This window comes from Cervus elaphus, chromosome 11, assembly GCF_910594005.1.
Source record: "Cervus elaphus chromosome 11, mCerEla1.1, whole genome shotgun sequence".
Classification (NCBI taxonomy): domain Eukaryota; kingdom Metazoa; phylum Chordata; class Mammalia; order Artiodactyla; family Cervidae; genus Cervus; species Cervus elaphus.
In genome coordinates, this window is record NC_057825.1 from 89,340,970 (window position 1) to 89,458,058 (window position 117,089).

At 49.5% G+C, this 117,089-nt stretch overlaps 5 protein-coding genes and 1 pseudogene across 7 annotated transcripts; 5 read left to right on the forward strand and 1 right to left on the reverse strand.

Moving 5' to 3' along the window:
* Positions 1-607: 607 nt before the first annotated feature.
* On the forward strand, positions 608-27,007 carry VAX2 (ventral anterior homeobox 2). Its single transcript, XM_043916635.1, has 3 exons — positions 608-931; positions 19,804-19,991; positions 26,349-27,007. The coding sequence occupies exons 1-3, from the start codon at positions 694-696 to the stop codon at positions 26,787-26,789; spliced, it is 867 nt and encodes a 288-aa protein (XP_043772570.1). The 5' UTR covers positions 608-693; the 3' UTR covers positions 26,790-27,007.
* Positions 27,008-28,864: 1,857 nt separating this feature from the next.
* Positions 28,865-56,824, forward strand: ATP6V1B1 (ATPase H+ transporting V1 subunit B1). Its single transcript, XM_043918328.1, has 14 exons — positions 28,865-29,096; positions 35,925-35,980; positions 48,723-48,821; positions 49,028-49,121; positions 49,699-49,776; positions 50,339-50,478; positions 51,409-51,510; positions 51,952-52,049; positions 53,034-53,157; positions 53,323-53,473; positions 53,697-53,779; positions 54,738-54,842; positions 55,046-55,175; positions 55,262-56,824. The coding sequence occupies exons 1-14, from the start codon at positions 28,979-28,981 to the stop codon at positions 55,423-55,425; spliced, it is 1,542 nt and encodes a 513-aa protein (XP_043774263.1). The 5' UTR covers positions 28,865-28,978; the 3' UTR covers positions 55,426-56,824.
* Positions 56,825-57,028: 204 nt separating this feature from the next.
* On the forward strand, positions 57,029-66,252 carry LOC122703139 (annotated as a pseudogene). The gene is made up of 2 exons (XR_006343407.1): positions 57,029-57,050; positions 65,869-66,252. The product of XR_006343407.1 is annotated as a selenoprotein W-like (transcript).
* Positions 66,253-70,492: 4,240 nt separating this feature from the next.
* On the forward strand, positions 70,493-75,648 carry ANKRD53 (ankyrin repeat domain 53). Its single transcript, XM_043917199.1, has 6 exons — positions 70,493-70,774; positions 70,883-71,059; positions 71,356-71,555; positions 72,765-72,929; positions 73,275-73,395; positions 74,929-75,648. Exons 1-6 carry the CDS (start codon positions 70,493-70,495, stop codon positions 75,646-75,648), a joined length of 1,665 nt encoding a protein of 554 aa, XP_043773134.1.
* A 2,687-nt stretch (positions 75,649-78,335) lies between these two features.
* On the reverse strand, positions 78,336-84,200 carry TEX261 (testis expressed 261). 2 transcript variants are annotated; one of them, XM_043918329.1, is made up of 6 exons: positions 84,020-84,200; positions 83,056-83,135; positions 81,758-81,911; positions 79,909-79,976; positions 79,147-79,249; positions 78,336-78,962 (listed from the first exon to the last, which is right to left on the reverse strand). In XM_043918329.1, exons 1-6 carry the CDS (start codon positions 84,087-84,089, stop codon positions 78,847-78,849), a joined length of 591 nt encoding a protein of 196 aa, XP_043774264.1. In that variant the 5' UTR covers positions 84,090-84,200; the 3' UTR covers positions 78,336-78,846. The 2 variants fall into 2 exon arrangements, with proteins under 2 accessions (XP_043774264.1, XP_043774265.1); XM_043918330.1 differs by lacking the exon at positions 84,020-84,200 and adding an exon at positions 83,779-83,932.
* Positions 84,201-105,841: 21,641 nt separating this feature from the next.
* On the forward strand, positions 105,842-115,072 carry NAGK (N-acetylglucosamine kinase). Its single transcript, XM_043918331.1, has 10 exons — positions 105,842-106,209; positions 108,220-108,304; positions 108,459-108,557; positions 109,324-109,465; positions 110,247-110,357; positions 111,041-111,153; positions 112,382-112,469; positions 113,420-113,517; positions 114,029-114,107; positions 114,742-115,072. Exons 1-10 carry the CDS (start codon positions 106,181-106,183, stop codon positions 114,930-114,932), a joined length of 1,035 nt encoding a protein of 344 aa, XP_043774266.1. The 5' UTR covers positions 105,842-106,180; the 3' UTR covers positions 114,933-115,072.
* Positions 115,073-117,089: the final 2,017 nt, after the last annotated feature.

Here is a 117,089-nt window from a genome sequence, read left to right on the forward strand (position 1 = left end):
CGGCGAGTGCAGACCGTCCCCTCGTCCCCTTGCCTTGCTGTCTCGGGTTCTTTTACCACACTCTTGGCCTTGCTCCTCCAGGAGCGCCGGGAGGGGGCTATGTTCCTGAGTGTGGGTGGAGGTATGAATCTGGGGGGTGGGGGCCACTGAATCCCAGGCCTGAGCCCCCAGTCCCAGCCCCCTACCCCGCCAAGTACTCGAGCAAGGCCAACCTCCTGTTTTCTGCTCGGTCTCGCCGGGGTCGCCTTCCTGGAACACTTTGGTTATTGATTCCGCTGAAAGAGCCGGAGTGCGGAGACTGCGCTTCCCTGGGGACGAAGGGAGTGGGGAGGGGAGCAGGCTGGTGGTTGGGGGAGGGAGTTGATAAACTTTAGGAGGGATGCAGGGCGTTCCTCGGTACCCCAGGGCCTCCTCGGCCTCCCTCTGCCGGGCTCCGAGTGCGGCTAGACTAGGGGTAGGAGGGCGGACGACCCCCCACCCCCAGCGCAGCTCCGTAGCGCCGCTGGGAGTCGGAGAACCCCGACTCGGGCCCAATCAGCAGAGAGGGGTGGGGCGGCCGGGCGGGGGCGGGGCCGGAGAGGGAGGAGTCGGGCGGGGGGCACGGGGGGCGCCGGGGGCGCGAGGGGCGGGGAGGCGCGGGCTTGGCCGGCCCAGGCTGGCCAGGCGGTGGCGAAGGCGGCGGTGGCGGCCGGCATGGGCGATGGGGGCGCTGAGCGCGACCGCGGCCCCGCACGCCGGGAGTCGCGGAGCGGGCGCGGCGGGGACGGCGGCGGAGCAGAAGACTCGAGCGCTGATGCGGGCGGCCGCAGCCCCAGGGAGATTGCCGGGACTTCCGACTCCAGCCCTGCGGGCTCCAGGGAGAGCGGCGCCGACAGCGACGGGCAGCCGGGGCTCGGCGAGGCAGACCACTGCCGCCGCATCCTGGTGCGAGGTAAGGGGACGGCTCGAAGCCCTGGCCCACTGAACTCCCCTCCCTTCCCTCTCCGGGGCCTCCGACCTTCCTGCAGCCTCCACCTCCCAAGTCCTATATTCATTCAGACGATCGTCGTCCAGTCATTCATTCAGCAAACATTATTTTGAGCGTCCATTGTGTGCTGGACATTGAGCTGAGTGCAGGGGACAAAGCGGCGAGCGGTACGTGAGAGATTCCCGTTTCAGTGCCTTGAGATGCTCAGCTCTCTAGTCTCACCCGCGCGGGTTACCGTGGCGGGGGGCGAGATGAGAGTGCGGGGATGCGGAGAGCCGAGTCCCCGCCCCGCGGCCCTCGCGGCGGGTGCGGAGAAAAGCGTCACGAGCGCTCCGCGGGGTCAGGGCGAGGAGGGACCAGCGCCCGGAACCGCGGGAGGAGAAGGCCCGGGCTCCGCTCAGCTGCCGGGCGCCTCCCCGCTCCCTGCCCAGCCCCGCTTCCCGGTCCCGGCCTCGCAGGCGCACGGGCTGCTCCCGGGAGACGGCACCGGAACGCAGAGGGCGGCGTGCGCCGCGCTCGTCGGCCGGGGCTTCGCTCTCGCGGTTCCCACTTCCTCGCGGCGCCTGGGCCCAGCCGGCCCTCGGCGCGGCCTTCTCACGGCCTGGCTTCTCGCGTCTCTCCGATTCTCCCTCGCCCTTCGCCCTCCTCTCTTCTTTCCCGGCCATTTCCATCCGCCGAGCTTGCCTTCCCCGCCTTCCCTCCCTGCAAGAGTCCGAGTGCCTGGCTCTGCCTGGTTTCCTCGCTGAGAGGCTGCGGCTTCCCCGGCCCCCAAAGCCAGCCTCACGCCCAGCTCTAGGCTCGCCTTTCGCCGGATCCCGGCCTCGCCCAGCAAGACAGGAGAAGAAAGGGGATTCCGAGGTCTTGCCTTAAGCCCGTCCCTAGGCCGCGGCGAAGCCCGAGGTCTGTTTCCCCCACCATCCCAGAGTCCCGGACTGGGAGACCCAGCGGAAAGAGGCCACTCGAGGGTAGCGGCTGTCCCCGGTTCCTCCCGCTGCCTTTTTCTTGCCCTTTCTTTTTGATCGCTTCTCTTGAGAGCCTGAAGGCCTAGAAGGAAATCAGCCGGAGCTGATTTCCTTTGCCACCGCCTAGGGAAGGGAAACCAGCTTCAGGACCCCCGAGTGTGATCCGGGCTGGGCTGTGTGTGAGCTACCCACACACAGACTGAGACACCTTGGCCTGGTCGCTCACGGCCTCCCCACAGCTGCTGAGTCTGGGTGACTCTGGGAATGGGGCTAAAGGCACAGCGTGGAGGCAGCCCAGTGTGAAGTTGCTTGATGACCATCCCGGACACAGACTCGGGGACCCTGGTCTTCAGGAAACACAGGAAGCTCCAGGCCAGGTAGAGTCACTCCGTGCCAGTCAGGGGCAGGCTTTGGGGGTCAAAGGAGGTGGTCCCCAACCAACAGGTGTGTGGACCTCTTGGGCACTTGGGATTAAATTAGATCCATTCCGTAGACTGTGGGGTGTCCTGTGTACAAGGCATTAGCAGCCAGTTTGGAATTCCGTTAAGGAAATCTGCAAGGCTTCCAGAAACAGAGAAATCAGCCTCCTAAGCCCACATTCCCAGATTAAGGACACTCACCACCTCACACTTCATCTGTGGGTTTTTCGTTTCCTTCTGCCTGAACAGTTGTAGTTTTGTACCCGCCTACCATCCCTTCTGCTCTAACTCCGTGCAGATGGAATAGATTTTGTGTCCGCATGCGATGACAGATAACTCCCAGGTGTTGACTCTTGGAAGGTAGGATCAAAAATGATGCCCTCCAAGAGACCACACACTCCAGGAGCAATCATGGACCCCTGCTGGATGTGGGGCAGCTAGTGTGCACCATCAGCTGTACTTTCCCAAATTCATGGAGGCGATACAGCAGCGCCACTGCGCTTAGACAACAGAATGGAGAGAGAGTACAGAGGAGGTATTTATTCACTTAAATAAAAGGTAAATGCAGGGCCCGCGTAAATCTCTCTGTCCTTTTCCATTTAGCGACAAGGAGGTTATTACAGGCCTCAGATACCAGGGACGTCATTTACCGCTAATCCCTCCTAGCCAGAGTCACCTGCGTCACTCCGGGCCCCACTGGGCCCAGGGCGGAGGCCCAGCACTGGTGAAAGGAAGTCCACAGCACCCTGGTCCCCCGCCCAACGCGCCCTTGACCTCCAAGGATCTATCCTCCCAAAGTACCCGTGGAGGAAACCACACAGTGGGGGAGAGTAGGCGGTTAGTGTGTCCGCTGTTAAGTTGCTGGCGGGGTGAAGGTTCTGGGAAAGAGCCCCACTCTCTGAGTCTGTTTTTCTGCCTCCTTCCCTTGCTCCCTTGAGGGCTCCACCCCAAGGTAGCAGACCTGTTGAGGGAGTCCCAAGACGCAGAGGAATAAGAGAAAGGCCTGGTGCTGGAATTACGTGAAGCCGATTTGGAATACAAGGCTCATAGCCCTTTGAACTTGAGCTAGTTTCTTTGCCTCTCTGTGACCCAGTTTCCTCATCTGAACGAAGAAAGCATAGCTCTTCCCTTGAGTGCCTGTGCTCAGGGCCAGAGATGTTGTCTATAAAACTGCAAACAAGCAGCAGGATCTCCATAAATATTCTGTGGAACGAGAAGGGTAGGAGCTCCAAGGAGACTAAAACTGCTTCAGGCCGTGGGCCTCCTCCCTCAGAGGCCTCCCCCACCGCAACCCCTGGCCCCAGAGGCTGTGTGAGCGTTCGGAGGTGAGCAGCCAAGGGGACCGGGACTGGATGATGGAAGGAGACCCAGTGCCACCTTGCAGACACACAGTGCGGCCTTCCCCAATCCCCTTCGAGGAACCCTCACACAGCCAATCACAGAAGTTTCCCTGCCCCTGCAAAATGTGGGTCAGGGAGCCAGGGAGGCCGACCTGCCATAGCCCCTGCCTCAAGATGGAGGCCGCTTCACACCACACAGGGGCACAAGCAAGGCTCCGCGATAACAGGGGTGTGCACGCAACAGGCACCCCAGACACTCCACTGAGGACACAGCTAGGCTTCCACAGGGGCATTTGGAAAAGACAAGCCGTGGGCAGGAAGCAGGTGGAAAGAAAGCTGCAGCTCCAAGTTCGCTGCGGTCTGAGTGGGACTGCCTTTTCGGTGGAGCCGGGATCCCTTCAGTCAAAAGAGGGGGGACAAGTCTCACCCCAAACTCCCAAACCTCACAATCCATGCTCTGATCTGCACACCCAGATGCACTTAGGTGATTTTCAAATGGACTCAGAGTCAATTCAGCTTCTGGACAGATCCGGGAATGGCGGTCCACCAGCCTCACCCACCCAGCAGATGTTATGAACAATGGCTAGCGCTGATCCCAGCGCACACAAAGCGTCCCTCTGACCTGCCAGTCTCAAAACCCCAGTCGGGCCTCCTCAACTCTGCACTGCCACCTGGGCCTGAGTCTACAGAGTTCAGAGGCGACCCCAGTGCACTCCCGCACCTTGAGAACTGTGACATCCTGGGCCTGACTCAGCACCCCTCTGTCTGGTAACAGGCGGACCGGAAAACTGCAGGAATCCTCGGACTGAGTGAATGACTGCTCCCCTCACCCCTGCAGCACCAACACCCACTAGCAGAAATGCTTTCGCCTGGGATCCCGATGGATGTGCCCAGGGCCTCTGGCTATGGCTGAACAATTCCTTCTGTGGATGTGAGTTTGGAGCAAGGGGTGATTGAATTTAGCGGGGTCTAGCCCCCTGAGAATTGAGGGCAGTACTGGACCCGCGCTGCAGAAATGTATTGGTGGAAATAGCACAATGGCATACACCAGGCAGAGCCTTGGATGCTGCGGACATGTTTGAGGATGCTGGGCAAGGGGCCAAGCCTTTTGGGGGGCTTGAGCTAGTAGCAACCCAGGGAACAGTCAAACCCCTTCTGCAGCTGGGTCTGGGCTCAGCGTTGAACGGCATCACCTATTTTCCAGTTGGATTTACAGCAGTCCCAATACCCAGGATGACTCGAACTGGACCTAGCGTCCTCAACCCCCACCCAAGTCATGGCAACTCCACGAGGGCACACCTGCCACCACCACCCCCCACCGTCCTAGATGGGGTGTCCTGGCAATGGAGTCGGTGACCCAGAGTATTTATTGGAAGGAGCCGCTGGATTGCAAGGCCCTGTGTCTGGGCCCTCCGAGCACCAGACTTTGGGACTGGAGCCTCAACATGTCTGTTAAGAGATAACCGGACCATACCTCCCAGGCAGTGGTTGAAAGCTTTAAATGATTCATGCAGGGGATTGTGCTTTGGGGATTTGGGTTTTGGTTTTGGTTTTATTTGGGGAGTTCGTGGGGAGTATTAGGTTTCTTTTTTATTTTCCTAGGATTGTTTTCGTTTTATGTTTGTTATGTTTTTCCTTTTGCTTTGTTTTTGGTGGAAGGACCCACATTCTCACGGTGGGTCTAGGTGTACCCTATCATTTTGGGTCTTTATTTTTTATCTGATATCCATGCTTCCACCCCACCCCCAAGACACACATACCCCCAGAAGCAGACCTGCAGACAAATGCGTCGTCGTGTTGGTGTGTCTTGCGTGCACACTTTCATTTTCTGGGAGCTGTGAAGGGCCTTCCGGGGCGCCTCCGGTGCTCAGCTAGCGCTGCCGCCCTGGCTGGTCTCTTGAACTCGGGTGCCTGTGGACCCGCCGCCAGCATCCCGCGCGCAGCAGACACGGACACGCGCGCGCGCGCGCGCCTGAAAGGTCGGAGCTTCTAGGCGGTCCCCGGGTGACCCGGCCGGGACAGTGGGTGGGTACTAGGAACTGGAGGGGAGGGAGCGGACTGCCGCAGCGTGCGTCCCTGGATCTTTGTTCGGCTGCACCAAACGCGTCGAGTCGCCGCACAAACTGCGCACCCCCTGGAGCTAGACAGGGCTTCTAAGGCTCGTGTTGGCTCGACGCCATTTCTTCAATTACCCCGACTCAAGTCTGGGGCCGAAGTAACCAACCCAAGCTCCCTCTCAGTTCGCTCTTTGATTTGTATTTTAAATGGGCGGCGAGGTGGGGGACGGTATAGGAAGCATATGAATTTTGTCTTTACTTCCTGTGTGCTTAGTATAAACTAAAGATCGGCCTGACCCTCCTCGGAAAGTCGGTAGCGGGTTACCGGCAGTACATCCCGCGGAGTTGCGTACCCCAGTGTGAAAACCTCTGATAGAGGACTCCGGGGCGAGTGGGCCGACCCAGGGGTCCCCGGGACCCGGGTGGTCTGTGCGCCTGTTTTGCCCCACTCCGTCCACATCCAGGAGGGAGGTTGGATGGTCTCGACTAGGGGTGCCAAGGTGGCAGCGGACACCGCAAAAAGGGGAGGCGGCGCCAGGACGAAATCTGGCCTGCAAAGCGGAAGAGTGGGCGGACCTGGAAAAGCCAGGGCTGCGAGCGCGGCGGGGCGGGGGCGCGACTGTGAGACGCTACTGCCACCCCCGACCCCACTCACCCACGTTTTCCCATGAGCTTGCCCTTCGCTTGCTAGTTGATTGATTCCACAAACATTAACGAGTACCTACTGTGTGCCAGTGGAGGAGGAAATGGCACCCCACTCCAGTATTCTTGCCTGGAAAACCCCATGGACAGAGGAGCCTGCTGGGCCACAGTCCACGGGGCCGCAAAGAGTCGGACACGACCGAGCGACTAAGCAACTCCGTGCCAGACCAGCACGGTGGGGCTGCTGCCGCTGACAACCAACCGAGAGACCATCTGGAAAGCGGGACATGCGAGGTTCCTGGCCCGCCGGGGCGGCGGCAGGGCCTGGGTGGCGAGGGAGCCATGTAGGCGAACAATTCAAGGAAGGAGGGTGCAAGCCGGGTCCCCTAGACACCACGCAGGGACCACGTAGGAGGTAGACACCGCACCCGCCAAACCCTATTGGTCTCCCCAGACGCATTACGCGTGCATACAGTCGGCACTCAGTAAATATCTGCCGAATGAATTAGAGGAAGCAAAACCAACCTCTGGTTTCACCAGGTAGGAGGCCTCCACGCCCCTCCCCGGGAAGAACGTCTGTCCTGCAGTCACCTCCTTATTCTTTGACGTTACAAAGGCGTTCCTAACATGAAACGGTGATGATGCCAGAGGACAGAATAATCGTTAAACTAGAAAGTTGACGGCGCCCTATTTTTGGAATTTTGTGCAATCGTCAACTTCGGGGGCCACTGAAATATAAAACCTGAAAAAGCTCAAATATGGTTCTTTTTACTCGTTCTTTGGATCCCCAGGGACACGGAGGCAGTCTGGAGGCAGGCAGAGTCTGGACGAGGAGGCCGGGCAAGAGCAGGGCCCGCAGGGCGGTAGTGAGTCTCCCGGTTCTCCGCAGTTGCTTGGGGGAGGTTCCGCTGCAGAGCCAACCAGGGAAATATTAATAATTAGGTAAATCTGCGCCCCTTCTCCCCGTCCAATTCACAGGCCTCCGTTCCTTGGTTGGAGCTTGAAATAACGGGATAATTAAAGTTAGGTTTGTTGTGTTTTGTTTGTCCCCCCGCCCACCGCAGAGCTGCTGGCAGCCAGGGCTCGGCGGGTGGAAGACACCCAGCGAAGAACACAAGACCACGCTCACAAAATAGATGGGAACAAAACAGGTAGAGCATTTGAATTCAAAAAGCAATATGGGGGCTTCCCTGGTGGTCCAGTGGTTAATGCAGGGGTGGGGGGATACGGGTTCCATCCCTGGTGGGGTAGTTAAGATCTCACAAGCCTGTGGAAAAAACAAACCCAAACGTTTACAGAAACATTGTAACAAATTCAACAAAGACTTTTTAAATGGTCCACATGGGAAAAAAAACTAAGAAAAAAAAAGCAATACGGTTTCAAGGTTTAAAAAAAAAAAAACGTGGTAGGAAGCTCCCAGAAATAGCCACCGATGTGCTTCCATAGATTTCTCCCCTCTTGTATACATAAGCTGTCTTGGAACTTAACATTAAAAAAATTTTTTTTTCAACCCCCTGGGGTCTTTTCCACCCAACCATTTCACACTGTTCCCCTTCTGCACAGTATTTCCCCTCCTCCAAAGGAGGAGGAAAGCGGATTTTCGTATCCTCTAGAAGGGTGTTCCTGTTGTTTTCCTCTGGTACATTGAAGTTTTGTAATTGTGAAAAAGTAAAACCAATCCAAATATCCAACAACAAGGGACTGGTTAAATAAAATTTTATTATAGCTGCATAATGTAGTACTATGCAGTTGTTAAAAATAATGAAGCACTTCTAGATGGAAAGATATTTATTGAATAAATTTTATCAAATGAAAAACAGCAATTTGCGGGAAATCTTACTTTTGTAATATATAACTTACCTATTAATTTTTTTCAGTTACTGGGGAAGTTTGAGAGCTTGAGAAATGAACTCCCAATGCCCAGGTCTTTGAGCCCTTGAGTGTTTCCTAAAGATAAATTCCTAGCAGTGGAATTGCTGCTTCAGGTCAGAGCCACAGGCGCATAGCCCTCGAGTGTCATAGTGAAGCTGGTCACTGATCTCTCCATTCAGAACCTGCAGCCTTAATGTACGGTGATGAGATGTTGTTATTTTATGATCTTTTCATTAAAAGCATGATTGAAAATTCATGTGGAAAAAAAAAGAGTTACACTCTAAAATTTTTTAATGTGTTTCCTTTAATTTTAAAATAGTAATTCATCTGATTCAAATATCAAAAAGTTGTTTTAAGTACACATGAGCAATCTCTTTCCCATCCTTCCCCATCCTCCAATTCCCACTGGGCTCAAAGGCAGCCATTATTTACTGCTTTCCAATATGTTATTCCAAATCATTTCTATGATTCTGTCAGCCAGTCCATTATTTTTTCTTCCTTTTGCTTGTTATGCATATGGTCGTATCTATATATATTTTCCTGCACCTTGCTAATTTCACTTACCAGTGTATCTTAGGGTATAAAGAACTCCTGTTAGTTTTTTACAAATGCATAGTATTCCATTTCTAGAGACTGGATAGACCATAATGTATGTTATACCACCTGTGCCCTAATGGTAGACATTTAGCTTTTTTCTTATCTTCTGTTATTATATACAATGCTATATTAAATATGCTTGTTCCTTGGTCATTTCCACATGTGTGGGTCTTATCTGTCAGAGAAGTTCCTGAAAGTAGGTTATGGGGTCAAAGAGTATCTGTGTTTGTGATTTGAAAGATAATGCCCAAGGGTCCTCAATAAGATGGTACCTACGCCCCTTAGCAATGCCTGAAAGTGCTTGTATCCCCAAGTCTTGCTATCACAGTTCACACTTTTTTTCTTGATAGATGTTAAATTGTTCTTTCAGGGGAAGAAAAGTTTAGCAATTTAGACCCCCACCTTTGCCCTCTCCCCATATTAGACATTATATATCTCACACATCTTTGCTAAGAAGTTCCTCACTGGCATTTTAATTTTTATTTCTTTGATTATCAGTGAAGTTGAGCATCTTTTCATGTTTATTGGCCAGTTGCACTTCTGCTATCTATTAATTCATTTCATGTGACCATTTTAATTTTCAAATATTCCTTTCCTTATTGATTTTTAGAAATTCTGTACTGTGGACAGTGGCTCATTGCTTTCAATATATGTTGCAATTTGGGGGGTTATAAATTGTCCTTTAATTTTTTTCTGATGTCTTTTGTTTTCTGAAGTATAAAATCTCTAATTACAAAATCAATCCATGCCGTTTTATTATATCATGTAAAAGTTGCAATTTCTTCATTTCCCCCACATAATACACTTCTACTCCCAAGATGCAACCTCCCAAACTTTCCCTAGACATTGAAAAACATAAATAAGTTATAGATTGCAAGAGTGAGGGTTTTTTTTTTGCAAACTTCTTTTCTTCATTTAATAGATACTTTTCAATCTAGAACTACCTTGTTATTTTTAACAGTTGCATAATACTATATTATGCAGATATAATAACATTTATTTAACCAGTCCCTTGGTGATGGATATTTAGGATGGTTCTACTTTTTCACAATTACAAACAATACTTCAATGTTTTGTATCCTAATTTGAAGAGATTTATTAAAAAGTCTCATTTATGAGACAATATGAAAACAAGTGAGACATTTTATTATATTAAGGAATGGTTGTTAATGTTTCTAATTGTGACAGTAGTATTGTGATTGCTTTTTAAAGATACTTATAAAATGATTTATAAAAACATTTATAAAAATGTTTCTGGATGAAATTACATGGTGACTGGGATTTGCTTAAAGTTATAGGGAGATAGAAGAGCTAGGATTGTTACTGAGTTTATAATTGTTGAAGCTGGAGGATAGGTATATCACAATTCATTATATTTTCTCTTTCTCTCTCTTTTGCTCTTGTTTTGTATGTTTGAAATTTCTCATGATAAAAATTTTAAAATAATAAACATCATTTCACATATATCTGGTATGCATATAATTACAGGGGAAGTTCCTAGAAGTTAAATTTTTAAATCCGAGTATATACACTTAAAATTATGATTGATATTTCTAAACACCAAAATGTACTAATTTATACCCCTGGAGTTTGTGTATAAATATACCATTTCTCCCCCACATCCTCCCAACCTAGGATGTACTTAGTCTTTTAGAGCAAAATCTTTTCAAGTGAAAAAAAAAATCTTGTTTTATTGGTGTTTTTGATTACTAGTCAGGTTAAGTGTATTTTCATATACTTATTTTTCATGTTTATTTCCTCTTCTGTGAATTTTTCATTCATATGCATAGCCATTTCTCTATTGGCTTACTCATTGTTTTTTTATAGTTGTAAACTATGTATAGACTACATAAATATATAACATATATGTAACATATTTAAACATACAAATATACACATATTTAGTGTGTTTATATAGAAAGAAAATGATCCCCTTTTCTGTGACATATGTTGCAAACATCCCCAGATCTATTTCATTTCTTTTTTCTTCTTTTTCTTTTTCAACCTTGCTGTGAGTTGGGTTGTTGTTGTTGTTGTTGTTTTTGACTCAAATTTTTTGGGCTTCTATGTTTTAGTTCTCAAGTAGAAAGTTCTTCTCCAGCCAAAGGTAACAATATTACATATATTACATATAATGTATATGTTATATAACTTAGAATACTCTTAAAATTTTTGTTACAAAAATTCAATATATGTTACAATTTTTGAGTTTATAATTTGTCTTTTGTTTTTCTTTCTCATGTCTTTTCATTTCTGAAGCATAAAATATTCTTTTAATTATAAAACCAATTCAAGCTGAAATGAAGTGTAAGTTGAAAACTCTTCCTTTACCCCACCCAAGGCACTTCACTCCCAAGATATACCCTCCTAGACTTGCTTTGGTAATTGAAAACATAAATATGTAAGTTATATATTACGAAAGTGGGTTGTTTTTTTTTTGCACACTGCTAAAATAGTCTGTCTGCAGACTGTGACAGTCTTCGCAACACACCAAATAGTAAAGAAATACATGAAGTAAAATGGGGGATATCTTTCCTTCCTTACCAGCTTCCACTCCACAGAGTGAACAGAAAAGAGAGGTGTCCATCCTGCCAGATTTAATTCTATATAGATATAAGCCCATGGGCACACACATACACACTTTACTTTTACCTGTTGTTCTTTATAAAACTGGGCTTGTACACATGAACTTGTTTTCATGTAGCAGTATATGGTGGACACCTATTCAGGTCAGTATATGAAGATGTACCTCATTCTTATTAATGTCTACACAACAACCAAAGGCATGACTCGACTGTGGCTTCATCAACAGTGTTGCTATTGATAAACATTCAGCTTTTCCTCTCTCCCACCCCTTCTTACAAACTGCTACAAACAGTGGCTCTTTATGAAATATACAATATTTCTCTGGGGTAGAAACCTCTGTAAAATTTCCGAAACAAAAGAACTATACATTTTTAAATTAGGTTAGGCACTGTGAAATTGTCCTTCAAGAAAAACCTTTCCTCTATTAACCTGTATTCTCACCAATAGAGCTTGAGAAAACCTATTTTCGCTCACCTTTGCCAGTACAATTTTCCCAGTCTGATAAAGTATCTGAAAAAAAAGTTATCTCTTTTCTATTCTAATTTTCATTTTCTCTAAGTCCCTCTGGGCGTATTTTTTCATATTTATTAGCCACTAGTATTTCTTCTTCTCTTAGTAACCCTTTCATATAATTTGTGCAGTTTCCTACTGGACTGCTTGACTTTACTCGTTAGGCTATAAAGGCTGTGTACTAGACATTAAGACTGTTATGCATGTATTATTAATAGTCTCCCAATCTGTCGCTTTTCTTTTAACTGTCTCTCATCCTGCAGCAGTTTTTTTCTCTAGGTACTCAAATCTGTTATTTATTTTTTAAAATTCATTAGTGTTTTTATTCCACTTCCAAAGATTTATTTATTACATCTAAAGTTTTTTTTTTCTTTTTTTTTTTTTTTACATCTAAAGTTTTAATCCATCTTGTATATAGTTTTGCATGCACTGTGAGATAAATGACTTTATTCCAGATGATGCACTAACTGTCCAAAAGCCAGGTCTTGAGTAATCTTGTCTTTCCTCCAACTAATTTGAACTTTCATCTTGATAATATCGCAGTTCCTCACATAGGCGTGGATTTGCTTCATAACTCGTGTGCCAGCATCACCAGTTTAGTTGCTGTAGATTTGTAGTATATTTTGCTGTGACGGTAATGCAAGAATTCTCTCCTTATTCTTGCACATTTTTTCTCAACTATTCTTCCATTTTCAATGTTTCCAGTATACTGGAGAATGAGGTTTTTTTTATAAGGAATTTTCATAGTGATTACATTTCATTTGTAGATTAAGGCAGAAAGGACATTGTTACATTTAAAAATGAGTGTGTTAACAGCTTATCATGTAAAGTAACTAGCTGGGTGCTACCTTGATGAAGTCTGGGTAAGACTTTGAGGGGGTCTACTGGGAGAGCTAGTGGGAGATGGTCATTTTTGGTGCTGGAGGTCAAGAGTGTTAGCTATCTGTAATCAGGCAGGAGTCACCACCTCTCCCATGGCAAAGGATCTTTGGTGGAATTCACTCTCCCTGGTACTCCTGAGGCTCACCCCTCTTTGAGGAGACCTGAAGGACAGCAAAACTCAGCCTTCATTCCACTTAGACTCATGCATTTCACCCTAACAAGACCCTACCCACCCAGAGGCTCTGGAACTAAGCTGTCCTTCCTTCCTGATGTCCCCCACACACATAACTCCACCTAGAAAAGCAACAATTCAGGAAAGAGGGCTCTGTCAGTAGGAGGGACTAAATTTTGCTGCAGGGACAACCTCAAATCTCAGAGGTTTAACAAAGAAATATATTTCTAAATCACTTGGTAAATCCATCACAAGTGGGAAGGGGCTTGTCTTGGTACTCAGAAACCCAGGCTGATGAAGCTCCGGCTTGGCTTCTGCCTCTGGACCATCCCAGTAGAGGGAAGGGGAGGTGAGAAATCCAGACCTGGCTTTTGACATGTTCCCTGAAAGTGACTGCATCCCTTCCTCTTGACTAAAACAAATCATGTGGCCATATCTGATTTCAAAGGGCAGAAAATGAATGCAATCCTACTGTGTGCCTGGAAGGAATTGGAAACACTGGCTAGCAGCATCCTTGGTTTATCCATTATCTTGACTTTGATGAGCGGTCTCCTCTGCTGGTCCTAGCTAAAAGAGCAAGCACAGAAGCACTGACTATTGGATGTTAGCTATTTGGAGAAGGTCAGAAACATGCCGTTGTTTTACTTTCTAGTGTTTATCATTACCTTACATATTAGATTTTTTGGTTTTGTTTTGTTTATCTGCATTGGGTCTTCCTTGGGATATGTGGGCTTCTGTGGTTGCAGTACTCAGGCTTAGTTGCTCTGTGGTACAGGAGATCTTAGTTCCCCAACCAAGGATCCAGCCCACATCCCCTGCACAGGAAGGCAGGATTCTTAGCCACTGGACCACCAGGGAAGCCTCTACATATTCATTTTTTAATTTATTATCTGTCTGTCTCCCCAGTACAAGGTCTACTGGAACAGGGACCTTGTCAAATTTGCTCATTTCTATATCCTCATATGCAAGAGTACTATTTGGCACATAGTAGGCATTTATTACAGCTTTCCTGGTGACTCAAAGACAGTAAATAATCTCTCTGCAATGCAAGAGACCGGGTTCAATCCCTGAGTCAGGAAGATCCCCTGTAGAAGGGAATGGCAACCTACTGCAGTATTCTTGCCTGGAGAATCCCACAGACAGAAGAGCCTGGCAGGCTACAGTCCATGAGGTTGCGGAGTGAGACCGACTGAGCAACTAACACATGCAGGCATTTTTTAAATTTATGTTGAATGGTTGAATATACACAGTTGTTTTATTTACATAAATGGGATAGTACTACTTACTTTCTTTCACTTAATGTCAGTTTATATGGATACTGCCTCATTCTTTTAGCTACATGGTATTTTATAAAATATGAACGGCATGAATGTATCATAATTTGTTCATCTGTGTCCCTTGCGGGGAACACTCAGGATGCTTTCACATTTTCAACATTTTGAACAATGCTGCTGCAAATATCTTTATGTATACCTTGGAGCACATGAGTCTGTGCTTAAAATAAAATTGCTGGGGCAATAATTACGTGCTTCTATAAACTTGACAAATGCAGCCTTGAAAGATTATGACAATTTATGGTCCTACCAGCAGTTAATGGGAGTGTGGAATCACCAACAGTGCATCTTTGCTTTATTAATCATCTACTAATGTCTCTCCAGTCTTATGGGAGGTAAAAAATGATCCACTGTTGCTTGGACTTGCATTATCCTGATTACTGTGAAGCTGTGTTCATCTTTTCACATATTTATTGGCCATTTGGATATGTTTTCTGTGAATGGCTCACAAAAATTACTTGACCATTTTTTCTATTAGACTGTTGCCCCTTTTTAAAATAATTACTCTTAATTGCATTTTATATATTCTGGATATTATTTCTCTGTCTTTTAAAAAAGACTTTCAATTGTGTACTTCGTATTTTATCTTGGTTTTGATGCTTTTGTCATATAAAGTTTTTAGATTTAATATAGTTGAATACATCATTTGTTTTTCCTTTACAGTCCAGGTTTGCATCTTGCTTGGAAAACTCTTCCCAAGCTTAGGAAAATAAAAATAGCTTTTCATATTTTCTTGTAATACCTTTATCATTTTACAGTCTACAATTTGCTCTCTATTCCATTTGAAGCATTATTCTTTATGGTGTGAGACATGAATTTAACCTAATTTTATTCCAAACCTGGATAATTTATGGTCCTCAATCTACTTAACTGCATTGAGAGCCTAGACATACAGAAGAATGTTCCCTTTATCATAGACTCTGTCAGTGTATATCCATGGCTCTCATTGTATACTCCTTATTTCATTTTTTCCCAATATTCAGTAATCTGAATCCCACCATTACCATTTCTATTATATCCATGTTTCATTTATTTACTTAATATTTTAGCAAACAACAACAAAACATGCCAAGAGGTTAGACTGATGTTTTGTCACAGAAACTGACAAATCTGTGGAAAGAATATTTTATATTTTCAAATGAAATGTCTACTTTAGCTTCATGCTGAGTATGTAAAATCATAGACTTAAATTTGTTCTAGTAAACACTAAAATAGCTGCATAACTTTTGAAATGACAAAGATTTATTTATGTATCATTTTAAATCATCTTACAAACTACGAGTGAAATGCAGAGGCACTTGGGGAGCTTCTATTGTATTCTTTACACGAACAGATTTGTCAGTTTCTGTGACAAAACATCATTCTAACCTGTTTTGTTGTTGTTGTTATTAATGTCTTATTTTGAAATAGTAAGAGAATCACAAGAAGTTGCAAAAATGGTAGAAAAGCCCCATGTATCTGCAACCTAGCTTCTCACAATGGTGACATCTTATATAACTGTAATACATGATCAACGTCCAGAAATTGACATTAATTCAATATAATTAACTAGACTAGTGACCTTCCTCAGATTTCACCCATTTTTTGCATACACTTTTTTCTTAGTATATAGTACTGTGACATTTTATTACACTTACAGATCCATGTAACCACCACCGAAATCAAGATTCAGAACTGTTTTGACACCACCAAGAAGCATCATCCTGCTACCTACCCCTTTGTAGTCACAGTCCCCCTTCCCCAGCCCCTTGGCAGCACACATCTGTTTGCTTCCTCTACAACTTTGTCATTTTGATAATGTAATATAAATGGAATCATACAGTACATAATCTGAAGGACTGCCTTGGGTTTTTTCACTGTGTCATTTGGAGATGTATCCAAATTGTTGTGTCTATCTATAGTCATTGTTGTACCACGGTTTGTTTATCCGTTTACCCATTGAGGAACACCTGGGTTGTTCCCATTTGGGAGTTATTACAGATAAAGCTGCTGTGAATATCCCCCTGTAGGTTTGATGTGAACCTAAGATTTTATTTCTCTGAGATAAATTGCCCAGGAATGAGGTTACGGGGTTCCATGGTTAATATAGGTTTAACCTTTTAGGAAACTGCCAGGTCAGTTTCCAGAGTGGCTGCACCATTTTACATTCCCAGCAGCAATGAACGAGGCATCTAGTTTTTAGGTATCCTCACTAGCCTTTGGAACTCTCACTCTTCATTTTCGCGCCTCTGATCATTTTTCTCCTGGTTTTCATTTGTTTTCTCCTGACGGCTAGTGGGGTTGAACCTCTTTTCCTTTGCTCATTTGCACGGCCTTTGGGGCTTCCCTGGTGGCTCAGAAGGTAAAGAATCTGTCCACAATGCGGGAGACCTGGGTTTGATCCCTGCGTTGGGAAGATCCCCTGGAGAAGGAAACTGCTACCCACTTCTGTATGTGGCCTGGACAATTCCATGGACAGAGGAGCCTGGTGGGCTATAGTCCAAGGGGACGAAAAGAGTCAAACATGACTGAGTGACTTTCACTTTCACTTTTGGGATATCCGGGGACAAGTCTAAGGTGCTTGTTCCATGCTCCTGCCTCTCCTGGCCCTGTGGAGGAGGGCTGTCCTCGGCTGTTCCCTGAGGCAGGAATACCCCTCTTAGCTCCTCTCCAAGGAGGAAAGGAGGAGAAGGGCTGTATGGTTTGACATCAGAGGTCAGGAGCAGGCTCAGGGCTTCAGGTGGGCTCCAAGAGGCTCACCCGGAAGCGGATGTGAAGCTTCCGGCACCATATATGACATCCATCACCCTTTCTCCTCTTCACACCCCCCAAGATACTTTTAATAAAATCAGTGCCTTTGGAGATGGGTTCGTTGGGTGTTGTGAGGAAAGTTCTGAGCCTGATTTCACAATTGGAAACAGTAGAACCTGAGCAAAGAGGACCCAGTCACAATGGGGTCACAAACATTAACCCACTGTTGTGAAATGTAGAAAGTATTGGAGGGGGGAAGCTTGAGTTGTTCAAAAAAGCCTGATTCTACCAACCTGCCAAGAGCAAGGCTCCCATCCGTGTGCTGTGTCCTGCCCAGCACCCCGGAAAGGCCAGCCCAGTGTGGGGGGTGACAGCCTCTGGGCCATGACTGCATCCCCAGGCTCACCCTCTCCCTGAGGGCTAACTGAGAACACGAAGGTGTTTGAACCTCTGAGATCAGGGGTATGACCTGTGAGCCGAGCCAGGAGCCTATGAAGAGCCAAAGTGCACCCTGGAGTGGGACTGCCCCGTGTGATCCCGTGCTTAAGAACTCACCCTGCAATGAAGGAGACTCGGGTTCAGTCCCTGGTCGGGGAACTAAGATCCCACAACCACAGCTAAGACCCAGTGCAGCCAAATAAATAGAGTACCTCCTGGAGTGGGGAACATTAACTGGCCCTAATAGGAGGTAAGCAGAGCCAGTCTCATAAAGTATACTACAGGACTTGGAGGGAGAGATCTCAGGTTCTAAAAGTAGGTTCTGCAGTCTTATGGCTCACAAGGAGCCTCTTGACAGACAGCACCTCCCAAATGCAATTCCTTTCCTGCGTCTTCCAGGGCAATGGTGAGCCTGTCAGAAGATTCCATTTTCTACCCATGATGTCTATAATCTATCTCTTCACTATAACCTATTAATGGAATCACTAAGAATTACTAAAGGAGGGTATTCGTTAAGTAAAATGACAGTGTTTCTAGAGTTTTTTAAACACTGTCAGTATGATCTTGGGTAGGTACTTATAATGTGTTCCTCCACTTCCTCATCTCTAAAATGGGGATAATCACAATTCCAACTTCACTGAGACATAGGGAGGGTTTAAGCACTTAAAACGGTGCCTGGCCCAGAGCACGCACTGCAGAGATGTCAGCTATTATTGCTAGTGGCCAAGGCTGCTAAAGCTTCTGATCACATTGGAAACTGTGCGTGCCCTCTGGAGCGGGGTGGAGTTCCTGCAACCTTGGAGGCTTGCTCTGTTACCTGTGCTTCATCAGGGCTGCCTTGAGTTGAGAAGTTTCCCATTGACATTAATGGCAAATTACTGTTAGTTTAGCTTTATTATTATCAACAGCATGTGTTGGGGGAGGTTTGGTAAATCCCAGGTGGCACAGTGGCAAAAAATCCGCCTGCCAAGGCAGGAGACACAGGAGATGTGGGTTTGATCCCTGGGTTGGGAAGATCCCCTGGAGTAGGAATTGACACCCCACTCCAGTGTTCTTGCCTGGAGAATCCCATGGACAAAGGAGCCTGGTGGGTTATGGTCCATGGGTTCGCAAAGAGTCGGACATGACTGAGCTCACACACGCATGCACAGAATACGATGCTACATATTTCCACACTCTAATTTTTGACATAAACTTTTCTAATAACTAGATTTGAAGCCATCAGTGTGTGTGATTCAAACATGGATCATCTTTGCCCCTATACTTAAGGCTAATGTATATAGTATAATCCACCTCCCCACCCCCCACCTCCAAGAAATTTTGCTTTAGCTGAGTTCTTTAAGTGGGACTATCGCAAATGTTAGCTGCAGGTTTTTCAACCTCTCTTAAGTAGGCTTCAAAATACTGGAGATGCCCTGCATGGGTGACGTTGGTCCAGGGACCAGGAGGGTGGCCCTGCTGTCCAGGACTCAGCACACAGGGAGTGGCAGAAATTCCCCCTCTGGAAGGCACCCCAGCCGCTTGACACAGTGGCAGTGGCACACACACACACACACACACACACACACACACACACACACACACACACACACACACACACAGCTTCAGACCTGGCTCTGGACATCTCCTCCAGTAAGCCTTATCTGATTGATCAAATCCAACTCTAAACCATCCTTTCCTCTGCACTTGAGGACTTGGTATTTTCTCTTTACATTTGTTTCTTATCCTGCCAAGGAAGAGAATCCTGGCTGGGGCAAAGTGAGTCCCTTCTGCCCAGGCTGGATGATAAACCTGACATTTGTACTGAGGCCCATTCACATACACAAGATACTGCATTGGGTGATTGAGGAGGCTAGGCCCAGAGAGAGTAAGCAACTTGTCAGAGGTCACACAGCCAGGCCCAGACCTGAGGAGCTTCCCATCAGATCATGCTACCTCTTTTTTTTAAATTTTTTTGTTTATTGTATTTTTGGCTGCACTGGGTCTTTGTTGCTATGTGCAGGAGGCTACTCTCTAGTTGCAGTGCTCAGGCTTTCATTGTGATGGCTTCTCTTGATCTGGGGCACAGGCTCTAGGTGGCCAGGCTTCAGTAGTTGTGGCCCACAGGCTTAGCTGCTCTGAGACATATGGGATCTTTGTGAACCAGGGATCAAACCTGTGTCCCCCGCATTGGCAGGCAGATTCTTAACCACTGGACCATCAGGGAAGTCCCACGCAGCCTCTAATTAAGATGTTCATTGGCGGCTTACATCCTTAACTAGTGAACTAACTTGCATCCTTTCACGACCCCTGCAGATGCCAAAGGAACCATCCGAGAAATTGTTCTGCCCAAGGGCCTGGACCTGGACCGGCCCAAACGGACCCGCACATCCTTCACGGCTGAGCAGCTCTACCGCCTGGAGATGGAGTTCCAGCGCTGCCAGTACGTGGTGGGCCGGGAGCGCACTGAGCTCGCCCGCCAGCTGAACCTCTCTGAGACGCAGGTAAAAGGGCAGGGCCAGGCCATTCCACGGCTACCCTGGCATCCAGGAGTGCCCTGGGTTATGAGGCCGGTGGGCTGCTGCCCGGAAACCCAGCTTTGGAGTTCAGACATCTATTAGGGAAAGGCTTAAAGTTACTGGTAAACCAGAGCAAATAAACACAGTGCTGACAAGAGAAAGTTGGCATTTGCCATTGGAGGTGGGGTAGTGGGGCACTTCTGGATCTATCAGGCCCTTTGGATGGAATTTGGGGAAAGGCCAGAGAGATAGGAGAGAGGGACATTCAAGATGAAGGCAGTGGCTTAAGGGGGTGTTTGTTGGTGCAGGAGGGAGCCTGCAGAAAGGCATGGGGCAGGGTTGGCTTGCTGGGAGCACAGGTTCAGGAAAGCGATGAGGCATTACAGATGTGGGTTGGGGACCTCTCATTTCCACTTTTGGGGCCTTTTCCCATCCTCCCTTCATCCCAGTGAGCCTCAGAACCTCCTGTTAGAGAGAAAAGGTCTGAACTCCCCCTTCACCCAGGTAGGGCTTAGCACTTAGCAGTGGTCTGCCCGACCCAAAGGAAAGACTTTTGTAAACTGAGCACCTACTCTGTGTGAATGGAGGCATTTCAGACTGGTCGTTATTGTTCAGTCACTAAGTTGTGTCTGACTCTTTCTGACCCCATGGACTGCAGCACGCCAGCTTTCCCTGTCCTCCACGGTCTCCCAGAGTTTGCTTAGACTCATGTCCATTGAGTTGGCAATGCTATTTAACCATCTCATCTTCTGTCACCCCCTTCTCCTGCCCTCAATCTCTCCCAGCATCAGGGTCTTTTCCAATGAGTCGGCTCTTTGCATCAGGTGGCCAAAGTATTGGAGCAGTATTATTCAAACTAATAGATCTAAATAATAATGATAGTAGTAGTGGGAAATTCCCTGGGGGTCAGTGGTTAGGACTCCATACTTTCATTGCCGTGACCTGGGTTCAGTCCCTGGTCTGGGAATTAAAATCCTGTAAGGGCGTGCAATGCAGTCAACAAAAAGGTGGTAGTAATAATAATAATGCTTCCCCAATATTTATTGTGCCAAGACACTGTTCCAAGTTAGTTATGTTAGTTTGCTAACCCCTACAACCCTGTGATTGTAGCAACCAGTAATATCCCATTTTACCCATCAGGAGAGGTTATGATGCCCAAGGTCATACAATGAATAAGTTCCAGAACTAGGATTTGGACAAGCAATCTGGCCCCTTTATGCTGCCTGTATACTGGGCAACCACGCTGGAGCTTGTCAAAAAAAGACTCAGAGACTCTAAGTCTAGCTACAAGTAAAGAGCTTGAGGTACCAATAAATGTATCAAAAGGGCCAAACCAGGAGGCATGAAGGGAAGAGGAGAGGAAGGAGAGAAGGAAGCAGAGAGGGAGGGGGAGGATTGGGGAGGCTCTCCTCACACCACCCTGCTGTCTTGCAAGCCGGGGCATCTCCCTCTGGCCTGTTTTCCTCCAGCCGCCCCTGTAGAGTCCCAAACAGCCCAGCAGATGGCCTGGGGCAGCTGGGCCCTCCTTCTAGCTGAGCTCAGCTGGGCTGGACAGCCAGGCTTTGTCCAGGAGGCCTGCAGTGGCCAGGCGGGGCAGAGCGCGTAGAGGGAGCCAGGGAGACCCCCTCAGACCAGGGTCTGAGGTGTAGGCACAGGGTCCCTCCTCCTGTTTGGCCTAATTTCCCTTTGTCTCACGTAGTTTACCCCCCCAACTCCCCCCTCTGAAACATTCTTCGCAAGGGCACCTCAGGTGCCCAGGCCAACAACTCCTCAGTCCTCATCCTTCCCTGCCCTGCCAGTACAGGCCACCTTTATCTGTTCTTTAAGGTCAAAGCCAAGTCCCTTCTCTTCCAGGAAGCCTTCCCTGAGGCTTCTTGACCTCACTGCAAGACCTGTTCCACATGGCTTGACCTGTAAAGTGTGGTGTGTATGTGGGTGGGTGTGTGTGGGGGCGATGGTGGGCACCAACCCGTGTGCATTTCCCCAAAACAAGAATGTATTTGAAGGGCACATCTGCTCTTCAGGCCTCCTTGGGGAGCCCAGCACACAACTGGGTACACAGTGGACCCTCAAAGAACCCTCAACTGACTGGTTACAACTTACCAGCCTCCTTCCCCTTCCCCTGGCCCTGGAGCTTGGCAGACAATATACAGCATTACTAACGCTGAGAGTTTCCTGTGTGCCAGGCATTGTTCTAAGTGCTAGACATGTTCTGACTCGTTTGGTCCTCACCACCAGCTCGTAGAACAGGTGTGAGGTTTTTCTTCTGACACTATGTGGTGTGTTCCCACACCAGCAGCAGCCAGTTCTCCAATACCAGCTGGGTGTCCAACAATACAACTCAATTCAGTTCTGACCTCAACTCCTGGAGGTAACACCCACGCCATAGGTTATGACCAGCTATACAAGGCAGGTTCCCACACCCTCTCCTTAGGTTTGATAATTTGCTAGAATGACTCACAGAACTCAGGAAAACTCTTTACACTGTATTTACTTCTACAAATGCATTTATTATATAGGATGCATGCATACATGCTGTGCTAGGTCATGTCCGACTCCTTGTGACCGCTTGGACTGTAGCCCAGCAGGCTCTTCTGTCCATTGGGATTATTCAGGCAAGAGTACTAGAGTGGATTGCCACTTCCTGCTCCAAGGGATCTTCCCAACCCGGGGATGGAACCCCCGTCTCTTGCATCTCCTGCATTGGCTAGGTGGATTCGTTACCCACTGAGCCATCAGAGAAACCCCATTATAAAGGATACAACTCAGAAATAGGCGTATAGAAGAGATGCATAGAACCAGATACAGAGGGGAGAGTTCACGGAGGAAACGTCATTGTTCAAGAGTCTTTATAACCCAGTCTCCAGACCCATTATGCTTCCTGGAGGGAAGGGAATGAAAGTTCCAACCCTCTAATTACAGGTTTGGTCTTTCTGCGACCAACCCCCATTCTAAAACTAGGGGTCCACCCTGCGTCACCTCATTAGCATAAACTCAGGTGTGCTCAGAGGGGGCTGGTTATGAACAACAAGGAGCTCTGAACCAAGACCCAGGGACAAAAGCTAAGTGTACTTTTTTTTAGTACAACACAATGGCTCCTTATTATTTTTATATTAAAGAGAAGGAAACAGAGGCACACAGAAATTAAATACCATGCTCAAAATGTAAAGCAGGCACATTCATTAGCTCATCTAATCTTAATAAAAAGTTAGCTTTCAGGACTTCCCTGGTGGTCCAATGGTTAAGACGCCAAGCTTCCAATGTAGGGGGCGTGGGTTTGATCCCTGCTCAGGGAACTAAGTTCCCATAGGTCACACGACGCAGTCAAAACACTGAAAAAAAAAAAAAGATGACTTTATGAATAATATTATTCCCATTTCACAAAGTTGAACTCAGAGAGACTAATTAACTTGCCAAGTTTACATGGCTAGAATTTTGTGGAGTTCTCAGCATATTCACCTGTGCATATGCATGCGTGCTTAGTCACTAGGTCGTTTCCAACTGTTTGTGCCCCCGTGAACTATAGCCTGCCAGGCTCCTCTGTCCATGGGATTTTCCTGGCAAGAATACTGGAGCAGGTTGCCGTTTCCTCCTCCAGGGGATCTTCCCTACTAGGCATTAAAGCCGAGTCTCCTAGGTCTCCTGCATTGGCAGGTGGATTCTTTACCACTGGGAAGATATATTCACCCGTACTTTTGGGCAAATATATCATTGACTGCCTGCTGCGTACCTGGAGCTGTTCCAGGAAGGCCCTCCCCTCCCTGTTACACCCAGGACAGGACAGGACAGGACAGGAGCCCCTGGAAAGCTCCCCTCCTGGTGGGTCGCACCTCGTTACTGCCGCTCCCTTTGTACCTACTTGCCCTGTGTTTGTGGGCAGCGGTCAGCCTCTCTCCTGCTCCATCCTCAGGGTCCAGAGGGAAGGAACCGTGACCTCTGAGTCTGTCCTCCCCCTCCAGGTCAGAGGAAGGAACAGGGAAGGTGAGCAGTACACCTCCCACGGACTGTGGGCCCCAAGGATTTCCTGTTTGATCTCTGCCACAACTCAGGTGTTTTTGTCCTTATCTTAAAGATGAGAACTGAAACTCAGGGGTCCCTGGGGGTGGTGCCTGGCCGAGAACCCAGAAGGCTTCCCAGCAGGGGAAAGGATTACAGGGACACACAGAGCCACGTCCCCAAGGATCTGGCAGGACCTCTTCCTGGAGCAATCAAGTTTCAGTGTGACTAACAGTCACATCTTTCAGCCAGACTTGGCCGAGTCATCCTTCCTCCTTGACTGCCCTTCATTGATATCAGCTTCAAATGTCACCTCTTTAGAGGGGCCGTGTTTGCCACCCCACTGATAAGACACTGCCTCCCTGACTCTCCTCTCCTTATTGTGCCCCCTTTCTCTCCACCGGGGTCCCCAAAGTGCCAATCCACAGCCGTTGTCTGTGCATACCAAGTTAATACAGAAATGGAGAGTACATGTTTAGAAATATACAGGGCAGTTTTTCTAACAATTCACTTTAATTGTATTTTACGAAAGTATTGGTCCACAACAGATTGGAAACATTAAAAAGTGACTCCTCACCACGAATCCTTTGAGAGATGCCGCTCAAAGCACTTACCGACACGGCGTCAAAGCCACCGACAGCCACACCTATTCGCTTGTATTTGTTGTTTATCATCTGTCTGCCCCGATACCCTGCCCACCCTACACGGCGAGGATCCTGCCGCCTAGAACAGTGCCTGGCACATGTTCTGTGCGTGCTAAGTAGCTTCAGTCCTGTCCAACTCTTTGCAACCCCATGGACCATGGTCCACCAGGCTTCTCTGTCCATGGGATTCTCCAGGCAAGAATACTGGAGTGGGCTGCCATGCCCTCCTCCAGGGGATCTTTCCAACCCAGGGATTGGATGCTCAGTCCACATCTGCTGAATGCATGAGCAAGTGAGTGAATGCAGGAATCAACCTCAGGTAGATCCCCTAGCTCCCTGGTCACTTTCATTTATCGAAAAGCAATCCAATCCTGTTGAAAACACCCAACTCATATGTATTTCAGATCTTTTCTTCTTCCCCCTCCTCCACTCAGAGCAGGAGGGACATGCAGGGGAAGAGCCCTCTAGAAAGCCTCTAGAAAGGAGGGGGGAGTGTGGTACCCCTCCCCCACAGTGACCACCAGGGTCAGGAGGGCAGGGAGGGTGGCACCTTCTGGCCTGAGGAGCCTCATGGCCAGAGGCCTTGGCTGGAGGGTCGGTTGCTCCCACAGGGGGCCTGGTAGGCATCGCCCCAAGCAGCCTCAGCTCTGCCCTCATTCTCTCCCGGGCCAGCCTCCCGGCCCTGCTCCTCCTCCCCACCTCTCCTTCCCCCCTTCTGTCCTCCCTGCTGTCCTCCCTTCTGTCCTCCCAAGCTGGAGGAAACCGGTGGGTCTCCCCATGCTTCTCTTTCCCAGCCCTCCACTCCACGGTCCCCGGCTGGCACACTGCTCAGCCAACTGCCAGCCTTCCGGCACCTCCCAGCCAGAGCAAGGGAGCTTAGGTCCTGGGGACGTGGACCTGGGTGCTGCAGCAGTTGACAGGGTTGCCAACTGGGGAGCAACTGTCGGTCCCTCCTCCTCAGACACTTCAGGACTCCCAACCTGCATCCTTGGGGGAGCACCCTGTCCTTCCCCAGAGAGGGGAGAAAATCCCATCACCGTGAGGGGCCCGCAGAACTGACCACTGAGCTCGCCTGCCTCCCAGCCTTCCTTTCCTTCTATGGGGGGGGGGGGGTTGGAATGCTGGGAATGCTGGGTGCCAGGTGCTTGGTGCTGGTAGAGGGCAACTTCTCATCTCATCAGCCTTGAGAACGGTCTCTGCTCTTTGGTGGCTCCATTTAGGATGTGGGGTACTTGGCACCTCTCTATCCCCAGTTTGGGGAATGTGGCCATTGGAGGTGTCCCGCACCATCCTGACACGTCCTCTTATAGTGGGTGTCATATTGAGAGGTGCTTTATAGGTGATGGGGTGGGAGGGGGATGCCAAGAGGTTCAAATAGGGGGATGGCCAGATGGGCTAGGGAGCCCCCTTCAGAGATGGGCTAGGGGTCGGGGGGAGGTGAGACAGGAGGAAGTGGGGGTGGCTAAGAGTGAAAGGCGTGTAGGCCAAGAGGGGGACCTCATCTGTGCCTCCCCCCATCCAGGAGTCAGGGTAGCAGTGGGTTTGGGGGGCCAGGGTCTCTTGTTCCCCTAGCCAGGCTGCTGGCGGGAAGATTCTGACGACAGTCTGACTGCTCTTCTTCCCTCTCTCACTGCACCCCCGCTCCCCCCTACTCCCTGTCCCCTCGCCCTCGCGGACTCCCCTCCCCTCGCTCTGCCCCAAGGTGAAGGTCTGGTTCCAGAACCGCCGCACCAAGCAGAAGAAAGACCAGAGCAGAGACCTGGAGAAGCGGGCGTCCTCCTCGGCGTCCAAGGCCTTCGCCACCTCCAACATCCTGCGGCTGCTGGAACACGGCCGGCTGCTGTCCATGCCCAGGGCCCCCAGCCTCCTGGCGCTGACCCCCGGCCCACCAGGCCTGCCTGCCGGCCACAGGGGCACCTCCTTGGGGGACCCCAGGAACTCCTCCCCACACCTCAACCCGCTGACCTCGGCCTCGGCCTCGCCCCCACTGCCGCCCCCTCCGCCAGCGCTCTGCTTTTCCACCACCCCGCTCCTGGACCTGCCTGCTGGCTACGAACTGGGCTCCTCGGCCTTCGAGCCCTACAGCCGGCTGGATCGGAGAGTGGGCAGCCCCGGCGGCGGTAGCAAGAAGGCCAACGCTTAAGTCTCGACCCCCCGCGTGACACTGAGTCCCCAAACACAGCACCACCCCTGCCTCCTGGGCCCAGAGGCAGAAGGGGCAGCCGCCCGCCCTGCCCCGTCCACCCCCAGCTCAGAGACTCTCCAGTGGCCGGCGCTGGTCCGCAGCGGGTGTGTGTGTGAGTGCAGTGTGTGTGTGTCTCACTGAAATAAAAGGAAAACAATGACAAGAAGGGAAATCGAGTCCCCACAGCACGCCACTGCCTCCGTCCCCTCTCTTGCCCCTCCAGGGGAGGGAATCAGGCTACTGGTCTCCCTGACAGGCATGTTCACAGCCGGGGAATCTGGTACCCACCTGACTCCTGCTCCCAATTCAAGCTCCCACCCAGGTGTTTCACCTCCCATGGTAGCACCATCCATGCCTTTTTTGGTACATGTTGCCCTTTGCAAGCTTCTCTTTCAAACGTGTACTCTAGAGGTGGAATGTCAAGTCCTTGGGGAGGGTGATCAGTGAAAGATCAGACGAGGATCCAGAAAGCCAGAGAGAGGGCATCACAGGTAAACCCAGGCAGGATCCCACATGCTTTAGAGGACCCATGCATCACAAACACCCCAACTTGAAGCACTTCAAACTTTTTTTCTTGCTTAAATAAGACACTTTTGTTTAACCTTTTAAATTTTGCAGTAATTGTAGACTTACAAGGAGTTGCAAAGATAGTCCAGAGAAATCTAGGTACCCTACACCCAGTTTCTCCCAGTGGTTGCATCTTCCATTCCTGCAGAATAGTATCAAAACTGGGAAATTGACATTGATTGTGTGTGTGTGTAGTTCCATGTCACTTTATCTGTGTAAGATTTGTGAAACTACCACCACAAATATGATATAGAGCTGTTGACCACCTCAGAGATCTACCCCGGTGCTGCCCGTCAAAGTCACACCCACCCCCCACCCCAACCCAAGAGAGTTCTTTGAAAGACTAGGAAGTATGAGAGGGACCAGGAACCTGAAATGCATTCCCCAGTCCTAGGATGCAGGGTGAGATGTTGCCTCTGAGGAAGAAAAGGCAAGCAAGCACAGTCAGCTCCAGTCTCTCTGGGAAGTGTATTTGGTTTCAGGTTGAGTGCCCTGAGTCACCCAGACAGGGATGCTGGGAGACTGGGAGTCCTAGCTGTGCTTCCCCATTCCCACGGTGGGGCAGTGTAGTTTGGGAAGGTGCTTAGAGATGCCAGGAAATCCTGAGTCTGGAAGGAGATATGCGGGTCATGGGAGCAGCTACCCCCTAGGGCCAGTGCTGCCTTGCCCAACAGACCTGTACTCGTTCTCCCAGCCGCAACCATCACCCCAGGGGACAATTTCTTTAGCCAGCATGAAGAGGGACCCTTCATTTGTACTTTCTGCCTTGGGCTGAAAAATTCAGGGCAGACCTGCTGCCTGGGCCCCTGGAGGTGAAATACAAGGTGAGACAGGGTGATCAGAGGGAGAGGTGAGCTGGTCCTCAGGGAACCCTCAGTATTATAAGACAGAAAGGCTTATGAAGACACAAGTCTGATGAGCAACACAGGCTGAGCTCCCAGGGGCTCACAGCCCCAGGTGGCAATGAGACAACTCCCCAAAACGGCATGACATAGGAAAGAGATCAGATGTGTGGTGAATCCACGGTGCTGGAGGATCCAGGGAAGGCTTCCTGTAGGAGGTGGCCCTGAAGCTGGCCCAAGAATGATCCTCTATAGATGTTCAAACAAAGATGATGGTGGAATTTTGCAGGAGGAAGAGGGACCCAGAAGTACTCAGGGCATGGGGCAGGGAGAGGTTATTTTGGGAAGTCAGAAGCCCTGAGGAGATGGCAGGCTGCCGGAAATGGGCTTTGGAGGTGGGGGGCGGGTTGGGGGTGAGCCCAGCAGGAGATGTGAGGGGCTTAGGCTGTAGCAGCACCTGAGGTTCCCTGGGGGAAGGCGTTGAGTTCCAACCAGCTGCAGGGCTGGGTCAGGAGTAGGCACCGACTGACGGAGGTGGGAGAGGCCCGCCCCCTGCCCCTCCCAGATCTGGAAGGGCTGCGAGCCGAAGGGCCAGGTTTCCCTGTTTACAGTCAACCCCGGGAGGGGAGGGTTGAAGGACGGGCGGTTGCCCGAGGAGGCCGGCCGGCTCTCTCCAGCTCCAGCTCGGCCCGAGTGGTGGGAGGCTCAGACACTCCGCTCCCAGCCCGCCACCTCGCCATGGCCGCGGAAGTAGACAGTAGGCCCAGGGGTCTCCCCCGCGGAGGCGCGAGCTTGGGCGCCGCCCGAGAGCACGTGCAGGCGGTCACCCGAAACTACATCACCCACCCCCGCGTCAGTGAGTATGACCCCCAGGCGGTGTGGTCGGGTGGACTGCTGCGTCCTCAGGCCCTGCTCCTTAGCCTCGGGGTCAGAGGAGGACCCAGACCTGGGGAGACCTTAGGGGCCTTGGGTCCTGCGGAGTGGCCCGGGGGGGGGGACGGAAGTCTCCAGCGCAAGGTACCCCAGAGGAGCGGCAGCGGAGGAGCTGCAGGAACCCTCCTGTGATCAGTGACCCTGCACTGAGACCCCAAGTCCACAGAGAGCTCCCAGCTGCCCCCAAGGGCATGCGTGTGCGCCCCTGTGTGAATGTGTTTGGGGTGTGCTCCTATGCACCCCCAGAATACTCAGCGTGAGGAATCGTGTAATCAAGTGCCCTGGGGTGTGTGTGCATTCTCGGGATGGGGAACATGGGAGCCGGTGTGTGTCCTGCCGTGGTGTCTGCCTTCTGGGGAAGGGGTGTGCCTGGGGGGGTGTGCTCCCATCTCCACTTGGGTGATGATGTATGTGTGTGAATACGAATGTGATAGCTTGAGAGTGTGTACCATCAGAAAGGAGATGTGTGAGACAGTGTGTGCATGCAATGTGTACACTCAGGTGAGGGTGTGTGAGCCAGCATGCGGGCTCACAGGGAGAACATGGATGACTGGTCAGATGACGTCACACGTCTGTGTATGAGCGGCTGGGAGAAGGGCCAGTGCCCGGCACCCAGGTGTCGGGTGTGGGGGCTGTGGGTGCTGGATAGACCCTTGTGAGCTTCTAAGGGGGGTTGGGGGTGGCTCGGGTGCCTGTCCTTCAGGCGTGGGCCAAGTCTGGATGTCTGGGGCCACAAACCTGGTGAGGCCCCAGGGCCAAAGCCCGCACCACCCCCGCCCGTCGTGTTTCCTTGTCCAAGGTCACGTTCCCTGGTCTGGTATGGCAAATTCCCAAATTCTCAAGACAGCCAGCTCACTGGAGTAAACCGGCCTGGCCGGCATCAGCTAAGCAGAGCCAGAGGCTCCCAAGAGGGTGTGTGTGGGGGGACTCTGGCCTGACGCTGCAGCCATCGGCCAGCCCCACCGGGGGCAGGCAGAGTGCACAGAGGGGCAGCTGAGAGTTTGGGGTGCAGCACGCCCCCACCATCGAGTGGAGAGTGGAGCAGAATGACCAGGCCCAGGGTTCAGGGGGCAGCTCCGGGTGGGGGCACTGGCTGAGGCCCTTGGTGTACACTGAGGGGCGCGGAGAACCCCAGCTAAGGAGAAACTGAGTGGGCTCAGATTTATCAAGGAGGTGCTATGGGGGACCGGGGAAGATGAAGGTCCAGATTCTCCCCTAGGGCAAAGCTAGGGTCACCAAGGCCCAGAAATGTGCAGTGACTAGGCCCCCCTTGGGTCCAGAGCCCAGACCTGGTGAGCAGAGTTGGTTGACCTTTGTCCAGGCCCTGTGACGGCCTCCCCCTCCCCCTGTGAGAATTCACGAGCTGCCTGGGTGCTGAGGTGGGGTGGGTCTGAGGTCTGGTTCCCTTTCCTCCTTCCTGGAATGTGCCCTCCCAGGGTGCAACCTTACCCCAGGATCCCCTCCCGCCAGTCCCCTCCCAGCCGGCTTCTGTAGTCAACAAGCTCTGGCGGGCAACACCCAGGGGGTTTGACCCCGGGCTGGAAGCCCGGGCCGCAGTGACCCCCCAGTCTGCGCCATGGGGCCCCTACCCAGGCGACTGTGTTCACACCCAACAGCCGACCCAGAGTCACGGGTCAGCGCGGGGTGAGCCCCTCGCTCCATGCCTGCGTTAAAGATGTTATTGCGATGACAAAGGCCATTCCTGTGCCTCTGCCGCACACCAGTGTCCTCCCAGCACCAACCCAGGGGCCCTGGCCGGCCGGCACCCCCACCCGAGGGAGGCTGGATTCCTCAGCGTGCCTCTGCAGTTTCCTCCAACTCGCCCCTCCTCCTTGGAAGCCTGGAGGGTTTGTTTCTCCCTGGGGGTTTGGACTCCTGTGTCCCTCTCTGCCCTCCTCCCCCTACCCGGGGACTCTAAGCACTTCTAGGCAAGAGAACTTCGTGTAGAGGCAGAATGAGCCCAGAAGGAGAGCTGGGGGACCAGAGGGCCAGGCGACAGGGCAGCTGGGTCCCCGCCCCCCAGCTCACTTGGCCATGGATGGGGATGAGTCCAGGGGAAGACTTCCTGGAGGAGGTGGTGGACTAAACAGGCCTGAGGCATCCAAAGTGATTTCTCTGCAGTGGCTGAGGGAGGGGAATGGGTCAGAAAGGAGAGTGGGGTGGAATCAGGATGGGGAGGGACCGCGGCAGTATCCACCCTGGGAAGGAAGGGACCCGTTTGCCTTCCTCGGAGCTAGAGCTGTTCTGCAGAGAGAGGTGACCTGGGGCTGTAGCTGGCTGTGTGGGGCAGAAGATGGTAAGGTGACGGGTCGGGGCTCACAGCCTGGGCAAAGGTTAGGATGAACCGGCTGGCAGGAGGGCGGGAGCCAGGTCAGATCGCCTAGGGACTTGAGTGCCAAACCGCTGGCTGCCTTGGTTTCCTCAACCGAAGGGCAGGGGAGGTGACAGAGTTCCACTGCTCAGGGTCTTGGGCTGATTCTAAAAACCCTCCTAACCCCTGCCCGCCCTCCCTTAATCCCTCCAGCGGGAATCAGGGAGGAGGTGCAGGACCTGCTGCCCTGGGCTTGCCCCCACCTTGGCCTCACGCATGGGCGCCCGCCTGAGCCCGCTCCCAGGACGCTGCAGGTGTGGCGGGCCAGCCCTAATTAGCGGAGCCCCGCTGAGCCTTTGACGGGGAAGGCGGTGGGGAGGTGGGGGCAGGCAGGGGCCCGCAGCCCGGAGAACAACCCGGAGTGTCAGCTAGGACAATGGAGAAGGGGTAGGCAGAGCAGCTGGAGGGAGTGTCTGCAAAGTCTCTGGAGGCCCGTGCCCCTCGGGGGTCTTCTGGTTCAACCCCTGCCTCCAGCAGCACCTCCGGGGTCAGGGGCATGCCCCGGGCCGGGGGTAGGAGCTCTAAGGCTTGAGCATCACCAGACACTTTCCTGATTTGTGGTGGGCCCTAGGAGAAATCAGTCGACTTCCTGGGCCTCAATTTGCCACTCCATGCAATGGACACAGTCAGAGTTGGGAGTGGCTGCAGACAAAAGGCCTGGCTTCCAAGCAAGGACACCTTTGTTGCACAAACCAGAAAGGGTCTAAGAAAAGACACTGTCTAGTCCGACAGAGGAGACACCCCTAGTTTGAGGGAAGAGACGTGATCTGCCTCAAGTAACAGACAAATTGGAAAGCAGGATACTCTCCTGAGTGCCAGCTCTGGGGTTTCAGAGGGAAACCCCTGGTCAGTCAAGGGGCCTTGAAGGAAGCCAGCAACCAGAGGCTGAATGAAAATGGCCATATAACTGGATTATCTGCAGTGAATAGTCCAGGCTATGCCATATGAAAGTCGCTCAGACGTGTCTGACTCTTTGTGACCCCATGGAATTTCCAGGCCAGAATTCTGGAGTAGGTAGCTGTTCCCTTCTCCAGGGGGTCTTCCCAACCCAGGAATCAAACCCAGGGCTCCCCCATTGCAGGCAGATTCTTTACCAGCTGAGCCACCTGGGAAGCCCAAGAATACTGGAGTGCGTAGCCTATCCCTTCTCCAGGGGATCTTCCCTAGCCCAAAAATTGAACTGTGGTCTCCTGCATTGCAAACAAATTCTTTACTAGCTGAGCTACTAGGGATGCCCCCAGTGCTGTATTCAGCCAGCAGTGAGAGCCCAGCTCCAGGCCTGCCAGAAGCCTGGGAAGGGAGCTTGTGGATGGGGCTGTGATGAGCTGAAACTTCGAGACGTGCTGCATGGAATTGAGAAGTGCGGATGGAGCTCCCAGCCCTGCTGCAGGCAAGCACTTTGCCTGGCTCCCCCAGACCCACACCCAGATCACTCCCTTCTTTGTGACCGTCACCTCAGCAGGTAGAGTTGTTGGGTATCACCAAGCTGTGAAATTGGGGGGACCCAGTTATGAACAAAGGGAGGAAGTTGAAAGACTTGTCTCCCCTCCCTCCTCCCCGGTGGAGTTAGAAATGATTCCCTGGGGATTTCTGGACCTGGTTGGGGGCACCCTACCTCTCCTGCACCCCCATCTCCCTGCACGCCCCCCACCCCCCGCGTCTTTCTTCTGGCTAGTCTTGGTATTTTCTCCACAGGCCAGTAAGATGCCAGTGCTTCCCTGGAAATGCAGGGAAGCATTCCCTGCATTCCCTGCCCCATGCTCCCTCCCCTGTCCTCAAAGTCCTCCACCTTCCCTCTGCTGGGCTCCCCAGCCCTCTCCACTCCACACAGTCCTGGTGATCCAGAGGATGTGGGCAAAATGCCACCCGGGCAGGAAGGGCGTGTGTGGCTGTTGGGTGAGTTTCTTGGTGGGGAGGCCGGGTCTTCCTGCGCCTTTGCAGGCACCCCTGCCATTTCCTCTCTCACAGGGAAGATGAGCCTGTGCTGGGCAGCCACGATGCCCTTCTTTGTTTCCCACAGGCCCTGAGTTCCTTCTCTGGGCCTCAGGACCGCCTCACTTGGGCCAGCTGTGCCCTTCGTCCAGCTATCTGGGGGCTGCCTGGATGACCCCATTTGACCTTGGGGCCTCAGCTCAAATGGCTCTTCTGCAAGCTGCCTCCTCCAGCCCATTCCCACCCACCCTGCTCTTTCCGTTTGTAGCAGTTGGCAATTATTTCCTCTTTGCGTTGTGCTTAGTTATGGGTCGTGTCGGACTCTTTGCAACCCGATGGACTCTAGCCTGTCAGGCTCCTCTGTCCATGGGATTCTCCAGACAAGAACACTGGAGTGGGTTGCCATACCCACTCGGGGAAGACCCCCAACCCAGGGATTGAACCCAGGTCTTCTGCATTGCAGGGGGATTCTTTACCATCTGAGCCACTTTGGCCCTGTTTAAATTGTAGGCTCCATGTTTTATTTGCCTCCTTTATTTGCATAGCCTGTTACTGAGAAGGCCTCTGATGGTCAGGCTTGAAGGGAGAGAGGGAGGGAAGCGGAGCTTGGAGGGCAGATGTGAGAGGTCAGAGCCAGGTAACCATCTTGAGGTCTCAGCATCCAAAGGTTTGAAAATAGGCTGAGGAGTAGCTGGAGGGGGTCGGAGGAGGTCGGAAAGGGGCAATTAAGGCAGGGCCTCCAGGGAGCTGCGGGGGGTGGGGGACACGTCCAGGCTGTCGTCCCTTCCAGGGCAGAGCCACACTGGAGCGTGAGGTACGGGGTGCCTCCCCAAGCCACATCCCATTCGTCCTCCCTGATGGCAGGCTTGTGGGAGGCTGGGCTGTGATCATCGCAGGATTGGGGCGGAGGGCATGGTTTTAAGAGGGAAGATACCAGAGCTTGCTTGACGGGAAGGCCACGGAGAGAGGGAGCGCTGGCTGGAGACCCCGGGCGCAGCCCTCTCTAGAGCCTGGTGCCACCAGGGTGGGCCTGGCTAAGATGGAAGATGGGAAAAGGAGAAGAGGATGGTTCAGGTGGGTGGTGGTTTGAGGGCAGGAAGGTGAGGAGTGCCCTGGCTCTGGGCCCAAATCCAAGAAGAACTTCTCTTTCTTGAGTTGTCCTAATTGCTCAAGAGAACCAGGCAAACATCTGTGCAGAGATCCCCTTGCCCACTTGGTCTTCCTAGCCCAAGTCCCCTGGGAAAGGAACTTAGATCCCACAGAAATAAGGGGTTGACCACTGAGTCTTAGACCATGGAGGGTGTGGGCCGGGGCAGTTAGCTTCACCTGGTGGGGCAGCTGGGCAGCCAGCTCGCTGGAACCATGAGAGCAGGTGGCTGGGAGCCACGTGGTCTGATGGGAAGCACGAGGTGTCCCAGCGCCTGCTCTGCCACAAAAGTCTGTGACCCTGGGCAGGCTTCCCACTCCTCTGGGCCCCATCCTCCTGGCCTGTTGAAAAGAGGGCTGGACCCCTTTCCCACTGGAGGCCCTTCCAGCCTGGAAGTGACCTAGCAACCTCGAAGATGTCCCTGACCATCCCGCCCTGACAGATTCCTTCCTCCCAGTTGTCTCATTGGCACTTTGAAAGGAGCCTGGGGAGAGGATACCATGTCCCCAGGTTATAGGCAAGGGAGGGACTCAAGGGCCCTCAGCTAGCCCCTCACAGAACCAAGCAAGCTTCCTGCCTGCCAGACCATGCTTCCCCAGTTGGGCTCCCCAGAACTGGAGCTAGGAAATATTTCGTGATGTCCTGCGCAATCCTTCCGTGTGAGCCAAGCTCACGTCCCCATTTCGGGTCTCACCAGCCACCAGCATGGGGAGAGTCTGCTTCCTCCTCCTCTGTAGTTCAGCTCTCTCCCCTCCCCCACAGGCACCCAATGAACCCGGCCTCATGGAGGGGCAGGGCCCTGCTGGCCTTTCTCACGGATGCCTGGACCCCCCCCACCCCACTCACACACACAGTGCGCAGTCAATGTGGGTGATGGAGAGGAGTGTGGTCCTGCCAGGGCTGGGGCAGGGGGTAGAGAGGGCAGCTCTTTTGGAATCTCCAGCTTTTGGAAATGCTGTGGGTCAGAGAGGAGGGAGTGGGCGAGTGGGGGCTGAGGCCAGAACAGCCTCAGGGATAAGAAAGACCTCTGGCTGGCTGCGGAGGGGAGGGGAGCCTCTGCCCTCGCCCTGGCCCTCCCCCAGCCTCCTGCAGGTGTCCGAGACAGCGGGGGCCGCGGACAGGGGCACGACCTTTACAGCAATGGTGGCTGGCCCTGTCACAGCTAATGATCCTGACGGCCTGGGTCCCGAGAGGAGCGGGGTGGTGCTTAGAGGGAGGGGAGGCGGAGGATGAGTCTGTGTGTGTGTGAGTCTGTCTGTCTGTCAGTATGAGACCCTCACCCACCTCCACCCTTCCCGCAGCCTACAGGACTGTGTGCAGTGTTAATGGGCCCCTGGTGGTGCTGGACCAGGTCAAGGTAAGATTTCCATCTCTTCCCAGGGACAATTAAATCTTAGCGCTCACTGCCCCTGCACTGATTTCTTCTAAATTGCCCTGTCCTTAGGGGTCTCCCAGCTCCCACCCCATTCTTCCTAATCCCCCCACCCTCAGTTACCCAAGGTTTTCCCCTCCCACCTTTTCTGTGGGCCCCACCCTGGCCTTTAAGAGAACTGCTCCTACCAGCCGTCAGCAGGGCCTCCTGGGCTATCGCACCTCTTTCTTCATCAGTAGAATGGCTGTATCTAACTTCTCCCGGGGCAGGAATCTCCCACCAGGCACTCAGGGATTTTTTTTAAAGGGAAGAGGAGGAGGTGGCAGGCAGATGGATAGCAGCTAACTTTTCTCCAGACCTGGAGGCTTTCAAAGGTCTTTGGAATACCTCAGCCTGGGAGCCAGCAGCTGGAGTGGGAAGTGAAGTATGCCTCACGGAGGAGGGTGTGGGCGATTTGGTGTCCCTGGGAACTGCAGAACCGTGGTAGACACTGGAAAGATTCTGAGTTCGAGGCTGGGGATTCTCGAGACACAAAGAGCCCTGCAAAGCTCCCAGGTCACTCTGCTTCCCCGCCCCCCCCCCAATGTTAGTTTCACCCCTGTCTCCCACCCCGTGTTACCCACACCCAAACTGGATCTGGGTGCCATCCTTGATCCCTCACTCCCTGGACCCCAGTCCATCAGTGCTCATGTTCCTCAGCAACCTCCCACCCACTGCTCCCTTCTCATAGCCGTGGCTTCTGGGTCCCCAGCCTGGAGCCCTCCCACCCTCTACCATGCAGTTCCAACCCCTTCCCTCCCCTAGTCCAAATTCACTAGGGCTCCCCCTGCCTTCACCATACAGACCCTCCATCTGGTAGGGTCCTGCACACCTCTCCACGTCTCATCACTCTCCCTTCCCCACTTAGAAACCCACACTGTCTCTGTGTGGCGCTCCCATTGATGTCTCCAGGCCTTTGCACATACTCTGCCTTCTCAACTACCTTTTCCTCATCGCTTCTTCTGACTCACCTTCTCCTGGAAGCCTCTCTTAGCCTTCTGGACAGTGAGCTTGTCCCTGTTCTTGACTTTGTGTGCTGTCTTGCCAGCAGCATCCATCAAGGCATTTGGTCACCAACTGGCCACATGTGGTGACCAAATCTTCTCCCTAACCCCCACAGTTGTACTTGGGTGGTGTTTATGAATCCCGAGCCGCACATTGCACTTTTACTGAACACCCAGCCCATCATGCATGCTCAGTTTGTTCAAAGGAAGGGTGAGTGAATGAATGAATGAATTTAAGAGCATGACTGATTATAGGCCTGTCAAAATCTGGCCTCAAAAAGATCAGACCCACTCATTTCTGGAAAACAGATTCTGAGCTCATATGGACATCACAGTTGGGCCCATTAGTGTCGGGGATGTCCTGGAATGAAGTAATGGAGTCAGACAGTGTGACTCAGACTTCTTGAATTTTAATCCCAGATCATCCCACCCTTTCTATTAACTACCTGTCAATTCTAGATCAGCAGCAGCACCACCACCTGGGACTTTGTTAGAAATGCAGATTCTAGAGCCCTACCCAAGACTGACAGAAACTCTGAGGGTGGGGCCCAGAAGCTTTTTTTCATTGCCATCCAGGTGATCTGATGTTCCCCGAAGTCTGAGAACCATCTGTCTAGGATTGTAAACCCATTTCCTCATCTATTAACTGACAATAGGACTGTTGTGGGGATCAAATCAGATAAATATATTGTTATTATTCCTCCTCAAGAACAGCTAGGATATGCTGATATGCCAGATTAAATAGTCAGTGAATCTCCTGCTCCTTTGCCCACCTCCATCACACTCCCTACCTCTCAGTCTCTATAGGACGCTGTGTGGTAAGGAGAGTCAGCGTCCATACAGACATCCAATTGTCAACTGTAAATTGGGGCTGGACTAGGAAACTGGAGATAGACCCCAGGCTATGATCCTGAGATTCCAGACGCATCTGTAACTCTTGCAGAACATAGTAACTGGGTGATGGAGAGACTCAGAGAACCCTGGGCTTGCAGAGGGAAGGAAAGGAACCAGCAGTTGATAACCTCATAAGTGCAGGAGATGGAGAAGACACGTTTATGCATCTCTCTCCACTATCTCACCCCTTGTTCTGGAGTTGCTTGGGCAAAAATGCCATAATTCTGTCTCTATAGCGCCACCTTCTGCCCAAATTGAATCACACAGGCAATAACGCTTTCTGCTTCCATCTTCCTCAAAAGGAAAAATAGCTGGTGGGAAGAATTGTGTAGGTCAGAAGTTCTTAGGAATTCCCTGGTGGTCCAGTGGTTAGGATACAGTGCTTTCACTGCAGGGATCCAGCTTCGACCCTTGGTCAGGGAACTAAGATTCCGCTTGGCCAAAAATAAATACGAAGTTCTTAGCCAGGTACTAAGAGCTTGGAGATTGTATGCAAACCTTTTTTTTTTTTTTTTTAAGAAAAAAAAAAACAGGAATTTTATTCAAGCCCAACTGAGGCTTATAGCCCGGGAAGCAGGTTTTCAGAAAGCTCTGAGAACTGGCCCACCTGTTAGAAGTCTAAGGCATAGTCACACACATTTTAAGACAAAAGATCGTACATCAAAATGACATCTTGGTATTTTACATAAAGGTCACCAAAGATACATAGTCCAGGTAAGCATACACAAAGTGAGCAGCAAGTCATCATGACCCCTTACAGAGCTGAGAAAGAACATTATTATTTTTTTTTTGTTGTAACACAATCATTCTAGTTTTTTAAAAATTAATTATTTATTTTACTTTACCACATTGTATTGGTTTTGCCATACATTGACTTGAATCCGCAATGGGTGTACATGTGTTCCCCATCCTGAACCCCCCTCCCACCTCCCTCCCCATCCCATCCCTCTGGGTCATCCCAGTGCACCAGCCCTGAGCACCCTGTCTCATGCATTGAACCTGGACTGGAGATTCGTTTCACATATGATAATTTACATGTTTCAATGCCATTCTCCCATATCATCCCACTCTCACCCTCTCCCACAGAGTCCAAACGACTGTTCAATACATCTGTGTCTCTCTTCCTGTCTCGCATACAGGGTTATCGTTACCATTTTTCTAAATTCCATATATATGTGTTAGTATACTGTATTGGTGTTTTTCTTTCTGACTTACTTCACTCTGTATAATAGGCTCCGGTTTCATCCACCTCATTAGAACTGGTTCAAATGTATTCTTTTTAATAGCTGAGTAATATTTCATTGTGTATATGTACCACAGCTTTCTTATCCATTCATCTGCTGATGGGCATCTAGGTTGCTTCCATGTCCTGGCTATTATAAACAGTGCTGCGATGAACATTGGGGTGCACGTGTCTCTTTCAATTCTGGTTTCCTCGGTGTGTATGCCCAGGAGTGGGATTGCTGGGTCATATGGCAGTTCTATTTCCAGTTTTTTAAGGAATCTCCACACTGTTCTCCATAGTGGCTGTACTAGTTTGCATTCCCACCAACAGTGTGAGAGGGTTCCGTTTTCTCCACACCCTCTCCAGCATTTATTGCTTGTAGACTTTTGGATAGCTGCCATTCTGACTGGCATGTAATGGTACCTCATTGTGGTTTTGATTTGTATGCAGACCTTTTAAGGAAGTAGTCATATGCCTGTGCATTGAAGGGGAGGGAGATAGTTTCCACAGTTTAATCTGATTTTCTAGGGTCTGTGACCCAGAAAAGGCTACACCTTTGCTTTGTCAAGTATAAAATGGACTCTTCTAGATTCTTGAATAGCCACACTCCAAGACCTGATCTCACAAAAGCACATTCATCTACTCACACACATACCTGCACACACAAGTACACAGGTTCTGCAAGCATTAAACAGGAGTCTGGATATCTCACGTCCTCCTGCCTGGGATACGTTAGCGAGATTTCACTAGAGCAGTGGTTTCTGAGTCAGCAGCCTGGATTGAGACTGAAGAATGTGCATTCCTGAGATGTTCCCAGTGGCTACTGCTGCCTGGAGACCCAGGCCACACTTAGAACCACTGCTCTGGAGGATCTTCAGCTCCAAATTTTGTGTTTCCAACTGGCTCTTATTTGAGACTCACCTTATCTACCAGACTTGGTTCCAGATGTCTGTGATGGCTCCCAAACTTCAGGGAAAAAGCTTGTGTGTATCAGCTCAGACAACAGTCTCCAAGAAGGAGTCCCCAGACTGCCCTGGGTGTTGTCAGGGGCAGAGGTCTGGGCAGCAGCACACCCTGTACACATCCTGCCAGGCTTGCTTAGAACTTTCCAGGCCCCTGTGCCTGCCCCCTGGCTGGCTGGGATCCAGGTTGAATCTGCAGCAAAGGAGGAGGGTTGCACTGAACTGTCCACATTCCCTGCAATCCTCTTAGTAAGGAACAATGAGAACTGAGAGAATCAGGCTGGGAATCAGGGTAGAAACACAAGCTCACTGCTGCACACCCTGCTCTAAGTGGCTAAGCCGACCCCTCCCCGCAAATAAATAACTGGCATTCTCTTCCTAAAGGATTCTGGACAGTACGCTCCATGCCCCCGCCCCGTGCTTCTGACCATTCTTCCTTCCGTCTGGCTGTAACCTTCCTGCTGTTTAAAGTTCCTTTTCTCTGATGTTTCATCTTTCAGGGACACTCCGTGTGCCAGCTCCTCTCCCCTCTCCCTCACCCACAAACACACCAAAAAACGGTGGGTTTTATCACCCAGCTGCCTGTCTTCTCTTGGGTCCACTGCCTGACTGCCTTGGGGCCCACTCGGGCCGGGGCTCCGTCCAGTAGTTTTCCCCCTGGGGTTGGCAGCCCACCATCCACGCCGCAGACGACGAGGCCAGTGGCCGTTTGCGAGAGCGACGCACAGGCCCGCGGAGAGCGGGAGAGGGGAAGGAGCCGGGACCGCACCTCACCGGTTTCCCGGCCCCCAGCCCGCTGCTCCTTGCTCTCGGGCTCCCCCTTGTGGCTGCGAGGCCAAAGCCGGTCCCCTGGCGGACCTCAGAGCGCTGCTCTTGGAATGCGGTCCCCCTCTCAGGGTCCCCACTCCGCGGGATCTGAGGGTGCCCGAGGGGAGAACAAGGTCGCCTTCCTGGCATACTCTTCACAGGACAAGGAGGGGCCCGAGCCAGGGCTACTGTCAGAGCTGGGAAGCCTCCGGTCTCAGTTTCCACCCCGGCAGAGGTGTCCTGGGAAAGGGGACCCCGTCTTGCTCACACCCCTTTGGGGGAACTGAGCCGTCCACCCCTCTTCCCTGGCCCTTATGGTCACTGGCTTGTGGACAGCAGGGAATATAACAATAGTTATGATGGTGACAACCACATCACTGTACTCGAATATGTCTCCTTTTTTTTTTTTTTTTTCTATTTTTTGGCCTCACGGGGCACCTCCCAGATCTTCGTTCCCTGTCTAGAGATGGAACCCCCCACCGCGTGCAGTGAAGGGACGTCCCCCCAACTTTTTTTTTTTTTAGATTTTAATTACGTGCACTCACAAAACATGCTTTTTGTAACTAGTGAAATTAAAAACACAAAGTTAACTATTTGCTCCTGACCTCTTTATTCCCAACCTCTTGATAACCAAGTAAAGATCCTGCTATATGTGGTCAAATACAAGCATGTTAGATGTTAATGTTGGTATTTGTTAGTCTTTTAAAATGTGTGGAGTATTTCCTCTTTGTGGTAGATTTTAGTTATCCTTTTTGATAGTGACTGTGGTTTGGATTTACTGTGGTATGAATGTACTGTGATGTACTTCCTTTTGGATAGACATTCAGGCTGTTTCCAGGTTTTGCTGTTACAAATAGTACAGCAATATATATCCCTTTTATAGGGATGCCTTTATTGCTGCAGGATAGATTCTCCCAAAATAGAACTGCTGGTTCAAAGTGTATATTTCTTTTTATATAGATATTGACAACTTGGAGCAAAATTGCTTGTCCAGCAAGGCAGTGATACATGAGAGGACCCACTTCCTAGCATCTTATGATCCCTGAATATGTGTTCACCTGTAATTCTGCCTAATAGCTAAGACTAGTTCTGTCTTGCTTCTAGGTGTGTTTCCCTGATGACTAGGGGGAGTTGAGTATCTTTCTCTGTTGAGGTCTCACTTCCTCCTCTGTGAACTCTTCCTGTGTATTGAGTTGTACATTTTGTTTTGTTTATTGTTCACCTTTGTTGATGGTATCTTTGTCATACAGAAATTTCAAATGTTTATATTATCAAAGATTTCTATTTTTTGTTTGTGGCTTCTGGATTTCCTATCTTGCTTAAAGATGTCTCTCTTATCCAGATTTTAGCTAAATTATTCCGTAAGAAGGGAAAGAAGAAAAGTTCTTCTGGTGTTTTGTTTGTTTTAGTTTTATATTTAAATTTTTATATGCCTGGGGTCTGTTTTGTGTTTACTATGGGAGTAGATACCCAGTTATCTTAGAACCATACAATAGATTCTTTTCTCCTGTGAACTCATATGCCACATTTGCTCTCTAATAATCTCCTAAAGTCTGGGCTCTGTCTCTGAACTGTAGCCTTCCCACGTCACTGTTTTCCTCACACCAACACTGACCACTTGACCTCAGTAGCTTTAGAGCTTGTTTTAATATCTGACAAGGCAAGTCCTCCACTCCTAATCTTTTCCGTAACTGCTTCTGGATATTCTCAGACATTTAAATGATTTTAAGATCATTTTTAAGTTCCAGGAGAAACAATCCATTGGGGAAACTTTGAATTTATATACATATGAAAAGGATTTGAATTTTTATAATAGTAAGTCATACTGTTTTGGAAAACACTATTGCTCTCCATTTGTTCAGGGCTTGTTTTCTGTCCTTTAGTAAGATTTTATTGTTTTCTTGTACTTTTCTTGTTAAATTTATTTCCAGACATTTTATGGGTTTTGACCCTATTGTGAATGAAATATTTCTCTCCACTTCCTCCTCTGTTTATTGCTGGAATAGAAAAGAGAGAGATTGATTTTTTTCCCTTTTTGCATAAATTTTGTTGAACCCTTTTAACATTCTGTGATTCTTTTGGGGAGAAACACAGTCTTTTTAAATTGCAGTATAGTTGATTTACAATATTATGTTAGTTTCAGATGTACAACAAAGTGATTCAGTTTTGTTTTAAGTTTAATTGAGGTATAGCAAACACACACAGAAGAAAAGTCATGACTATAAAACTTAATGAAGGGAACACAAACCAAGAGTGACTGTTTTATTTTATTTTTCGGATAATGAGATAAATTATGAGAATGGGATTAACAGGTACAAGCTACTTAAAATAGCTAAGCAACAAAGATTTACTGTATAACAGGGAACTATATTCAAATCTTATAATAACATATAATGGAAAATAATTTGAGAGTGATTGTTATATATTTATCTTATATATAGCCAAGTTTTCTTATTAATTCTGGGCGGGGTTGTTTTTATTTGTTTTCATTTTAAACTAGCTCTTCTGAAGGTTTTTTAGATATGCAACATCATCTGCAAATAAAGGGAATCATGTCTCTTTTTCCATTGGCATACTTTAATTTTACTTTTTATTAAAACAATTTCAAATTTATAAAAAGTTGCAAAAATAAAAATAGTACAAGGAACATCCATATACCTATTTGTTTTAGCATTTGCTCTGAGTGTATGTGTGTGTGTGTATGTGTTCTTGTTTTTATTTTCTTTAGAGCTTTTGAGGGTAACTTATATCCAAAACTCTAGCGTGTACTTCTGAAGAATAAGGATATACTCTTACATAACCACAGTAGTCATCAACACAAAATTGACACTGATACTTTAATCTACAATCTATATTCCAGTTTATAAGCTGACCTACTAAGTCTTTTATAGCATTTTTCTCCCTCTGGAATAGGATTCAGTCTAGGGCTGGATATCACATTTAACCATCATGCCTGTTTACCCTTCTTTAATCTGGAATGTTTCCACAGCCTTTCTTCAACATTTCTGAACCTTTCAAAAAACAATCTATGGCTGATTCATGTTGATATTTGGCAGAAAACAGTAAAAATCTGTAAAGCAATTATCCTTCAATTAAAAAATAACTTTAAAAAAAAAGAAAATTAAAAAAACAGAACATTATTTATGTTTAGTAGTATACTTTTCAACTTTTTTTCTGTCTTACTATATAAACTAAAATTTATATTTTATTATATTATGTAACAGTGGTGATATAAGCATCTCTCTCTGTGCATTACTGATTTTATTGGAAATGAAATGGGTTTAGCATTTTACCATTTACAAGGATATTGATGCATACTGATGTCTAGTATGCAAGGAGTTACCTTCCATTCCTGTTTTACATAGAACTACATTAGAAAACAGCTGCTGGATTATATCGAAAGCCTTTTGGCTTCTATTTACATAATCCTGTGCGATTTTTCTTTTAGGTTCACAAACTCCCTATTATTATGAACAATGTTGTGAAATGTTGACTGATTCCCAAAGGTTGATTGATCTAAGCTGGCATAGCTGGAATAAACCCTACTTGGTCATACTTGTTTATTTATTTAATATACTATTTGATTTGACTGACCAATGGTTAATTTATAATTTAAAATTTCTGCATCTATATTTATAAGAAAAATTAGTCTGAAGTTTTTTCGGGGATACTATCTATTAGATTTGGGGTTTGGAAGTTTTTCATTTTACAGTTTTATTTTCTTCTAATCTCTATTTTCTGTCCATCTTATTACTTTGGTTAGTTCCTCCAATAAAGCTGAATGGAATGATGATAGCAGGCAGTGCTGTTTTGCTTCTAGTTTTAAAGAGAATGTTTTATACATTATACTATTTTCTATAGGTTTTCTGAGCCTACTTTTTAAGGTTAAGGAATTCCCCTTTTATTCTGTTTTCAAAGAATAGTTTTGTTCTTTTTGTTTGTTTTTGTTTTCAATCATGGGTAGTTTAACTTTTTCTAAAACTTGTTGAAATAATGTGTTTTTTAATCTTCTAATTCATTAATAAGGTAAACATATTAGTAGATTTTCTAATATTAGACTAACTTTGAATTCCTGGAATAATCCTAGCTTAGTCTTTTTTATCTTTATTTGTGTGAGTGTGCATTTATCTTCATTTTTTGTTTTAAAAATTTTTCTTTGATTCTTTGCTTTGTTTGTAACTTCGTCTTTTTTGGTACATTGCTGGATTTTGTTTGCTAATATCTGCTTAGTATTTTTGCATCTATGTTCATGATTGAGATTGCCTATAATTTTCCCATTAATATCTTATTTTGTATCAAGGTTATCCTTGACTCATAAAATGAATTAAGACTGGAGTTTTTCTTTCAGTCTTTTGAAGAGCTTAAGTAAGTTTCAAATTATTTGTTTCTTGATTGTTAGAACTCACTAATTACCTGGGACTAGTGTTTTCTTCATGGAAATATTTTAAGTTATTTATCTGATATCTTGAAGATTATAGGTGTATCCTGGCTTTCTATTTTGTTTTTAATTGAATTTGATTTGTATTCTTCAAGAAATGTATTCATTTAATAAGATCTGAAATGCTGCATAAAGTTATTCCTGAGTTTAAAATTATTTTTTAACAGTATTAGTACAGCTAATTTTGACTTTTTTTATTGCAACAATTATTTACTCATGTCTTTTTTCTTAGTGTTGCCAGAGATTTGTCTATTTTATTAAGCTTTCAAAGAACCAGTTTGACTTTGATGATCTTCTCTATTATGTATCTGTTTCTTTTTCAATGATCTCTGCCCTTTTATTATTTCTTCAATTTTATTTGGAATTTTAATGCTGTTCTTTTTTCTAATTTTTCATGTTGCATACATTCAAAACTACCTCTACCTTATCTTTTTTCTAATATAAGCATTTAAAACTTTAAATGTGTCACATATATGCTGAAAAATAGTTTTTCATTTTTGTTTAGTGCTAAATGTTTTCTAATCTGATATTTAGAATGTTTCAAAATTTCCAAACATAGGAAGTTTTTCCTCACTGTCTTTTTGTTATCGGCTTCTACCTTACTTTGCTTATGGTCAGAAAACATTGTACAGCTTGCTATTAGTTGTGGCATGAAGTGCTATCCTTTTTATTATTTTTTGTTTCTCCTGTCATTTTACTTTTGATTTCCTCTAATGTCCAAGGAGTAATTTAAAGGAGTGCTTTAATTTCCCAGAATATTAGAAACACTTCATGGAGGGGTGCAGTCTTTTTATCATTTATTTTTATGGGATTATGATATGACTTATTCCCTGAAGTGAATCAAGGAAGCAAGATGGATGGGCAGCAAGCTGAGGGATGCCGGGCGATGCTATATAATCTCTTCGGTACCTCCCCTGGAAGAAGGAGCATGTAGAGGACTTTGCTCTCCTGGTGCTGACCAGAGCTGAGGCTCAGGGTTAGAGGGGAGGGGCTGCCCTCTCAGCCCAGCTTCTGTGGCTCAGCTCATCGCCTTCTCTAGGACTCGGGTCCTGAAGTACACGCAGACAGCAGAGCTAGGGGACTCCCACCGGCAGCCCCCCACCTGCCCATCGCTGATCCTGGAGGGACAGACTGATCGTTTTTTTTAGTTGAGTTATAATTTATATACTATAAAGTTCGCTCTTTTCAAGTGTATAGTTCAGTGCGTCTTAGTCTATACACAGACTTGTGTAACCGTCAGCACTACTTGATTCCAGAACAGTCTCATCACCTCCGAGAGAACCCCTGCACCTGTAAGTTGCCAGCCCCGATCCTTTCTCCGCCAGCCCCCAGCAATCTCTCATTTTTTGCTTTGTGGATTTGACTGGTCTGGACATTTCGTGTCAGTGGAACCATGTCCTCTGTGGCTTGCTGTGTCTGGGTTCTTTCACCTAGCATGATGTTTTCAAGGTTCATCCATGTTGTAGCCTGTGTCAGTACTTCATCCCTTTTTAAAGCTGACTGCATGGATATCCCACCTTTGTTTATCCAGTTATCAGTTTGTGGACTTTTTGGTTATTTTCACTTTTTGCCTATTGTAAATAATGCTACTGTGAACCTTCATATGCAAGTTTTTATGTGGATATGTGTTCCCATTTCTCTTGGGTGTACACCTGAGGATGGAATTGTTGGGTCATATTGTAACTCTGTGTTTAACCTTTTGAGAAACTACCAGGCTATTTTGTAAAGTGGCCACACAAATTTACCTTCACACCATCAGTGTCTGAGAGTTCCAGTTCCTCCACAACCTTAACACATGTTATTATCTGTCTTTATTACAGTCGTGAGCGTGAGTGTTATTATCTGTCTTTATTACAGTCGTGAGTGTGAGTGTTATTATGTGTCTTTATTACAGTCGTGAGTGTGAGTGTTATTATCTGTCTTTATTACAGTCGTGAGTGTGTGTTATTATGTGTCTTTATTACAGTCGTGAGTGTGAAGTGCCATCTCATTGTGTGCTTCCGTTTCTTTAATGACTAATTAGTTTGTGCTATTCACTTAGTTGCTCAGTCATGTCCAACTCTTTGTGACCCCAGGGACTGTAGCCAGCCAGGCTTCTCTGTCCATGGGGAGTATCCAGGCAAGAATACTGGAGTGAGTTACCATGCCCTTCTCAGGGGATCGTCCCACCCCAGGGATCGAACCCAGGTCTTCTGCATTGCAGAAGCTGCTGAAGCAGCTGCTGAAACAGAACCAGCTGAGCTACCAGGGAAGCTCAATGACTAATTAGTTGGGCATATGTATATCTTCTTTGGAGAAATGTTTATTTAGATCCTTTGCCATTTTAAAATAGCATATTCATCTTTTTTTAATTAACAAATTAGTTTTTGGCTGCAGTGGGTCTTCATCGCTGCACACGGGCTCTCTCTAGTTGTGGTGAACAGGAGCTAATTTCTGGTTGCGGTACTCTGGCTTCTCATTGCAGCGGCTTCTTTTGTTGCAGAACACAGGCTCTAGTGCACGGGCTTCAGTAGTTGTGGCTCATGGAGTTAGTTGCCCCACGGCTTGTAGAATCCTCCTGGGCCAAGGATCAAACCTGTGTCCCCTGCATTGGCAGGCAGATTCTTAACCATTGGACCACCAGGGAAGTTCAGTATTTGTCTTTTTATTGTTGAGTTGAAGATTTCTTTATATATTCCAGAGATCGGCCTGATTCTAACACTAAGAATGAATACCTCACTTGATCTTAACGAAAAGAGAAGTGATCGCCTGATTCTTTTTATTCCTGAAGACTGTGAGGACTACACATGAATTAATCCCAGCCCCATGACTAGGGAAAGATTGTCACTGGTAGATGGGGACAGGTGGGAGCCAAGGAGAGCACTTTGCCAGTGTGTTCATCATTAGTCCACAGGGGCAGAAACAATGGTCAGGAGACCTAAGCAGCCATAATAACTACTACATTTTATTGAGCTGTTACAAGGTCCCAGCACCAGATAATGACTTACCATATAGTATATATTCCTTCTCACAGCAGCCCTATGAAATAGGGGTTAGTATTATTCCCACTTTAAAGATGAGGAAAGTAAGGTTCAGAGACATTATGTAACTTCTACAAGGTCACACAGCTTCTAAGTGTCAGAGTTTCAGTTCTAACCCTGATCTTCCAACTCTAAAGTCAGTGATCCTACCCACCCAAGTATACTGCCTTGCAAACAGAATTCAAACTTTCCACTTAACCAGTCTCTCAAGTTCATTTCCAAGAGTGTCTGGGCACAAGATGGGAGAAAGGAGCTTGAGGCTGGGGAAGGCTGGGGAGGAGACGGGGAGGAGACCTCTGGACTCACTGTCACTCTGGGCTGTTCTCCCCTCCTACCAGTTTGCCCAGTATGCTGAGATCGTCAACTTCACCCTCCCCAACGGGACTCAGAGGAGTGGGCAAGTGCTCGAGGTGTCTGGGACCAAGGCAATTGTGCAGGTAAGTGGCGTCACTAAGATGTTTCTGGTTGAATAAATGAACAAACCCACAAAGTTTCCACGCTCTCATAGACTCCAAAGGCAGAAAATGGTCTGTTTTTCCTGAAAGCACCTTGCCCAGAGCTGGACACAAAGGGAGCCTAGAATGGGAGGCCCCATTCTCCCCAGCAAACCCCTTATTAAAGTAACTAACCTCTTATCCTGTAGGTGTTTGAAGGCACCTCTGGGATCGATGCCCAGAAGACCACCTGCGAATTCACAGGGGACATCCTGCGGACCCCAGTGTCGGAGGACATGCTGGGTGAGGGGTAGGGTTGGGCAGGGTGGAGCGCCCGTCTGTCCGTCCAGTACAGCGCCCCTGACCAAGGGCTTAACAGACCGCACTGCCGTTGCCTCCCTACCTGTCTGCCTCCCCTGGGAGCCCTGGGAGCTCAGAGGTTGTGCCTTCTCTTTGACCCCCAACCCACGCTCAGGGCCTGACTTACAGCAAGTGTTCAGTACATGAAGACGGCAACTTCAGTAAACTAGAGGACGAGGACATTTGGGGTCAAGCTGGAGTGAACCGCGCATCCCCTAGTTTTCTCCCAAGATCTGCCATCCGTGGCTCTCTCCTCTCTCCAGCTCTAACACGCCCCACTAGAGTCATTGTCCCGGCCAAGGTCTTGCCTATAAAGGTTTCCGGGAGAGGAGGGCAGGCCCCCAAGGAGACAGTCACTGTAGCCAGCTCCCTGGGGGTCACTGAGGGCTGAGGGCAGGGGGACATGGGGCATTGGGGCAGGAGGGACAGGTGGGAGCTGGTGGTGGGGTGGAGGGTGAGCAGCGGTGAGAGCCCCAGGGCTGGTCCTGAGCATGCTCCAACCCCCCTCACCCACCCCCAGGTCGGGTTTTCAACGGCTCAGGCAAACCCATTGACAAGGGGCCAGTGGTCATGGCCGAGGACTTCCTGGACATCAACGGTAAGTGAGGCTCTGGGCAGCTCTCAGGGCCCAGCTTCCAGCCACCTCTCCCCACCCCAGTCACAGCCTGTGTGACCTCACACTTGGAAGTTCTGCCCCAGATATTGCCCAGGGCCATTGCCCAGGGTTCACCCCCAGGACTGGTCAGACCAACAGGCGGACCCGGTGAGATACGACAGCGGCCAAGGCCTGCCTATCCAGGGCCAGCAGCACTTCACATCCCATTCCTATAAAATGCCATCATCATTGTGCAAATTCCCCACATGCCCAAGACCCTCTGCCACTTCTAACGTGCCTAGATGGCACCATCCAACAGAGCAATGGGCTGTGGTTTTTATTTAAATACACACTAATTCAAATGAAATAAAATTTCATGTCAAAACGCCACTGCACATGCTCAGTAGCTACACGTGGCCAGACCTGCATCCTGAGCAGCGCAGTCGGAGCAGGTTTCCATCATCAAAGAAAATTCTGTCCCGCAGTGCTACCGGGACAGGGCTGGGGGCGGTACTCGGGGAAGGGCCTGAACCCTCCAGCAGGGCCCATGACTGCCGTCTCCCAGGCCAGCCCATCAACCCCCACGACCGCATCTACCCCGAGGAGATGATCGAGACAGGCATCTCGCCCATCGACGTCATGAACAGCATTGCCCGTGGTCAGAAGATCCCCATCTTCTCAGCAGCCGGGCTCCCCCACAATGAGGTGAGGACTGCATGGGGGCCTGCAGGCATGACCAAGGGGAAGGGACAGCGCAGAGGCCAGAGCTCGTGGGCCGGCAAGGGCGCCTCCTGTGACCAGTGGGCAGGGGCCAGCGGAGCTGGGGTCACCGGCAGCTCTCATGTGGCAGCTCCGGGCCTCAGGGCTGCACAGGCCCCCTTGGTGCCCGCAGACAGATCTGCAAACCTCCTTCCTGAGTGAGTGGGGCCCCCACTGGTTCACGAGCAAGCCCACGTGTAGCCTCAGTGTGGAAAGTCCTGCTCAGCTGAGAAGACAGCTCTACCCACTGGTCGTCATAGTGGTCTTTACTCGCCTGCACTGAGCAAACCCCACCTCACGCCAGCCCAACTGTGTGAAACTTCTCTGGGCAAGTTTCCTACCCTACCCCCACCACCAAGAGCGAACAGCCCAGTTCTTCCCGGAGCAGCTGGTGTGACAAGGTTTCTAGATGGTCCCCACTGACCACCCACCCCCACTACTCCTGGATGCACCCCAGCTCACCTTCAAAATGCCTGCAGTGATTGGATGGTCTAAGTGACCCTGCCTTCTGCTTACATACATGCTCATCCTAGATCTGGTAACCCCACACCCCACTGGCCCCAGAGACATCCCAGCATGGGGCGAGGGGGACAGGGGATTCTGAAGGATCTAGTTGCCCCAAACTCGAGGTAGGTAGTTGTTCTTTGGACCTGTTTTTCTACCCTGCTCTTCATGACAGGCACCCTGGGCTGGGGCGGCCCCTCCCCTGGGAGCGGCTGGAGGACCCAGGGCAGCCCTTCCATGTGGGACCTTGGGTCCCTCCCACCTAAGGCCTCAGCAGGAGGATGGACGGAACATCGCCCTGTCCACAGTCCTCAGGGTGCCCAGAGGCGCCAGCTCAGGCTCCAGTTCTGACATCCTTCCTCCTGTCCCCAGATTGCCGCCCAGATCTGCCGCCAGGCTGGGCTGGTGAAGAAGTCCAAGGCCGTGCTGGACTATCATGATGACAACTTTGCCATCGTCTTTGCAGCCATGGGGGTAAGAGAGGTTGGGCAGATGGCAAATTCTGTAGGTGGCGGGCGGGCCCTTGGCCCCTTGGCCCCAGGCATACCCAGTCTAAGGGGGGAGGCGTTATCCTTCTCGTTGAGAACCTGGCCTTTGGCGTGTCTGTTGGGAGAGGCAAGAGTGTGAATGAGGGCTTGGCAGAATCCAAGATGATTCTGGGGCAGCTGGGAGAAGAGGAAATTAGGGGAGAAAAGATGGCTTCAGGATGGGGAACCCAGGGACCCTCAGAGGAACAAGAGGCTTAGCGGGTCAGGTGAGGAGCAGGGTGACAGTGGGCAGCTCAGCCTGACATCTGAACCTCTCTCTGGGGTTCTGATGAGACCCCACTGACTGATAGCTGGTCAGTAATAGGCTTTACTGGAAGAGATGGGAGGGGCCTGGCCCCGCCTCCAGCCCTCCCTGCTGTGTGTCCAGGTGAACATGGAGACAGCCAGGTTCTTCAAGTCGGACTTCGAGCAGAACGGAACCATGGGCAACGTCTGCCTCTTCCTGAACTTGGCCAACGACCCCACGTGAGCACCCACACTACCTGTAGGCAGCAGGCCCTGCACTTCCAAGGCCCGGAGCCCAGGTCTCAGGCTTCGCCAGAGCTGGGAGAACAACCCCTCATTGTGCAGATGGGGAAACTGAGGCTGGGGAAGAGGTGGGGACAGTGCATGAGGAGATAGCAAGAGGCAGACCACCGCCTGCTGGCCGTCTGCAGCCCATCCACCCTCCCTACAACCTGCATCCAGCCACTGCCCCAAGTCACAGCTCCTCATCTTAGACTTGCTTCCACAAGGTCACCACTAAAGAGATGTTTCCCTAAACCCTTTGCTTAGAAAAACTGCTATTTTAAAAGTCGAGAAAATGGGAATTTAAATCTGTAGGTCAGGTGATGGAAAAAAAACCGAAAAACCCAATAAACTGTCCTGGGAGCTGAAGGTACTCCAGAAACTAGGGAGCAGAGCTCAGGAGGCCCAGATGGTATCCTAAAGAAAAGTGCCATGAGCACAGGGCCCGGGGTCTGAGTGCCTGGAGTGGGAGGAACGGCTCCAGAGCGCTTACAGTGGAAGGCGCTGCAAGGCAGGCAAGCGTATGGCCCGCGTGTGTGATCAGGAACAGTGAGGGGGACAGGAAGGAAGGAACCCTGAGGACACAGAGAGTGGGAGCCTTCTGGCTGACCCAGCCCAGGTGCCCTGGGGGAGGCATACTGCTGAGCTCTGACATGCCATCTGCCCTGGGGACAGACCCTCCGGGCCCCGCCTGGCCTTCACCCAGCTCCCTGCCCGTCTGCCCCAGCCTCTGTCCCTGTTCCCGCCTTGAACAGCAGGATGTGGTTGAGGGCCCAGTCTCCCAGGAGCCATGGCCTGGGCCTGGGGGCTAGGGGCTGGGGCTCATCTTCCCCGGTCCCCTATAGCTGTGCACTGTACCAGCTTCCGTGCTCCACGCAGCACGGGGGTAAACGGAGCACAGGCCTGGCCTCCGGGTGCTCTGACCATTGGCCATACCTGCAGGATCGAGCGGATCATCACCCCACGCCTGGCACTGACCACGGCAGAGTTCCTCGCCTACCAGTGTGAGAAGCATGTGCTGGTCATACTGACGGACATGAGTTCCTATGCGGAGGCCTTGCGGGAGGTGAGTTGGCTGGCGAGGGGGGTCGGGCTCAGCACCCCCAGTCATGAGCCCGGAGCTGGCCCACTCAGGCCCACCCCCACCCTCACCCCATTCCTGGTGGTCACTGAGCCCCCCATGCCCCTTCCTTGTATCATCCTTTTACTCCAAGGCCCATGGGTATTGCAGGTCTCAGCTGCCAGAGAGGAGGTTCCCGGGCGCCGAGGCTTCCCTGGGTACATGTACACTGACTTGGCCACCATCTACGAGCGGGCGGGCCGCGTGGAGGGCCGGGGTGGATCCATCACTCAGATCCCCATCCTCACCATGCCCAATGACGGTGAGCCACCTCCCTGCCCACTGCCCCCTGCAGTCCCCTGCCCTCCCATCCCACCCAGACACTGACAGGACCCATGCTTCTTCCGCACCTCCAGCAGGGTAGGCACTGTCCCTTCCTCGCCTCCACCTGTCACCCTCTCCTGTGAGGGAACAGAACCTACATGGCCCTGAGGGGGTGGAGACCTGAGCACCATCTATACTGACATCAAAGCGTCTCCTTGCAGATATCACCCACCCAATCCCAGACTTGACGGGCTTCATCACAGAGGGACAGATCTACGTGGACAGACAGCTTCATAACAGACAGGTACCGTCCCCTCTCTACCCACTTCCAACTCTCTCCACCATCTCCAAAGACAGTGACTAATAACCAGTGTGCACTTCCCACTGCACTTCACCTCTAGTGAATGAGGCGGGGCCGGGCAAGGCTAACCCCAAACAGGAGATAATCCCCAGGAAGACAGTTTGGTCCCCAGACAGAAGACAAGTCTGGGTGGAGTCCAGCCTCCTTGGCTGTGGGATCTTTGGAAAATCATTTCATCTCTCTAATCCTCAGTTTCCACATCTGTAAAATGGGAATGATAATACTTATCACACAGTTGCATTGTGGAGAACAAAATAAATTGGTGGGAATTTCCTGGTGGTCCCGTGGTTAGGACTCCATGCTTCCATTGCTAGGGGACACGGTTTCAATGCTTGGTTACATGTCACCTAGTACAGCCAAAAAAAAAAGCAAAACAACAAAAAAGTATACCGTATGAAAGTATATATAGATCTAGAAAGCATCTAGCGGATCATAGATACAATATAAATGCCAATTCTCTTTTCTTTCCAGTAGTTTGCTTTACTGAACAGAAACAATAGGTAACTGACACAAGTGGGTGGTGAATAATATGCCTGTCCCATTGGAGGTTAAAGGTCACCTCCATGACTGTTTCCTCTTTGTTTGGCAGCTTCTTTCCTTGCAGCTAAGAACTATTAAGTTTCACTCGTTTTCATCTCAGTAATAATTAAAAATTTTGAAATAGCTAGACTTTCATGAACTCCCCCCTCCATTCTAGGCGCACACATCTAGACACCTGTATACCCAAGCCCCAGGATTTGTGGGAGATAAAGGGCGAGGGGTGTGACCAGCCCATCTTCCTGTGGGATGAATAAGGACCAGTCCCGAGAGAACCACAGAGGGAGGGAAGACAAGTAGAGGTGGGAAGGAGGGGAAAGTTCGGACCCTGCCTTCTGCCACTCCCCGTTTCGGCTCCCCCCAGATCTACCCCCCCATCAACGTCCTCCCTTCCCTGTCGCGGCTGATGAAGTCCGCCATTGGGGAGGGAATGACCAGAAAGGACCATGGAGATGTCTCCAACCAGCTGGTAAGGAGTGGGCCCAAGGGCTGGTGGGGAAGCTAGTTTCAGAAGCCGGAGGCTGGAGCCTTAGCTGGATCACGAGCTTTTCTGGCAAACAACCCCTCCCCTTTCGGGGTCCCCGCACGCACAGTCAGATGGGGGAACACGGGACTCCTGCGGTAAGCCTGCCATGACTGCCGATGCCGATCCCCTCCCCCGCCCTCACCCAGTACGCCTGCTACGCCATCGGGAAGGACGTGCAGGCCATGAAGGCAGTGGTGGGGGAGGAGGCGCTCACGTCCGAGGATCTGCTCTACCTGGAATTCCTGCAGAAGTTTGAGAAGAGCTTCATCAACCAGGGTGAGGCGCGTTGGGGGCATTCAGGCAGCAACCGCCTTACTCCAACACACACACACACACCCTTAACACTCGTGTTCTGTCCTTAGGGCCCTACGAGAAACGCTCGGTTTTCGAGTCTTTGGACCTGGGCTGGAAGCTGCTGCGCATCTTCCCCAAGGAAATGCTGAAGCGCATTCCGCAGAACATCATCGATGAATTCTACTCCCGTGAGGGGGCGCCGCCGGACCCCGAACCCGACACTGCGCTGTAGCCCCGCCCGCAATCTGGCCCCGGAGCAGGGTCCAGGGACCGCCTTCGTCCGTCCCATCCTCGTGGTCCTTAACCAACTCCCTGCCCACCCTCAGCCCGCGGGCTATGAGGAGAGAGGAGGCCGCTCCTACGTTCCAGTCCTCTCCCTGGATTCCCCGAATTGAGAACCAGAAGGTGGTTAAGCCTATATTCTCTGTCTCGTTCTGATAGGAGCATTTGTATTTTAAAAGTAGCCCCCATCCCATAAGAATTTATCTCATGTAAAAACAAGATTGGCAAAACATTGATAATTGTTGGAGCTGAGGGTGATGGATTCGTGAGGTTCATTAAACTATTCTCTCCACCTTGAAAAAACACATTAGTGCCTTAACCAATCACAACATAATTCTTCTTAGGGAAATATTTATCTTCCCTAAAAAGTATCTTGATATGTATCTTAGGAATGTGAGGTCATGGGCCATAGAAAGCACAGTCTCAAGGCCATGAAAGATGTCTGCCTAGGAGACACCAGAAAGGAATTTGGTTTGCTCTGGGGGAGTTTCTGGGGAGATAGCCTGAAGAAAAGCGCCCCCAGTTAAGAAATGGGTGAAGAGCATCCTAAAAACCAGGATACAGATGTTCCTTTGAAAACTGCTCACTCTTTTGTAATACCCTCCCCTCCTGCCTCCTCTGTCCCATCTACAGTGAAGTCATGAATGCTTCCTAAGAGGCAGAGAAGGTTGGGAAGGTCGATCTTCAGCAAAAGGCTGTGCCCCATTTCTGGGTCAGTGTGTTATGGAACCAGGCCAGAATTCTTGGATCAAGAGCTGACACCTGGGACTTCCCTGGCAGCCCAGTCAGTGCTTAGGACTTCAGCTTCCAATGCAGGGGATGCAGGTTCAATCCCTGGTTGGGAAGCTAAGATTCTGCATGCTTTTCAGCCAAAAAAACAAAACAGAAGCAATATCATAACAAATTAAAAAAAAAACTTTAAAAATGATCCACATTAAAAAAAAAAAAAAAAGAACTGACACCAAAGGAGGCCCTGAGAATGAAATTGCCATCCCTAAGACAATTTATAGCCATTTTAGGGAAAGCTTTTGGGTGTCCACAGGGCATAGGGTTGTTTTTACTTACTTATAGCTTTATTGAGATATGATTCACATACCATACAATTTACCTATTTACAATTGTACAATTCAACAACTTTTAGTGTATTCAGAGAGGTGAGCAATCATCACAGCAACCAATTTTAGAACACCTCCATCACCTTCATCACCTCAAGTAGAAACCCTATAGCCTGAGTTATCATTTCTCAAACCCCTCTTCTACCCCTTCCCCAATCCAAGGTAATCGTTAATCTTTCTATTTCTGTAGCTTTGCCTATGCTGGTCAACTCATATAAATGGAATCATACAATATGTGGTCTTTTGTGTCTGACTGATTTCTCTTAGCATGATATTTTCAAGGCTCATCCATGTAGTAGTATGCCTCAGTACTTCATTCCTTTTTATTGCTAAGTAATATTCCACAGTATGGATACAACTTTTATCTGTTTATCCGTATATGGACATGTGATTGCTTCCACTTTTTCACAATCATAAATGATGTTGCTATGAACAATCATGTACAAGTTTTTGTGTGGACGTATGTTTTTATAAGTGGGTGTCAGATAGTGACTCTGACACTATCTGTGTCAGAGTGTCACATAAATAGTGTATCCATCTGGTAGTGGAACTACCAGATTGCAAAGCTAATTCCAAAAGTGGCTTACATCCCCCAGCAATGTAAAAGGGTTCCAATTTCTTTACATCCTCAAGTTATTTTTTTTAGAAATTTTTTAAAATTTTTATTTATTTGTTAATTATTTCTGGCTATGCTGGGTCTTCATTGCTTTGTGTGGGCTTTCTTTAGTTGCAGCGAATGGGGGCTACTCTTCATTGCACTGCTCAGGCTTCTCATTGGGGTGGCTTCTCTTGTGTGGGCTTCTCTGGCAGCCAGATGATAAAGAATCCGCCTGCAGTGTGGGTTCCATCCCTGGATTGGGAAGATCCCCTGGAGAAGGGAATGGTTACCTGCCGGGGTCCAGCCCCAGCAGGATCCAGGGGAACCCTCAGGATGAACGGCGTCGGCGAAAGACAGAGAGAGTGAGCCAAAGCTCGGGGCTAAGTCTGAAGTTTATTTTTGCACTGCCCCTTTATACCCTTAACAACATCTTTGGGGGAAGTGCATATTGCTTACACACAGGTCATCTCAAAACATTTCCAGCAACTTGACCTTCAACAGAAACAGGACGTCACCCACATACTTTTTCGTTCACAAGAGTCTTTCTTATCATTTGGCCTTCAGGCCTGCTAACATTTTATGGCTTGCACCTGGTGTGGCTTAAGCAACTTCAGTAGCCGACCCTGTTTTTCTTATAATTAATCTATTTCCTTTCTAATAAGCGTCATCTTTATGGGAACTAGATAGGATTACATTTTTACAGAACAGAAATGCGAAGGACTGCAGAAACAGCAGATATGGCACAAAACAGGCTCTTAGTCTAAAAGTTAACCACCTGCAAGAAGTCGCCAGCTAATCTCTATCTAAAGTATTTTCTATTAGGCACATTCGTGGCTATCGTATTTGTGGAGCTCTTCTCACCCCGTGAAGGGGCCTATGCTTAATAGTTTTTGCTAGCGTACTGTGCTTAGGATGTTTAGAACAATCATGAGCATTTTGTGCAATGAGATCACACATTTATCAAACAAGCCAGAATGCCAGCAAAATGTTTGAATGGAAGCATTTCCTTCATCCCTGGCCCCTTCATTGGGTACCAGCGTCCAGGAGATTTATTAATTAGGGTTTTAAGTTGGTCCTTATTCAGTGAAAGAGGAGCAGGAGAGCTCTCGGCAGGCAACACAAGAATCTGCAACAGGGCAAAACAAGAACAACAGCAGAAAAGGGGGGAGGATACAGGGTGGGGTAGAGGCTGAGGCCAACCTGGAGGGTCCCTCATCCTAGACGGCCTTGCCTGTCAGGTTTTTTCCTCATGACCTCGTCATGGATGGGGTCCCGGACGGCCTTGCCTGCCCGGTATTTTCTTCATGACCTCGTCACGGGCGGGACCCCCCATAACGGCTCCCGACAGTTACCCACTCCAGTATTCTGGCCTGGAGGACCCACGGTCAGAGGAGCATGCAGGCTACAGTCCTTGGGGTCACAAAGACTTGGACGTGACTGAGTGACTTGCACTTCACTTCTCTTGTAGGGGAGCACAGGCTCTAGGTTTGAGGGCTTGTGTAGTTGCAGCACGCGGCCTTGGCAGCTGCAGCTCGTGGGCTCCGGAGCGCGGGCTCGGCAGCCGCAGTGCACAGGCTTAGTTGCACCACGGCATGTGAGATCCTCCCAGACTAGGGACCGAACCCATGTCCCCGTGCACTGGCAGGTAGATTTGTATCCACTGGACCACCAGGGAAGTCCTCAACAGTTTTTGCTTTTCTCTTTTTTAAATTGAAGTTTGATTAACTTCAAATATTATATTAGGTTCAAATGTACAATCTAATGGCTCAATATCTTTATACATTACAAAATAATCACCATGAAGGTCTAGCTACCATCTGTCACCATATACAGTTATGACAATAGTATTGACTATATGTCTTATGCTGTACATTACATCTCTATGACTTGTTTATTTTATCTGGAAGCTTGTACCTCTTAATCTCCCTCATTTATTTCACTCATCTTCCCCCACTCCCCCCTGGCAACCACCCATTTGTTTTCTGTATCTGTTAATCTGTTTCTGTTTTCCTGTTTGTTTTGTTTTTTTTAGATTTCATATATAAGGGAAATCATGCAGTGTTTGTCTTTCCCTGACAGTTCACTTAGCATAATACCTTCTAGATCCATCCATGTTGTGTCAAGATTTATTTTTTATAGCTGAGTAATATTCCATTGTGTGTATATGTGTATATACCATATCCGTATCCATCTATCAATGGACACTTAGGTTACTTTCATATCTTGGCAACTGTAAATAATGAACACAAGGTTGCACATATCTTTTTGAATTAGTGTTTTTGTCTTCTTCAGAAAAATACCCAGAAGTAGGAATTGTTGGATTGTATGGTAGTTCTGAAACAGTGGAAACAGTGTCAGACTTTATTTTGGGGGGGCTTCAAAATCACTGCAGATGGTGATTACAGCCATGAAATTAAAAGACGCTTACTCCTTGGAAGGAAAGTTATGACCAACCTAAATAGCATATTAAAAAGCAGAGACATTACATTGCCACAAAGGTCCGTCTAGTCAAGGCTATGGTTTTTCCAGTGGTCATGTATGGATGTGAGAGTTGGACTGTGAAGAAAGCTGAGTGCCAAAGAATTGATGCTTTTGAACTGTGGTGTTGGAGAAGACTCTTGAGAGTCCCTTGGACTGCAAGGAGATCCAACCAGTCCATCCTAAAGGAGATCAGTCCTGGGTGTTCATTGGAAGGACTGATGCTGAAGCTGAAACTCCAATACTTTGGCCACCTCATGTGAAGAGTTGACTCATTGGAAAAGACCCCGATGCTGGGAGGGATTGGGGGCAGGAGGAGAAGGGGATGACAGAGGATGAGATGGCTGGATGGCATCACCGACATGACGGACATGAGTTTGAGTAAGCTCCGGGAGTTGGTGATAGACAGGGAGACCTGGCGTGCTGCGATTCATGGGGTCGCAAAGAGTCGGACACGACTGAGTGACTGAACTGAACTGGTGGTAGTTCTGTTTTTAATGTTCAGAGGAATCTCTGTACCGTTTCTCATGTTGACTGTACCAATTTACATTCCCACCAATAGTACATGATGGTTCCCTTTTCTCCACATCCTCACCAGTAGTTGTTATTTTTAGTCTTTTTGAAATTAGTCATTCTGACAGTTGTGGGTGAGCTCTCACTGTGGATTTGATTTACATTTCCCTGATATCTAGTGATGTGAACATCTTTTCATGTGTCCATTGCCCATCTGTCATCTTTGCAAAAATATCTATTCAGGTCCTCTATGCAGCATTTTTTATTCAGGGAAAAATGTCTTTTTTTTTTAAATGTTGAGTTGTATGAGTTTTTATATATTTTTCATATTAACTCCTAATCAGATTTATCATTTTCAAATATTTTCTCCCATTCAAGGCAGTCTTTTGTGTTAAGCTCTTTAGATTCATGCAGACCCAACTTGTTTATTTTTGATTTTGTGTCCCTTGCCCGAGAAGAATATTGCTAAAATTGATGTCATAGAGCATTCTGCCTGTTTTCTTCCAGGCGTTTAATAGTTTCAGGTCTTAAATTTAAGTCTTTAACCCACCTAAAGTTTATTATTTTATGTGGTATGAGTCCAGTTTGATTCTTTTGTATGTAGCTGTGCAGTTATTGTCTTTTTGACACGACAGCTATCCTAGTAGGCATGAAATGACATCTCATTTTTTATTTTGATTTGCATTTCCCTGATGGCCAATGATACTGAGCATATTATTTTTTCATGTGCTGTTGGCCATTTGTATATTTTCTCTCGAGAAATGTGTGTTCAGATGTTTTGCCCATTTTAAAATGAGGGTTCCTTTTTTTTGTCTTTTTATTGTTGAATTCTAAGAGTTTTTTATACTTTCTGGACGCAAGTCTTTAATAATTTGTAAATATTTTCTCTCATTCTGTAGATTGGCTTTCACTTTTTTGATGGCATCTTTTGAAGCACAAAGGATTTTAATTTATAATATCCAATTTGTTTCTTTTGATGTCATATCTAAGAACCTATTGTCTAATCTAAGGGCACAAAGCTTTACATTTACAATTTTTTTCTAAGAGTTTTTGGTTTTAGCTCTTACATTTATATCTTCCTTCACTTTGAGTTAGTTTTTGTTATGGTACAAAGAGGGTACCAGGGGTCACGTTTTACCCTTTTGCATGTGGATATTCAGTTGTCCCAGCACCACTGGTTGAAAAGAGTATTCTTGCCTCCATTGAATTATCTTGGCACTTTCTTAAAAAATCAATTGACAGTGTTAAGGTTTTTTTTTTCCCCTGGATTCCAGATCTATCCCATAGATCTGTATGTCCATCCTTTTGCCAGGACCATGTTCCTTAAGATTTTCAATATGCAAGATCATATAATCTTAGTAGAGATAGTTTTACTTCTTTCTTTTGAATGGATGTCTTTTATTTCATTTCCTTGCCTCGTTTCCCTGGCTATAATACTTCAATACAATGTTGAATAGAATAGGCAAGAGCAGACATCACTGTCTTGTTCCAGATCTTAAAGAGAAATCAGTCTTTCACCATTAAGTATAAAGTTAGCTGTGGATTTTACACAGATACTCTGTCAGGTTGAGGGATTTCTTTCCGTTCCAAGTTTGTTGAGTACTTTATCTAGAAGAGGTGTGGAATTTTGTTAAAAGTCCTGTTACGCTCTTTAAAGGTTTATCTGTTGATTATGGCTGTGCTGGGCCTTCTCTGGCTGCGGTGCACAGCTTTCTCACTGTGGTCGCTTCCGTTGTGGAGGACGGTGGGCTTCCTTCCTTGTGGTTCACAGGCTCCGAGTGCAGGCTCAGTAGTTAGCCTAGTTGCCCCAAGGCATGTGGGATCTTCTCAGACCAAGGACTGAACCCTTGTCCCTTACCCACTGACAGGCAGATTCTTAATCACTGGGCCACCGGGGAAGCAGTGTTAAATGTTCTTTCTGGTCTGTTGAGATGATCATGGGTTTTGTCTTTTATTCGATTGATATGATAAATTACATTAATTGATTTTCAGATGTTAAACCAATGTTGCTTTCCTAGGATCAATTCCACTTTGTCATAGTGTATAGTCTTTTTTACATATTCCTAGATTCTCTTTGGTAGTGTTTTGTAGAGAATTTTTGCATATTCACAAGAGCTATTGGCCCGAAGGATTTTTTTTTTCTTGTGATGTTTTGTCTGATTTTGGTATAAGGGTAATACTAACCGCATGGTGCGGCAGTAAAGAATCCTCCTACCAATGCAGGTCATACAAGAGACTCAGATTTGATCCCTGGATCCGGAAGATACCCTGGAGTAGGAGATGGCAACCCACTCCAGTATTCTTGCCTGGGAATTCCCGTGGTAAGAGGAACCTATTGTCATAGTCCATGGGGTCGACAGAATGAGACACAATTAAGTGACTGAGTGCACACACACACACACACAACCTCATAGAATGAGTTGGAATTCCTTGATCTTTTATTTTTTACTTTTGGAAGAGTTTGTAAGTAATTGGTAATAATTCATCTTTAAAGTTTGGTAGATTCACCGAAAGTCTAAACTAGGAATTTTGTTTTTAAGGTTTTTTTTTTTAAAGTTTTTTAAAGTTTGTTATTCCTAACTGAATTGCTTTACTTCTTATAGTTCTATTTATATTTTTCATTTCTTCCTGAGTCCATTTTGGTACTTTTTGTCCTAAGAAATTGTCCACTTCATGGAATTTCCTGGCTGGCCAGTGGTCAGGACTCCATGCTCTCACTGCAAAGGGCCTGGGTTCAGTCTCTGGTCAGGGAACTAAGATCCCACAAGCTGTATGGTACAGCCAAAAAGAAATTTTTTTTTTTAATTTAAAAAATTTTTTACAAAGAAGAATTTGCCCATTTCATCTAAGCTATATAAATTGTTGGGAAATGACTGGTCATAGTATTCCCTTGTAATCCTTTTCATTTCTGTTAGGCTTGTAATAATGCCCCCTCTTTAATTCCTGTTTTAGTAATTTAATTCTTCACTCTTTTTCTCTTGGTCAGTCTAGCTAAAGATTTGCCAGTCTTATTGATCTTTTCAAAGAATCATCTTTTAGTTTTTTTTATTTTATCTATTGTTTTCTATTCTCTATTCTATTAATTTCTGCTCTAATCTTTCTTTCCTCTACTTGCTCTGGGTTTAGTTTGCTCTTTTATTTTCACCGTTAAGGTGGAATTTTAGATTTATCTGAGATCTTTCTCCTTTTTTAACCTAGGCATTTACAGCTATAAACAATCCAGGTAGCACTGCTTTAGCTGCATCCAATAAGTTTTGGTATGCTGTGCCTTTGTCCTTATTCACGCAAAGTAATTTCCCTTCTGATTTATTCTTTGACTCATTTGTTATTTGGAAGTTTGTTCATTAATTTTCATATATTTGTGACTTTCTTAACTTTCTGTTATTAATGGCTAATTTCATTTCTGTGTGTCAGAGAACACACAATTGTATAATTTAAATTTATTTAAGTTTATTGAGGCTTATTTTATGGTCTAATTTATAGACAAAATTTGTTTATTTTGCAGAATATTCCGTGTACACTTGAGAAGCATGTGTATTCTGCTGTTTTTGGATGGAGAGTGCTATTGATGTCTGTTAAGTCATTGGTTTAGTTTTGTTCAGGTCTTCTTGTTTCCTTGTTGTACTGTCTCTTTGTTCTATCCATTGTTGAAAGTGGGGTGTTGAAGCTTCCAACTATTATTGTTACACTGTATATTTCTTCTTTCAGTTCTGGCAGTTGTTGCTTCCTATTTTGGGGGCTGTGTTGCTAATTGCATATCTGCAGATCTGGTCTATCTTTCTGATGGATCGACCCTGTTATCATTATGAATTGTCCCTCTTTAGTGCTAGTTTTTTGTGTGAAAGTCTATTTTGTCTGATACTAGTAGAACCACTCCAGCTTTCTTATGGTTGCTGCTTGCAAAATACAACTTTTTCTTTCCTTTTCTCCTTTTACTTTCAACCTATTTGTATCTTTGAATCCAAAGTATACTTCCTGTAGGAGGTATATAGTTGGATCTTGATGTTTATTCAGTTTGATCATTTCTGTCTTTTGACTGGACTATTAAATCCTTTCACATTGAATATTATTTCTGATATGTTAGGATGTACATTTGCCATTTTATTTTTGTATGTGTCAAGTCTTTTTTGTTGTTATTGTTTCCCTATTCCTCCTTTAATGTTTCCTTTTACAATAAGTGAATTTTTTGTAGTGTAGCATTTTAATTCTGTTGATGTTTTAAACTTTTGTTTTTTATTTTCTTAGTGTTTTCTCTAGGACTTATCATATACATCTTGCCTTAGCAATATCTAAGACTTAATTTAATTTCAAGGAGATACTGGATATCCTCTATATCCTGTATATCCTATATATCTCTATTTTTCTTCCACTTTCTTGTAATATTATTATACATATTATAATTTGTATATATATTATATATGCAACAATACATTGTTAATTATTGCTTTATGTAACTTTATGTCCTTTAAAGAAGCTGAGAACAGTATATATTTACAGATTTTGTTATACTTGTTTTCTAATTTACCATTTCTGGTTCTCTTCATTCAAGATTCTCTTGAATCTCTGTGGATTCAAGTTAAAAATCTTACTTACTTATTTTCTTACTCCATACAGCTTTGTTCCCATCCACCTACTTTGTGTTATTATTGTTATTGTTCTATATGTTATAGGCCAACAATACAATTATATATTGTTTTATACAATTCCTTTTTTAAAAATATTAATTTATTTATTTATCTTCGACTGGACTGGGTCTTTGTTGCTGCTCTAGGCTTTCTCTAGTTGCAGCAAGCAGGGTAAGCAATGTCTTTATTTTGTCATCATTTTAAAAGATGGTTTTGCTGGATATAGATTCTTGGTTGATAGTTTTTCTCTTTCAGTATTTGCATGTGTCATCTCACTGCATTTTGGCCTTATTATTTCTGATGGGAAGTGAGTTGCTTATCTTTGTGGGCTCCCCTTGTATGTGGTGAGTCACTTTTCTCTTTGTTGCTTTCAAAATTTTCTTCACATCTTCAGAATTTTTAGTATGATTGCCTGGGTGTGAATCTCTTTATGTTTTCCTACTTTCAATTTGTTGACCTTCTTAAATGTGTAGATTAATCTTTTTCAACCACTACTTCTTCAAGTATTTTTTCTGCTCTTTTCTCTCACTTCTCATCCTGATACTCCTATTATGTGTATGTTAGTGTGCATAATGATGTCCCTTATATATTTTTTTTGAGGATTTTTCTTCACTCTTTTTTATTTCTGTTCTTTGAACTGCATAATCTTTACTGCTTTTCTTCAAGTTTGCTGATTATTTCTTCTGTGAGTTCAGATCTACTCTTGAGAATTTCAAGTAAGTTTTTCTTTTCAGTTATTGTATTTTTCAATTTCAGGATTTTCATTTCTTTTTAATAATTGCTCTTTTTTGATATTCCTTTTTTGATGAAACATTGGCATACTTACTTTCACTTTTTAGTATGGCTTCCTTTAGTTCTTTGAAGATACTGATAACTGCTTTGAAATCTTGGTTTGTTCTATCTGATATGTGTCCTTTCACAGACAATTTCTGTTGTATGCTTTTTTACCCTACTTTTTGTTTCTTTGTACGTCTCATAATTTTTTGTTGAGAACTGGACTTCTAAAGTAATATATTGTAGCAACTCTGGATACTGATTTTCTCACCCCTTCCCTGGTGGCTCAGATGGTAAAGAATCTGCCTGCAGGGGTTTGGATCCCGAGTCTGCGGTGCGGTCCCGAGCGGTGGCGGTCGGCGTCCAAGTGGTTTATTGTGGCGCTTGAGGCTACAAGCCCAAGTATCTTCAGCTCAAGAAGTTAGAAGATGAGTTCCCTAGCCGTCTGGACATCTGCGGCGAGGGGACTCCCCAGGTCACTGGCTTCTTTGAAGTGTTCATAGCAGGAAAGCTGGTTCACTCCAAGAAGGGAGGCGATGGCTATGTGGACACAGAGAGCAAGTTTCTGAAGCTGGTGGCCGCCATCAAAGCTGCTTTGGCTCAGGCCTGATGTGCCCTGAAGGCAAAGACCAGTAACTGTGGCCCAGCCCCTCCCAACTTTTAGGCTCCATTAATTGTCAGCTTATTGCTCTATTTGTTGCTCTAGGACATACATTACTCTAGGGTCTGATTCAATTAAACCTGGGTGCCTTTGTGGAGGTAGTTTTTAAAAGCTAGTCTTTGAGGTTTGTTCTGACCCCATGAGGGCTCTTCTCGGCTTTCTTTTTCCCTGGTTCTCTCTGGTAAACTAGGTGGCCTACAGCTTGTTTTAAATTGCTTACCACCCAAATCTCCATTGCATTCAGAGCACTCTTAAGTTTGAATGTCCCCATGTTCTGTTTCAAATAAAGTTCGTGATTTTTTTTTTTTTTTTTTGGCTGCACTGTGCCACTTGCCAGATCTTAGTTCCAACCAGGGATGGAACTCATGCCCCCTGCTGTGGAAGCACGGAGCCCTAACCACTGGACAGCCAGGGAAGTCAATGACTTAAGGGAAGAGCTTCAGAGTTCTCAGTTTTTGTGGATTGACTGGGCATAATCTCTGAGTCTCTGTTGTAGAACTGAGGGCAAGGACAGTGGTTCATCTCCTAGAATAACATCTGGCTTCATGTGCAGGATTCTGGGCAGTGGTGGTAGCCTTTCATTCTGTCGATGGACATTTAGGTTACCTGCAATTCTCTCCCAACACAGAACATCTGCCCCCATGAGCATGCAGGCTGGAACAAAGAGATCAATATTCTTAGCCTGCCACGCCTGAAGTCAAGCCTTTGTCCCATCAGTGAGAGCCGGGTGGAGGAAGGGTGCCCCAATCTCTTGGCTACACTCACCAGGAATTTAGCCTCCACCACTTCAAGCAGAGAAAGGAAGCACTGGTGAGATGCTGGCAGCCTGCTTCTTTCAGTGAGATATCTTATATCTCAACTGGGAACTGAGAGGAAAAGGAGACTCATTCTCTTGGCCTTGCCCACCTGGATCAGAGCTTCAGGCATTGCTCTGAGATGGGTAGAGAGGAGAGAATGAGCAGGTTGCTGCTTAAGTGCCACAGACTCTCACTGTTCTTGCTGAGATTGAGTAGATTTTCTTGAATAAGTTTCTTCATTTGCTGTATGCCCTTAGGAAAATGTCAGAGACTTTGACAATTGGTTTGTAAAGTAATCTTCACCGATTATGTAGGACAGTGGGTCAACAGAATGCCCCACTCCAGGAGTGACAGCCAGGCACAGAGACTGGAGATAAACTCATTCCAGCTCTCAGCAGTCCAAGAGGCACTGGAATTCTATTTTAGATCCCTTCTGGGATCATTCAAATTAAGCAGGATACTCAGGTGCTAGCCTGATGAAATCATCTCCCTGGTACTGAAAGCTTCATGTAACCTCCAGTCTCTGAGACATGCAGTGGATAGGTGATGACACCAAATCAGCTACAGTTTTGCTGATTCTTTGGAACTGCTTTGAGACTGAAGCAAAGGATTCATTCAGATTTGGCCCATTCCTTGAGAGTACTTGGGAGAACAGATAAGACAGTGGCTACACAACTTGGAAATCTGGTGAAGAGACATGACCTGCTCTCTGGAGTTCCTGTCCTGCATAGACTCCATCTCCACCCCACAATGTGATAGGCACTCAGATTCCTGCTTTTCTCTAAATCTGGTCTCAAGATGCAGGCATTCTCTCTCCTGCCTCTAAGGACATGTCTGTCAGGCTTCCTTTCTCCCCCTGATGGGAGTGTTTACCCCCACAAGTACAACTGGATACTCAGGGTGCGTGCTAAGTCGCTTCAGTCATGTCCGGCTCTTTGCGACTTCATGCGCTGTAGCCCGCCAGGCTCCTCCGTCCATGGAATTATTCAGGCAAGAATACTGGAGTGGGTTTCCATGCCCTCCTCCAGGGGATCTTCCTGATCCAGGGATCGAACTTGCATCTCTTACGTCTCCTGCATTGCAGGCAGATTCTTTACCGCTGGGCCACGGGGAAGCCCAGATATCCAGGGTGCTGATCTCAAGGTCGGTCAGTCCTCTTTCCTATGCCATTACCACCACAGCCAGAAACCAGACCTGCCACTTGAGGACTTCCGCTCCTTGCAGCCACGATCCCCTGTCCTACCACTATCCTCAGATGATGCACTAGCTCAGCCAGATCACAGTGACAGCGTCAGCCTCCCCTGCCCTTGCCCACGTGAGTGTGCCCCCACTCGAACCAGCCCGTCCTGGCTCTCAGAGCACACCCACCCCTCAGGAACTGGTCCCAATGTCCTCTGGGGCTTCACAGTGCCCAGCCCACACAGCTCCTTTCAGGGACAACCCCCACTGCTCTCAATTATTTGTTCCTATGGAGAATTTAACCTCGGGAACTTTTTAGTAGTCAGGCTTCAGTTTAAAGGGACAGAAACAGTCTGAAATAGCCTAAGCTTCAAAAGGATCCTGGAGTGGCTTAGAGAACAACGAGGAGCAGGCCTTGGGGATGGGACCAGGGTGTGGAGACAACAGGCTCTGAGGTCCTGCCTCCATTTCTATCTGGGTTTGCCTCCTCGCTCAGCCTTCCATCTCTCTTACCTAGGGCTGTAAAAACCAGCTGTTCAGGAGCCATACCCCTTACCAGCCCCTTCCAGAGAGAAGTCAACTCTCCCTGGGCATATTCTGCCATCTGCCCTCCCCGTGGTCTGCCCAGCCGTATGACTCTAGCTCTGGCCAAGGGGTCTTTAGGTGGAAAGATCCTCTTCTCCCATCTCCCTGACTACCTCTGTGATCTTCTTTCCTTAGGGTCACCTGCAGCCTCTTGCCTCCTAAGGAAGAGGACTGAGGCTGGAATGCCTCAAAGTCCTTCTCACCCCTGGCTGCATGTGATGACTGCCTAGAGAATTTCACAAGATACCCACCGCTCAGGCTAGAAACCCAATCAATCAGTTGACTGTTGAACAATGTGGGGCTCAATCCTCACACAACATAGTTGGCCTTGCATGAAAGTGGTTCTTTTGTATCTGTATCTCGTTTACAAATTCAACCAACCAGGGACTATGTAACATTTAGTATTGAAAAATATGTGAGTAATGAAACCGCACAGCTCAAACTCGTGTTGTTCAAGGGTCAACCTGTAATTTGAATCACTAGGTGTAAGTCCTCTGCACTGGTGTTTCCCCCCAGGTGATTCTAATGTACAGTCAGGGTTGCAGCTACTGTATAGAGGCCGAAGGTGAAGATAAAGAGGATTTACTTGAAGAGGTCTTGAGATACACCCTCCGACCCCCCACACACATAAGGTCCTACTGCCATTGTTAGAATCCTGATACTCCAAAAGCAACAGTTCCAAAGAATCCTTCAGTTTCCAGGAAATCCTCAAAATTTGTCCTTGCAAAGCATTGTCACTTTAATCTTAATTTGAAGTCAGTTGCTAAGGCCCCACCAGAGGCAAATTTCCAGTAGGATTTGCTGGTTTTTAAGGTGCTCTGGAGGGGTGCTAACTCCTTCCAGCCACTGGGATTGGAAGGCAAGTGGGTTACCAAAGGAGGTTTCCCCGGAAAGGGGGAGAGGTGCTTCTGGGTGGAGAATTGCATTTTTGCTGCTCCCTGCTCTTAAGACTGTGGTCTTAAGAGACCCTCCTTTGTCCATCATAGACTTTTCCAGGGGCAACACTAAAAAGTCAGGCACAGAGGGGAGACAGCCGTTAGAAGTGGGCAGTGTGGTCAGATAAGCGTAGAGTTGACTCTGGGGTCTCAGGCACCCTCTGATAGGCCTGGGGTGTTTCCCCTGAGAAAGGGTGAGAATGTGGTTGAATCAGTAACATGCAACACTGTTTCAAGCAACATTTGTTGCTTGGCTACTTGGCCAAAGTCATGAGACTGATTTACAGTGTACCTGTTTCACTGCAGGTGGAAGTAGAAAGGAATATAAAACGTTACTGGAGGGCATTTTGGAAATATCTATCAACGGCTTAAAAATGTTCATTTCCTTTCACCTAGTAATTCTACTTCTGGGAATCCATCCTGAGAAAACAACCAGAGAGGAGCCGTTTTGTTTTCTGCATCGCAAGTGAAACGGCAGCGCATCCATTATGATGCTGGGCTATGGTTGCGTCATAATTCACGTTGAGTATGTGGACTGACAACGGAAGCTAGCTCATTGTATAAGGCTGAATGAAAAGAGGCAGCAACACGTATAGGATATGCATACACATAGCGAAATAGATCATGATTTCTGTAGGTAATGGGGTTTTATTTTTAATATCTTCATTGCCCTTCTGTTTTGTTTTGTTACAATCAGCACTTATTAATTTTATAATCAGAAACAAAAGCTACTCGTCTTTCCGTGTGGGGTCTTGAGATGACGAGTCTCCGAGATGCGTGGGCCGTGGGGTGGGGTAACCGACTGGTCGGTGACCCGGCTAGGGAGGCGCCCCGGTCCGGCCCCTCCACCACGACCCTAATCCGGGAGCGCCCGCCGGCCTCCGCCCGTAGCGCCAGCTGGCACTTCAGCAAGTGGGCGGCGGCGCCCATCAGCAAGCGGCGGTACCTCTCCGGGGACGTACACCTGCAGCTGGTGAAGGCGGGCTCAACCACCCGCAAAGAGTCGGCGGTCCGGCGTCACAGGTGGGCCCGGGCGTGGGTGTGCGGGCTCGGGGCGGGGCGGTGAGGGCTCAGGCCGGGCCGGGCTGACCTCCCAAGAGGTGCCCGGGGGGCCCTGCCGCCCGTCGCGCCCTGGGCCGGCCTCTAGGCTCACGCGCACCTTCCTTCCCGCGCCGGCTCCAGTTCCAAGAGTCTAGCGGAGGAGTGGGACCAGAGGGCGATGGGAGAAAGCTACTACGAGCTGTTCGCGGCCTCATTGGGCAACCTGGAATGGTTGCGGTTCTGTCTAAATCAGCACCCTGGCGAAATCGTGGCCGATGACAAGGTAAGGCCTTGGAGCGCAGGGGCAGGAACCGGAGTCCTCTCCACCCTACAGAGAGCTCTGCACCCAGTGGTTACCTGGCAAGTCCAGCTTCTGGGTGGACGGTTCTAATTCAGCTTCCTACCGTCTGGAGGGCAATTTTGGGGGAGCGAGTTAAGGGAATGGGAAAGGGGAACGTGAGATTCCAGGGGGCACAGAGGAGAGGCGAGGGTAACCCCAAGAAACCCTCTCTAGGTTAGGTTGTGGGACCCGGGGCCCAGTCCTGTTCAGCCACTTCCTGTCTTCTCTGGCCCCCGCAGGGTTTCACTGCCATCCACTTTGCAGCCCAGAGCGGCAAGCTTGCATGCCTGCAGGTCTTGGTGGAGGAGTACAAGTTCCCCGTAAACCTGCCCACTAACAACGGCCAGACACCTCTGCACCTTGTCATCCATGCTGACAACAAGACCGTGGCCCTCCCCTGCATTCACTATCTGATTAAGCAAGGGGCGGCCCTCAACATGTGAGTCCAGCCTGTGTGGGGAGAGGGGCTGGCAGGCTGGGCAGATAAGTGCCCCACTTCCAGGCAGGGAGATTCAAAGAGGAGAGGGAGAGGAGCTGTGGGGTGCCAGGACTCAGTTCCCACATGAAGCAGTCACGTGGTAGTGGCTGAGAGGCTTTGAAAGAGGGCAGACCTACTTCATGTCCCCATTTTGCTACCTGCCATGAGACAGAAAAACCTCAGGCAAGTCACTCAATCCTAAGTCTCAGTGCTCTGGTTCCCAAGCCTGTCTGTATACTGGAATCACCTGGGGAGCTTCAAAAATACCAATGCCTGTGTTTCAATCCAAAGGAGTCTGTCATTTAATTGGCCTGGGATGTGGCCCGGGCTTTGAAGGCGCAAAAGAGTCCCAGCTGTTTCTCATTTGCAGCACAGTTTAGGAACTACTGCCTCAGTGTCTTCAACTGAAATTTGGGTGGATGACAATGCCTATCACATGAGACTACTGTGATAATTGAGAAAGTGAATGGACAGCTTAGAGGACACTGCATTCATTCAAAATACTTATCCAGCATCTAACGTGCTGAGCACTGGGTCAGACTTGAGGAATATGGTGAATATAACAACCATGGTCCTTGCCCTCCTAAAGCTGACATACTAATGTAGGAGTGGCCAGTCAACTAGCAAACCAATGAACAAAATGACAGTCTGGTAAGCAGTTATGAAGGGTAATGCAGCTGTGAGTAAAGGGGACAAGGAGAAGACCTATTTGGGAATGGGCAGTTACCTCTAAGGAGAAGATTGAGAGGAGCCGGCCAGGTGAAGAGCCAGGGAAAATTATTCCAGGCAGAGGTGCAAAGGCCATGTTGGGAGAGAATGGGGCAAGGTCAGAAGACAAAGTTGGGGAGGAAGAGGGCCCATGGCCAGGCGTGGGGAAGGGGGAGGAGGCCTGGGTGGTTAAAGAGATGAGATTCATGGTCTCTGCACTCCAGCCAACCCAGCTCTCCTTTTGGTAGGTCCTCATGGTCACATACTCCATAATCAGACTTTTGGTGTTCATTTAGTCCAAACCCTCCTTCAACAGTTGAAACTGAGGTACAGAGGGAAGGGACGTGCCAGGGTCACCCAGTGGACTTGTGGCACAGCAGGCCTGGGAGCTGGTTTGCCCACCTCTCTGATGCCCTTCATCCTTCCTTTCTCCCCTCTTCTCCCTGGCGGGGTCCTCCACAGTCAGACGTGCAATGGCTCCACACCTCTGCATCTGGCAGCCCGCGAGGGCCTGCTGAGCTGTGTCAAAGTCCTGGTGCAGAAAGGTGCCAACGTCCATGCACAAGATGCCACCGGCTGCAAGCCCATTGACTACTGCAAAATATGGAACCACCGAGTCTGTGCCCGGTGAGGGTGTGAGAACCACCCCCATCTGCCACCCTTCCCCAGGGCCCTCACCCAAGGATGAGTCTGCAGGGGGGATCCCCTCTCCAAGATGCTATTCCTGGGGTTCTCCACAGGGCCTCACCCCTGGGGTTTAGCATTACCTTGAGGTCCTAGCCCTTCAGCAGGAAGGTGGTGATCACTTTCGTCTCTCACCACCAGGGAAGTAGTTAACCAGACGGGGGATGGCCCATCTTGCTCACCTCATCTCCAGCAGCTCCCCCTACCCTCACCAGGCCCTCAGCAGCAGCCAGTGTTCCCAGCCCAGGGTGAAGCTGAAGGGATGACACACCCCCGCCTTGGCACCAGGTTCTTGAAAGATGCCATGTGGAAACGGGACAAGAAGGACTTTGCCCATGAGATGACGAAACTGAAGAGGCTCAGGGACCAGTTGGCCCTCATGGAGGAGGACTACCTCGCTGAGTACCAAGTAAGGGGTAGGGCGGGCAGGGGTGCTGGGCATCAGCTGTGATCCAGGTGTGTGAGCATGACTCCCGTGTGTGGTTAGTTAGAAGAGTGGCTAGAAGTGGTCCCATCCAGAAAGAGCCTCCCCGCCGTCTGAGGAGGGAGCTCCAGGAGGGTGCCAGAGGGATAATGCTGAAGAGTCTATAGAGGTGGGCAGCAGTTGGCTATATGAACCATCAGGGAAGAGCTGACCTGGGAGAAGGAACAGACAGCCCTGTGGAGAGGCATGGGGGACCATGAGAGCATGGTATATGTCAAGAAATACAAATTCAGAACAGACACGGAATCAGATATGAGCTGGAGACTGACAAGCTAGAGACTCGGCAGGGCCCCAGATCAATGTCAGACCTTGACTGGGGCAGAAAAGGAGAGTAAAGGATTTTAATGCGAGGTATAGCTGCATAGAATGCAAGAACCAGGAAACTCCAAAAGAAGATGCTGGGACTCCTAAGTGGATCCAGGGGTGGGGAGGGCTTTGGGGCTGGCAAAATCTGGTATTTCAGCTCTGTTCCAGCTGCATTCCTCTCATTTTCCCTGTCATACCCCCTGTTGGTCCACCCAGCTCTCAGTCACGTGTGTATCCAGAGGAGGCAAAGCCCATCTGTTCCTGTGTCTCTAAGATTTCCCCTCATCTCTTATTGGCCTCAATTGGATCACCTGTGCATTCTTGTTCCAATCCCTAGAGCTCAAGGAAAGCCATGTGCTGACCGACTGAAGTCTGGGGCAAGGCTGATGGAATTATGATTGGCTTAGCCTAATCAGGGGGGCCTACCTCTGGAGCTGGGTCAGTCTCCAAACCACCTGACCGCTTAGCAACAGTCTGGGAACTGAGACGGGGATGGAGGAAGGGGTGGTTCTGTGACAAGCTGAAGGTTCAGCTCTAGTGGAAGGAAGGACAGACATCATCACCATCCAGTCTGGAGCACCAGCCAACTGTCTCCCTCCCTACCCTGACTGCTCAAGGCCTCCACTTCCAAGAAGCCTGCTCAGATTCGCTCCATCCAGTTGCTGGCCTTCCAGACTTCTCTGTTCTCTCCTTCCAGGGTCAAGGATAAGTTTGCACCACTCATTTGCCTTCCCCCCCCCCCCCCCATCAAACCAGAAACTTTTAAGGCAGGCTGGGAACTCCTTTATGGGGGGTGCAGGAGTTTCCCCCATTAAGACTCAAGCTTTTCCATAGGGCAGGGATCGGGTCTCCCCTCTCAAGCTGGAGACCTCACCTAGGGCAGAGGCCGAGTCTCCATCTGACTGGAGGTCTCCCCTGTGGGAAAGGCTCTGTCGCACAAGCCAGGGGCCCCTCCAGGCAGTGTTTTCCTCATCAGAACAAGGCTTCCACAGGGCAGGGGTTTCTCTCATCAGACTCTGGGCTCGCAAAGGGCAGGAAGGTATCTGCTCAACTAGACCTGGGGTTTCCAGGGCTACAGCCACAGGGCCTGCTTTCACAGAAGCACAGGGGGAGCAGCTGTCCAGATGTATCTTGTGCCTTCTGATGTTGCAGAAGGAGCACCAAATTCTGAGAGAAGCTGACTTCAAGAAGTGGCTCCATCGCAAGTTGCTACTCCAAGACCAGTCCCTAATACCCAGCGTTCAGCGAGAGCCCCGTGCTCCGCCCCGGGCCACGGCCCTCTCCAAGACCTGCAAGGATGGGGTACTGTGGCCTCCCACGACCTTCCACCCCTCCCCGGAGGCGCGCCTGCAACAGATACAGCAGCCCAATCTGCCCTTGCTGATGCCTGTGCCCACCTATAAGCCGCCCACCATCAGGCGGCCCAAGGTGTGGAATCTTAGCAGCAACCCCGCCAGGTCCCCCACCGCCCAGATCAGCTACCCACAGGGCGTCCGCCTGGGTGTGCATCCCGACCCCCGGCCAGAGCGTGACTTCCGCTGCTTCGTGGAGGTGAGGTCCGACGGGCACGGTGGCGCGCACCTGCGCACGGTGGCCGGACGCCATGTGGAGCCTGTGCCCCGGCTGCCTTTTGAAGTGGTAATCCGCGAGCTGTACCCTTCGGTGCGGCCCTACAGAATGAAGGTGCCCCAGGGCTTCTGCTCTGTCACTATGGGAGAGGTGCCCCGGAAGCGGCACTTGGGCGACAGCAGCTTCTGGACCGACACGCTGAGCATGAACCTGCGAGAGACATTCGACGAAGCCTTCCTGGCGGCTGTTCGAGCCCATCAAGGACTCCCCGCTCTGCCTTCCCCTAAATCACCCGTCCCTTAAACTTACTTTGGTAGCCTCTCCACTGGAGACTGCTCAGTGAAGGCTGAGGTATGGTGATTCTGTGTGGATGGGGAGGAAGGGGGAATGCCCACAGGCTGCCCACCCTCAAGCTCAAGGATGGCAGCCCCCTCCCCACAAGCCCAGGTCCCCTTCTCTCCACTAAGGAATCTCCCCCAGGAGATCCAAGTTAGGGCAGTATCCCAAGGCTCAGAGTGGGGATCCCTCTGTTCTGGCCCCTAGCACTGGAAAAGTGACACCTTGGCATCCCCATCTCCCCCTCCTACCCCAAACAGCTCACCAGAGGTGAGGATTCCAGGATGAGGGACCACTTTGAAATTCTGCCTCTTGTTCATATTAAGTCCTTCCTGCTGCAGGTTCTGAGCCTCATTCTGCATTTCCAGATCCAGAACAGGGAGGAGGAAGGCTAGTGTTGCCCTGCCGTTGGCTTTCCCGCCACTCTGGTCTTCCTTCACCCCAGTTGCCAGTGGGGTCTCTACAGTTCAGAGCAGCACAGGCGGTCTCTATATAGAGGACGGAGGTTGAGGCTGAAAGCACTCCTCCTTCCTCCAGGAAGCTCACCTGGATCCCCTGCTAGCCCCTGTATACATCACTGCAAATCATTCATTAAACAAACATTTATTGAGTACTTTCTATGTGCCAGGTGCCAAGCTAGGCGCTGTTGATACAAAAACTGGACACTCCCTGCCCTCAAGGAGCTTACAGTCTAGTGGGGAGACAGACCAGTCAGCGGGCAGGTAAGACCAAAGTGATCTGTGTGGTGTGCTGGAGGGAGACGGGACATCGAGTTCCTTGGAGGAAGTGAAGTCTAAGTTGAGAACTGACAGAGAAGGTAACCAGGTGAGTAGAATGAAAGAGAAGCAACGGGGCATTTCTGGATACAGGAGGCTGAAATTCAGAGTGCAAAGTGGCCAGTGACGAGGCCAGACAGGCAAGCAGGAACCAAGCCACCACGAGTCTCACGAGCCATGCTTAGGGGTCTGGACTTTATCCTGAGGGCAGTGGAGAGCCAGGAAAGGTTGCAAGCCAGAGAGAGACTGAATCAACTATGCATTAGAAAGACAACTCCAGCTGTGGGATAGAGAAGCCAGAGGCTGCCACAATAATCCAGGTGAAAGCTGATGACAGTGGAAGTGGCTCAAATAAAGAGATGTTAAGAAGGTAAACTTGACAGTTGTTAGAGATTGGATGTCCAGGCAGAAAGAGAAACCAGGTGTCTGGTTGGGCTCCTGAGTGATCTTCGGGCCAAAGCAGGTACCCAAAAAAGGCAGGTTTGCAGAGGACAGCAACAAGTGCTATCTGGGCCACAAGATTTGTCTGCGTGCCCAAAGGTAGCAGAACGGTGGTTCAGAGGACCAAAAGGGATGCTGGGGTTGGAGGTCAGCTCTCAATTCCTTGAAGCCATCAGCAAGGGACAGGCTCCTCCAAGGAACCCATGACAGAACCCTGTACACAGGGTGAGGGGAGGGGCCCGCGCTGGCCTGGAAGGAGCAGAGAGGGAGAAGCAGCCACAAAAGGGCTTGGGAAGCCAGAAGTGATGAAACCTGCCCGACGCTGCAGAGACGTAGAAAGAGATGTGAAAAGGGTCCGCTGGACTTAGCACAAGGCCACTGGCAGCTGCTGGAACACGAGCAGTGGAGTGAATGGAGGGGCAAAGCTGCCACTGGGGTGAGAAAGAAAGAGACTGCAAGAGACAGCAAGGCCAGCTGCCGGCCAGCAGTCAGGAGGACACTGGCCTCCAGCGTCCTGGACCTTGTCCTGCCTTGTCTGCATAGGACAGAAGGGCCTGGCACTGAGAGGAGGCCAAAATGGCTGCTCCTCCCCAGGAAAGGGGAGGGCTGGTTATTTTTAAGAGAAAGGGAATACTAAAGCCAAGGGAATGAAGGGCTACGGTGGGACTGGAGGCAGGAGGTAGAAATAAGGTTTGCAAGCACAGAGGTCTTCCCCGTGGCTGAAAGGTACCGTATGTGTGCTGTCCATCTCTGCACCTGCCTGCTTTGCTGTGAGGTATCAGACATGCTGCTAATGGCTCCCTTGGGGACTTCATTCCCATACATACTGCTGAGTACTTGGAAGGCACTATAGTTGGAGTGCAAGGTCGACAAATGCTGCCCTATGCCCAGGACCTGGACTGTCTTCTTAGAAGACAACCACCTCCCAGGAGCCGTGACCACTCAGAAGAGAGGGCCAGCCCTGTGTGCTTAGAGTAACACACAGCTTCTCCCACCACCCGTTTCTTACAAAGCAGGCTGTAGTCCAGGCTGCCTGGAAGCCAATTTTTATTGTTTCTCCTCAAGCCCGAGATAGAAATCAGGCAGAAACCACTCCTCTTCCCTAGGACAAGACTTACAAATAGGATATCATACATGTTCTCCTGAAAAATCTAACCCAGTCCCACACTATCCCCTCTCTGCCCTCAGCCTGGCAGTCACAGAGCCCCAGGGAAAGAAGAGACGGAAGAAGAGAGACAGGGATTAAGGAAGGTTGCCTCCATTTCCACTCCCCATCCCCCCGGCAGGTTCGGCTCCTCATCTCTGTCCCCTTCCCACTATGGGCCACAAGAATGGTCCCTTCGGAAGGGCAAGACCCAAACGTGGAGAAAGAGCCCTGGTGCAGCAAAGCCAGTCCAGGCGGAAAGTCTGCAGGAAGAAAGATGAACTTTCAGGGTATTAAGGCAAACAGTGCCACCTAGAATCTTTATTCAAATGGGAATCAGCACTTGGACAGAAATCACAGTTCAACAGCAAAAACTTTTTCTTGCAAGTGCTAAGTCACAGCCCCTCCCATGGCCGTCTGCCCACTGGCAGTTATCACTGTCTGCTCTTCAGCTTCATGGCCCTGGCCCTACCTTCCCAGGCTGAGCCAGAACTCCTGACCCATCACAGGAGGGAGCAGGAGGGCCACGGGCTCAGCTTCTGTGCACCCAGGTGGGTGGTGGCCTCCTGGCTAAGCAGGCCCCGACTCCTCCCTGGCAGCCTCTGAGGTCTCAGCCTCCAGCAGTATCAGATCTGACCTGAGCTGAGCCTCCTGAGGAGGGTGGGGATGAGGGCTTCCAGGGGAGTGGAGGGAAGGAGGGCCAGGGCTGGGGGAAGGTGCCTTCCAACTCTCGGCCCCCACCCAGTGCAGAGGCCCAGGGGCCTGACTCTCCAGCTCCTGCGCCAGCATCCCCTCCCCAGGGGGTCAGTATATCTTCTGCCGACTGGGTAGAATGGCCTCTTTGATGAATGAGAAGACAACCAGGATCCCTAAGCGTTTGCCCCGCTTGCCTTTGGTGAAGTAATTGGAGACCACGTCATCTGTGGAGACACAGGCAGGGAGGTGAGAGTGTGTGTGTGTCTGTGTGTGTGTGTCTGTGTGTGTGAGTACAGTGCTGCCCACCCAGAATTCAAGTGTCTCTCTCTCAGGGTGCGCTCTGCTCCCTCGGCAGCTCAGGCCTTGCCGGTGTCCTCCCACCGCGACCCCTTCCCGCCCGCTTCTCACCTCCTGGCTGCATGGTGGAGGGCAGGACGTTCTCCCCAGCCGAGAGTGACACGAAGAACGCAAACGGGATTATCCACAGACAGAAGGTGAAATAGGCCAGGACCTGGCAACAGAGACACTGAGAAGATGGTGCCTGGGTGGCGAGGCTGGCCCAGGAGTGGCCACCGTGTATCTCAGAAGGGTGGCCGAGGGCACACCAACGGCCCCACGTGGGCTCTCTGAAGGGGACCGGGGCCCGTGAAGCAGAGACAGGACAGCCCCAGACATGGAGACTCAGTGGGGAAAGGTGGAGACTGAAGATGATCACGATTCAGGCCAAAATCCCTGAATCCTGGTCACCAGGACAAGCAACTCCTCAACCGAAGGATGTAGATGGAAGGCAAAACCATGACCAACCCCTATCTCCTGGAAAAGTGACCTTGTTCTTCTCCAGGGTTCAAACTAGAGCAGCAGGGTTCAAGGTTGTGGCCCAGCCCTGCCCTGTGAGGTTGGCATCAGACCAGGTCACCCCTCGCCCCTTCCTGACCTTAGGATGTCAGGCTGGGATCCTGGGAGACCCAGTGGCCTTCTTCCTCAGCCAAAGGGTCCCTGCTCCTCACACTCACAGCCTTCTAAAATCATCAATATTATTATTTTTTTAATGTGTTATTCCTGAATAGTCTCAGTTTCAAATCACAGCCAAATTCACAAAGAAATCACACAAGTCCCCTTTACCCCTGCTGTCTCTGTTAGTAGTCTGAGGACATACTGAAGACTTCTTACCTCTGAGAAAGGATAATATTCCTCTGCAAAAAACTGAAACGCTAGGTAATGATTCACCACCACTAGCCCTGTTGAGGGAATGAAGAGTCAGTCAGTCTCAGGGACGACATAAAATAGACTTTCTGCCTTCACAAGGCCCCGGAGGTCGGACGCCAAGTCTTGGTGCTGACTTTACACACGACCCAGAGTGCAGCTTGGGCCAAGCACGCTGCTCTCCAGCAGTCTCCCATCTGTTAAAATGAGAGAACGAGCCCCCCTCTGCCCGCTGCCGAGTGCATGTGTGAGTTACATTAGAAGTGGATAAAACACTCCTTGAATGTCACAGAAATGAGACTTCAATGCTACACAGCCCAAAGCACCGCGCCAAATGACTTGGTCTAGAGCGGCCATAAGTCCTGAAGAGAGCTCTGCACGGGCGGTGGGGGAGGAGGAAGGGGCTCCTGGGTCCAGGAGGAGGCGCCACAGACAGAGGCTCTCACTCCTCAGGAATAAAGGGCACCATCTGCTGGATGCTTTGCGGTGCAGTCTCAGGGTTCCTCAAAGTTCCGGGTCTTTCCTCATCCTGCCCCAGGGTAAAGCTGGCTGATCTGAACTGGTACGTTCTGCATCCCCACACACCACCTTCATGTGCAGCCAGATTCAGACAGATCCTGGGGGGACCCGCTGCTCAGACATAGGCATTCCTGTTGTGGTGAAGTGAAGGGTAGCCATCCCCTCAAACCCAACACCCCTCACATATACCTTGCCGGCAACAGCACGGGTCCATCCTCTTTTCTCCTCTCTTGCCACTCCCCTTCTACAGCAGGGACAACATCTCTGCCATGCCTAGCCATGCTCTAGGGCAAGGGCTTGCTGGAAGACAGCATGGTGCCCCATGCCCACAGACTTTCAGAAAAACTCTCCTGGGCAAGTTGAGGAAGTGACAATGGGAAGCCAAGGGAGCGTGCTACTGTAGGTGGGGCTGGGGGGAGTGGAGAGCACCCTCCCACCCAGGAAGATTCAAGAGGGGCATAGGATCCAAGGAAGGACACCTCACACCAACCCCCACAGAACAAATCTTTCAGCGGAATCAAACCAAGGCACTCAGTCCTGGCCTGAACACCATGCCCTCCTGTGAATGACGGTTTCTTTCCAGGTTCTCTCACAGAAATAGAAAAGTAACTCTAAGCAACCCCAATTCCATCTGACATCTTGACAAAAGGCTATGACGACCAGTAACAACTGAAGGGAGAAAAGGCAATCCTGGTAACCAGATTCTGTCTAGAACCTTTTCCAGAAATAACTAGAGCATCTATGTGCCGAATGACTTTCCCAAATATCACTGAAGAGATGAAGACACTAAGGTCAGAAAGGGGAACTGACTCCCCGGGGCCAGAGACTGGTGGCAGAGCAAAGGCAGGAAGGCCAGGGTCCTCCGAACACATTTGTCAGCCCCAAGGCAGCTGTCTGCAGGGAGACCCGCAGCCCCGTGAAGCGCACCTTAATCAGAACTCATGGCCAGACGACTGGATGGGGTGCTGCCTGCAGGCCAGGGAAAGGCTTTGGGCTTTTCCTGGCCAAGTGGTTTCTTAAGGGCTGTAACTACTCAGCCAACCCACTTCTTTTCCCTTCTCGAATCTTTCAAACCCCACCTGCCCCAGGAAAGCCGTCCCTCTCTGAGCATCCCAGTCCTCCAAATTCTAGTCACTAGAGCCAGTGTGGGCTCCCGGGTCCTCACGTGAGAGCCCCAACCTCCAACCGGCCTGGCCTCCTGGAGGACCTCAGTGGTCTGCCTCCCCCTTCGGTGCCGTAGACGGAGCAGGGCACATCCCACCGCCTCAGCTGGCCCTCCCACTCTGTCCCCGCTCACCGCACGACAGGATGAAGTTAGGTGAGGTCAGCATGATGAAGGGGAAGGTCTGGAGGAGGCCAAAGTAGACAAGGTTGGTGAAGAGGCCCACGCCAATCATGTAGGTGGGGAAGCGCTCAAAAACGTAGAGGCCAACCAGCACAGCTGTGGAGAACTGAAACAGAGGCACACGGTGCGGGGAGCGTCTTCCAGGCAGCCTTCCTGGACTCACTAACCCCTAGCCTACGCAGGGCAACACTGTATTCATGCTTGTCTTTCCTTGTTTCATAGCCACAGTTCTGACCTCCCCGACTAGCCTCTTGGCTCCCAAAGGGCAGCTCTTTTTAATCCCAAAGTTTGCTTGACAGCACGCCACAGTAAGAAAAACAGCTTACACTGTGACCCCAACACACATACATACATGTGATCAAAGTTCAGATTTCAATTCTAGTTTTTTCCATCCCCCCTTTTTTTTTAACGCTGATAATAACCTGCTGAATTGATTGCACAACCCAATAATGAATCACACCTGCAGTTTGAAAAACACAGTTCTGAAAGACTTATACTTGTCAGGGCATAACACATGGCAGGCAGTTAGCTAAATGAAGGACTGACTCCTGTATCAACACCTACGAGCTGGGTCCCTGAACCCAGGGCTGAGCACTATGGTCTTGTTTCCACCATTGACTCCCTACCCCAGGTCATGCCCAGAGAGAAAGTGGCTGCTGACAGCAGGTGATTTGAGAGGCGGTGGACCCCTCCTGTTCAAATATGCCTCCAGCCCCTTCCCAGCCTCTCCTGCAGCTGCAGAAACCACCAGCAGTCTCTCCTGTGGCTTTGACATCGACGGCAAGGATTGTATCTTCAGGAAGAGAAGCCTTCCATGAGCCCTGAGCAGGGCAGGGCCTGGGCCAGGGACGGTGTCTCCCTCTTAGAACAAGTCACTTTGTCCAACAACTACTCAAAACTGTCCTTAAGGTTCCTCTCAGTTCTAAATGCTGTGAACAGAGCAAGGGGCCAAGACCACTGAAGACAATCAAAGGCAAAGCCATGGTCCTGTCAACACAGAACAGGCACTTGGCTCTCACCGTAAGGAACCGAAAACAAGGCCTGCAGTGAAGCAATGCCACTGGGGAAGGAAGCTCCCTAAGCCCAGGCGAGCAGACCCAGGGGACCAGGTACAGGGGAGGGAGGTGGGGGATGGTACCCTCAGAAAACAGCAAGGTCAGAGGTCTCATCACCCACGCCAAACTTTCCCTACTTTCTCCTTTTGAGGCAGGTCAAGAGTGAGGGGGATCCTGGGGAAAGCTGTCACTTACCCAGATCATGTATTTTATGATCCTGCTGGTTGCAACTGTGTATTCTTCTATCAATTCGGCCAGGTAATAAAGTCCGGCGGCTGGAGGCGGGGAGGAGAGCAAGGCAAGCAGGGAGAACATTAGCCAGGGTCACTCCCACCATCCTGACCAGCCCGCTATCTGCAGCTGGGTCCCACCCAACCTTTCATGAGTCCATGAGGCAAGGAACAAACCAAACAACCCGTGCGTTACCCTCCCAGGTCATGAGTAAAACTGTCAAGGCAACTAAGGAGAGATTTCACAAAAGTGAATGGAAACCCGTATTTGATGCCTCAGCACAAAACCTAACCTCTGGCCCATAGAAGGGAATTTCTTTCACAGGTGCTGGGCTGAGAGCTGAGCACACTACAAGACAGACAACGTCCCTTCCCTGATCCAACTTTGAGGGGGAGCGGTTGAGTAGTAATGGAATCAGACGATCCCAGTGTGACAGGTGCTACTTTAGAGGAAGTACAGGGCGCGGCTGGACCATCAGACCTCATAAGGAGGGCTTCTCGGAGGAGGTGAGATCTCAGCTGGGATCAACAGGAGGAACTAGCCAGGAGGGGAAAGCGTGTCAGAGAGAGTAGGAAGCACGAAGGGCCAGAGGCGAAAGGGCGGCGGTAGGGGTAGGGGAAAGTTCGGCGCGGCCGGCTCTGCGAGGACGGGCGCGACAGCGGTTGGCGGTGCGCGGGCAAGGGGCACCTGAGGCAGCCTCTCCCGGGCACCGCTGGGGTGGACTCTGTGACTCCTGGATGGACCCGCGGTCAGCTAGGCTGCTGGGGCCAAGAGGAGAAGCAGGACCAGGAGGGACAGGAGGGGGCTGCGAAGGCGGGAGGGCCGGGCGGGGGTCTCGCCGGTCGCCCCGGCGCCCTCGTGATGCGACCCCCGGCGGGCACAGATGCGGGAGCGGGAGCCCGCGCGGGGCCGGGTCGCGCACTCTCACCGACGGCCAGCGTGATGAAGGCCACCTGGATGAAGAGCGACAGCCAGCTCAGCACGTACATGAACCACATGGCGCCCCAGCCCCGCCCGCCCCCGACCACCGGGACGGGCCTGCGCGCTCCGGTTCGGGCGACAAGGGGCCGCCGCCACCGTCGCCGCGTCCCCGCCCCGCGGACGGTCGTGCGCCGCCGCCGAGAGCAGCCCGGCCCGAGAGCCGCCCTCGGCCGGGACAAGACTAGCGCCGCCTGCCGACGCGGAGGGCCAACCGCTGCTGCCCCCAGCGGCGCGCGCCCGCGGACCGCCGGGCTCCTAGGGCTGCACCAAGAAGAAGATCCGCTATGCAACCCGGGACGCAGCGCTAGTACCGGAGCTTGAAAAGTAACCTCCGGCCCCGCCCTGTGCACTCCTGCGTCAGCCTGGAGCGTGATCTCGGGCCTCCCAACCCCTCCCCAGCAGCTTCGGACCAGAAGCCTCCAGGCAGGTTGCCCAGGGCTTTCTTTTGCTCCTGCAGGTAAAAGGAACAAAATTCTCGAGTGCCAAGCACTGTGCTAAAGGCTAGGCTGTAGGTTCAGGGTAGAAATTAATCTGATCCCAGGAAAGTTACTTTGCCTCAGGTTGTACCTCTACAAGTGGCACAGGTAGAAACTGGGGCATCTTTGATTAGCCATCCTGAAGCCTAACTCTCCCTCTCTGTTGATTTCGTCCGTTAGGTGCTGAATGCATTTACTCCACCTCTGGAAGGGCTAACTGAGGGGCCGCAGAGAGCAGGGCAGCCCATCAAGAAGTCCCCCATCTAGTGGCGGAGGCAGGCATGCAAAGATAAGGAATGTATACGGGGCCTCTGGTATGTTTCTTATCAGAACATTTTTCATGCATAAAAATAAATACATATTCCTCAAAAAATTAAACAGAATTACCATATTATCAAGAAATTCCACTCCAGGGTATATACCCAGAAGTATTGAAAGTACTCTTGAGAGTACCTTGGACTAGGAGGAGATCAAACCAGTCAATCCTAAAGAAAACCAGTCCTGAATATTCATTGGAAGGACTGATACTGAAGCTGAAGCTCCAATACTTTGGCCACCTGATGCGAAGAACTGACTCCTTAGAAAAGACCCTGATGCTGGGAAAGACTGAAGGCAGGAGGAGAAGGGGACAACAGAGGATGAGATGGTTGGACTTGATGGACATGAGTTTAAGCAAGCTCTGGGAGTTAGTGATGAACAGGGAATCCTGGTATGCTGCAGTCCATGGGGTCACAAAGAGTCGGACACTACTGGGTGACTGAACTGAACTGAACTGATTCAAGGTAGAGATCCAAAGAAATATTTGCACACTCATGTTCATAACATTATTCACTATAGCCGAAAGAGGGAAAGAAAATAATTCAACAGATGAATGGATAAACAAACTGGTACATGCATACAATGGAGTATTATTCAGCCTTAAAGAACAGGGAATTCTGACACATGCTACAATATGAGTGAATCTTGAGGACATTATGCTAAGTGAAATAAGCCAGCCACAAAAGGACAAATATTGTATGATTCCACTTACCTGAGGTATCTAAAGTAATCAAATTCATAGGGACAGAAAGTAGAATGGTGGTTGGTTGGAGGGGGAAGGGACAGTGGGTGATAGGGAGTTACCGTTTGATGGTATAGAACTTCTGTTTGGGAAGATGAGAAAGTTCTGGAAATGACTGGTAGTGATGCTTGCATGACACTGTGAATATACGTAATGCCACTGATCCGTACCCTTAACAAGGTTCAAATGGTAAATTTTGTGTTATGTATAGTTTACCATGAATAAAAAATACATAAGATTACAAAGCAAAAAAATTCACTGAAATACAGATATCAAAAAAATTTTAGATACCTGTGTGATATAGTCATATATATGTGACTTCCCTGATGGCTCAGTGGTAAAGAATCTGCCTGTAATGCAGGAGCCACAGGAGATGCAGGTTTGATCCCTGGGTTAGGAAGATCCCTGGAGAAGGGAATGGTAGCCCACTCCAGTATTCTTCCCTAGAGAATCCCATGGACAGAGGAGCCTGGTGGGTTACAGTTCATAGGGTCACAAAGAGTCAGACACAACTGAAGTGACTTAGCACACAGCACACACACACACACACACTTCTTTATGAATGCCTAACATAACCTGTTCTAACAGAAAGTCTAGTAACTACCTGCCTGTGACATAATATATATATATATATATATATATATATATATATATTCAGTCTCTGCCCACAGTTCCTGACACAGAACTCCTAAGTTCCTTGGAATTTCCTGAGTGATAGAAGCATCTTTTGTTCCAATGAGGGACTCTTGGTGAGCTCCTGGTTAGCTTCAGGATGGGGGCTGGTCACCAGATTAGAAGTTTGGAACTTTTTTTCTTTTTTTGACCACGCTGCTTGACTTGGTGGGATTTTAGTTCCCCAACTGAAAGGATCGAACCAGGGGCCTCTGCAGTGAGAGCTCGGACCTCCAGGGAATTCCCTAGAAGCTTGGAACTTTGAATCCTATCCTCTGTCTGGTAGGAAGGGGAGCAGGGCTGGAGATTGAGTTAATAATCATGAGGAAGCCTCCACAAAAATCTCTAAAGTATAGGGCTCAGAATAGTGAGCACATCCACCTGAGGGGAGGGTGATGCACCCCAACGCCCTGAGGACAAGTTCCTGGACTCAATCCCTTCAGACCTCACCTCTTCATATGGCTGTTCATCTCTGTCCTTTATAATGTCCTTTATGATAAACTGGTAGACATAAGTAAATGTTTCTGGGTTTGGTGGGCCATTGTAGGAAATTATCCAATCTGAGGTGGGGTATGTGGGACCCTTAGTTTTGCAGCCAAGTTGAACAGAAGTGTGCTGCCACAGGGACCCATGACTGTGACTGAATCTGAACTGAAGGAAGGGCTGTGGGACCAAGGTCTTAAAGCTGTGGAGTCTGACAATAACTCCAGGTAGACAGTCTCAGAATTGAATGCAATTGTAGGCACCCAGTTTGTGTCCAGAGAGTCACAAAATTGATGTGCAGAAAAAACCCACATGTTCGGTGTCAGAGTGTGGTGAGTAAAGAAACCGTTTTCCTTTACTACCACAATGACAGAGAAGGGATGAGTGTAAATATTTTCAAAATATCTTCAACCAGGTAAGATGAGAAAGTCACAGATATTGTCAATTCTTGTGAATGTGTTGGCTGCATTCATAATGGAAGGAAATGTTAAATTTCTGTTGACCTTAGTGTAAATAAAGGGAGTTTTTTCCCATCCAGGTTGCTGGAGTCCTTCAGTTCTGTCTCCCTGAATTTTATATCTGCTGACTTCTAAGGAGTCCCCACGCCCCTGGTTAAGAATTTCTGAGGGCTGTGTATAAGAAGTGTGACCTGTGTGCTTATTTACAAGGTTCTTCACTGCAGCACTGGGAGAGACTGAGAACAACCTAAATGTTCATTAATAGGAAACTGGACAAGTACGTTTTGGTACATTCTAAAGAACAGCCATAGAAACAATCGAGACTGTTCTCTATGTACCCGTATAGGAGGATCCCCTTTTGAAAAAAGCCAAAGAATAAGGAGAAAGAATCTGCATAGGTATTTCTTTATATGGACTATCTCTGGAAGAGTCCATTTGAAAATGGTCACTTTGCTTGCTTCCTAGACAGAGAGAGGAGCTGGGTTCAAGAGTAAGAGAGGGCGTTTCCTGCATGTCTTTTTATATGCTTAAAGTACTGAACTATGTAAATATATGTAAATGTATCACCTATTATAAATTAAATGTAAAATGTAAATGAATGTAGTATGCTGGACCTGCTGGGATGCCTCGAGTTGTCTGTCCTTACTCAGTTTCTCTGTGAGAAAAGCATATGGTGCCTTACAAGTCAGTCACATGACCTTCCTCCTGATGGGCCCAATAGGGGAGCTTCCTGGTCAAGTCTTTTCTGTTGGATACCTTGTATTTGAGACACAGAAGTATCAGTGAGTAGAAGTACAATAAAATCTCAAGTGATCTTAGTTTTTATTTTCCTGAGCATTATCCTCCCAAGGAAGGAGGAAAATATAATAAAAGTATCCCCCCATCCCTCCCCAGAATTGTAGATAAGGGAAACATGAAGCTGAAAAAGGTTAAGGGCATTCTGATGACTGATCCAGGACTGTTATTCCACAGCTGGGCCTTTTTACTTCCCTACAGTCTTAAAGCCAAAACTGGCACCTGGTGAGGACTCACGTTTCCTCTGGATAACAGGAAGAAACTAGAATTTCCCAACAACGCAGAGCAGGGCTCAAGGAGGCTCTTTGGGACCTGTGCTTAGGCAGGAGGTCACCAGAATGTTAAAAAAAAAAAAAAAAACCAGCCGCTCTTGAAATAGAAATTCGAGGAAGCAGAAGGGCTCTCATGCTCAATTCAGGGAACCCAAGAGTGAAAAGATTTGTAGAGTCAAAGGTTTATCGATTTACATATTGACAGACCTTGGTAACTTCATACATTTTTACCAATGTTACACAGGCTCCTTTAACTTTTACTGATTCACTAACTCATATTATTACTATTTGATGCCTGGGAGTATGGGAATCCATTCCCATATATCTCATGAGGCTCTCCTAGGGGAACTAGACAGCAGGTGGATCTATTCTCAGAAAACCATCCCTGATTTTTGTTTCTTTTTATAGTTTCTATAAATGTACTCTAGTGCATATATAGTGTTCTTACTCTGTGCCAGACACTGTTCTAGGTGATTTGTATGTTTTAACCCATTTAACACTCACATCTACCCATCTCCATTTTACAGATAAGAAAGCGAGGGAGGAGGTTCAGAGCCTCACCTAACGTCTCAGGGCTAGTACTTGAGGAGCTGGTGTTTGAATCTGGACAGTCTGGCTCCAGAGCCACGTGGTTTTGTCTGGCCTCTTAAAGTAACCTGCCTTTGCTGTCAGGGTGATTCTGCCCGCCTGGTCGTGGGCTGGCCACTGCCTGTCTCCCTGGAGGCTGCCTGGTCCCCTGGCCCCGCCTCTTGTCCTTCTACCTTGATCCTAGTAGGAGGTAATGAATACAAAGGGCGGTTCTGACTTTGACCACCTCTGTTCACCTCTGGTCCCCTCCAGCGTCTTCACTGACTAACCTCCCACTCTCGTACCATTACACCTGCACAGCACCCGAGGCTAGGGACTGGCTTTAGTGGGTTCTGCGGTCCTCGTGGCTGTGTGGCTGGGGCCTGATCACCCCTCCGCGCTGGGAAGGGCCAGGAAACGCGGAGTGGAAAGGCTGGGGGGGGCAGCCCGAGTTCCCCTGGCCCGGCTATGCTCACTGCCGCCCTCTAGTGGCAGCTGGAGGAGCTGAGCGGACCAAAGCCAGGGCTAGTTCGATCGAGAGCCAGCTCACAAACACACTACACACACTCACACACACACACACACACTACACACAGTTGGAAACAGGGTCTACATCAGCATCCGGGCCTCTGCTGCCCCTGCCTGGCTTGGCTACAATGGTTGTCGTGTGAGGGACACGATGAAGTCGGAGATAGGCAGGGACAGGCTGGAGACCCAGGCCCCTCTTCCCTGCTCGTCCTGTCATCCTGCTGTGAGCTCTTGTCTCTCTCCTGGCCAGTTCCCCCACCCCAGAGAAGCACAGAGTCAGGGGTGGAACGATTTAAGAGCATGTGCTACCCCATCCCCACTCCATGTGTTACATACAGGGTCTTCACGTGATGGCCCCTCTTTAAGGGGCCCACACCCAAGAGGAAAACTTTTCCTGGGATGGTCCTTGTAGTCAGGAGGCTTATTCTTTGGCACCTCACCTCTCAGGCCTTGGTTCTGCAGCAGATCAGCCAGAGCAAAATTCTAGGAAGAAAGAAAACCACAAACAGTGAAAAACAATGGCCAGTCCTACCTCCGCTTATCTGCAGGCTCATACAATCTAGGCCTCCCGATCCTGTTTCTCTGCTATGTGTCTGCCCCATCCCCCACCCCCACCGCTGCACCCCCCAACCCTTTCCCCACCCAAGCAGCTGCCCTGGTGTTCCTGGAACTCCTCCCCCATCCCTGTCACCTGCCTGGGGCCCCAACTCAGTGGCTGAGTTAAGGAGCTTTCTAGTGACAAGTCTTCAATAGGCTCTATTATTTGCCTCAGGCTTGTCTTCAGCTTCCAGACCTGAGAGGGCCTGGTTGGGGGTGAGGGAGGGAGATGTGTAAGGGTGTGAGGCTGGGGAATGGCAGAAAAGAACAAGGCAGGGAGAAGAAAGCACTCTAGGACTTGGCAAACATCACCGGATACCCTTACGGATGTCTCTGTCTCTCTCTGTCACACACACACACACACACACACACACACACACACACACACACAAGAGCTCCTGAGCAGGGTTGTGGGGAAGCAGCTGGCTGATGGAGGTCCAGTCAGGGCTGGGAGCTCTCTCCAAGGAGAGGAGGCCGCCGCATGAGCCCAGACAGCAGACAGCCCTTCACGCTTGCTTGGCCCTTACTCATCACAAAGCCCTGGAGTTGCAGGCAGAGTGTTTTCCTCTTGTGACTCAAGCAGCTCCAAGTGGTATCCCATGACAGAGAGTCCTGACCAGAAGAAAAGGGACTCTCTGATGAGCCAGCTCTCCTCCCCTCCCAGTCACAGGCAAACTGGGCTGAGTTGGTCTCCCTAGTCTTCCTGGCACCACACGCTTCACCACAGAACATCCTGTGGTGGTAACCAGTGCCAGGAAAAGTGAAAGTGTTAGTCACTCAGTTGAGTCTGACTGTTTGCAACATGGCTCCTCTGTCCATGGGATTCTCTAGGCAAGAATACTGGAGTGGGTTGCCATTCCCTTCTCCCGGGCATCTTCCCCACCCGGGGATCGAACTTGAGTCTCCTTGCATTGCAGACAGGTTCTTTTTACTGTCTGAGCCACTAGGGAAACCCAGTTAGTGCCAGGGAGAACTCCAATTAAGAGGAGGATAGCAACGATCATCACAGCGTCAGCCACCAGAACAGAAGTCTAAACACTTCTGTCCCCTGAATCTTGGTGCTGGAGTCGTCAAGGAAAACACGACACAGTCCAGCCCTGAGTGGCCTTTACTCAGGTGGAGAAAGAGCAAGGGCAGCTTCCGCAGTGGGCCTTGGCCCCTCGTGGACCGCAGGTGGCCCTCATGGCGGTGCAGCTGATGCGGGCCGGTTGGCCTGTGTGTGCCCCTCTTGTGTGGAAGCAGAAGGACCCCAGCCCTTCCTTCCTGTTTGAAATAATGAAAGCTGGGGGTTTGCGAGAGGGCCATGGATGTAAATAAACGCAGACAAAAGGAGCACAAACTGAGCTGCAAACAGGAAAAGATGTGCCCACGTGAGGCGATAAGCCCGGCACAGGCTGCGTGGGCTTTTTCTCTCTTGGGGCGAAAATGTTCTGGGCCCAAGGCCTGTTCTCCAGCCCAGTGAGGGTAGAAAGACTGCACAAGAGAATGCCTTTCCCACCAGATACACTGCCTCCGGATATCTACTCTTCAGATATTTCTCTCTCTCACACACACACATGCCCCACTACCACCACCAAGCCCTCTCCTTCCCGTTGTTCTCATACGGAACACTTTTACCTCCTATGCCGGCCTCCTCCGCATCTGCACACTTCTTGTGGTCTGCATATCGTCACCTCCTGCCATGGGCAGAGTCAGGTGCTTCCAGCACAAGGAAATGGAGATCTGGAGGCTGAGGGTCTGCTGCCAATCGCCCCTGTTCCTTCCTAACAGACCTTCTGTTTTGCTTAGAGCCGCGATGTGCCCTGATTTTCAAATAAAACAGGAGGTATGGTCAGCAGGGCGTGACTTAGTGTTTCCAGATCCCAGAACCCTTCCCATCCCTGCTTCCTCCCCACCTTTTAGTTGTAGGAGGCACCACAGAGTTTGTTTCTGGCAACTCAAGAGTCCTAACTGCCCCCGGGGAGAAGGTTACCAGGGCCCCAGCTTCCCCAGCAGCAGCTGCGTCCACGTCCCCCTGGTTGCTTACTCTCTCTGAACGGAGAGTCAGGGACGTCTCCATTTCACTTGCACAGCCTAACAACTCCTCAGACCACTGGGATTAGACTCCGGGCTGGGGCCCAGGCTGCGGCAGTTTCTCAAGCGCTCTCATGGTGCAGGACACCCCCCTGTTTGCACAAGGCTTCCGCAGGGCAAAGCCATGATGGGAACCGCTGCCCCGGTGGGGCGAAGTGCCCAGGAGAGCCCAGGGCACTGCAGTCCTGAGACCCCACCCGCTCAGGTAGTCAGGGGCCATGGTGGCTGAGGAGGGGCCGGCATGTAAGGTGAGCCTTACAGTCCTCCTTCTTCTTCCTCCCCTTCCTTCCAGCTCCTCCTCAGCAGAGGGCTTCTCCCCTAAGTTTTCTTGGCCCTACTCCCAGTCCCAGTCCTTCATGGCCCTGGAACCCTACTTCTCCCGGCCCCCTGCCCTGCACAGACCCTTCTCTCTCAACTCACAGTGTTCTTCCTGCCCCCCTCTCTGCCCATCCAGCTTCTACCAGTCTTTCAAGACCCTTTGAATACTCCTCCTCCAGGAAGCCTTCCTGAGTGCTCCAGCCCATTCTAGCTCCCATCTTCTCTGGCCTCCTGTCCGCACCTGGAGTCTGTGGTCCACACCAGGCTCATTTACTGCCTCCTGGTGACTTTTCAAGAGTTGACGCCTTGCCTCCCTAGCCAGTCTGTGAAACCCATGCCTGCCTCTCCCCACCTCGCCCCCTGACCCCCTGCCCCGACCCAGTCTGGTCAAAACCTGGGCGAGGCACTTAGAGAGGCTCTGAATCCAGGGCCCTCGTTGCCCCTCCCAGCTCCACCTTCTCCCCTCCCCACTCCCAAGTTTCAGTGAGGGTCCACTCCTAGGAGGGTCCAGAGGGAGTCAGGTTCAATGGGAACACACAAAGATGCAGCTGCGGCCACTGGGATGGATACCCTGGGCAGAGGGCTAGATTACTTCTTAATTTCCTCCCAAATTTAAGTCTCTGAGCCCCCCACACAGCTGAGCTGCCATCCAGCCAACCCGCCTCCTTGCCCCGCCACCACGCGCCATGCCCCTTCAGGGTAGGCAGCAGCCGGGACGGGAGTCTGAGACCACAGCCAGAGGTCAGTAAGAGGCCAGGATGAGTGTCGGCCTGGTTTGGGGGCTGCCGGTCTGGCCAGCCATGCAGCAGCGGTTGACATTGACAGCAACGGCAAAGGCAGAGCTACAGTGCAGGTCTCTGCCGGCCAGCCCCGCAATCCCGCGGCCCCCAGAGCTGTTGTCTCCACCGCCTTGACAAGAGTGGAGGAGGCAGCTTCTCCCCGAGAGCCTCGGGGTCACGCTAGGGAACAGGGTGTTACTGTTTCAGAGGCTGACAGGCGACAAACTGCAAGACACCTCACGCACTCACACCCAGAAAGGCACGTACCCAGAGAGGCTGCAGGATCCCCAGAGGCGCCCAGCTGCAGACATACAGGCATGGGGGGCTCACTCACAGACACACAAACAACCAGGAAGGACCCAGTCTGACACAGACACCGGATACACACAAGTATACACGCTCACACAGGCCCGCAGACAAAGCTGCACGGGGAGACAGACACAGGCCCCATGCCTGCCGTCACCCTGAGACACCGCAGTCCGCCCCAGCAGAAGGAAGCCTTTGGCTGGGTTGGTGTGGTGACAACGGTTTTGCTCCCCTACCACCTCCCTTCCTCTCGTCCACCCAACCTCTCCCAGAGGCCACCTGTGGCAGAGCCCACTAAGCTTCCCCTCCTGGGCCTGCGAGGCTCCCTGTCCAGGGCTTCTGGGTTTGGGAAATGAAAGACAAGGTCTGAAGCCTGCTCTGGCACATTTGCTGGGGTCTGGAGCCTGCCCTTCCCACAGAGAGGCGGTGCGCAGAGCGGGGAGGCCTCCAGCTCTCCCCAGGCCCAGCCCTGCCAGGCCTCCCGAGTCTGGGCTGAGAGAGCATGGTCCAGGGTATCCATCGTCCCCACCAGCCTCTTTGCAGTCCCATCACACCATCTGCCAGTGGCTCCTCGCGTCAGAGCACCCACAGGCAGCCTCGCCTCTGGCCTCTAGGATGCAGCTTCCAGGCCAGTTCTCTGAGAGAGAAAAGGAGCCTGGCAGTGGCTTCTCTGGTTTCTGGCCACCCCGTGGACACGTCGGCCGAGCTGAGGGGCCCACATGGGGAGGCCCGGCCGTGCTGGACAGTGGGGGTGGATTTAGCAAGCTGAGTTGGACAAGGAGGTTCTCACTGAGGGCTGTTCCCAGGTCTGGCCTGTCAGATATCCCCTCAGCTGTGGGGTCTCCCTTTTCCTCCCATCCACATCACACACGGACAGCACAGTGGAACCCTAGCTGGGTACTCTGGCCCTGCTTTCCGCACCCTTGTCTACAGCGCTCTGCTCGGGGTAGTCATGAGCTGCCTCCTGCTCATGTAGATCAAGATCACCTCCTCCGAGGGGCCCTCCCTGATCACAGACTGAAACAGGAACCCCAGCCTTTTCCTGTTTGCCTTTCCTCTTAGCACTTTCCTCTACCGCGTCGGCAGAGTAGTTGTTTACTGGCTGCTTTTTGGTCTCTCCCACTAGAACAGAAGCCCCTGGAGGGCAGGGACTTCAGCCTGCTCAGTCCTAGAAGCCTCACCTCTCACTAAGTAAGCACACAAAGCACGTAGTAAACATGCTGAAGGGACGTGAGCAGGTGTGTGCACGCACACTGACACACAAGTCCTGGATGACGAACTGGTAACACACCACACACATTTACACACACTACACATGTGCATGCACACACCACACGTGTATGCACACACCACACACGTGTATACACACCACATGTGTATGTACACATCACGTGTGCACACACACTACACGTGTGCACATACCACACATGTACGCACACACCACACATGTATGCACACAGTACACGTGTTCACACACCACACATGTGTACACAGGCACCACACACACTAACTCTCAGGCAGAGGCATGCGTACTCCCGCGTCTCACTTGGTCCAGCTGCCCTGAGCCCAGGGGAAGTGTTATCACCCACACTCCGCAGCGCAGGCAGCCTCCAGCCAGACTCCACTCAGCCCTCCTGCTGCTAACTCAGGCTGACATGCCGGTGGCACGTGGGGCTTCTCGTGGAAGCCGCGGCAAGCCCACTGCCACTGTGGTGGCTGCTAATTGGCTCTGTGTTGAGCCCTGGGTCACCGCTCGGTCAGCCATGGCTGATACCTTCTTCCCACTTGTCTCAGGAAAGGCGCTGCTGTCCCCTCTGCTTAGGCCTCAGACAGCCGCTGAACCACACATGCCCGGCCACGGGGGACCGGCTGGACCAGTGAGTCCTGCTGATGGTGGCTCCTGCCCCTCACCCTCCTGAGAGATTGCAGAGATGGCTCAGCGCACAGGACTGGCCTGGGGGGATATGGTGTGATGACAAGGGTGTGAGGAGGGCTCCAAGCCCAAACATCTATGCAGGATGACCTGTTCAGTATCTGAAAAGCCACTGTTAGAGGGACAGACCTCTAGGTCCATCTTTGCTCTCCCTCATCTGTTCAGTTCAGTCACTCAGTCGTGTCCGACTCTGCGACCCCATGGACAGCAGCATGCCAGGATTCCCTGTCCATCACCAAATCTCAGAGCTTGCTCAAACTCATGTCGAGTTGGTGATGCCATCCAACCATCTCATCCTCTGTCATCTCCTCTCCTCCCACCTTTGATCTTTCCCAGCATCAGGGTCTTTCCAAATGAGTCAGTTCTTCGCATCAGGTGGCCAAAGTATTGGAGTTTCAGCTTCAGCATCAGTCCTTTCAATGAATATTCAGGACTCATCTCCTTTAGGATGGACTGGTTGAATCTCCTTGCAGTTCAAGGGTCTCTCAAGAGTCTCCTCCAGCACCACAGTTCAAAAGCATCAGTTCTTCTGTGCCCAGTGAGGCACTCCCTCATGATTTCTCTTAAAGTGCACACCCCCTAATGGGAGTGGGTGAGGAGAGGAAGCCCCACAAACTGGAGTACTACAGTCGATCCCTGCTGACATGCATCTGTCAGGGTTGGTACAGATGCTCCTGGCACCCCACTTCCAGGGATTTTCCAGGGGTTTTCCAGGGATTGAGTAGAAGCAGTTGCCCAGCCTCTCGCCATCCCCAGCATTAGGGTTCTGGGGACGATGAAGTGGCTTTTTCTCAGCCAAGGCTGGAATCCTCAGTGGGAGCTAGTTTACGATGCTCCTCTCAATGAGGCAGTGCCCAGGCCATGAGAAAACTTAAAACTTGGCCTCCTCAAAGGGGTACCTACCTCATGCCCACCTTTCATGCCTCCAGAGCCCAGCTTGGACCCCTTCACACTTTCACCAGGACCCAAAGTCTCCCATCAGTTTGGGATTAGAATACCTCTCACTCTGTAACCCATCCCCAAATCCTGCCTCCTCCAAGAAGGACCCTCCTACTACTCTGGCCAGATCTTGTAACCTTTGTCTACATCCTTGCCCCATCTATCCTACTCGAGGGATTGCAGAACTCTGGGCATATTTGGGTGATAGCATGCCTCTCCTGCCTTTCACCCCCTCAATGCCCCAGCTCAGGGGTTCAAGACTGAAAAAAAAAATCCCATCTGGTCATCCACTCCAATGGCCTCCTTTGATATACTCCATCACTCAGAGAGAGGCAAGATGCTGGGGAGGGACAAAAAGAGGCTCTGGGCAACACTTCCTAGGCCGGTCACGCCCTTGCTCTATGTCTAGAGAGCTGAAAGCCACACTGCCCCTCCTCCTTAGGAGTCAGAAAAGGCTGGAGCCAGCCAAGGTCTGCCTGAGCCAGTGTTTGGGGAAAGATTCTGGGCTGCCGCAGAGAAGGAGGTAAGAGGCAGGGAAGGAGTGGAGGAGGGCAAACCCCACTTGGCTAGGCCATGGCTTTGTCCATCTCCTCCAGGCCCTGGGCCTCCAGCAGAGATGACCAGGCTCTGGGAAATGGTCCAGGGCTGCTGGTGGTTCCAGCCCAGAGGGAAGCAAAGTACACCCGGGACTCTAGGGTGAGGCGGCTTGGAGAGTTGAAAAGCCCGACTTTTAAATGCCAGTGGATGATTAGAGAGAAAAAGAAAGTGAATAGAATAGAAATTACACTTCCAGCTGGATTACCCTCTGAGATTACTGAGCTGGAAAAGGACCATAACATTACTGAGCTCCAGGACCATAAGATAGATGACCCTGTAGATCAATATTCTTTTCCAGAGTTTCAAACTGGAATTAAGAGAAAGTGTGTGTGTGTGTGCATGTGTGTGTCTATGTGTGTTGGAAGGGCAGAGATATTAGGCACCTAATACCTCTTGTGAGGTAACACTTCCTTGGTACAAGTGTCAACTACAAATTGGCATTTGCCATGGGTGCTTGCCATCTACCTCTATAAGGGTTAAATCGTGTGTTGCTGCTGACCTTCAACACCCCCTGAAAGGAGTTCATGGTGGAGAGCTGAAATGAGGCACTCTGTTCTCCAGGAAAACCTGCAGAACAGATCTTTGGATAGATATTCTCAGGACTGATTTTATGAGCCCAACTCGTGTGTCTTCTCATATCTCGATGAGCTCTAAAATCGGTCATGGTGACACTGTTCTTCGTGGCTAGCGAAGGCTTCATGAGACTACAGAAATCTTCTGGAAAAATACATGCTTGATTGCATGTATTCCACCTTTGCCAAAAATCATATATATATATACTGACTTTCCCCCCACCCCCTGCCTCTTTGGAGCAGTTTCCCAGATCTATCTAAGGTGCTATCTCCTGGACTGCAGTCCTTATTTTGCCTGAAATAAAGAAACTCTTAACTCTCACTTTAAGCTTTTTTTTTTTTTTTAAGTCAGCACAAGTATCCTTGCTTATTGAGCCATTAAATAGGATGAAACTGGTTGTTCTCCTTTGGGGCTTTTCTGAGCCTTAATGTATTGATGGGCAGCAGGACTCCCCAGGATAAGGGTGGGGCAGGAAGACTAAAGAGGACTCTCTTCTGAGGGACCACAGGAACTCTTTGTTCTGGAAGTACCAATGAACATCTCTCGAGGAAACATCATTTGGGAAACAATGCTGAATTGATCTGTGGAACAAATACCTCATTCTCTTATTCCCAGTGACATGTAAATCCTGCTCTCTTAAATTTTGGAAGACAATTTTATTGAACTGAAAACTCAACATTTCTCCTCCTAAAGACTCCTGAGCCATATAATCTGTCATGGGTCATTGGGGCAACTGACAGAGTTGCCCTCTCCAGGAGTGATTTTTTTTCATAGAGTGACCAACTCATCCTATTTTTAAATGAAATCCCTCAGTCCTGAGCAAACCAGACCATTGATCTCCCAATTTCTTAACAGGTATTGAAATATCAGGGATTGGCTCCAAGGAGATTGGCAGGCAGGGCATCATGAAAGGTATTGTTTTAACTGATTAAGCTGTTGCAAGAAAGCGTGTGGGGCATGAGAGGATGGTCACTTCCCAGGTCTCAGATGAGTCCCTGGGACTAGGTTCTTGGCTTTGCACAGGAAAGAATTCAAGAACAAGCCATAGTAAAGAGAAAGAAGGTTTATTTGGGGGAGATACACATTCTGCAGACAGAATGTGGGCCATCTCAGAAGATGAAAGAGGCCTGGAAACATGAGGTGGTTAGTTTTTATAGGCTGGGTGATTTCATAGGCTAATGAGTGAGATGATTTGTCGTTGCTGTGGTTTGGTCACTCAGTGGTGTCTGACTCTTTGAAACCCCATGGATTGCAACACACCAGACTCCCCTTGAAGATCACATCCAGGTTACTCATCACCTAAGAGAAAACAGACACTAATCACCCCTGCCTCCGGACAGTATCTATCAGAAGGTAAGCACAGGCTTATCGGTTATTGACTGGTTGGAATGTAACCGTGGGCTTATTGATTATTAACTGTTTGAACACATAACACGTGAATGATGGGGTTATTGTGATTGTATTTACCCTTCCTTTGTAAGCATCAAGGGATTGGGGAGGTGGGTTTGGACACGTACACATGGGGTATAAAAGATTTTCACAAATGCTGGTTGGGGTCCTTGGCTAAGAGGAGACTCTGCCTTGGGCCTGCCGGTGTAATAAACTGCACTCCACTATCTGTATTGTCCTTCTGAGTGAGTTTGTTTCCCAGAAAGCATGGCTATAACAGGACCTTCATCAGCAAAGTGATGTCTCTGCATTTTAATATGCTGTCTAGATTGTTCATAGCTTTTCTTCCAAGAAGCAAGCATCTTTTAATTTCATGGCTGCAGTCAATGTCTGCAGTGATTTTGGAGCCCAAGACAATGAAATCTGTCACTGCTTCTGTTGCCCACCAAAATCTTGGCTTTCTCTGCCCACAGAAGCTGAATAAAAAGACAAAGAAAGTTTGAAGGAAATAGAAAGGTGCCTTTAATCCTCAGCCGGTGGAGGAGGGGAACACAGTAGGCTCATGCCTCAAGGACTGTGGGCCCCCTTTCCATAAGGAGTATAGGAGCTTCATATAAGATGAGGGCTTGCAGTCCGGGGTCTAATGAGGAACAGAGGTGTAAGGATCTTGTATTCTTCCTATTGCATTGTTTCCAACACAGTCATAGGCTGGAGTCAGTAACTCAGTAATTGAGTCTGGCAGTCTGGTGGCCCTGCAGCCTTCTCTTTATAATTCAAACAGAAAAACTAAGAGTGGTGGTCTGTGAAAAGACTGCTATAAAGGAAAGCACCAGATACAGGGTGTGATTAGCATAGAGTCAAAGGATAATAGGTGCAAAAGGTAGTTCGTTCAGAGTTAGGGGCAGAAAAGCAAATTTAGTAACAGACTAGAGATTAGGAACAAGTGAAAACTAGGAATCTTCAGGAAGAACAAACCCTGATAAAAGACTGGGACAAACTGGGAAGTAGGAGTTGGTGAAACGTTTACCACTGAAAAAAACAAAAAACATTTACCACTGGCTTTACATGTGACAGACTTCCTAGAAGAAATTCAGCTCACAGCCCTCCTTCCACATACACTTATTTCTGGGGTTCCTGTTGTACCACAGTGTCAGGAGAGGTATCAGCTGCTGCAAAGTTGAATGATGAAACTGGGAATTCTATAATTATTTGAGCAGCTATCATGACCCATGTTTGATCCCTGGGTTGGGAAGATCCCCTGGGGAAGGAAATAGCAACCCACTCCAGTATTCTTGCCTGGGAAATCCCATGGACAGAGGCGCCTGGCAGGCTGCAGTCCAGGGCATCACAAAGAGTTGGACACGACTGAGTGACTAACACTTCACTTCACTTCATGACCGAAAGCATGTATCAAGTGCTCCTAATCCACAGAGAATCTGGCCCGTCTGGTAGAATGGAAAAGGCTTGGAGTCAGAGAGGACTGGTTTAAACCCCATCTTGGCCCCTGACCTCTGGAGTTTCAGCCTCTGTAAAATTTTTCTTATCAGGGACTTTGTGGTCAGGGGATGCGATGCTGCTGCTCTTCTCCTGTGATTCCTGTATGCAGCAGACTGTAGGGGGAGTCCAGGTGCCAGGAGAAGGGAACCAACCTGCCCTGACACCTGCCAAGAGGATAGGTTTCAAAACGGGCAGTGTGCTCTGGGAAACTGGATGCTTCATGGGCTGAGGGAATCTCAGGAGCTGTTAGGAGACTGGTTGCAAATGAGCAAAGACCCTGATGGGAAAACCTCAGCTCTCAGCAGATGCCTGGAGCTGCCCTTACCCACAGCCCCCTGGCCCTCAGACACAAGTGTGGGAAAACAAGAGGAGGAAGGACAAGAGGTCAGTCTAAACCCAAACCTGAAATCACTTTCTCCTGTAAGCGGCTAGATTAAAAGTGGAGGGTTGAGACAGAAATTATGCTTAGTTGTAGGAAAATAGGTGCATTTTGAACCCCTGAGTCTGTAGTCTATAAAAAATGGACCCATTACGCAGGACATGCTTTCACGTATGTCCTTCTACACTGGTGTACACAGACCAGAGACCACCGTTGCTCTCACACACGGCAAACATCTATCCAGTGTGTGCTGCTAAAGGTCTACCAGCCAGCTTTCTGGGAAATACAAATAACAACAATGTGATTGGCACCAGTTGCTGATTTCTGTGCTGTAAATACTCCCACCATGGTAATTTAGAGCTACCAATGCCGTATCACTGAACAGTTAGAAAAATATGAACAATTAGCTCTTTGTGAGCTAGTGCGGGCCAGCTCCAGCACAACGGGCAAAGTTACATTTGTACACCTATGCACCCACTCAGAGGTACCTAGATGTGCAGGATTGCTTAGGTTCCTTTGAGAAGTGAAATGCTAATTCTGTACATACACTAATACAGAAACATGCATAAAGATAAAATCTCAAATACATGCCCTTGTAGATGAATTTAGTCACTTAGAACATATACAAATATGTAAATATATACAAATCTACATATAGATCAATACAAGCCAAAACATGCATATAAACACATATATAAACACACTCGTGCCTAGGAAGAGGGAGTAAACCAACCTGATTTTCTGGGGTAGTTGGCTTGACCTAAGGCCCCCCTTTCATTTTTTTTTTTTAAGGCCCCCCTTTCAGAACCACATCAGATCAAGGCAGAAGAGGCTTGAAAGGCAGACTGTGTACAATCATCCACACTTGCTTCTTTGGACACCTCACCCCTTTTGAATTGTTTCTGGTGGACCTACAGGTGTGGAAGAGCTCTTGCCTTCCAGCTACCAGCCTCAGAGTCCCACCTCCGCCCTTAGTAAGGCAGCCCCTCACCCCTCTCTCTTCCCCTGTAAGAAGCCAACTCCAGCCTGTCTCTGCTCTCATCGTAGAACAACAAAGGACAAGGTCAGCATTATCCCCACCCTAACTTCAATCCCTCCCCATGACTTCTGCCCTGCTCCTCATCACTTCTTGTTCATCTCTTGCTTGGGTCATTGCCCCAGCTTTCTGAGTATCTTCCTGCTCCAGGCTCTTCCCTCCCATTTATCCTGCTATAAGGAACCTGCCAGATTAATTATCCTAAAGCACAGTGCTGAGGTCACACGTGCCGTGGTAACTTCCCAATGCAGGACACATCAGGGCTCGATCCCTCTGAGGCCCCCTGACCACTTGTCCAGCACCCACTTCCCCAGTTCACAATTTCACTTCTATTTTCTCCAAACGTCTTCCTCTCCCCAGTTTGTTCTGCAAAACGTCTCTGCTGTAGAATCTGCTCGCTTCCGTCTTTAGTTCACAGTAGTATTTACTACCTCTCATATTTGTGGTAGAGTGCTTTATAGTTTATAAGTACTCTTAAAACCATTCATGGACCTCCCGTTATATGCCTGATACTGAGGTTAGCCCAAGAAATACAGTGCTGAGTGAAAACAGATGTGGTTGTGCTTTCATGAACCAGGTCAACATACCCTTTTGAGTATCTTGGATCCTCAAACCCCCTGCTCCAAAATCATAAGCGGATTTGGGAGGGAGGATATTTTTCCACTATTTTACCTGACCCCTCCCCCACTCCTCAGGAAATATGGCCTCCCTGGAGTCATGGGGATTAAGTAGAGAAGACAGAATGAAACTGGCTTGCAGATTCTTAGAGGACTTTACCAATCTTGTGAGCGTCACAGGAGCAGCTGCTAGGGCATTGCAAGGCCAGTACAAGGGGCACTAAACCTTTACAAAGCTATATAGTCATTAACACTTGTCTGCATTGCAACATCTTTATTTCCTTCCCATTATAGTAACTACCCACACCCATTTTAAGCAACATCTTTTATTTGTGTGAGCCTAGGCTAATTACTTTGATTTCACAGTTTCCTCACTTGTAATATGTGGTTAGAAATCTGATATTTTCATGGGGTTGTTGGAATGATCAAATGAGATAAAGATACATAAAATAACTTTATAGAACTTTAATGTACAACACAAATGGATAGCCATTTATTCAACACAGTTTTCTTCTTTAAATCAATCATATTTCATAAATAGGTACTTAACAACTTTGAAATGTTCTGGCCCGGATGGCTAGGAGACAGGATATAGAATAGCACAGTGCTAGCGGTAAAGAATCTGCCAACACAGGAGATGTAAGAGATGCAGGTTCAATCCCCGGGCCCCCTGGAGGAGGGCATGGCAACCCACTCCAGTATTCTTGCCTGGAGAATCCCATGGGCAGAGGAGTCTGGTGGCTACAGTTCATCAGGTTGCAAAGAGTTGGACAGGACTGAAGCAACTTAACATTGATGCACATGCAGTAGAAATGTGAGTCACATATGTAATATTTAAAATTTCTAGTAACTATATTTTAAAAAGATAACAGACTGGCAGAATTTATTTTAATAACATATCATTTTAATTCACTATCTCCAAATAATATCTACATGTCACTTGTGTAAAAATTACAGGAGATACTTTTATACTCTGTCTTGGTACTAAATCTTAGCTGTCCTGTATTTTACACTCAGTGCATCTCATTTGGACTAGCCACATTTCAAGTGCTCAACAGTCACATGTGGCTACTCTGTTGGGACAGCAGACACTAATTAGCAAGGCCAATAAAAATTAGTTAAGATCTATGCAGTACTTTATGATTTCCACAACCCTTTTGATACATAAGTCCCGTGTAAGTCTGAGTAGGTGGCTGTTTAACATCTCCATTTCATAGAGGAAAAGAATCAGCAATTCTGTGTACTTTGCTCGAGGTCATCCACTAGCAAATGGTGAACTCAACTCTTATCTTCAAACCTTTCTTGTGCTTCCTTTTCTAACAAGAAATACAAAGGGAAACTTTAATATTATCATATACATAGATCCAAAGGCTCATTGTACCAAGGCATGAAAAGGAACAGTTCTTTTAAAATCTATCTACAATTTCCTCTTCAAAAATCCTGCCAGTTTAATCTCACCAGAATATTTTACTTCCATTATCCTAAAAATGTGTGCTTTGGATAAACACTTTCCAGGTCTGAAGTACTATGGATGTAAATGATACAGGTGGGCTTAAAAAAATCCTACCTGTCTCTCAGATACTCTCTATGATGTAGGGGTCTACTTTTAATTACTCTTAGGGGTTAAACTGAAGTGTTTCAGAGTCCCAGATAGGTAAGAAGTGAAAAGACTCCTCTTTTCTAGTTTTTTTTTTTTTTTTTTTGACTGTTTAATGGATTTATTTTTTCCATTTATTTTTATTAGTTGGAGGCTAATTACTTTACATGGTAGTAAAGTAGTGGTTTGTAGTGGTTTTTGCCATACATTGACATGAATCAGCCATGGATTTACATGTATTCCTCATCCTGAACCCCCCTCCCACCTCCCTCTCCATCCCATCCCTCTGGGTCGTCCCAGTGCACCAGCCCGGAGCACTTGTCTCATGCATCCAACCTGGGCTGGTGATCTGTTTCACCCTTGATAATATACATGTTTCGATGCTGTTCTCTCTAAACATCTTTTCTAGTTTAAAAAGCACATATGCCCCAAATGTTCAAAGCATAAACAGATCCAGTTGGCTGTCAGGGGAAGAGGCGCCTAGTGCTGGGTTTCTTTTATAAGATCGGCAGGCATGTCCGGGAGATGGGGGTGGGGAATTTGGGATAGGTTAGCTTGAGAATTGCCCTGCGAAGTCCCTCTCCCTAGACTGATGTTCCTGAAGAGATGTCAATGGCAGCTGACTGCCCTCCTAGCCCAGGTTGCTGCCCAGAACCGCCTGGAGATGCCCACGGAGGCGCGCAGGTGCCCCGGCTTGACTCCCAGACCGGACTAGTATTGTCCCCCTTCCGACATCCCTTTCCCTGTCCCCATCCCTATAAAGAATGAGAGCTCAGTGGTGGCTGGAAGGTAACAAAAGGCTTATAAAACCTGTCAACAACAAATAATCAGTCGATCTAAGAAAGAAATGGAAAATTTTATTCGAGCCAAATTTGCCGATTATAACTCAAGAAGAGCATCTCAGAAAGCTCTAAGAATTGTTTCACCTGTTAGAAGTTTAAGCACAGGGATTTACCTGGTGGCCCAGTGGCAAAGACTCCATGCTCTCAGTTCAGGAGTCCTGGGTTCGATCCCTGGTCAGGGAACTAGTTCCCACATGCCGCAGTTAAGACCCGGCAGAGGCAAATACATAAATAAATGTTTAAAAGGAAAAAAAAAAAAGAAGTCGAAGCACAGTAATACAAATTTTTTGAAAGACAGCTGTACATTAAATATTATTGACAGTTTACAGAATCCAGATCTAAGTGCCATGTGACCCTCTATCAAGAATGAGTGTTATCTTTAAGTCGTCGTCTTACTGATGCCAGAATTTTGCTCTTTATGGTTAAGCAGGTATTTCTGCCGAAAGGGAGGTTCACAGAGGCTTGGTCCATGCCTAACGCAGATACGCAATGCACAATAGGTGGGGGAAGAGGAGGCCAAAGGGCAGATAAAACCTTGAGTTTACATTTTTCTTGCCAAAAAAAAATACGAGTTTTATTTTACAAACCAAATCTGCTAGTTTGCCTGGCATACTACAGCCTCCAAATAGCCTCCACAAAGAACCCAACTTTCTCTGTAAGACAGTAAAAACTGAACGCTCCCTTCTCGGCTTACAAGGACAACCTGGAGAGCTTTCTCGGTTTCCAGCCCGCTTCTAGTTACTCTTCGTTACGAATATTCACACAAGCGAAGTGTAAAGTGTGCGTGGGTACTCATGGGCGCATGGTGTGACTCTGCCATCGCCGGGCTTGTGTTGGGTTGACCAGTGCGATAATTCTTTAAGACCTCCAGGGATCCCCGGTCCCATATCGCGAGGCTCTGCCCGCGACCTGCGTCACGGTCTGTTTCACCTGCAGTCTACGTGGCGCCCAAGCTTTGCGCATGCGCGAGGCGGAGCTGCCACCAACTTCCGGGCAGAGAGGGGCGAGCGAGGCAGTGATGGGTCTGGCCTGAACGCCCCGGGCTTTCGGGCTCCTCCACTTGGGATCCCGTATCCGTCTCCAGAAGCAGGGCCCAGGAGGTGGGGAGGAGGCCTGCAGGAGCCGCCGCGGACTGCACTTACCCAGCCGGGCGCACCAGCCAGACGGGCCGCTCCGGGGCTGGGGGCGGGCCGCGGCGCCACGCCCCACGCACGCGCACGGGGAGTCAGCTAGACCGCACCGGTGTTCACGTGACGCGGGGCGGTGCCCTGCGGACTGGAGGGAGGGAAGCGAGCGGCGGGATCCGCGGTGGCGGTAGCAGCAGCATGGTTACGCTGTACGGGGGCGTAGAGGGGTGAGTGCGGTCCGGAGCGGGGAGGCCGGGAGGGGCGTCCTGGGCCACTCTCTGGCACCACGAGAGGGGGTGAAAGGAAGGCCGTAGCCGGGCCGGCAGGCTGGTGACCTCCCTCCTCAGTGAGGGTTCGGCCACCTGGGCTTTGGGGCCTTGAGGAGGAGTGTGTGCAGGCGCAGCGGTGCCCTTGGGTGCGCGGTCGAGTACTTTGCAGGCACTGTTTGCCACGGCCACACCCCGGGGTCCCTCCTTTGTGTTTTGTGGCGGAAACACGCCCCTTTCTCCCACGAAAGACCCACTCCATCGGAGTTCTGCTGGAGCAGCTCTTTTTTTCTTTTTCCCCATTCCTGCTCCCGAGAGTTTTGCAGAACAGGTGTCAGGTGTGAAGTTGCTGGACTGGGGGTGGGGAGCGGGAGTGTGGTGGAATCCGGAACAGTGAGCTTTGCCAGAAGGTATCTGGGATTTAAGGGACATCACAGGTGGTGCAGTAGTGAATCCGCTTGCTGCTGCAGAAGACGCATTGGATCCCTGAGTTGGGAAGATCCCCTGAAGGAGGAAATGGTAGTCCACTCCAGAATTCTTGCTTGGAGAATCCCATGGACAGAGGAGCCTGGTGGGCTACAGTCCCTAGGGTTGCAACGAGTCAGAAGCGACTGAGCGCGGGGACACACAGACAGACACACGACCTAAAACTGGGGTGGTGGGAGTGCTAGCCTGTCCTGATGTCTGAAACCCCTCCATTTTTTTTTTTTTAAGCTTCTCCGTTCTTATTGGCACTTAAGGCTCCTCACCCTAGATCCAGCCCTCTTGTTCTTGCATATTTCCTGCTGGGAAGCTTGTCTGCCAGACTTTTTGTAATAACTTTTTTCCTCCGTATCACCATGGGCAAGACTCTTGCCCTATCTGGGCTTCAGTTACCACATGTGTGAAGTGAGAAGAGCGATGAACAGAATGATCACCAAAGTTCCCTGCCAGTGACAACATTCTATGAATCTGGGTGTGTCAGATCAGAGTAGAGAGTGGCTTTTGTCTGAGCTAGAGCATTTTTTAATCTGAGCTTGGACGACGACTACAGCAGTCACATCTCACTGCAGACACATACATGGACCCCAGAGTCTTTTCTTTCACATGCATGGTTAATGATCCGTCTCTCCTGCCCTGTATCTGTTGCAGTTTTTTTAACTAAGTACAGAAGTTTGTGTTCATCCTGGTCATATTCATGTGTACATATAAGCTTTTTTTCCAGTTTGTTCTTTGGGGACAGTGTGCCACCTCATGCATTAACTACCCCTTGAAACTTCTTGTCATCTTTGAGTTTGATAAGCAGGTCTTCAGTGTCCTCTTCTGATAGTCCTAAAAGAACTGATCAATAAAGAAACATACATCACACCACCACAGACCTCCTTCCAAACTACCATGTCCCAGCATTTGACCATTTAGTTGCTTAAGCAGGTATTAACTCTCCCTCCCATCTGGTCAGTGTCTCTCACAAGGGTGTCTTAAAGACCTTGGCAGCTGAAGCTGCTAAAGGCAACTTGTAGCTATTGTGAGAGAAGTAGAGACATGCAGTTCCTTTTATCTACCTGTGCCAGGTGTGAGGGTAAATAAATGATCCAGAGCTTGACCCCATGGAACTTAGAGTCTAGTGAGAGGCAGACAGGAAAACAGCTTAACACACTTTTAATACAGAGGAGTCCGGGGTGAGTGGGGTGGGGAACAGTGACACGGCTGAACTAATGGCGCTGTGGTGGCTGGCCACACATCAGAGGTTTCAAGGGCAAAGGGTCTTGGAGGATAAGTAGGATGCCTCCTAGGGAAGCTGAATGGGAACTGCATTTCGGAAGTCCAAGAGAATAGCAATCACCCAGCCACAGAGGAAGGTTTGGGAGTGGTAACTGGGTTTGCTAAAACTATCTCCCTCGCACTGGGCTCTGCCTGTGACAAGGACTGCACAGGTTTAGCTGTATCTGCAGGTTTTTGAGTTAAGACTGAGTGCCCCCTTGTGTTCTGTAGGGGAGGCACACGATCCAAGGTCCTTTTACTCTCAGAGGATGGGAAGATCCTGGCAGAAGCGGATGGACTCAGCACAAACCACTGGGTAAAGGCCACACTGAGGGGACGAGTAGGCTTGATTGTGGTTTTATCCTCTGTAACTCCTGTTAAGGTGGTGGCTGGGGGCTCACTTAGCAGCCTTTGGGGCAACACAGGTCATGCACGCCTTTGTAACTCCTCCTTCCCTTGATTGGGGCCAGCTGATCGGGACAGACAAGTGCGTGGAGAGGATCAACGAGATGGTGAACAGGGCCAAACGGAAAGCAGGGGTGGATCCTCTGGTTCCTCTCCGAAGCTTGGTGAGTCTGGGTAGTGCTTGGGAATTAGGTCACAGCAACGCTGAGACAGTGAGTTTGAACTGGAGGAGCCTGGTGACTGCAGAGGGAAAGACACATACATTCTTGTGGCTGCGTTGTCACCTACAAGCCACAGGATTGGAAGAGCAGAGGGATTTGGAGAGCCTTGAGGCCTTGGTTTGAATCCCAGCTTTGTCACTCAACATCTGGGTGACCCTCGGCACGTCACTTATCTTGTCTAAGCCTCAGTTTCCTCATTTGGGAATGCAGATAACAGTAGCTACCTCAGTTGCTGGGAAAGTAAAATGACATGATACATCCTAAAGTGGTTCGCACAGAGCCTGACGCATGAGCGCTGGTTAAATGTTAGCTAGTATTCCTGGCTCAGAGCTTACTCTCAGGTCACTGAAGTTCTGGCTTCTCCCTGGACGTGTTCGTGAGATGTCCTGCAGGCATGGCCAAACCCCATGCATTCCAAACCAAGCTCCTCTCTCCTCCGCTTGCTCCTCTGCCTGGTTTTTCTAAGGGCACTGTGTCCTTCCCAGCTCCAAACCTGGCAGTGTCGACTCCCTTGTCTTGTCCATGCTCCGTCCCGGTTCTTGCAGCCTCAGCCTTCTGCTGAGGCTCTGTGGGGTGGAAGGAGGACTGGGCTGCATGAACAGGGAAGGCCCAGCTGTAGAAAGCAGGGGCAGTCATCAGGAGGGGAGGGGGTTGAGAAAGGAGCTGGGTCTGGGCCTCTGCTTGCTCGCTCACCTCCCGCGTGGCCTAGGGCCTATCCCTGAGCGGTGGGGATCAGGAGGATGCGGTGAGAATGCTGATGGAGGAGCTGAGGGACCGATTTCCCTACCTGAGTGAAAGCTACTTAATCACCACCGATGCCGCCGGCTCCATCGCCACAGCTACGCCGGATGGTGAGGAGGTGGAGGGAGGGGTGAGGTTGAGAACCGGTTTTCTTGGGGAAGCCCCTCAGGTTTAGCTGGCAGAACTTGACTTGCAAATGTCTGGGGAGCAGCCTCCACCATGGCCCCCACTCCTTTCATTAGCAGAAGCTTGCTAGAGCAAGGACTAGACAGAGGAGGGAGGGCAAGAAGGGTGTCTTCATAGGAAGTGAGAAAGGAGTCAAACACGGGAGTCCACTGCAGAGGAGGATTGGGCTGTGCAGTGATGAAGCTGGCTGGGGGCAGCGACCAGTGTTGAAAAGACACTGGGAGGAGCTCTGTATTGGGAATGTAAAAGCTATGGGCATCATGAGATGGCCTGTTTTGCCAGCTGTACCATCTTGGAGAAGTTACGGAACTCTCTGAATTTAAATTTCCTCATCTGAAAAATGGGGATGATTGTCTTCTTGAGGTGGTTTAGGGTCTTGAATGAGTAGCACCGTGTGAACGGGGTCTCACACAACCCCTGGCACACGGCAGGGACTTGGTAAAGCAGGTAGTCACTTGAAGGCTGGCTGGGCAAGGAGACACAGACTCGGGTTCCTCTTTGGAGAAGGGCTCTATGTGACTGGAGTTCTTTTGAGACCCAGGCCCTCCACCTTGAGGCAGGAAACTAGCTTGGCTGGGTTTTCTCTACAAAGCTGGGTGGTGATCCCTTGGCTTGGGGCTGGTTTCTGTCCTTTCTTTCCTCAGTCGGAAGCTGGGAGCTCTGTGCAGAGCCTCGGCCACGCTGAGCCTCCCGTGCCCTTTCCAGGTGGGATCGTGCTCATCTCTGGGACGGGCTCCAACTGCAGGCTCATCAACCCCGACGGCTCTGAGAGCGGCTGTGGCGGCTGGGGCCACATGATGGGAGATGAGGGCTCAGGTGAGCTCACGCCGACTGGGCCTGTCCCAGGGTCCTGGACCTTCCCTCCCTGCAGCTCTCCATCTTCCTCTCCCCTCAGCCTGAAGACCCCTGGGGACTCTTGGGGGGACAGCACCTGAATCTGAGCTCAGGGTAATGACTAAGAGATCGTAGAGATGCAGTTGCTGGGTGAGTGGCAGGCCCTGCTCTTCAGCAGTAACTTGCACCCTGGACTCAGATTCATGCCTCAGCATCACAGCTGTTGCTTACCTCTGTTGACCTTTGGAGGGAACTGACACTATGAAGGTTAAGGTCATGGATGTCAGGAGCTGCATGCTAGTCTGCTAGTGGGAAAAGGGTATAGAAACTCCTCCCACCATCACTTCTTTATAGGTAGCAGGTGTAATGTTTTCATGAAGGCCGTTATGGTCTGGTTCCTGGCAGTGATGACAGTGGTTTGAGGGGCAGCTGGCTGACCCAGCCTTTATTTGGGGATGGGAGCGGAAGTGACACAGCTTCACTTGTTCTGTCTCCTCCTCCAGCTTTCCCTTATGTGGATCAGGTACAGTTTAATTAAAGGACCCCAGACTGGGAATCGGGGCACCTAATTCTCTGTAATACCCAACCCCGTCTAGGTCTGAGTTTCCTTCCCTGTGAATTTGGGGAGATTGCCCTATCTTCTTAGTCCTCTCTGCTCTCTGCAGCCTACTGGATTGCACACCAAGCAGTGAAAATAGTGTTTGACTCCATCGACAACCTAGAGGCGGCTCCTCATGACATTGGCTATGTCAAACAGGCCATGTTCAACTATTTCCAGGTACTTGCACCCAGTAAACATGCCCGTGTGGATAGGACAGCGGGAGACTGAGCAGGAGTGGGTTCGAGAGAGGGACTGGGTGGGCCAGGGGAAGTCAGGGTGAATTGTGGGTCAGAGCTGGAGGATGGAGAAGTCGTCAGTGGGGACAGGATTCAGAATGAGGTGGGTGCTGCTTTCCCCGAGTGTCAGGCATGAGAAGTGGGGCCAAACTAGACTTCATCCTTGGGCAGCTAGACTCTGCGGGGAGGTGAAGGCAGATGCCATTTTAGGCTGGAAGGAGAGGTGCAGGGTGAGATTGGGAGCCAGTGCACACAGACCCAGGGGCAGCAGATTCGGTCTTCCCAGGTACGCTGGACTGTGAGCCACCTCTGGCCTGTATGGTCAGGGAGGAGAGCGGTTAAAGAGGTGGGCAGGGAGAGCTCTTGGGAAGGTACAGCCTCCCACCCAGGGCGGCAGGGATTGACTGTCCTAGTCTGGGCTGTGCTCATTTGCAGTGGGTTAGGAAACAGCTGCCTTTAGCTACACTAGAGGTGGACGTGGGGAGGAGAGAAGGGAAATCAGTTTATTTGATAGGCATCTCTCTGGCTGAGGGCCCTGTGAGCAAGCAGGGGTCTCACCTGACTCAGCAGATTGGTTCTGAACTCCACTAATATGTCTGCTCCTCCCTCTCTTATCCTTTAGCCATTAAGTTGTTAGAAAGATTAACTGACAGGGTGTGTGACATGCTTAACATGCTCAAATTTTTGTGCCTCCCCCCCCCCCCCCACTTCATTTTAGTAATGTTGTCTAGGGAGTCCCTCGTTCTTTGGGACCTTCAGAGGCGTCACAGGTTTATAAGTTTGTTGTGGTAGAAGATGGACCTGTGGTGAAATAAACGTGTGGGGAAAACAAATCAGTTTCTTTCCGATCTACCCTGTGACATTTGAGGGAGAGGTGCGGTGAGCAGTCGTCCTTAGCACCTGAGGAAACTGCAGAGCACGCTTTGGTGAGACCAGACTGCTCGGCGTTGTGTTCCAGCGACCCCTAAAGAGCAGTAGATGCCATGCTGGGGAAAACAGAGAACTTTTCTCAAACGACGCATCTTAAATCCTTGTACTCTCTCAGGCTTAAACAAATATTACTCCAGCTTTTCTAACAGCAGAGACGGCAGGAAGGCCACCTGGGTGGGCAGACTGGGAATTTCCCTTTGCCTCTGCTGACTGTCTTGTGCCCTCTCTCTGTCTCCCAGGTGCCAGATCGGCTAGGAATCCTCACCCACCTGTATAGGGACTTCGATAAATGCAGGTTTGCTGGGTTTTGCCGGAAAGTTGCAGAAGGTACTGGAGATGGGGCAGGGTTTTATCTGATTTTGTTCTGCAAAGACCTTCCTAATAGGAGGATGGAGTAGGATTCAGATGGGGATTGGAAGTCAGTTTCCCTTTGACCAAGTGACCTTAGTTTTATGCTACCATGGGCCTTGGTACTGGTAGGCCATAGGGTGGAAGCAGAAGGATGCTCAGGTTGTGTGGACAGGTGTTTCATGTTGCCTGTTTCTCTTCTTGACAGCTATCAGGGCCCGTGCAGGCTGTATGTCTATATCTGAGACATTCATGAAGCAGTTATCCTTTGGGCGAATCTATAACTTTCTTTTTTAACTGGTGATACCCAGAGGACGAGGGGATCACAGAGAGGTTAGGCACATTTGGTTAAATACCAGGAGAAGTTGAGCGAGGTCTCGTGTGTCTGCACATTGCTTTTTCTCCACTGTACAGGCCATACTCCTTTAATTTCGATTCCTGCAGCCTCAGGGCATTTTAGGGCCCCCTTAGATCCTGCTGGCCTGAGGCCCTTTCAGAGCAGAGCCAGGAAGGGACTGGGCTGACCAACAGCAGACTGTTGGAGGTGGGTGGCGGGCCCTGGCAGCAGTACCAGCTATGCTCAACTTCTGGCTTCCCAGAGCTGAGAGACCCTCAGAGACAGACTGAGTGACTCAGTGAAGTTAGAGACAGACCAGGCACCAGGGGGGCTCCTTTCTTGAGTGCCTGGAGTGAGCCCCCTCTGTGCAGGACACTGTTCTAGGGTGGAAGTTCCTAGTGGGGGGTGGGGGAGTGAGGACGAGAGGCCCCCCCAGAGGATGGCTTACCCACCCGTCAGCAGGCGAGCCTCGACTCTGGCTGAGCCCTTGGCTGGCCATGGTACTCCTCCAGGGCTGCCCAGCAGCAGAGAAGGAGAACAAGACGGCAGCTCCCTCGGTCCTCACCCGCTCCATTTCCTCCTCCCTGCCCAGGTGCTCAGCAGGGAGACCCCCTTTCCCGTTACATCTTCAGGAAGGCCGGGGAGATGCTGGGCAGACACGTTGTGGCAGTGTTGCCAGAGATTGACCCGGTGAGTTGAGCGGGAAACAGAGGTTGGGAAGCTGCTGACCCACATCCAGCTCTTTCCTGTTAGGATGAGGTTGTCCCTTCAAACTCTTCGTAAACTGGATACAGCTCTAAAGTAACTGAGGATATGAAGAAAATTCTGTGGGAAGTCTGTAACCAAAACAGGGTTTGGTTCAGTGCCTGCCCTTCGAGGCCGGTCCGTGGTGTTTGTATATATAACAGATTGGTTGACTGTCATGTCATGCTGTTGAGTCTGGTTCAGTCCTGCTTTTATCCCTTCCCCTCCCTTCTCTTTCCTTGCTCTCTGTTGCTCTTTAACCCATTGTTCCTTTTCCTTCTTTCCTTTGCCTTTTTAAATCTATTTTCCTCCCTTTTTTCTTTTTCCTTGAGTCCACCTTCTGGCTCTTGGCTAGAGGGAGAATGTCTAGGGTAGGTTGGGTTGGTCCTAAGAAACTGCCCCCTCTGGCATCAGCGAGGCTTGGTCGCCCCCAATTTCCATTTCTGCTTTCTGCCAGGTCTTATTCCAGGGAGAGATGGGCCTTCCCATCCTGTGTGTGGGCTCTGTGTGGAAGAGCTGGGAGCTGCTGAAGGAAGGTGAGCATAGGCTGGGGGGCCCTGTGGGGATGGGCAAGGGCGAGGGATGGGGCTGGAAGGCGGGTGGCCTGGGCAAACTGCCTGCCTCAGGGAGGACTTGGGACCTGGGCCCCGAGGCCTGGACAGGCTACTGATGTCTCAGGCCAAGACCCTCAGCCTTCACGCTTCCAGGGAGCCTTTTTTCACTGTCCCATCCAGCTTCCTTAAACTCTTAAAAAGAGTTCTTTTACAAAGGATTTACTAAATAAGCCCCACCTTTTAAAAATTAAAGACAGATCTAACTTGAAGTTGGAGCTTCTGACCAGCATGTCGTGACAGCCCAGTCATCATAATCCTACCTAGAAGGACAGAAGTGTGCCTTCTGCTACCTCGCAGCTTGTGTAGGTGGCTCTGTGGTTTTCATGACACTGCAGTAGCTCTAGGACCCGACGGAACCCCCAGGCGGCAGGGGGGCCGCGGGCTCCAGGATCCCACAGCCATCTCTGGGCTCCCACTACTGGCTGCACCATCTGTGAGGGGTTTGGCAGGTGGCTCCCCCACAGGAGGCCTCCGAGCCTGGGCCTCTTCTCTCCCTCCCTCCGTCCCCACCTTTTTCCTGGTCTCTTATCTCTGTCCTCTGCATTCTTTGCTCCAGGTTTCCTTTTGGCACTGACCCAAGGCAGAGAAATCCAGGCTCAGAACTCCTTCTCAGGCTTCACCCTGTTGAAGCTTCGACACTCCTCCGCCCTGGGCGCGGCCAGCCTTGGGGCCAGGCACATCGGACACCTCCTCCCCATGGACTACAATGCCAATGCCATTGCCTTCTACTCCTATACCTTCTCCTAGGGCACCGGCCCTGGCTTTATCCTCTCTAAGCAAGCCCAGTGGGCATTGGGTGCTGGAAGGCAGGAGGCTTTTTCTCCTTTTTTTTTTTTTTGGTAAAAAACACATATAAAAGAAAATAAATGCACTTTAACCACTCCCCAGCTGGATGGTTATCAAGCACATTTGCTGTGTACATCCTCAGCTTACTTGCCAGCAGGTATCCCAGAGGGCTCTGAAATGGTTTTAGCTCGGGGTGTAAAGCCCCCTGCTCAGGTGCTTGACCTGTGGTCTGCAGTCTGCTCCCCACGCGGTTAGATAATCCATCTGTGTGCTGCCCCCGCCCCTCATGCTAGAAACTCATATGCTGATCTCAATTTTCTCCTGTCAATCTGGGTAAAAATCCCTTCCTGACCATGTTTAGTGGAACAAAGTGTTCTCCATGGGGAACATCACCAAGAATAACTTGAGACATATCATAGCCTGTCTTGATAGTTCCTGTAGGATTTAGGGGACAGGAGACAGTTCTAATCTGGGATAATTGTTACCTCGCTGGATTTGGTACTTAAAGGAAAACAGCAGTTTGCAGTTCTTCTGCTTGAAGGAGTTCTGAAGAGGTTGCGAGAATGGCTGAGCTCCAGGAAGGCCAACTAGACGCAGCTAGGGCGACAGCTGGCCTGGCTCCCATTACGGGGATGACACTTCCTGTTTGTCATGTGGCACCGGGAATGAGCCGCCGAGGAGCAGACATGATTTCCTGTCCTCTGGATACTGCAGTTTGATTGATAAAAACAAGCCCAGAGATTCCTGTTCTGTCCATGCTGCGCAGAGAAGACTGAAGAATCTTGAGCTAGAGTGGCTGCCTCTCTGGGTGTCTAGATCGTAAGCTGTTAGCAGGCACGGATCATGTCGTAGACATCAGTTCTCAAACTTCTGTGCATCAGTTATTGATGAGCTTGTTTTAAACTTAGATTTTTCCCCCTTTCATAAGCTGATTTAGTGGGTCAAGGATGAGGTGACATGGTGTTTTCATTTCTACTAAATACTTCGGGTAATTTCTGCTGCGGAGGTCCTGGATCTGCCCTTGAGGGAGCTCTACCCAGTAACTTTGGTGTTCTTATTAGGCTTATTTCCCAAGTCAGATGACACTGTTAACTTCACTGTCTAGAGCAGAACCGTGGTGGCTTCAGTCCCATCAGCCTAGCTCAACACAGTAAGAACTCAAGCCAACTCCCTTCTAGAGGGACAGTCAGCTCTCTAAGTACGGTTCAGACCACTGGGGTCAGCTCTCCGTCAGCCTCCAGTGCATCCTCTGCCAACAAGCGTGCGGAGTTGGGGACACAAGCAAAGTGCCTTTACTCCATCTCAGTAACACAACTGATGAGCCACGAACTTTGGAGACATCTTCACATGATTACAGGACCAGGGTCTAACAGTATTTTGGATTTAGAATCTGAAACTATTGGTGAAGAATTTAAATAAGACATATTTATGTTCTTCAGGGAACAGCCATCACTTCATACCGTTGTCAGGGCTCCACTATTCCAGTTGACCAGTGGAGGTCTTAGGAGCACAGCGAGGAGCACAACTTCATTGACTTTAGTGCCAACTCATGAGTGCTCACTAAATGCTAGTTGAGAAAATGAAGGCAACACTCAAGTGTACAAGGTCAGATGTGTTCCTGTCTCCTTTGGCCAAAGGAGATGTGATGGGGTAGCTTATTCTCCTGTCAGGCTCTGTAACACAGACGTTGAGTACAGAAGGTCATAAGTGATTTTTAATGAGATTCTCCTTTAAATTTATAATATCCTTCCCTAATAAGATAGGATAAATGAATCGAATTCCATACTGCCAAGCCACTCGGAATGCATGTATTCACCTGAGCTCAACAGCCAAGCAAGACAGCTGGGAACAAAAACTGCACTTGAAGAGGCCAGCATTGCCTCACTCTACCTGCATTACCTCATGGACAGCATGCTCTCATCTGCACCACCCAGTCGGCAAACAGTTACTGAAATGTCTGCCAACTGTGATGAGTGCTCTGAAGGCTTTTAATATAGATTAAAAATGAATGATACCCTTATACTAACAAAGTTTGGTGAAAATATGGGCTGTACTGTTTACAGTATCTGTAACTTTATTATACTTAGTTTAATGAAAATTTTGAATGAAAGTTCTAAA

Bases quoted from the DNA above. Each gene is read 5' to 3' on its own strand.
- VAX2 (XM_043916635.1), top strand. From the start codon at position 694: ATGGGCGATGGGGGCGCTGAGCGCGACCGCGGCCCCGCACGCCGGGAG. The intron at 932-19,803 runs GTAAGGGGACGG...CGACCCCTGCAG, and splicing joins CCGCCGCATCCTGGTGCGAG to ATGCCAAAGGAACCATCCGA. The intron at 19,992-26,348 runs GTAAAAGGGCAG...CTCTGCCCCAAG, and splicing joins TGAACCTCTCTGAGACGCAG to GTGAAGGTCTGGTTCCAGAA.
- ATP6V1B1 (XM_043918328.1), top strand. From the start codon at position 28,979: ATGGCCGCGGAAGTAGACAGTAGGCCCAGGGGTCTCCCCCGCGGAGGC. The intron at 51,511-51,951 runs GTAAGAGAGGTT...CTGTGTGTCCAG, and splicing joins TCGTCTTTGCAGCCATGGGG to GTGAACATGGAGACAGCCAG. The intron at 52,050-53,033 runs GTGAGCACCCAC...CCATACCTGCAG, and splicing joins AACTTGGCCAACGACCCCAC to GATCGAGCGGATCATCACCC.
- ANKRD53 (XM_043917199.1), top strand. From the start codon at position 70,493: ATGACGAGTCTCCGAGATGCGTGGGCCGTGGGGTGGGGTAACCGACTG. The intron at 70,775-70,882 runs GTGTGCGGGCTC...GCCGGCCTCTAG, and splicing joins ACAGGTGGGCCCGGGCGTGG to GCTCACGCGCACCTTCCTTC. The intron at 71,060-71,355 runs GTAAGGCCTTGG...TGGCCCCCGCAG, and splicing joins AAATCGTGGCCGATGACAAG to GGTTTCACTGCCATCCACTT.
- TEX261 (XM_043918329.1), bottom strand. From the start codon at position 84,089: ATGTGGTTCATGTACGTGCTGAGCTGGCTGTCGCTCTTCATCCAGGTG. The intron at 79,250-79,908 runs GTAAGAAGTCTT...CTCTGTTGCCAG, and splicing joins AATATTATCCTTTCTCAGAG to GTCCTGGCCTATTTCACCTT. The intron at 78,963-79,146 runs GTGAGAAGCGGG...GTGTCTCCACAG, and splicing joins CTCCACCATGCAGCCAGGAG to ATGACGTGGTCTCCAATTAC.
- NAGK (XM_043918331.1), top strand. From the start codon at position 106,181: ATGGTTACGCTGTACGGGGGCGTAGAGGG. The intron at 106,210-108,219 runs GTGAGTGCGGTC...TGTGTTCTGTAG, and splicing joins CTGTACGGGGGCGTAGAGGG to GGGAGGCACACGATCCAAGG. The intron at 113,518-114,028 runs GTGAGTTGAGCG...GCTTTCTGCCAG, and splicing joins TGTTGCCAGAGATTGACCCG to GTCTTATTCCAGGGAGAGAT.